Source organism: Haliotis cracherodii, unplaced genomic scaffold (assembly GCF_022045235.1).
Source record: "Haliotis cracherodii isolate W230 unplaced genomic scaffold, xgHalCrac1.p SCAF_43, whole genome shotgun sequence".
Classification (NCBI taxonomy): Eukaryota; Metazoa; Mollusca; class Gastropoda; order Lepetellida; family Haliotidae; genus Haliotis; species Haliotis cracherodii.
Genome location: NW_027266301.1, coordinates 147,382 through 276,749, shown reverse-complemented (window position 1 = coordinate 276,749; position 129,368 = coordinate 147,382). Strand labels below are relative to the sequence as shown.

General features: G+C 38.3%; 5 protein-coding genes and 1 long non-coding RNA gene across 9 annotated transcripts; 2 read left to right on the top strand and 4 right to left on the bottom strand.

Annotated features, from left to right (window-relative positions):
* Positions 1-5,582: 5,582 nt before the first annotated feature.
* Positions 5,583-12,692, top strand: LOC139441710 (neural cell adhesion molecule 1-like). Its single transcript, XM_071222506.1, has 9 exons — positions 5,583-5,835; positions 6,730-7,020; positions 7,248-7,544; positions 7,805-8,104; positions 8,658-8,807; positions 9,837-9,855; positions 9,996-10,048; positions 10,784-10,879; positions 11,075-12,692. Exons 1-9 carry the CDS (start codon positions 5,583-5,585, stop codon positions 11,194-11,196), a joined length of 1,581 nt encoding a protein of 526 aa, XP_071078607.1. The 3' UTR covers positions 11,197-12,692.
* Positions 12,693-19,515: 6,823 nt separating this feature from the next.
* On the top strand, positions 19,516-29,629 carry LOC139441733 (synaptogenesis protein syg-2-like). Of its 4 annotated transcripts, XM_071222522.1 has the most exons (13): positions 21,386-21,415; positions 22,611-22,852; positions 23,545-23,572; positions 24,090-24,368; positions 26,128-26,412; positions 26,691-26,987; positions 27,161-27,457; positions 28,130-28,276; positions 28,577-28,595; positions 28,754-28,806; positions 28,919-29,005; positions 29,127-29,237; positions 29,457-29,629. In XM_071222522.1, the coding sequence occupies exons 4-12, from the start codon at positions 24,350-24,352 to the stop codon at positions 29,234-29,236; spliced, it is 1,314 nt and encodes a 437-aa protein (XP_071078623.1). In that variant the 5' UTR covers positions 21,386-21,415; positions 22,611-22,852; positions 23,545-23,572; positions 24,090-24,349; the 3' UTR covers position 29,237; positions 29,457-29,629. The 4 variants fall into 4 exon arrangements, with proteins under 4 accessions (XP_071078622.1, XP_071078623.1, XP_071078624.1 ...); XM_071222521.1 differs by lacking the exons at positions 22,611-22,852; positions 23,545-23,572; positions 24,090-24,368 and adding exons at positions 19,516-19,777; positions 20,402-20,683 and having other exon boundaries at positions 21,152-21,415; XM_071222523.1 differs by lacking the exons at positions 21,386-21,415; positions 22,611-22,852; positions 23,545-23,572 and adding an exon at positions 23,015-23,120.
* An 11,671-nt stretch (positions 29,630-41,300) lies between these two features.
* LOC139441740 (uncharacterized) lies at positions 41,301-54,220 on the bottom strand. Its single transcript, XR_011651643.1, has 3 exons — positions 54,174-54,220; positions 52,357-52,451; positions 41,301-43,290 (listed from the first exon to the last, which is right to left on the bottom strand). It is a non-coding gene; the product is annotated as an uncharacterized lncRNA (long non-coding RNA).
* A 1,486-nt stretch (positions 54,221-55,706) lies between these two features.
* LOC139441704 (uncharacterized) lies at positions 55,707-68,579 on the bottom strand. The gene is made up of 5 exons (XM_071222503.1): positions 68,483-68,579; positions 67,971-68,060; positions 64,584-64,661; positions 59,289-59,305; positions 55,707-55,745 (listed from the first exon to the last, which is right to left on the bottom strand). Exons 1-5 carry the CDS (start codon positions 68,577-68,579, stop codon positions 55,719-55,721), a joined length of 309 nt encoding a protein of 102 aa, XP_071078604.1. The 3' UTR covers positions 55,707-55,718.
* Positions 68,580-84,246: 15,667 nt separating this feature from the next.
* Positions 84,247-89,304, bottom strand: LOC139441709 (CD166 antigen-like). Its single transcript, XM_071222505.1, has 4 exons — positions 89,265-89,304; positions 87,740-88,057; positions 84,868-85,143; positions 84,247-84,533 (listed from the first exon to the last, which is right to left on the bottom strand). Exons 1-4 carry the CDS (start codon positions 89,302-89,304, stop codon positions 84,247-84,249), a joined length of 921 nt encoding a protein of 306 aa, XP_071078606.1.
* Positions 89,305-90,576: 1,272 nt separating this feature from the next.
* On the bottom strand, positions 90,577-119,709 carry LOC139441729 (uncharacterized). The gene is made up of 5 exons (XM_071222519.1): positions 119,666-119,709; positions 98,977-99,139; positions 96,019-96,327; positions 93,711-93,853; positions 90,577-90,863 (listed from the first exon to the last, which is right to left on the bottom strand). Exons 2-5 carry the CDS (start codon positions 99,071-99,073, stop codon positions 90,612-90,614), a joined length of 801 nt encoding a protein of 266 aa, XP_071078620.1. The 5' UTR covers positions 99,074-99,139; positions 119,666-119,709; the 3' UTR covers positions 90,577-90,611.
* Between the last annotated feature and the right edge of the window lie 9,659 nt (positions 119,710-129,368).

Sequence of the window (129,368 nt, the reverse complement as noted above, 5' to 3'; positions counted from 1 at the left end):
TGGTAGATCGCGTCACGACTGCTAACAGGAAGTAATATGACATGTGGCTACAGCTGACTTTCAAACACTGCAGCATTCAGTCCCCCAGTGACATGTCAGGTACGTGTTTGTGTTGTTGTTCCAACTGACTTCAGTCACGTTAGCCAGCTGGTGATATAGTATTCATGCTGTTTGTAATCACATTCTGATCTCATATCACAACTTTGACAGGATGATATTTATGCCTGCGCTGACGTTATTAGCTGTCAGACAGAATGTTTGCTGTTGTGGTTTTGTGACCTAGTTTGCTTCAGTAAGAATACGTTTGTACCCTAATAGATATCCCTGTGTTTACACCAGCACCCACAACTACGTAGGGCTACAGTCTTCAGACGCATAGATTACTCAGCGTGTCTGTTTCTTGATATACTGTTGGAAACTGTAAGTGGGATATTTACTGTATATCCTGTAACACGTTTGTGAAGGTGACCAATATGTGTATGGACATTGTACAGTATCTGCTGCACATAACCAATTCATATATACATAGGATATTTCAGTGTGATTTGCCCATACCATTTTCGTGATAGCCGCTCCTTCATAATAGTGAGGTTTAAACAGAGAATACTAATTACTATTTTTGTCAGAGAGACAGGTTTTGCTGAGAATGTTGTAAAACACCTCCAACATAATTCATGTCAGAGTCACGTAAACATAAACAAACTATCATAGTCTGGAAACAGTCATTTTGTTTTTAATGTTAAAGATTAAGTTCATAGTAAATCCAAAGACGTCATGTCAAGCGCAATACATTATTCATTATGTAACCGAGACACGTCATGTGACGTCAATTACATTATTGTTGACAAGGTGGACACAGTTTCCAATAAAGAAACCGTTTTTTCATCGAAGGTTATTTTGAAGTTGTATGATAAAACTTGTGTGTGTTTCATACTGCTGTCACACACTCGTGTAAGGACGAAATACAGCCATGTTATATGTGGTTTTGTAGTAACATAGTATTGCGTATGCAAGTACAGGAGTACATTACATTACAAGTTTATCCGAATTATTTGCCTCTCCTACAACAGATACAGGTTTATACAATTTTGGTACGAACAGCAGCATCTACATTATTAGATTGTCTTTATCGCTTTGCTACAATTACCTATCATTTTCAATTTCCTTCTCTTGTTCTATGAATTACTTTTGTTTCTTTTATTTATGAACCATCCACTGAAGTATTACTGAATCATCTCATTAATCCCCTACCAGGCATGTCGGACTCCATGTCAGTGTGTTCCTTGCTGCTGGCGGTGCTACACATGTGTTCAGGTGAGTGACTGCACATGCGATTGGCATATTGACACAGAATACTGGCTCGATCATTTTATTATCCTCTTCGCCATGCTTGTGGTTTTGACAGAGAGGCCCATCAACGGAACGACCTAGGATATGTAGAGGGCGTCATGGCAAATGATAAATACATTTTTTTTGGAATAGGCCCATTTTCAGCATCAGACTTATTATCCTGGCCAACAAACCCGACCTTTTCCTTTTTGAGAAATCCAATGAAATCACATATCATTGAATTATCAGGCCCTTTTGGTACCAATGTGGTTGATCAGGTAATCATGGCCAATATACGGAGCTACCTTACGAAATGTCACGCTTGCATCCTAAGTAATTTGGTGCTAGAGAGTAAAACATGATTTATGGTAACCATTGCCCAAATTAACTGATCAATCCTAGCATGCATGTATTCGAAGGCAGCCTCCTGTCTCCACGTGCATTTTCGCACCTGTAATAAACCTGGCGACGATAGATTGTCTAAAACGCCCTGTTCTATGGTGCGTTATGTAATTTTGATACTAGGTACCAATATTTTATGAATACCATGTGAGGGGCAAACATATAAACAAACAGTAGGACAATTTCCAAGTAACTTTGTTACGTTCTCATGTTGCTTCATCCAAATGAATTATGTTGGCTCTGCTATCAAATGTTAATGCACTTTCAGGATTGTCAGTAAGCCTCAGTGGATCTGCCTCCTATGCAGTGTTGGACCAACCGTTTCAGTTCACATGTGCAGTCACAAATGATACTTCTACTCTGGGCTTTATGACGTTTACAAAATCTGGAAGCACACAAGAATGTGCTGTCATTGTGTCATCATGTACACAGTTCACACCAGTGGAAGGCTTCACCTGTGGCTGTGTAAGTCGACAGAGCAGCGTGTACTACATGAACATCACCAGTGTCAGTCTGATGTATGATGGCAGATGGGAGTGTCGGAGAATACAGCCCAGTGACTCAATGGCATTGGATGTATACTGTAAGTACTATACACAAAGGAGAGTGTTAGTCCGAGGGGTGTGTACTGTATGGACATCATCTAATGAAGCTATGACACTGCATGTGTACTGTGGTTACTATAATAGAACCGAGAGTGTGAAAGTAAGAAGAAATTGTTAGTGTTTGTGGGTGCACCGTGGGTGGATATCAACATACAAGTGTACTGTGCCACATCCTGAATACTGTAAATATACTAATGCAGCAGAAAGTGTGAGTGACTGTTCTAGTATTTGCCAGTTTCTTCCAGATATGTGATAGATACTCCCACTCTTTTGGGGCTTCTGTCTGGCTTATTGTGTGTCATCGTGTAAAAACATATAAACAAGCAGTGTTCATTCCATAATCGGATACTCGTGGTTTGTTGTCAGACAGTTATCAATTTATGAAAACTTTTGAAATTACAGATGGACCATTCAACAATATGACACTCGACAAGTCATCCCCACAGAGAGTGACAGAAGCTGTCACCCCTTCCTTCACAGTGGTCTGCTCCGCCACGTGTAAACCTTGCAGCTACACCTGGAAGAAAGGCACACAGACAGTCTCCAACAGTAGGACACTCAGTCTGACCAGCATCACCAGGAACCAGGCAGGAGACTACATCTGTACTGCTGTCAACACTGCCACGGGGGTGACTTCCAGTGCTCCAACACTTACAGTCACTGTGTATTGTAAGTGAACAACGCAGGTTGGTTGGTTGGTTGTTTAACGCCGCACTCAGCAATATTCCAGCTATATGACGGCGGTCTGTATATAATCGAGGCTGGACCAGACAATCCAGTGATTAATATCATGAGCATCGATCCACGGAATTGGGATCGATGACATGCATCAACCAAGTCAGCGAGCCTGACCACCCGATCCCGTTAGTCGCCTTTTACGACAAGCATAGTCACCTTTTACGGCAAGCATGGGTTGCTGAAGACCTATTCTACCCCGGAATCTTCACGGTGGAACAACAAGGGAAGCAGTTAATATCTTCAGAAAGACTTCATTTAGAAAATGTGACTTTGAAAGCCATGTATAGCAATTGTGTCAATATAAAGTGCCATATTTGAATAATAGCCATGAACACAGAGGCATTATGCATACGCAATCACTCAAATGCACGTTATTACACTCAATATTTCTACCCTCGTACATGAAATTTAAAATGTGTATGTTAGTGAATTTTATCAATCAAGAGGTAGCACCTGCAAGGTGGCGGCCTTACTGTATCTGTAGGTCGACAGCTGTAATCTGTTTATATACTCTACTTCATCTGTACACAGATGTCCCTGATGTGAATCTAGAGGTAGCACCACCTGCAGGGTGTCGGTCATACAGAGTGTATGTAGGTCAACATCTGATGTATGTTTATATACTCTACTTTATCTGTACACAGATGTCCCTGATGTGAATCTAGAGGTAGCACCACCTGCAGGGTGTCGGTCATACAGAGTGTATGTAGGTCAACATCTGATGTATGTTTATATACTCTACTTTATCTGTACACAGATGTCCCTGATGTGAATCTAGAGGTAGCACCACCTGCAGGGGGTCGGTCATACAGAGTGTATGTAGGTCAACATCTGATGTATGTTTATATACTCTACTTTATCTGTACACAGATGTCCCTGATGTGAATCTAGAGGTAGCACCACCTGCAGGGTGTCGACCATACATAGTGTATGTAGGTCAACAGAATGTCCAACTGACAAGCCAAGCGACGGCAGCTAATCCGACAGTGACGTCATACAGCTGGACAAGAGATGGATCCAGGATCCCGTCATCAACAAGCAGCATGTACAGCCTGAGTCCTGTCACCAGGGGCAGTGCAGGGAACTACACGTGTGCAGGGAGGAACTCAGTGGGGACATCAAGTTCTCCAGGGATCAGTGTGGATGTACAGTGTGAGAAATTCCATTCTAATTTTTACATATATTCACCATCCCAAATGTCAAAATATCACTACATCAGTTCTTAGAAATATCTTAATTATGGATGCAACATCTTGATTTTTTTATAAGTGCCTTCATATTTTTCAGTAAATGTCTGAACGTATGCGTCCTTTGACAATTCATCTACTGTCAGCAGTATATCTTTCAATGCCCTGATTAGTCCTTATGAAACGGGTTTTTGCCATAATGGTGATGTAACAATTTGATTGGAGAACTTTAAACTAAAGTTTGGTTTGTGGGAAACACAGAAGGCCAATGTTGACAACATGTATTTGTATCTTGATAATTAAGTAAAATGGATATTTATATCACGTCAAAATATATGATTCTTCCAACCGATTCATTTATATATTTATCAGAATAGTGTCATTTACTAACTCAAGGTTTTTGTGTACATTATTTGTCAATTTCCTCAGACCCACCCAGTGTCTTAGTTCCAAGCTCCCAAACTGTGATTGAGAAACAGACACTGGGCGTGACCTGCTCTGTGGATGCCAACCCTGCAGCAGCTGTGAGATGGACAAAGAAAGATGACAACAGCTTTGCTCCTCAGACTGGGTCTACACTGATCTTCAGTAACATACATAGATCACAGGCAGGGACGTATGTGTGTACAGCTACCAACACCTTCAATCCTTGTGTGGGGACATCTGTAGTGAGATCTAAGTCTCTCCAGGTGACAGTGGATGTTCAGTGTAAGTATCAGTGTTAAAATACTGGACATGTGTGTACAGCTACCAACACCTCCAATCCCTGTGTGGGGAGATCTTACTCTCTGCAGGTGAAAGTGGATGTACACTGTAAGTATCAGTGTTAAGAATACTGAACCTATTGTGTCTACAGCACCTAACAGCCCTTGTGTGGGGACATCTTTACTGATACCTAACTCGGTGTAAGTGACAGTGGATGTGCTGTGTATATAATTATTTGAATAATGCATGTACATCTTTGGTCATCATTGAATGGTATATGTTGTTCAGTCTCTTGTCAATGTCAGTATACGGCATAACACAAAGTTTATTTGTTAATGTGATCAATGTGGGTAACGTTGGTGTTTTACCCAATATTTATAGTATGCAAATCGTATACTTATACTTGTGCAAGGCATCGACATCATAATCTGGCATTAAAGATGTAGCATATGGACGTTCGAAAAAAGCTGATTCGAAAGATGATTTACTTTCTCTGTTTTAGTTTCCAAATCAAGATGTGATGTGAACCTGGAAGCATGATGTATTGTATGCAATGCACTTGCGCGTCAATGTTTTGAGTTATAGATATACGTGCGCTTATCCAGACAGCCCATCCATGTCAGGTGTTCCGCCCACGTTCCCTGTGACAGAGACAACAACTCTACACATCAACTGCAGCAGCTACACCGTCCCCGGCAACCCCAGCACAACCAGCTACAGGTGGACAGGCCCGGGCTACAGTTCTAGTGGCCCTGTCCTCACCATCACCAGCATCACCAGGACAGCATCAGGACTCTACAACTGTACAGCCTCCAACACTCTAACACAAACAGGGTCAGCCATTGGACAATTCCACGTTGATGTTCAGTGTGAGTAGCAGTATTTTTGCAAATAGAAAGATCATTTAAGGTGGTCGGGAGTGAGAGTAAACTAACATTTATGAACATATCAAGGTACTGGATAACATGTATTCTTTCGGGATATGTTTTATTAGATTCTATCGTATCAGATTGCTGTAAACGCTTGTTGCTTATTGCATCTCAACAAGATTGATTTGGCGATTTGAAATCAAAATCGAGTAAATACCAATCTCCGCTGAATAAAATATGCCAATATACATCGGATGTATTTTTATGATTGTACATTCAATTGCAAACGTTATGCATAATATTCCTTTCAAATAATAATGCTTTCAAAAGATTATACGTCAGAACACAGTGTAAGTGCTGGGCAAAGGTGTATTTGTAGTTTCCGTTTAGGTTTGGAATATAGAGGAAGATGAGCTTTGGATTGACACTGATCGACTGCTGATTGTATAATCATGTTCATTAAGTGGTGAGTTCAGAGGAATAAGTTCACTTAAAAACACACAAGATCAATGATGTAACATTTGCATAGTATAATTAAGAATACAAATCATGTGACTGTCCGAGGGACTATGTTTTCCTATACTTGAAACAATCGTCCCCTTTAAGCACGCATTTTCGACAGGTGCTGTGGGGTAGCCCATTGGTTGAGGCACTTGATCGTCAGCCGAAGACCCGGGTTCGATTCCCCCACTTGGGTATAATGTACGAAGCGCATGTTTGGTGTCCCAGCTCGTGATATTGCTAATCCCGTGTTAAACGTACCCTATTACCAGAAATTAATTACAGGTATATTTGAAACAATTTTGACATTATACATTTTTGTGTATGCAATATGGTTCGTTTTATATATCAAGTGTATCAAGGGTTGTATTATATGAATGTGTTTATGTACAGCCACCAGTTTTCTTATGTTCAGCGTTTTATATTTCAACGATTCCAGACCCACCCATTATAAACACATTCACACTGCATCTGTGAATCTTGGATGTCGAGTAGACAGTAACCCAGCATCGACCATCAAACTGATGAACGGGAGCAGTGAATTAAAGACGATCGACAAAGTCCTTCTGGTATATCACAACTGGACGGCAGATTGCAGGGACAGAGGAAACTACACTTGCACAGCTGACAATAAACTTATGACTGGTGAAATGGTAACAAGAAAGGTGGAACTGATTGTCACATGTACGTTTGCTCATACCTGTAATAGTTAAATAAACAACGTAAAAGAAGGATAGTTGCTCTGCACAAGGAATAGAAAAAAAACCTGGTGATATGTTAAAACGACTGATTTAAAAGATTATTACTATCTTTCAGAGGATATTTCTGTTGCTATAATGAGTAATCACATATGTTCATATGTTCGTATTAAATTAACTTCACTTGCCATTGTGAGTTTCTATTTCTATAAGGTTCTCCTCGACTAGATGAGACAGCTGCCCTGCAACTCAAATACGCCTCTAGACTGGGTGGTAACGTGAACGTGTCTGTGTCAGTCCTGGCCTACCCCCTTTCTACATTCACCTGGAGTAGAACCACCAGCACCAGCCAGGACCTTACTGGTTCATCCAGCCCTGTCTCAGACATCTCAGTCACTGCCAGACTACACCTTACTAACCTCCAACAGCAGGACTTCGGGGACTACAGCCTTACAGTGGATAATGGTATGGACGCGTCAGTGGCATACACAATCAACATAGTGTATGAAGGTAAGCTTTTTTATTTTTGATATATATTATGTTTATTTAGATTTGCCTCAAGAACCTCAAACAATAGGACTTCGGGGATTGAAATTTTACAATAGCCATTTGGTGTAATACCATGAGGTGTCAGCAGTTTATTTTGGTTTCCATGTCTTCGGTTTTAGCTACAAAGCTACATGTTTTGTGGGTGATTTTCTTTTTTTCAATTAGTGTCTTTTTGTTCATTTCTCAAAATATATCATGATTCTTGTATTTACATGTATCAGACTCTCCTGAGACACCAACACACTTTAGAACAAGTGGAAACGCCACAGCATCGTCTTTATGGTTAGCATGGCAACCTGAGTTCAATGGAGGACACCCCCAGACATTTGTGGTTGAGTATCGGCAGTATTGTTCCACTACATGGACCGTGTACAATATCTATGATGAAACCGGCAAGATGATGGTGGTAGAAGTGAGTGGCTTGACACCAGGAACTACTTACATTTTCCGACTAAATGCTCGAAATGACTATGAACCTTCACACAGGGCATACGTCTATGTGGAAACGAAGACGGATGGAGGTAACTGTTTTTTCTGGCAGAATGACTTGTTTGAAGTTTTATCTTGAATGCTTGATTATGGATACTTATCCATCAGTTATAAGGTTTGAACAATTAGGAGGCGATTCATTATATTTTTGTTTGAATCAATGCACAGAACTAATCAATTAATAGTTTAAGATTCATATCTAGTTGACACTGTGGACGGTGTATTCATAATAACTTCAACTTTACTGTGTATTATGACCCCTTGCTGTTGAGAAGATCGCCATTTCATACATAACATCTGTATATAATCGACCCGAATAGGTCTTCAGCAACCCATGCTTGCCGTAAAAGGTGACTAAGCTTGAAAGGGGCGACTAACGGGATCGGGTGGTCAGGCCCGCTGAATTGGTTGATACATGTCACTGTATCCCAATTGCGTGGATCGATGCTCATGATGTCAATCACTGGATTGTCTGGTCCAAGTATTGCTGAGTGCGGCGTTAAGCATCAAACAAACAAACTGTATATAAGCTAATAGGATTCGTATGAACATAATTGTTTCATCACTGATTTAATACCATTGCAGCTCCTACCGATACCAAAGATCCCGATGCTGCAAATAGTGGAATACTCGCTGGAACTGCGATAGGAACTCTTCTTCTTACTTTACTCATTGAAGGAATTGTTCTGATGCTGTTATACAGAAAAGGGTTCCGAACTGGAAACAGTCAGAGAGGTTACTCAAGGAAACGTTGATCGCCTACGTAATGCTAACCTGTTGCAGTGTTGCGAGTAGGATTGTTGAGATATTGGTGACATCGAAGAGATAATGGTTACATCGAAAAGACACGACAAATAAGACCTTCGATCAAGTTGATACATAAATGCATCTTTAAATACTTAGTATATTGATATGTTAATGCATGTAATTGTAAAAAGAAAAGTATTAATTATATTTAGATCATGACAACTGTACTTTTTCGGAAATTGTATAAAATGACAACAGAAAATATCTTTCAATCGGTATTCAAACGTTAGCCATCCTGCACCTCTGTACATTCATTAGCTTTAACGTTCACGGACAACATAAAGGGAATGCAATGTAGTGATATAGTCCTGGTTATGACAGCAAATGAGCTTAATTCAGGATATAGCCCCATGTCAGTTGTCATGTGGATATGACACCTGTTCAAATGTCACTCTTTCTGTTTATGTAGCAAGTTTTGATAACTCATGGCACACCGCAGGGACGTTGGGTTATCTCATCAAGTCGTAGACACCTTTATTCATACATATCTTCCCGACGTTTAACCTTGCCTGTCTCACAACCTATTATGCATCGGTGTACCGAACGTGTTGTCCTTTTGTGATGGCTTTGTGATGTTTGTAACATTCTACAGAAGCTTATTCAGCAGTCATGCCGGGCCCCGGAAGACCTTTAATTCTGTAAGCTTTATTTGTTTGTTTAGCTGCTGTTTAACCTGTATTAATCAGTAACTGTATTATGTAAACATTATGTACATGTGTAGTTAAGCAGCCACAGATGTCGTTTGTATGTATATTCTGCTACATCATACAATCGGCATAGATTTTCATTAGTTCTAGATAAATTTGGACTTCTCAGTGGAAATTGACGTTATTTTCTGTGACACGTGCTTGTTCTTTATCTATAAGTTGATGCTGAGCTGTATACTATGTAAATGTCTTTGAAATATTCTACATGTGCATTTAACATTAGATCTGAATATATTTGTTATACTTTCAGAAACTCCTTCACGAGAAAGGTAATGTATACATACAATAAAAAAATGCTTAAGCCATTTGAAATAACGTACAAATGCATGTAACTGTAAAGTGGTATATGAACAACATGATCTTCTATTTCTGCACTTTAAGAAACGAAACATTACATTTTGTGTTCCAGCACCAGGGGTCATGACATCGAAGAAATGGACAACATTGGCTATTCTTCCTTAGGTATGTGGACGACAACTTCACTTGTTAGTATCGTGTTGACCAAACGTAATGAAGCTATGTGTGTTCAACCAAAGATCTTTAAATGTACGTCAAACATCTTACAACAAAGGTTGTGAAGGCTTAAGGATATATACTTACAAAAATGGGCATCGCATATTTTAAGTTCAGAAAAATGCCATTATTACAAGCTTTTTAAGACAACAATTTCCCCAGAATAATATTTGTTTGACATCAACTTTAATAGTTTAGAATACGTTTAGCACAATTTAGATGCAGCTCTCATAGGCTCAGGATCGAAGTAGGCAGGAATAGAAACATAGCCAGAGAATTAAGAACATGTGAGCAATGTGGTTTAAATGTGATTGAAGATGAGTTTCATTTTCTGTTAGTTTATCCAAAATACGACCACTTCAGAAGAAAATATATTTTTCTGCCTTGTTATGTACATCCCATTCTACAAAAATTTATAACGATCATGTCAACAACTGCTAAAGATACTCTAAAATCTCTATCAATGTTCTTTTATCATGCTATGTTAATTAGAATATGACCTGTTAAACGGACCTGTAACCACTCCCGAAAACAGAATTGTACTATGGGCCTGAGGCCTTTCAATATGGAATAGAACTTATCTTATACATCAAGGGTGTATACTTGACACTTCTCGGTCGAAAATACACTTAACTATGCTTGTAAGTTATACAATTATCATGTTGGCTTAATGGTTTGCTTCAGATCACGTCAATGGACCACAACAATATTCAAGCTTGAAGAAGGAAGAGTCAGACAAACCCCAGTACACACAGCTAAAAATATATGAAAATACAAAAGGTATATTCCGATTATTAGATCAAATATCTAACAGTCGCCAATAACAAGTATGCCTGATCTTATCATTTATTATATTCACATGTAACTGTCCAGGTTAACTCTGCAATACAGGTAACATTTGTGGGAAACGATGCTCGTCATAATGAGAAAAGGGAACACTTGCATTTGCTTCAATTTGAGAATTTACTTTTTCAGCTGGTGCCGAAGAACAGACAGGTAGCTACGAAGGCTTGACAGTGGCGCCGCAAGTATCCCACGAGGCCACCGGTGCGTCCCCCTACGAGAACAGTGGAGCTCAACATCGAGGTGATGATTAGAAAGGATGGATACAATTACAGGACCGACCACAGAAATATCAGTCATGAAGTTAACTTTACTCAACCAAGTTTCAGGAACGTTTACATTGAAGCTCGTAGTTTCTCTGTTTTCGTGAGTGAGTGAGTGCCTACTAACGTTTTCCTAGTAGAACCAGTCAAGGATACCAAGAAAAATCTCAAATGTACCAGTTATAAGACAACATGACAAACGCTCCAACAAAGTGTGATGTGATTGTTGTGTTTGCAATATACGGAATGTAATCACGTGCAAAGGCCGTTTTGGGCCGTGAAGGCCATATTGATTTGTTTGTTTGTTGTTTAACGCCGCACTCAGCATTATTCCAGCTATATGACGGCGGTATGTAAATGATCGAGCCTGGACCAGAGAATCCAGGGATTGACATCATGAGCATCGATCCACGTAATTGGGATACGATGACAAGCATCAACCAAGTCACCGAGCCTAACCACCCGATCCCGTTAGTCGCCGTTTATAATCGTCTTTTACGGCAAGCATGGGTTGCTGAAGACCTGTTATACACAGGATCTTCACGGGTCGCCATATTGGTGATTGTGAGGCGTCTACAACGCGCGGAGCGTCTATTGGTTATTGGCATGCTGGAAACTGGCAGAAGTCAGTGTGTAGTGGCCAATACAACCAATGTTACACAGTCTGTGCAGACTATGGAACAGATTCAAGTAACCCCAACATACCTGCTGTAACGTGTTCCCTTCTTATCATACCACTATTACTAGAAACTAATATCTCTTACAATTTCGTAAACTTTAATTTATTTCCGAGTATTCCCTACTTTTTAAAAAAGTACATTTCTAACTTGATGATGCGCATGTATCTGAATCCTATTATGAACATCATATAAAATATTACCTGCTTATCTGCTTACAGCATGGATTTCGCCTGTGCACAATTACAAACTTTGATTTGCAAAACATGCATGTTTGTTTTTAGTTTCTGACTGTAAGTCCCATGAGATATGTTGTACTTTGTATGCATACAGATAGTTATCCTGATAAACAGTTTAAACTGTTTACGTGTCCCCATGGCTGCAATGACTCACTCTCTCTATGACCTGTGTATTGTTCTCTTTTCAAACAACTTGCATGGACAGGAAACTACTCTCGACAAACACCTACTTGAGGACAATATGTATGTTGACATGATATGCATTGCATCTAGTTTTCCTCGTTGAGCTACAATATGTTTGAATACAGTTCCTTCAGCACTTTACACACGTACACGCAACAGAGGACAATGTGTATGTTCAGAGCCTATGCATTGCATCTAGTTTTCTTCCTTGAACTACAGTAATATTGAATAAAGTTCGTTCAGCAATTTTCATCTTATTCAGGTTCACAGTGATACATTCGGTTTGATATGCGATGCTGGTATTAAACACTGTATATAAAAGTTTAACCCTTGGTCAGCTGCAGTCAACGAAATATGTAACATTGGCCTATATCCTTGAGCAGCTACATTCACCATTATCCTACCTTGCAATAAGATACTTGTTTCTGATTGGTGGCTGAGTGTACATGAACAGTAAGGGTTAATATTTCATATACCCCACTGGGGAATGCCGAACTAATTACCAATATTAAAAAAATGATACAATTGTGTTATCTCGAAACTGATTGCCTGTCACATGCAGTTTAGCGAACTTAAACAAGCGTTTCTGAGTATAATGCAAAACACTGAGCAGCCGAGAAGTCAGTGAAATGGGTCACCAGCTATACTGATTAGGACATGAAAATTCGTGGTCAACCGGTTCCGCGCCTGCTAGCCTTAAAGAAACGGTTTCCCAGTCATACTGATGAAGATAATTTAGATAATGGTGCGACATTTATGCCGTTAGGTAAATTCGTTATCAGCCGGTCGCTCAAGGTATATTGTGGGATGTACCAACAACAAATAACAAACAACAAATACTGTATCTGTACGTGAATAAATTACATTACTGATCTCGCTTTACGATTATTTTGAAAGGAAAGCAGCAAGTGGCCTGCATTGACTCAGACGACAGTCGTCATGAATAAATTAAAGGCACGTGAATGTAGATTTAGTCAATGTTAAATGAGACACTTGAAACTTATGGGCCACGGCTGAAGGGGTAAATGTGCCACTGGGTCGCAATGTACAGACAGTGGCATATAACATGTATGCATTGAAGGCGAGCTTATAACCATGGAAATCCGCATGGGACACGAGCAAATGTATGTGAAATCTTTTTTTATCTTCAATATGTAATTTTGTTCAGAAACGAAATGGTGACATGATTGTAACAAAAGACCTATTTATTGACATTATGTATTTGCATTCCTTGAGTAATACATCCAAGAGCTGACATGCATATCTAAGGATGAGCTCATGTTAACACTGGTTGTATTTGTGTAGATACGTAGTATTAAAGTGTATGCATCCATGGACACGTGCATGCTCTTTCTACAATTTTTCAAAGAGCGTCATCAGACGCCTGCTCAAAAAGATTTTTGATCAGGGTGACAACATTTAAGGCCTTAGTAGGCTTACTCAATGAGGAGGACATTTCTAAATTTGACGCATCAGTAACAAAAATTATGTCCGATGCAATTCCCTATCTGGACCATGTTTGGTGTGTTTTTTCAGGTGAACCATTGACTTGTCTTTGCAGGTGTTTGCGACGGGTGCCGCCGGAAGGACAGGATACGCTCACAATGTCGCGAATACCTGATATCAGCACTATTTGATAGTTATTCATAAATGCATGGTTGGAATAGCAAAATGCACTGTAAGCATTTAAGAATTTGTCGAAAATGTAAGCGTGTGTTTGTTTTGCCACAAACCGAAGTAACTCGATATAAGTAACGCGTACGCATGATACGCACATCATATCGTGAAATTAACTCGAGCACACAGAATAGAAATATTATTAATTTTCCTCGTATCTCTAACAAGGTTCCATATACATATATAACATTATGATAGGAAAAACAGATAAGATAACAGTACACATTGTTAACACGATAATCTTAATCAAATACACATAAATACGGCAAAGTGGCACAATACTATACAATAAAGCCGTGTTCAGTCAACTCAGCTCTAAATCATCATCAGTCAATCTGGGTATAACCCAAGGCGTGCGTTCCCACAAGCCGTCACACAAACACTCGCACCAAACACGCCCATTTACATCTTGGCTGTTATTCATATGTTATAACCCTTTCTACTGTCAGGCCAAAGATAACGTTCAACTATTTTTTGTCAATCGAGGAAGTATTCTGCTTGGGACTATAACTCTATTTCAAGCGGAGCAGTCTTTGTGTGTCAGTGCGTGCTTTGTAAGTTTGTATATACCACAGGGAAATACGCCCGGCGTAGCAGGCTCATATTAATCCCTTGGAACTCACGCAAGAGTAATTTTAGCCCAGCCTGAGATCACTCCAGGTTGTTGTTAGAGTAGGCTCAGATCATGCCCCTCTACCAGGCCCAAAACACTCGCTCCAGGGTCAGACCACTCGCCGTTGGTCTCAAATCAATCCCCTGCACGTTTACAGTATTCTTCTCTTCTGTTTTGCATACAGTTCTGAAGCTTCCTGTATGTTCATGTGACCTTCTTCTGAAAAGGTAGTAGGTTATTGTCGACATACGTTATTATTTGTACACAACTAACCGGGAAGTGATCTGTTTTATAATACGACTTTATTTATACTGGGTCAATACCTGTATGTAAATGCGTGTTGAGGTTTTGTACGTCTGCCGCGTATAAAACATACGATGGAACTTCCATACAGTACACTCAAAGTACCACTCATCAGGAAGTGATCTGGTACAGATAACTTTAACCTTTTACTGTCTGCGTGTGCTGGGGTTGTATGTCTATCGTGAACACAGAGTACATGTATATCGTACGTCACAACCGGAAACTTGCACCAGGTATGTACAGACATCAACTGATACCTTAAAATCTAAAATTAGCTGTAGGTGTAACACTGCATTGTGATATAAAGGATGAGCGAGGAAAACACAGTCACTAGCTTATCACTTATTCGTAGTTAAGTATGGGGTTACAACATGTAATACGCCGTTGTATTTCAATAGGTATAGGCTCAAACGCAAATGTATCGTTAAAATATAAATATACTGGAGTCTGAAAATACTATGCTGATGAGCATCAACTGACCCACGCTAATAACATTTTGGGTATAACTACAATGTGATATGAATTCTGAGCGAGGAAAAGAGTGACACTGGCTTATAATTCGTATTTATGGATGGAAATGCAGTATATAATACGTCGTCGTGGGCTTAGTTGAAAACAAAATGACTATGACCCAAAAGCAAAAGTATTATTATAATATAAATGATCTGACATTTCAACAGTTATGCTTATATGGTCTTGTCAACTGTACACATTGATCAATGTCATGCCTGTGTACTTAACACATTGGGGCACACGAAAGTAAATCTCTCCTCGTGTATCTTTTCTTCCCCTTAAAACTGATGTAGATCTCTAGTGGGTAGTAATATAAACCAGAGTTTTCACAATGACTTTCGTAACTTGAGTAACTTGATCGGGTAGTCATGCTCGCTGGCTTGGTTAATGTCCACATCGTATGGTGTGGCTTGATTTGATTATTTACAGACCACCATAATACAGCTGGTATATTGCGTTCGGTGTTAAATGAGAATAAGAACAAGTATTTTATTACTCGCCCGTGAAGAGATCAACCGTCTAATAAACATACAGTTGTATTACGCAATGTGCAATATGAAAGTGCGTGCTTTCAATTTTAACCATTGTTTTCCCAGTGGATCTTGCAACACAATTCCACATTTACGTCATAGGTGTTGTGACGTGATTGTAAACCTTGTGGCGCCGGTCCCCGTTCAACAAGGCGATCGTAGCGCAACGACAGTCCTAAGTCTATGTTAAAGAATGGGAGTTACGATAACTCTAGTGCTACGATAGCTTTGTGGAATTCTAACGACGGGCTGTTGTATGGTATTAATTTCATAAGTATTAACTTTAGATGTATTTTAATCATTATTCTGTAAAACTCCATTAGACTAAGATTTTGACCGCGTAGATGTCCGCCTCTTCACACACGACAGTGAAATTTAAAAAAAACACACATCAACGGCAAATAATGAATAAAATACTATACTCGCTCCCGTGTAATACCAATTTTATGAAACGTGTGAAAAGTTCTTTCTTCACGGAAGCTCGTTTAGTATTCTATATCTACCTAATGGATATGAACATGTTGAAACAAAGGAATTATATCACTGTAAAAATTATTCTAGCATTTCAATGATATACACATTTATCAAGAATGTTAATCGTTTTTAAAAGTAATTGTCTAATTTATAATATTCCAGAGATATGTCGACTAGTAGGATCAATGAATATTACAACGCCGCCACGATAATTTTCGTTTTGGGAATATTCTTCAGTGGTAAGTTAAATTTCTCCTTAGACTAGCTTACAAAATATAGTTTCCAGAGAGATGGATTGAGTATGCATAATGGTTGAAATGACAATTTCAATTATACCAGACTGTGTCAGATATTTTAAGTGAGACCAAAGTTGCCATTGGCAGGGGCGAATATGATCTTGATAAGAAAAGAATCATGTTTCGGCCGAAAATGGGATTCGAACCCTCGATAATGCGGTTTAGAGTTTTTCTTTTCTCACACATTTAGAACGCTATTGGGTTAAATAACATTATAAGGAGATGAATAAAATGCATTTTTCAATGTAGGTTTCAATGTGCTAAATATAACATTGGCAAAGTCACGTCACGTGTTGCAATTTAGCAAGGTTAAATCTACAGGCAGCGGAGCTCTACATTGATTATATAAAAAGGTTGATCTTCATTCCACTGTTACAAAAACCAAAACATGAAGTCTTTGGTGTCAGGGAAGATTGTGAGTGCAATCGTTTCAGTGAGTTTTTAATCTCAGTCAAGGAAACACCGATAGTAGCCTTCAACAAAGTATTGTGCATGTTTAATCATTGTTGTTGCTCTTTACATCAAATTTATTTACTTGCATATTGAAAATGTGTAACAATGATACACTGTATGTAAACATGAAGTAGGCACATATGAAGCAAATAAAGGAAAACATAAACTACAAGGGTTATGATCGGTCATCAGGTAAAAGATTAGCTTTGAAAAATGACTGCCAGATAGAACGGTTTCTGAACCAACGCCTAACGCCCCGACACAGCCGAAACATAGCACGTGGGCCATTTATTTCCTCCGTGCACGTGGGTAGGGAGTCATTCTTGATTTTGACACTTCAATGAAAGGCCGCCAAGTCGCTCTTAGCCTTTTCATTTACTTTGCATTATCCACAGTAAGACATAAGCTCTCTACTCTTGCTCTACTGCAATTGTTTTTGGGATCAGATTGGGAATGCGTTGTCTACTACGTGATGAACCCCTTAAGGTCTTAAGGCCTGGTTCAAACTGGTCGAAATCAGAAACAGGTAGCCAATATGTCTCATAGTCTGGGGTTTGCAGACTTTGGAACCATTTTCTACTGACACAAAATGATAATGATTGGCCCCGCACAGGGCGGCATTGGTCAACAACATAAGTCTCGGATCGATTAATCAGAAACCAGTCTTAAAAATATTGAGCCAATCAAATCGTTGTTCACTGGCACCAGGCCACCAGAATTCAAGTTACTGACCAGGTGATTAGAAATTGTCTGCCGGCTGTATGCTCGGCGACCACGTGTTGTACCATCGTCAATAAACTGAAATTTTAGCCAGACGCCAATGGTGTTTAGAGCATAGAGACTGAAGTAATCGCCAGTGGTATGGTGTTATGTAATGTGTGCAGATGAGTCAACGTAAGGCAACATGGCAGATTTGGAGTTGGGTCTGCAATGACATGCGGCAGGATCACTATGGCTGACGGAACGTCAGAGCATATTGTCCATTAAAGGGTCACTAGACATAACTACCGAGACAATATACTGGCACTAATACGCATTGGCACCGTGCACGTACCATAGCTGACTACCTCTAATGGCAAACATCTCCTGATTCAATGGCCAACCATGAGTTCTGACCTTTCCCCCATTGAGCACGTCTGGGACATGATCCGTGTATGATTGTGTACGTCGACGTCTATATATATTATAGACACACAAACAGGAAAAAGGAAGGACTAGGTGTAATATGACTATCAAAAGAACATGTTACCATATTGACATCACTCGGTACCTCTTTAGTTTTGTAGTCATAGTTATTTTCGAATATTCCCTACATCATTTGGAGAATATGGTAGCCGGAACTCTGCAAGTTGTAACCTGTACTGATACATGTGATTATGCGCATGTGCCTACCGACACTGACTGAGAGAGAAATACTTCTCCATAGTGAAGCAGTCGTCAAATTAGCTTTTTCAATGAAAGGTCATTATTGTAATTGGAAACCTCCGTTTGACCAATTACAATCGAGTATTTAGCAAATTCATGAGTTAGCATTAGTTTCATCAACATGAGACTCGTGGCGAACTTATTTCCAAACTCGTGGTTTAATCAACACATCACGTGACATGTGGCGTTCTAATTTACAAATGAACTCATGTAGTATGTTAATCATAGCTCATCACATGGTTTGTGTTTCAATTTGACTGTTTGAAGAGAGGACGCAAAATTGGCTTGCTATTTTTATCAACATTATTGATTATTTTTTGGGTTATGTTCACGACTCATTTTGTGACGTGTACGTGATTTGCAATCGTTGTCGATTTTCTATAATCTTTCCCATTATTTTCCATAATGGCAACTGCATATCTTTTGTAAATTTCCTCAGAGTCTTTTCTGTAAAGATAAAATGCACAACATTCTATCTTACCTATCATAAATTCAGTTACTTTATCGTTCTTACAGAACTTACAAACAGTTGATTACTATTGTATAAATCACAACTGCTAATGCCAAAATATGTGACATGTGAAATTCAGATTATATGTGGGAGTGATTAGTTTAATCCCTGATCTTACGTGCTTTCAGCTCCAAATCCTTTCAACTTATCTCAAATTGAATAGAGGATTTTAAGTTGCATTTGAAAGACAATGAGGGTTCCTGATGGCATTTACAGTTCCTGTCATGTCTTGACATGGAATAATGTGTCTATCTCACTACTTGTGTGAGTCAAGTAATGACCAGAATTAATCTAAGGCACCATATAACAGATTTGTTTTGTGTATTTCATTTGTAATTTACATGTGTACATTTATGATGCGGTGGTGAGGGAGTCTGAGACAGCCAATTTTTAGGTGGCAGGTACCAGCTGTAACATATGGGTCTGCTGTCTCTGCTCTGTATGTCATCAGTCCATCTGGAACTGCAGTTATGGTTGCCAGCACAATTAACAATCAGCACCAGACAGCACCTAACTACACAGCTCGTGTGACTTACACCGGGAATCTAACTGCTATCCCCAAGATTATGGCCTTTGACCTGCGCAGTGTCAGCAGGTCCGATACTGGGAACTACATCTGTGGAATGAATGGGTTGTCTGACATCATACCTCAGTGTGGACAGAAGCTGGTTGTCCCTGGTAAGTTCCCTTTACAAATGAGTCGGAGTGACGTGGTTTCCCGAATTGCATTTTGATTCGCTTAAACTAGCATATTATAAGTTATTTAAATTATTAGTTAGTGGTCAGTGCCTAATATCGTGTTTTGAAATCAACTTGGTTCTGTTCAAAGTATTAGCTTGACATAAGAATCTTCGTCTAAACCAACAACTCATATCCATGTTTGATAACGCAGGTCAATACCCACTTTCAACTATTCATGAACATGCGTTCTATCATTCTTGCAAGATGTATTTAACAAAGCCCCGTGATCGTGAAGTAGTGCGTCAGTGTTAACGTCATTTCAAGGATACAGTCTCGTGAAGATCGTATAAACGTCAAAATGTGTCGTTCATACACTCAGTTTCGCGGTCATGTGATTGACTTCTCGTCCAATGGAAAAGCCGAATATTGTGTAAACTTTAGATTGAAAAAAATATAAATAAATAAACACGTTTGATTAATTTGAATATATGAAACGTCAACGTCAGAGAAACCAGTTCCATTTGGCACAAAGTCACAATCCTGATGAAAAGTATATGAATGGGTCGCTGAAAATCAGTGATGACACCAGGTACATGAAAAGTGTTGGCTTTCTAATTACAGGTCATCCCACCAAACCAGGCGTCAATGGACTATCAGTCCCTGTATATGGAAGACAGGGGACACTTACCTGCATTTCAACCTCTACTTCTGTCCCAGCTAATCATGGCCTGACCTTGACCTACACTTGGCAGCGTGACAACACTGACATCACAGTTACCTCCCCTGGTTCCCCCTACACCTTCACAGTGAGTTCCCGGGACAGTCACAGCTACAGATGCAGAGCCAGCGAAAGTCAGGGTCTGGAGTCAGAGTGGAGCCAAGTGTACGTCATGAAGCCTCAGTGCAAGTATACATTGAATATTGCAAAATAAAGTAATAATGTTGCCAAATAAACGTGAGGCGGTTGCACTCTTCTTCAATATCACTGTCACAAATGATGGAAAAACAACGCCACCCAAAGCCACATCCTGTGCTGTCATATGTAGTGACAGTTACTATGTTACTACTTGGATTAATAAACATGATATAGTTATAGCTACTTGTATCAGTGATCTGATTACTGTAGCAAGAGAGCATTATCTTCATTATGTTTGTGATAGATGGCCGTGCCCATACAGCCCTCCACTCTGTCCTACACCAGGAGGGAAGGTCAAGAGAGTGGACATGCATTGGTTTAATCTGTTTCACTGTTCTGACAGATGGTCCTTATGCTGAGACCCTCTTCTCTGAGTGTACCAAGTAACTTGTGTTCAGCCATCTGTGTGTACATACACTGGTTTAATCTATTTCACTGTTCTTCCTTTCTGACAGATGGACACTATGCCGTGACCCTACAACCCTCCACTCTGTCCTACACCAGGAGGGAAGGTCAAGAGAGTGTACCAAGTATCCTGTGTTCAGCCACCTGCAGACCTGCGTGTACATACAAGTGGTTCAAGGGTGGGACAGTCCACAGTGATGGAGCTACACTGACTCTCCCGGTGGCTGACAGGTCACAGACAGGTTCCTACAAGTGTCAGGCTTCCAATACACACGGGACTGATAACAGTTCAAGTGTTTCCGTGGATGTAACATGTGAGTTTTGTCAAACATAAACCAACACCTGCTATATTTTTTTGAACCTATTGGTGAGGTGTGGTGAGGAGAAATGGAGTTCAATGACCGCGTTCAAAATATTTGCACTTATATAGCGACGTGCATGCACGTGTATATGTGTGACTGCTTGTTCAAGTCCTGACTAATGCTGATTTTCCAGTGCTAGCCTACTGAGATGCCATGCCGCGGTTTAACATAAATGCCCGACAGAATACGGACTCTGTGCCGACCAGTCCTCGTTGTAGCCTCTTAAACGTGGTTTGGCATGATGCAGTCGGGGATCGAACCCACGACCTTCCCCTCACCTGGCAGATGCTCCATCCACTACACCACGGAGGCGGTCATGAACCTATTGTATGGAGCTGAATGGCCGCACATAATTAGAAATATATAGTATGTCTGCAGAAAGTGTCTTATGAGGACAGTCATATGACAGCTGACTTTTACATGCAATGATTTTTCATCTACGTAAAATAACGTTAATAATAAATAAAGTGTTGACAAAAAACACAAGAAATATAGAGATATAATTGTTCTTTTTAACATGTGCAATAATGTATTCATACCAAAACAAAAGCACAAAAATACATTAAATAACCAAACGCTTTAATCAACAATTCTTGGTAGAATCCGATTCATATGAAATGCATGTTCAGAATATGTGAAAATATCGTTCAAATCACTTTTACTTTTGAAATAACTATCGTTGCTACATTGGATGAACAAAATAAAAAAGTGTATCTAATGCCGAATGGTAAAAAGCAATGACTTGTCAGAGTAATTGACTCACCGAGAGGGTCATATGGTACATAGATGAAGGACTTCGTAACTAAGTGGCATCATCGCAAACTATGTGGTGATTTATGGAAGGTGGGGTCACATTAGGCTTCAGAATACTCCTTAACCATCTCCTGCTGCGTTAAAGTATATTTCCTTCATCATTGTCACATGTTTCTCTCGGGCTAGAACTGTTTTCTGAAAGTTGTGTTTTCATTCTGATCCATGTAATACGTCAATGGCATAGGCCCAGCTGTAGGAATAATGTTAGAGGCTTAAATATATCACAATGCTGTAGTTTGGGAAATATTGGTTATGTTATTGTTATTATTTATACAAATTAACGACGTAACGTTACGTAAATTGATACTTACATCAATATCACTTATACTTGTAGATGTCCCAGAGGTAACACTGGGCCCCACGTGTCAACAACACACGGTCTATGTAGGGCAGCCCAATGCTCAACTGATATGTCAAGTGACGGCAGCAAACCCACCAGTGACATCTTACATCTGGACACACAACGGTTCTCCTATCCCATCAGCAACAAGCAGAGAGTACAGCCTGAGCCCTGTCTCCAGGAGCAGTGGAGGAAGCTATACATGTGCTGGGAGGAACTCAGTGGGGACATCTAGTGTGTCAGCTGTCACAGTAGAGGTGCAGTGTAAGTAACATGACTACACTACTGAAAGACAAGGATGTGTGTGTTGGGGAAGCTATACATGTGCTGGGAGGAACTCAGTGGGGACGTCTAGTGTGTCAGCTGTCACAGTAGAGGTGCAATGTAAGTAACATGACTACACTACTGAAAGACAAGGATGTGTGTGTTGGGGAAGCTATACATGTGCTGGGAGGAACTCAGTGGGGACGTCTAGTGTGTCAGCTGTCACAGTAGAGGTGCAATGTAAGTAACATGACTACACTACTGAAAGACAAGGATGTGTGTGTTGGGGAAGCTATACATGTGCTGGGAGGAACTGAGTGGGGACATCTAGTGTGTCAGCTGTCACAGTGGGGGTGCAATGTAAGTAACATGACTACACTACTGAAAGACAAGGATGTGTGTGTGTGTGGTAGGGAAGCTACACATGTGCTGGGAGAAACTCAGTGGGGACGTCTAGTGTGTCAGCTGTCACAGTGGAGGTGCAGTGTAAGTAACATGACTACACTAATGAAAGACAAGGATGTGTGTGTGTGTGTGTGTGTGTTTTTCTGTGTGTGTGTGAGTGTGTGTGTGTGCGTGCGTGCGTTCGTGCGTGCCTGCTTGTGTGCGTGCGTGTGTGTGAAGCTATACATGTGCTGGGAGGAACTCAGTGGGGACATCTAAGGTGTCAGCTGTCACAGTGGAGGTGCAGTGTAAGTAACATGACTACACTACTGAAATACAAGGATGTGTGTGTGTTGGGGAAGCTATACATGTGCTGGGAGGAACTCAGTGGGGGCATCTAGTGTGTCAGCCCTCACAGTGGAGGTGCAGTGTAAGTATCATGACTACACTAATGAAAGACAAGGATGTCTGTGTGTGTGTGTGTGTGTGTGTGTGTGTGTGAGTGTGTGTGAGTGTGTGTGTGTGTGTGCGCGCGCACGCGTGCGTGCGTGCGTGCGTGCGTGCGTGCGTGCGTGCGTGCGTGCGTGAAGCTATACATGTGCTGGGAGGAACTCAGTGGGAATATCTAGTGCTTCAGCTGTCACAATAGAGTATAAGTTACTACTGAAAAACTGGTTGTGTGTGGCAATATTCACATGGTTGCTTTTGTTGGTTTGCTTTCTGCAAAAACTTTATGTGGCTTGGTAGTGCAGACAAATGTTTTAAACATGTAAATATGAAACTCTAGTTTGAGGCAAATGTGTAAAGATCTGCATTTGCTTTCAGACAAACCTTCAGTGTCAGTTCCCCAGTCTACATCTGTCAGGGAGTCACAGACTCTCAACATCTCCTGCTCTGTGGATGCCAACCCTGCAGCAGCCGTGACATGGACAAAGAAAGATTACAGCAGCTTTACTCCTCAGACTGGATCTACTCTGACCATCAGTAACATACAGAGATCACAGGCAGGGACATATGTGTGTACAGCTACCAACACCCTCAGTCCTTGTGGTGGGACAACATTACTTCGCTCTGAGTCTAGGGAGATGACAGTGGATGTACAGTGTAAGTATCATTCGATTACTGGACATATGTTTACAGCTATGAACATCCTTTCGGGCGGGTGGTGGTGTAGGGGATGTGTTTGGTGGATTTCGGCGGCGGACGGTGGGGAGTGCGGAGGGGGGGGGGGGGGGGGAGGACATATGTTTACAGGGGGAGCAGGTGTAGTGAGATCTGACTCTGTGGAGATGGGTGTACATGTACGTATCATTCTTATACATTTGGACATATGTATTTACAGGTCTCAGGTCTCTGACATCTGGTTGGAGAAATATCACGATGACTTCAGTAGAGGAATTATTTTCAGGAGCTTTTAAAATATACTAACTAATTCTACCATGACATTGAATGATGCTTGATTCTGATTGGTTAAAAAGAGGTTTCCTTTTTGCTACGGACATCCCTTTAGTTATATCAAGCCTTTTCACACAAACAAACCTGCGTATGAATACAGGTTCACGCCGGGTCAACGGCTCGCAAAAGTAAGAGATGGCCTAGCGTCTAATAGAGGAAATACGGTAGTTTGTTATCAGATGTTTTTGGCGACGATATGATGTTCTGGGCCATAACCCTGACTGCTTCGATGATGAGATTACAAGACTTAACGAAGGCATATATTGTGCAAAGAAATGATAATGAATATGAAAGTGTTCGATGGTGAACAGACTCAAAACAGGCAATTTCCTCATTGAAACAACCTACAATGCAAGTAAGATATAATATCATAAAAATGTTTCTTAAAAAACTTTATTCATGACAACATGTTGTTTACAAATGCTTTTTTATCCACATTCATTGATATTTCCATAAACCACCACCGTAAAGATTTGGCAGTCCATCAGAAAACATTCCTATACAAGGCTATGAAAATGATGTCCTGACATCGATGACGCCACATCACATGGACTTGATCATAACAACTTATCAAACTTGATAAAATACTTTCCAGAGCAGTCACAATTTATCAAATCGTACACGAACCACTGTTTCGGGGCAACAACGGTCACATTTCTTGCACACACTTGCTTCGAATGACGTGAAATCTTGAAATAGTGCAAAGAAGGTTGCAAAGAAAAAAAAACAAATATCTTTGGACTAAGTTTATCCGTGACCCCTTTTCAGAATTACCTATTTACCCAAGAAATCGCCGTTTTCAAAGCGCTGTTGGCGTCATAGTAGATGGAGATAAACCTTCTCTGTTTTGAAATGTGATGTGGTCCCACTGTAAAATAGATACCTTTTATCTATACATTTGTAATATCGCGCTAAAACGCTTGGTTCCAACTGAAAATAAAATGTATTTACACTTCATCAAATGTCAAAACACAGTTAGTTGATCTACTAAAGGGTGGATACTGAATGCGGTAGGGGGCTTGGTGTGATGTACAGACAATGGTATAGGGACGTACAAACGATGTGACACAGTGATTGAGATGATCTATATACAGTCAATCACCCAGGTAAATCCCTGATGCAAATCGCCGTATTGTTGCATTATCTGTGCTGCCTGTGATGTCCAGGATGAGTTTCTTTTGACAGTTAATGAGATGGATGTCATACTTTAGTGAAGGGCTACTCTGCAACATGACTAAAATATATTCTCCCTCACCATACTTATATGTGTAAATACATGAAGTAAAATACAAATAATAGATAACTTGAAATGCATATATAGGGCCATCTTTGTTCTTCGTCACATTAGCCTCGCTAAATCCGGTGTACACACAATATGGAATGCAACATGTTGTGCTATGTTTTTCAGATCGGGCGAGCTTAAGTATGTTCACTGCCAACTCGATCAGTGGTTCAGTGACAGTTAACGAGTCTAATCAAGTGAACTTCAGATGTCAGTTGGATAGTGCTGGTAATCCAAGGTCAGTAATTAGGTTACTGAATGGAACTAAGGAGTTGACAAGGGCAGATAACTCCCTGACAGCAGAATATAGACTGGAGTCAGCAGACTGTAGACAAAGAGGGAACTACTCCTGTACTGCCACTAACAACATCGGGGCACCTGTCAGCCAGAGGGTGGAGTTGCTGGTCAACTGTAAGTAAAATATGATCATCTGGGCACAGGTTAATACTAGATACTTTCCGTCTTCCTCTTAGTATCCTTATGATACTAATTGGTAGTTGTATTAGCAGTAGTATTCGTAGCAATAGTAGTAGCAGTGGTGGTGGTAGAAGTATTAGTAATAACAGTACTAACAAGAGTAGGAGTATTACTTGTAGAAGTATAAATACACCTGCTTATATCATGCTAAATACCTAACTGTACTGTTTATTTAGAATATGTTCTGAGTCATTGAGAAAGTTTTGCATAAGGTTCTCCTCGAGTTGCTGAGTCAGTCCCCACTCAACTCAAGTACGCCACTGGACTGGGTGGTAACGTGAACGTGTCTGTGTCAGTCCTGGCCTACCCCCTTCCTACATTCACCTGGAGTAGAACCACCAGCACCAGCCAGGACCTCACTGGTTCCTCTAGCCCTGTCTCCGACATCTCAGTCACTGCCAGACTACACCTTACTAACCTCCAACAACAGGACTTCGGGGACTACAGTCTGACAGTGGACAATGGTGTTCGCGGCTCAGTAGCATACACAGTCAGAATAGTGACTGAAGGTGAGATGCTGATTTTTTATTGATCTGGATTCATCTATTCACATATTGCAATAACTTTTTTTCTAGTTGTTGCTTACTCATTTTATGTTGATTTTAGTTTCACAATAGTTATCATAACATTTCAACATTCTCAAATGACAGTATAACACCCGTTTCTTGTTAATTTGTTTTAGGGCCACCAGATGTACCTACACAGTTCAGAGTCCTGGATAATGCAACAACGTCGTCGGTATGGTTATCGTGGCTGCCTGGGTTCAATGGTGGACACCCTCAGACGTTTCTGATTGAGTGTCGTCAGTTTGCTACAAGAACGTGGACTGTGTATAACTCTCATGAAGACACTGGCGAGATGTTGATTGTGGAAGTGACAGGGCTGAAACAGGGAGATATTTACATATTCCGACTACATGCTAAAAATGACTATGAAGATTCTAACAGATATGTATTTGTAGAAACTATGACGGCTGGAGGTATGTGTCACTGAAGTGTAATCACAAGTTGTTTAATCTAATCAGTTAAATCTAATTGACAACTCATACGTTTTAGCACAAAACGGATTTCTGGTATGAACTTGGCTGGTCAGAAAGTATTGAGCCTAACAAACGAAGCCTACAATTGTGAAAGTGTTTTTTATCTTAATTTTCAACATAATATCCCTGCTTTTCAATACACTTCTCATATCAACTGTGAGGCTTTTCAATTCCAGTCAGGAAAACGTTTTCTGAAGCAACCCAGTAAAACCCATTCACATTAGCTTTGAGGCCATCGTTATCGTCATAGCGCCATCCACGAAGGTGTTCTTTAGGATGGCTTCAGATCACTTCTTCCTGACTGGAATTGAAAAGCTTCACTGTCGGTATGAGAAGTGGAAAAGCTGATACTAGGTTGCAAAACAAATTAAAAACACTTTTACAATCGGTGGTTTTGTTTGTTAGGCTTAGAACCTTTGTACCCTCCCTCATATAATTATAACAGTATGAGCAAAATAAGGAATTAGATCTACACATTGTACATATGTTATGAATCGAACGTCTGTATTCTTTGTGATTACCCGCCACTTAGACAAGTGACCAAAATATTTGTAGGAAAGTAGAAAAGTGGAAACGAATAACTTTTCATCTGAATATTTGTTTATATTGTAGATCCGCAAAAACTTGAAACTCCATGCACGAGTACAGGGGTAATAGCAGGATCTACAGTAGGAGGCATGCTTCTTACTTTGCTTATTGTTGGAATTGTCCTGATAGTACTGTTCAGACAGGGGTACAGGATCGGAAATATTCTAAAAGGTACATTGTAAAATAGTTGAATATTATTTGCAGGCAATTGGGGTAATTTCACAATGACGTTCCATGACAATGATGAAAATGTTTGAAAGAAAGATTGTAAGGATTCCTTATTCTGAATGTATTATAGGATATTGACGGAAAAGGATGTACTTGTGCCAGCAAATGATTTGTGAAATGTTGCATATATTATATATCTACAGTCATATAAAGTTTTTATTCTCTTTGTGGATATCATTACAATTTTCGCAACTTTTCACTACGTGCGATGTGTGTAAATGATGCGATGTTCCTTATTTTCAGGCACTGCAACAAGAAACAGGTACTCAAAGTGTCAACGTTTACAATGACAATGTAATAACATCTGAAATTATGGAATAAGATGAGACATACAAATATAGCTAAAACGCATATTACAAACTGAAGTGTATTGCTCCATGACATTATGGTTGTCAGTAACAGACCTTATTGTCTTCCTAGCACCAGGAATGCTGAAACTGTAGAAATGGACAACAGAGGGTATTCATCATTAGGTATGTACTGGGTACTGGGTGTTTCCTTTTTGCTGATATACAATGTAACCATTATGTCTGTGTCTGTTTAGCACTTAAATCATTGATATGGTTTCACATTTATTTGTTTCAGATCAGATCAGTGGGCCAGCTCAGTATCTACATTTGGAAACAGAAAAACAACAGTACTCACAGTTGAAGATTTATGAGAATACAAAAGGTAGATGCAGCTTTTGTCATTTTGCTCAACACTGTATTATGTCAAATTTACCAGAGTGCCAGTAAGAAAGGAGTTATGATTTGAATTCGTTGTTGGAATACGTAATAAATTATATCTTCAGCGGATGCTGCAGTAGATACAAGTACCTATGAAGGTATGACAGAGACTCCCCCTGTGACCTATGAGTCAATCAGCGCATCTACATACCAAAACACTGTGGAACATTCTTAAGGTAACGAAAATATTGAAAGTTCTTTCTGATTGACACCTTATGTCATTACCATATATCACCTGTGTGCATTTACGGTTTAGCAGCATTAAACAGGAGCTTGTGCGGTATTGTCTATTCTAATGTAATATGTGTATTCATATATTCATCTCATGAATTATTTTCTTGATATAAACTCGGGCATATTGTATGTGTAATTACATGTAGTTCTGTACTCTTCAGGTCCTTACCAGGGAAATAAGTGAAAAAGAAGCCATCATGCCATCCGTTTAACTGTAACTGAGCCATTGATCAGTAACACGTTCAGTGCATTACATTCATTTGCCTTCATTACTTACTCAACGTTATTACTTACTCAACTGTTTTATTTACATGTTTATTGTATTTTTGCTTGATCAGGTTATACATTGGGAAAAAATGTACATACTTAATGTTTTGAATACATTGTAAAGGATAGATGATACATGCATCAGCGTTAGTAACAGAAACCAAACATTGACCATGGTCTAACTCAGTCACATTATGTTGGTTATGCTAATGTCTGTTTATTTTCCGCCTTTGTCACTGAATGTTTCACATCGTAAATAAACAGATTATCACAATAAATAAAAAAAATCGTTTTGATGATCATATACACCTCGTCATAAATATCGCACCACCCACTTTTTTTCACTCAGTAAAACTGGATCTTCAACCTCATAAAAGCACATTAAACTGTTTATATGGCCTCATGTGAGCGTTCAGTCAGAAAATTGACACCACAGGACCGAATTTGAGCACTAATTGAGGGTTTAAATGTAGCAAACTAAAGTTCACTAAAATCACCGTGAAATAAGGTGAAATAAGTATGGCTGCCGGAGTCGTTACAACAGACACACAACACAGTTCACATTTCATTAATGTCGAACACACTAGTGAGGTCCACAATGACTGTCTAACTCAGTATCTGGTGTAACCGTCTCGCACTTGGATAACGTTCTACACGCCATCTCATGCTGGTCACCAGACGTCTGAATCTCTGTTGGGGGATCTGCTGCCACTCATCATGCAATGCATGGGTCAATTCCTGAAGGTTCTGAACTAGAGGATCCCTTGCTCTCAACCTACGTCCTAAAATGTCCCACAAATGCTCAATAGGATTAATGTCTGGACTTCTGGCAGGCCAGGGTAGTGTCTCAATGCCGTTGTGTTGGAGATGCTGAACAACAGCCCGAGCACGATGTGGTCTGGCATTATCGTCCATGAAGACTGGACGTGTGGCGAGAGCATGGTTATCGAAATAAGGCACAACAGCGCCGTACAGGATCAAGTTCTGGTACCTCTGTCCATTCAGTGTTCCGGGAACTGTGATGAGGTCAAGTTTACAATCGTAGGAACAACACCCCTACACCATGACGGATCCACCCCCAAATGGAACATCAGCTTGAATTCCTCTGATCATATGCTGTGCCTCTCTGCCTCCAAACTCGTGCCCTCCCGTCTGTATGATGCAGCAAAAATCTGCTTTCATCGGACCAGTGGATCCTTCTCCAGGTTCCAGCAAGCACTGCTTGACACCATGCTAAACGGGCATGGCGGTGCTGATTTGTGAGGAGTGGACGTCTGATTGGTCGTCTTGCTCTCAATCCTGCAGAATGTAGGAGTCGCCTGATGGTGCTGATAGACACTCTGTTGTACGGATGCCATCCATGTCGCAGTTGTGTACAAGTAGACTTTGGCCTTCGTCTGGCTTGGCGTACGAGAGCACGATCTTCCCTGTCATTGGTTTTTCTGGGACGTCCAGACCTTGGTGCATCCTTCACTTCACCGGAAGCAGTTTGCTTACGTATTAGCCTGCTGATGACAGTGTGATTAATGTTCAGTTGTGCTCCAATGGCACGACATGACATGCCAGTCTGGTGCATACCAATAATTTGCCATCTTTGGTTCAGAGGCACTGGACGCTTGGGCATTTCACTGGTTGGTCAAAATAAAGCTTAATTTATGCCTAAAACCAAATTTTAGCTGTGTCTGCCAACATAACATACGCCAAAAGAGGCTATGTGCATACTGCATTTTTAGCAAACCGACCCCCGGTACAAGCATGCTCAACGCAAGCATGCACGTGCACCTTAGAAAATGTAGTGTTTGTGATATTATGTTCACAGATGGTGTAGTATGTGAAATATGTACTTGTACTTTAAAAAAACGAAAAATTATATTTACTACTTTTACTTTAAAATGTGTGGTGCAATATTTATGACGAGGTGTATACAATGGAAGCATTGGTCTTGAAATAACGTTACCATTGTCGGATTTCAGAGAGTGTAAGCTATTTCTATCTTTCGGTTCGAAGCACATTCGTTGTTAAACCCAATTGAAAATGAGCAGCCAGTTTTAATTATAATAATCTGACGCTGAGGCGACCAGTTTTATCCTTTTTATGATGTCGAATGCAAAGCAGGGTCATAACAAAACCATCGTTTAATGGCGCGTCCTGTGATCGAACGACATACCGTCAGTTCTCTGGGCAGGTGGCCTGTCAACAAGATCAGAGAGGCGGCCGTCCTATCTGACACATATATCACACCAGTGGCGGTGGATACCACAAGTCATGCAATGATGCTCACATTGATATAACGTTAAAATGCCTCTTTACCAGTCAATATGGCTGCAGAGCACATTGCTGATACAATGGAGTGTCGTTGGAAACATTGATTTCTTCTTCAATGTTGTGATATTATATTCTGAAAGTGGGATATAACATTTGAATGGCTTTGTCCCTGTGTGAGACGAATGACACATTCAACAGCAACAGTCACATGCACGGTAGGGCCATCCGTTTTGTCACATACAGACCTAGAAATCTCAGATGGAGATGAGGCAGGAGAGGAATGTGATTTGGAGGGATCTGAGTACAGGATGGTCCATTGCCAGAAAACCACGGCTGCACTTTTGTGCTTGTGATGATCAATCTCATTAAAATCAGATCTTAGTTCTCGCTATTGCTAAACAAAGATCTGAGGACATCCCATTACGGATGTCCAACACACAGACTACTCTACTCTACCTATTTCTATCCTGAAAGTGAGTAATTTACGGAGGTTATCACGCTAGTGTGTTTTGGGGATGGTGATTATCATGTATTAGGAAAAAACATTGTATTTTGCGAGCCTTGGCGAGTTAAATAGTGTTGATTCCTAATACAGGATATTTACAATCCCAAATCATCCCCGCGTGATAACCTCTTTATTATATAATGTCATTGTTAAATTGTGTCATCGTAAAAACCTGCTCCCATCTCTCACAAACATTAACTAAAAGTTGCAAATTTTCCACGCACTATTATTATATTACGTGGAAAGGTCAGCGATTTTTCATTGGGGCAGCGACAACAGTCATTTAGCTCCAACTGAAACCTGTTTCTTAGACAGTGGTGTAATAACATGTAGGCAAACAACAATTGCCTACATATTTTCTCTATTTGACTTTTACGGCGACCCATCGACAATTTATCAAAGGGAAGCTACCCTAATCCTAGTCTATGAGAGGTCGCGTTTGTTGAAAGCGTGCTTGACCTGTAATAACCTAAAGATGTGTAGAGTCACATGTGCAGACAGTGACAAAATGAATCAAGGTAACAATTCAGACATATGTCGACTAAATCTGTTTTCAACTGAGGAAAAGGCCGCAGAGGTTTACAAGCACAGATATGGAAATTGATTCCGCTTGTGTCTCGCTAAATTGTTCGCAATATATTATCTCCAAACTTCCCAAAAAGTTTTAAATGCCTCCGCTGGTTCCAGTTAGACAGTGTTTTCAGTATTTTTTACTATTGTTTGGAAAATGATAGTTTCTCCAGATGGTTAATTCTGACGCCATATAGTACCTACGTAACCTTTCATATTTGTGCGAAGTAACCCAAACAGCGTTTTTAGCCATCGGGTATGACAGGAATGTACATTATTTATTATGCATTCACTTTCTATACAGTTGCTGTCAGCAGTGTGTCTCTCACAACCATCACAGCCGCCAACCAGGAAGTGGGAGCTGCTGAGGGTCAACCCTTGACCTTGACCTGTGTGACCTCTTCCAGTTACCCTGATGCTATTGTCACGTGGTACAAGAACAGTGTTCCGTTGGCAAGAGGGATATCCAGTGGTCACACATCCCAATCAGGTGTTGTCCAGACAACAAGTACCGTGACCATCATCCCTGTCTGGAGTGACCTGGGCCACACAGTCTACTGTAGAGCCACCAACATCCACACACCCTCCCCAGTACAGTCTGACAGTGCCGGGTGAGAGTGTGGTTTGAGTAACTCTAGGGTGGATGGATAATCAAGACACTATCATATGTCAGTATCATATACGTCAAAAACTAAGTCTTGTGTGGTACACATTAGTATTTCCCTCACCTCCACAGTGAGTCAATCAAGTATTTGGGAGCTCATTGGCTTTATGACACAGTGTTATGATAAATAGTAATAAATGTAGACGTTCGTGTAGGTTCTAATCATACTATTACTGGTTAGATATGACATACTGTCAAAGCAGCTATACTTATGCGAAAAAAAGGTCCAGGTAAGTCTGATGTCATAGATAATTGTACTGTATTACAGTCGGACCAGAACAGGTTGATGTAACAAAACCAGACAATGATGTAACTTTAGAGAACAGAAACCTGACCTTGACCTGTACTACCACCGGTTATCCCAGTCCGACCTTCACCTGGGACTACAGTGATGGAACACCTGTAGGTGGCAGCACGGGGTCTGTGACAGGGTCATCTATCCGGTGGTCGCAGACTCTCAACTTCAGGCCAACTAAGGACAAGACTGCTGTGAGGTGTCAGGTCAGAAACACCAGAACATCAGCAACTCAGACTGGTTCTGTGTCACTGGATGTCAAGTGTGCGTGTTAATAAGTGTTCCCAATTTATTAATAGCAGTTCAGATTTACATTTGAAGTACATGTGAAGGTTGTAGATCATTGAAAATATAGGGGGCTAGCAGAGTGATTAATAAAGAGGTTATTATCAATGACTCTTACATGTATGGTGGATACTGTTTGACGAAAGGATTTCTTTTGCTGTGGATAACACCAACTAAACCATTTTGTGAAAGGTTCCAGATATAGTCATGTACTCAACTGTTACATCCATGCTTTATGCATTTTTGTACTAAACAACAAAAGTTCCTGTGACACCAATATTTTAGTGTATTTTTCAAACAAGTAAAGTTTGGTTTTCAATATTGTAGTACATGTATGGAATCAAGTCACAAAAATGCAACTGCTACAGAAAAGCATGCATTCCATGTAAAATTTGACTTTTATGCAAGCCCCATGCATTTCCTCCCCAAGAATGGGTATAAAAATATGTGCATTCACGGGATTTCATATGCATTGTTAAGCATCGTGCTGACAAGAACCACTCAGAAAAACAACAAAATTACGCAATTATTCAACATTACGAAATGCCACTCCTGTCCGAAAATAAGCGTCTGCGAGCCATTGGTATGCTTGAAGCAGGATCGAGTCAACGTGATGTTGCAAGACAATTTAACGTCCACAGAAACACCATTTGGTGTTTATGGCAACGTTGACAACAGACGAATGCAGTCAGAGACCATCCTCGACCATCCTTAATCGACAAGACAACTGGATTCGCACAACACACCTACGAAATCGATTCCAGCCAGCAACAGTGACTGCAAGAGGCATCCCTGGCCTTCGACGAATATCTTCACAAACCGTACGTCGCCGCCTCAGATGTGCAGGGATTGTCGCCAGAAGACCCGCCAGGCGTCCCATTTAGACAGGAAACCACCGTCAAGCACGTCTACGGTGGTTCAGACAGTGTCTACGCTGGACAGCCATGCAGTGGGGACAAGTTCTATTTACTGACGAGTCTCGTTTTTACCTCAGCCACAGCGATGGACGGATTCGAGTGTAGCGACGTCGAAGTGAACGTTACGTCAATCATTGTGTCATAGAAGAAGATCGGTTCGGGGGCGGCAGCGTTATGGTATGGGGTGGGATTACAGCAAGACAGAGGACCCGTTTGTTAGTGGTAGAGGTAAATGTCAATGGACAGCGCTACCACGACGAGATCATCGGCCCTGTTGTTCTACCGTTTTTGCGTCGTCATGGCCCAGGCATTACCTTTCAACATGACAACGTCCGGCCTCATTTTGCTCGACTTCAACAAAACAACGCGAATGTCATCCCTAGCCGGCTCGCTCCCCTGATCTCTCACCAATCGAGCACATGTGGGATGAGATGGATCGGCGCCTTCGACGTCATCCAGAGACACTCCAGGAACTTCGGAACATGCTCCAACAGATATGGACAGATATCCGACAGGACTTTGTGCGACGCCTGGTCCATTCCATGAGACGATTATGTGTTGCTTTCATTGCAGCCAGAGGTGGACACACATGCTATTGATTTGTAAATTGACATTTTGGCATGTTCATGTTGCTTTTTTATGAAATCACGCATTTTCTGAAGTCAGTAAGTCAAATTAAAACATTTGAACACTTACAGGAGTCTTTTATCTTTCGCAAACAGAAATTATTTCAGATTTGGTAAAAAACATAACTTTGCATTAAATCTTATTCAATGTCACAGGAACTTTTGTTGTTCAGTATATGTTACCTTAGGCTTGAAAAAAATAAGTCTTTGGTCTTCCTATCAATACCTATGAAATTTCTTGTCAGTTATGACATTGGGCATGACAATTAGTATTTCTTAACCTAAATCGCGATAGATGGAGAGGAAATGTGTAAACAGCTGATTGCTATTTCCGGCAAATACACATGTAAATCTTAACCACTGCGTATGAAACATTGTCCCGCATACAGTACACAAATAGCATTGAATTTGTAAATTATTATGTCTTGTGATGTTTTATGGCAAAGTTCATGTTTTCATTGACCAAATTTGGAAATAGCAAACCAAGATAACAAACTCAACAGTGAAACGGTGCGTATGACAAGGGAAGTAACTGCGTGCTATATTGGATCGCATTGTTTTTAAGTATTGTAGCATTTCACTGTTGGGATCGTGTGTTCAAGACGGAATATTTAAGGAGTTTTCTTTTTTTTAAAATGGAAATAAAAACGAGCGTGCAGCGGACTTAGTGGTGATGCGGCGGTGCCTGAGAACCAAGAATATATTTTTTTAGCCCTACCGAAAGAGAATCCTAATATTGCACCTGATAAGCAATAGCAGTTATTTCAGACAACAGTTTTTTCCTTTTTATGGTATGGTCAAGAAGCTTGTGAATTTTAAGCCACAGACAGGACCCATCAATAGTTTATGAAACATATTGCACATATCAAAATATATGTCTACATAGTCTGTTTTTGTATTTAGAGAGTTTTGAGTCTATCCATTAAGTGTTACTTGACTTGTCAGAAGTGAAACCTGATAACATTATTATGAAAAAACGTTATTCTGATATAGCTTTGAATATATATGGATATCACAGACTATTTGTGATCTTAAATGGCTTTACAATGAATGTGAACAAAGAATTTAGATACCCATGCCAAAATCTGGCGAAACCAACTATCATCTTTAAGAGATATAAAAGATTATGTGTAATCACCAAAGAAATACATTTACTTTAGGTCTAAGCTGCCACAGAAATAGTAGATTGACTGAACCCCCACTACACCCGGAACAAGGACTATGTTGTGACACTGATATGCAGGACAATTATAAAGGTTCCTATCCCATGTGGGGCGGTCGGGTAGCCTAGTGGTTAAAGCGTTGGCTCGTCACGCCGAAGACCCGGGTTCGATTCCTGACATGGGTACAATGTGTGAAGCCCATTTCTGGTGTCCCCCACCGTGATATTGCTGAAATATTGCTAAAAGCGGCATAAAACCATACTCACTCACTCACTCACTCCTATCCTATCAGCATTATTGTGATATGATAAAATAAGTCACAGATATGTTTGGTGGTTTCAAGACCATAGTTACCTTTTTTGACAGGTGGGGGGGCGGCAAATATTTGTACAAGTATCACTTGTCCCCAACTTGATTCAAATAAAACTGTCTTCGGCACTGGGTTTGTAAGATTTAAAAGTATTACTTAATCAAATATAGATATAAGATTATAGAAGTAAATAAAAAAATGTCAGCTCCATGTTGGCCTAATGTCAGCAGTGCCAACATTCTACCAACATTGGCCCAAAAGTGTGTGTGCCGGGGTGAGAGCAGGACGTGTACAGATACTTTTGTGTGGATTTCAGCAACCGTGGCATGAATCTATACATACATAAAAGTTTCTAGGCAACTATGCTGATCTAACATTCACACTTTTACCCATGGTTTTATATGATTAATAAAGATCAATGTAAACAAAGAGTGTCAATCAATAACTTTAAGGTAAATCCATATAGAAGCATAAATGATGTTCAATAACGCGGTTGTATTTGTACTTACTGCAACAAAATTAAAGATGAACACTGTGTTCTTTTTAAAAGAAAGAAATATACTTTGTTGCAAAACAAATACTAAACAGTTGCCAGCATTGTCTACAAGCAAACCAGCACTTATTCACATTCTACAATCAAACAATGCAGATTAATCGAATCAGTGTTCATGGAACATGTATTTCAGTTGTGAAGTCTCAAATAGGCATTATATGAGTGCTTCAAGGGACACGAGTTCTCATGATTATTCTATGAGCGCTTCAGGTGGTAAACCTTTATGTTTTCCACATTACTTTAATTGACAGATTAGTTCCCCTATAGACATTTAGATATACTTCAATTGTATACCATGATATATTGTAAACACCTGACACCACTGTAACTATATCTATATTGTGTCACAGACTGTAGTCCCACAACTTCAATGGAAGCTGACATACTTACTGTATAGTACCTGTACTTTTGGACATATTGCCTCTACACGGAGTAAAATTAGAATCAAACCTTCCAGAAGAGATCCCTTGTTGTTGTAACCAATCTCAGCAAATTACTTTGATCGCTGTACTGACCAATGTACCCGTCGGTTGTGAAAACATGACTAAACTTTTATCCTAAAGAGGAAACCTGTCACTGTTTTTATTGTGACACAATAATTGAGTTTTGACTATGGGGTGTGGCCGGTTCGACTTTTTCTGTGGCCGTTTTGACTTTTACTTTTGAGACCGTTTTGACATAAGGCCGTTCCAATCTCATTAAAATCAGATCTTTGTTCTCGTTTCCGCTTAGCCTGCTCTCAAGATAAACGTATGTTTGAACTTGCCCCAGTTTCGTGTGAATGGGGCAGATTTCAGTTCTTGTAAGTTCTGTCATGGACACTAAATACGATTTTTATATACTATATTTAGGGTCCATGGTTCTTGGTAGATGGATTCACATGTATTGTCCTTGTTCCCTGTTGGGATTCCAGGGTAGAACTGGTCCAAAGCAACATAATGCTTCTCATATGAGGCGACTTAATGAATAGGCTGGTCAGGCTCAGGGACTTGTTTGATTGCATGTGATCTTCTCACAACTGTGTGGATCATTGCAAACAAACAATATCATGTCTGGTTCAGTCTTGGTTATTTATAGGCTGTCCTCATACATGTCATTGTTCTGTTCTCTGACTTGGCGATTCCTCTTAAGAATATTGGTCCCCGGGCACCAATGCTTGTCGTAAGAGGCCACAAAATGAATCGGGTGCTCAGAGTTGGTGACATGGTTGATTGAGTGCCATCATATGATTGAGTGAATACATGCTTGTGATGTCAATCACTTGATTATCCAGTTCAGAGTCAATTACTTACAGATATCCCGGTGATATAACTGGAATATTGCAGTGTGTGTAGTTAAACAACAAACGGAATATCCCTGACATCAACAGTTTGTAAAGTGCTTGATGTGAGACATCCTTTTCCAGACTTTTCAACTTCAGCTCCCAATCCAGGTTTGAATAGGTCTTCAGCAACCCTTGCTTGCCATAAAAGGTGACTATGCTTGTTGAAAGAGGCGACTAATGAGATCGAGTAGTCAGGCTAACTGACTTGGTTGATGCATGTCGTCGTTTTCCAGTTGCGTAGATCAATGCTCATGATATCAATTACTGGATTGTCTGGTCCAGACTGGATTATTTACAGACCGCCATCCTATAGCTGGAATATTGCGGAGTGCTGCGTTAAAAATAAAACAATCAACCATGTACTACTGTTGACAAGCCCGCATTGTCTTCTGTTAAAACATAAATTTGTTTCTCACGATTATAAAGATTTTAAAACATGGCCAAAGAAATTGATGTGTAGAAGTTCAATTTTACTTTAATTCATTGATATTTGTAAGGTAATGTTTCACCTCCACATTCAAATTACGTTAAGATACAATTTGGATGAAGCCATCAATCTGTCAAATTCATGCTCAGGAATAAACTACTCCTTTCCCTCTCTCATAAATTTCTGTTCAGTCAGCAAATGTCAAATCTCCAAATTAAATTTATAGTCAACTGTTTTTTAAAAAGCTTTATTAACAGTAAAGATGAATATAAAAATAATTTTACAAAATAATCTGTGAAATACAATTAAGAGAATGTGAAGTACAACGCGTTTCTTCATTCAAAATAACAATGATGGCTGGGTTATAACTGAGAAACAAATGTCACAGGACATTTTCTTGATATTATCAACATTTGATCAGACATTCTTCTTTTTGAGAACAAACTATTGGACTTTTTGATGAAAATCAAGTGACCAGATCTGAAACTCGGTTTTACAGAGACTGAATATGCCCATAATTTGATTATCTTCATGACACAACTTTAAGTGAATGGTAGTCCTTCAAACCTGTTCATAGTTTCTGAGTTCATTTGCAAACTTGTCAAAACAAGAAGCATGAACTTGAATAAATAATAATATATCATCTTTTGAACAAAATAAACAAAATGTACTATTAGTTCATTCTTCACAGAATTTTGTAATAAAAAACATTCTGAGTATATGTTAGTGCAAACATTGTTATTAAGTAGCGATACTATGCCACAAAACTGAGCTGAGCTGAGAACTGTTGCAGAAAGCTCAGCCGGTATACAAGTCACATTTGGTAGAATAGGTCTTCAGCAACCCATGCTTGCCGTAAAAGGCGACTAACGGTATCAGGTGGTCAGGCTCTCTGACTTGGTTGAAGCATGTCATCGAGCCAATTGCATGGATTGATGCTCATGATATTAATCACTGGATTGTCTGGTCCAGACTCGATTATTTACAGACCGCTGTCATAAAGCTGGAATATTGTTGAGTGCGGCGTTAAACAACAAACCAACCAAATCACATTTGGTAGTGGCTGTAGCTGCAGATTGAGGCTTTAAATTACTTCTCCACACACTGTACTCTCCTGACCTAGCACCCTCTGATTTTCATTTCTTCCCTAAACACAAATCACACATGTTGAGTTGTTTTTGAGATCAATATCAAGTAAGCATAATTAGTAAAATACAATCACAATTATTTGAACAAACTCTTTCATTTTCTTTCACAAGAATGAACCCATATTCCAAATTTCAGCTTCAAGAGTAAAGCAGTATCAGTGGAGAAGCTATCTGAAACAATGGTTATTGTGCAATTGTCAGTGTTGGGGTTACTAGGGTCACAGGGTCATGTAGGTTTTACTCTATTACAAGGAACAGACCCCTCTTTAGAGCGCTGTAGGTCTTTTGGCCATTCCTTTAAGGTGGAAACAATATGTTTGGACAAGCCAAGGGGTAACTGACACAAGGAAAGTAGCCATAATGCAGCCTTAGCCTGCTTGAACGTCTTTCACTGTTTTCTCCTTGACAAGGTTTAGGGAAAACTTTATCTGGACCATCCTACTGACAAATTCTTCCCATGAAACTGTTACGAAAAATTGGCATGCTAGAAAACCCACCAATCACTCACGCCACCAGGGTCTCTGCTTTGGAATCAAAGGCAACTAATGGCTGTAGCCTAAGAAGAAAATAAATTGCATACAGTGCATTAAAGCAACATTTTGTGACTTCAAGACATAGAGAGGGATTTGGAAAATTCTATGTTCTATTACAATTACAGAAACAAAACCCAAGTTCTGGATTTGGCATTGTGCAGATCAGCCGATTCATAATTTATTTGCAATAAGCATAATTCTGGGAAAAATCTAATCTATTTTGAAAACTTAAGTTAAGCAACAAAACCCCTTCCATAGCCAATAGAAATCTCTGTATAAAGTAGAGTTGATTGTTTGATTCCAACTATATCATGAGCATGTGATTAGTCAATGGTAATGATACCAGGAGTTCGCAAAAAGGGAATTCTTCTGAGAGCTATTTTTTTAATATGAAGCATCACTAGTGAAGCGGGGTATTAGGATTGTTGTGTTAACTAATGATATTAAAACAAGCATATACATATATGTGAGAACAAAATAAGTTTGATAAACACATTGATAAACAGTTGACAGTGGGCAAACTTGTTGAAATACCCTAGAAAGTGTTAAAGATGACTATATAAATGCACTGATTGAGTGGTCCTTTGAAAAAACTACAACTAAAACTTTGTGAATCATGTCAAGACTCATGATGAAAACAAGGCATTCCACATATTTCTAAAACAAGCCAAGGATGTGGGACATAATCTCAATGTCGGTGTTGATTATGTTGATGGTTCTGTGCTAGTGGACGGTACAGAAATGAGTGTCAACCAAGTGAAGTGCCATATCAAGAGGCCCTGACTCAGTTTTTAAAGGAGAGGCTTTCTGAAGGACCACTGCATCGAGTGTATGTGCAGTGTGTTGAGAAGATCAGCAATCCTGCAGAGTCCTTCACTTGGATGAAGTCGTCTGGCCTGAAAAGTGAAACAGAAGGCTTTCTGTGTGCTGCTCAGGACCAGTCACTTCCAACTCGAAACCGTCAATGTGTGATTTTGCATCAAAATGTAAAAATGAAATGTAGATTATGTAATGAATTTAATGAGACTGTCCAACACATTGTCAGTGGATGCTCAGCTTTGGCACAAACACAGTATCTTAAGCAACATGATGGTGTAGCTCGATCATTTTATTACCGTCTTCGCCATGCTTGTGGTTTAGACACAGAGGTCCACCCATAGACCTCTTATTGATAAATCCAATGAAATCATTTATATCTTTGAATTTTCTGTCCCCTTTGACACTAATGTGATTGACAAGATTGAGGAAAAACATGGCAAATATGCAGACCTTGCTTTCGAAATGTCATGCTTGCATCCCAAGTACCAAGTTGTGCGACTCCCCATTGTTCTCGGTGCATTAGGTTTGGTACCTCCCAAACTGTTGACTGACATCAGGAGAGTCCCCGTGTTTGCTACCAGGAATACAGCCCTTCTGACAATCTGGGTAATGCAGAAGACTGCAGTGTTGGGGAGTCTTCACATTCTCCGAAAAGTTCTTGGTGGGTTCGACAAGGCAGCGCTTCCTGGGAGAAGTCCCATTCGCTGTTTGGGCTGTGTGTAGAGGGGGCAAGGGCCCTGAGCTGATGATAAGCCTAACCAGCCTGACTGTGCCAGGATCACCCAAACCCTCTTTACTGCAATTTTTATTTTAATCCATAAATAATACTACGACTACAAATAATAATAACAATAATAATAATAATAATAATAATAATAATAATAATAATAATAATATGAACAAAGACAATAACTGTCGTAGCAACAACAAAAACAGTGCAGTGGTATATTCTGTCTCCAAGGAATATATTAAGTAAGGTCAGTCATGATGTGAGATAAATGGTAAGTCAGAAAAGGTGTATTGCAGCCATATTGTGACTAGAGCTTGTAATTATAAATACATTCAAAATATTATTCATTAATCATGAAAGGAATAAGGCAATCGTGTGAAAGTAAAAAAGTAAGTATAAAAAGTATGTGGGTTATTTCTTCTTTTCATCCTCTGCTTCTTCATCAGGTGGTGGTGGAGGGCCAACCTGCCCAAAGGCAATGCCAGCATACTCAGTGGGCTCTTCAGCCCGGTGCACTTCAGTGCTGGGTCTAGCATTGCCGAAGTCAAGACTCACATACAGAAGACCATCTTCATCTCGACCACTCTGCTGACCCTACACAAAAAAACCAAATAGTTTGATATTTACAATGTAGACACAATTTTATGGATAACAACTTCTTTACAATATTTTACATCAGTGAAAGTAACACTTGATATTTCACTGCAGTTAACAAACAGTTTCACGGAACTATTGTCATACAAGTGTTACCTCCCCTCAAATTATCTCCCTTCATCGTAAATGTCTGTTGACGTCTTTTTTGCGTTAGTTCCCCATTGACAAGGCAAAATAATGACAGATATGGCTTCTTGACGTTTGTTATTTTCTCGAAAATCTTTTGTTTGTTTGTTGTTTAACACCGCACTCAGCAATATCCCAGCTATACGATGGCAGTCTGTAAATAATCGAGTCTGGATCAGACAATCCACTGAGTGACACTAGTTATGATTTTTTTGTTATGTACTATGATATTGTATTGAATTTGTCAATCATCAGTCTTTTAGCTGAAAGTGATCTAATAAAGGTGAGCTTTTGGTGCCTATATCACTCATAACAGTTCATAATAAGAGTTTTCACGTTTAAATATCAAACTACCCTTCCACATCCCCCTCCCGTCCTTAGGAAAAGCCTCACACATCATCAGCCGCCTCCTCAAACAGCAAGCCAATATCGACACCAACTTCACAAGCTCCAACTCCCTCAACACCCTGCTAAGAGCCAACGGCATTGCTTGTGTCTGGGGTAATTATTCAATCTAAATCCAGGTTTGAAGTGAGGTGAAATGTTTGTTATGTGATATGCACGTGGCAGACCAGCAAGAGGTGAATGATCAGTTGATTTACTTTTTCGTAAATCAACGGATCATTCCTCGCCATCAAAGGATCAACAGAAAATACATTGATTGCTTAATCACTGTTATCTTGCACAGTGGATACGTCAAAAGTAAGTGTTTACATGTCTAGGTTTACTAAAACAATGGAAATATACTCATATCATGGCGTGAAGTGCCGATGTAAAAACAACATACTTTGTTCGAAGGATTAACCGATAGTACGTTGATTGATTGCTCATTGTTATCTATTTTTTAAAGAACCGTGGATATAATGAAAATAGTTGTCACGTGGGCTTTCTCAGCTGACCTTTGAGACTTGACACCTATGTGAAATGACTGAAACAAACTAAGTGATCAGTTGAGAAACGAACACGGGTTATAATATCCTGAAACGCTATCTATATACATGTATTTTTAAATATTTGATTTTTACAGAGACACGTGACATCGAATAAGTTTCTTTGTACAGCTGCAGATGTGTGGGATATTGTTCCTTTATGTGGATATTTACGGATACATTCCTGGAACAAGGCAGCTGCCTAGAATTATAATATAACTTTGGTAGGTTGTAATTATGATATTTGCATTTTGTTTTCATTCTTTTTCTGTAGCATTGTACAGAATCATTCTTGGTTGGGAAGCTCTTCGATGCGCGATATACGTTGTTTTCACAAGTCTTTTCATTTGTAAGCGTGTATATGTTACAGTCAATGTGTAAAATGTGATTCACTCAGGAAATTTATAAAATGTCTAAATATTTCAGTCATTTTATGAAAAATCTGTCCATTTATTTAACAGATTGACTCAAAATGATAAAGACATTCAAAAGGGCTTAAAACATTACAATAGATTAACATGCTAAAATTAGAAGCCAAACAATATAGAAATGTACTTTCGAACCTAACATTTACAGTCACTTGGTGATGACATTAAACATAAAAATGTTTGGAATTCATTATCATAATAATACAGATGGACATATTTTTCAGTATATTTGTGAAATAACTGAATATTTAGGCGTTTAATAAATTTTCTAGGTGAAATTTTACACATTTTGAGTGTAAAAATATAAACATGATAAAATAGGCAATGCTCAGGTGAAATATTTACTTTGGGTTGCAAGTCAAAATAGTGTAAACGAAAATTGCACAATTACCAAGCAAGAGACTTATCAAAACATCGTCACCATTACCAATGCTACCCACAAAGATACTTACATTTTCTTATTATCTCGAAAACTGTATTTCATTTTGTTGATCATTGTGATCATATGCCATTATACTATCACTAAAAGTGACAAATGAGCTTACGAATGGCGCAGGACAGATTGCGAACTAGTCTAGATTTCGGCTAAATCATCCGGGTACTCACGGGGAAAAACAATAACAAAGGCAACAACCAGTCCCGAAGAAAAGCTTTAGATCAGTGCCCCTTTAAGCTAATCCAAAAAAGGCAAATTTACTGACTGTCAAAAGTTATTTTCATAAGTCACACTATAAACTTTATGCTTAACTGTTGCTTTATTAACATAAATTATTTTCTCTCGATTTTGATTATTGGGAGGCAGAGCTCCAGATAAGCTTTTGGTGTTGTGGGTATTTTACCCATACATTTTAAAATCATTGGGTATCAGTAATTCTACCTGCGTATTCAAATTTCTGTTACCCACTAGTTTTTACACATGTGGGTATTTAAGTTAAATATTTAAAAACACTATTCATCTAGTCCCTGCAAACTGGTGTCGTGTGGGTTAGAGAGCTTTATAGGACTCAAAAATACCACGATACTTCCACAAGAAAGTGTGATGGCAAATGATCATGATGTAACTGTCATCGTGGAGTTTGGCAAGGTTGACGGAATGCCCCTTTATAATTTCAAAATAAGTTGCTGATTTGCTAATCGAATACGCAGGGTTACTTCACAATATTTTGATGATACGCACAAGTTTTATTTTTGTAGCGTATCTGTAATGTTCGATGCGTATTTGATACGCTTGGATTATATTGTACTGTGTATTTCTGCATTTCTGATGCGTATTTCACGCAGATACGCAGTTTATCTGGAGCTCTGGGAGGTTTCAATTTGAGACACTTGATGTTTGCCTGTCCTGTCCTGTCTGATCCCTGTTAGATGTATTTATCATGTTGATAGTAGACGACTGATTCAACATGTTATTTTTCACCATATAAATATTCAAACTTAATTGTTTGTAAAGTAATATCTAAAGTCATATATGCAAAGGCATGAGACACAAGTCCAATATTCTGAACTTGGTTACCTGTATATTTAAAGGGAAACAGCACTCCAGCTTCAAAAGAATTGAAATATTGATTGCTGAATTTCGACTTGTTTGGCTTTTAGGGGATTGAAGAATGAAAATCTGTATATCATAACAAGGGTATACAATAAAGAGCTGCAGCCAAACTGACATACCTTTTTGTTTTTATAATCATGTGTATTTTATCAGAAATAATATATTCCAATTTCAAGTTATTTTAGTAGCTACCTTTACTATATTTATGTAAAATGATGATAACCATAAGCGAAGCACTTTGGAACAACTGATATGTATTGCCGGATATCTATCACAATTTTATCAGTCACCGTTGTTCTTGTTACAGCAAACGAATTAAAACTCAATGCATACACTGACAAAAGTTATATGTATAATACTAGGCAGTTACCTTTTTGAGGAATGTATCTGTGAATTTCCACATAAAGGGTCATATGTCTCATTGATCAGCAGATATGGCACACATGACAACTATGTGTATGGTGTCTGCGTTCTTTTTATAAAAAAAAATCTGTTGAATAAGCAATCAATCAATATATTATCGGCTAATCCTTTGAACAAAGTATGTTGTTTTTACATTGGCACTTCATGCCCTTTTTAGCCAATCAACTGGCCATTCCTCTCTTGCTTCGCTGCCACATGCATATTCCATAACATGTAGTGCATTCACCACATCAGACCTGAATTTATGACCCAATCGTAGATTGAACAAGAGTCCCATAGGGCCTGTTTCGCTCACCTGGATATTTATGCAATCATGACAAAATATACATTTGCATTGTACATGTGTATAATACTGCAAATATTTCGTAATTTTGACTCTGTCAGCGTTTAAAATGGGTGGATTGCAAATCTGACAGCATGAACATGTATTTCTCTAGATACAAATGTAGCACAAAGATCTGAACCGTTTCCATGTTATTACCCAGGATCTAAGATTCCAGAGGCAAGGCTTGACCTGTGGGCGAATCCTATTGGCATAAATGTATTATTCTCTTCATAACAACAATGTATCTGTTTATTATAGGGTTGGGATAATATAGGTTTGCATGTCATGGTCAAGGTTCTAACTCCTTTGGTAGTCCCGGACAGATGAACAGAAGGGCCTGAGTTCTGTTAGCATATGTGCATTCCTCTCATTATACTCTCAATTGTACATATGGTTATACGGTGGGGATCTTAACTGTGTCCAAGTTATAAACTCTTTTTGGCCTGCCCCTCAGCCCTTGGGGGGAAATCAGCCCCACCATTTGTACAATTGTGAATCCCCACCACCTAGGGATGCTTGCAACCAAATATGGTTGATATCTACCTCTTAGTTCCAGAGAAGAAGTCGTTTAAAGCAATATGGCTAGACTACCCCTATTTGGCCCCACCCTTCAGCCCCTTGGGGGATCAGCTCCTCCATTTGTACAATTTTGTATCCCCACCACCTCGGGATGCTTCCAGTCAAATTTAATTAATTTCCAAACAGTGGTTCAGAAGAAGACGTCGTTTAAATAAATTGTTGACGTACGGACGACAGGCGGACAACGGACGCCACGGTTTGGCATAAGCTCACCTTGGTCCTTCTGACCCGGTGAGCTAATAATTACTCCAGACATGAAAAATGCCAAATGATTGTTATATATCCTTGCCCCCACCAGAGGCAGGGGTGAGCGCTATTGAGTTATTTTGCATAGTCTTTGTCAGGTAATCTAAATGGTTCTACCACTAATTATACTAATAAAATCATGAATGCGGCATCAAGTGAATGACAACAAATACGCAGGTTTTGGGTTATACCATGAAACATGGATGACAAGAAGGGAGTAATTGTTGTGTTTCGCAAACACCTGGTATCATCACTATTTGAAAGTAATTCATAATCACATGCTCACAATATAATCAGAATCATACAATCGAGATTGCTTATGAATATGTGAAGGGTTTTGTTGCTTTTATGTATATGCAATTTGCTTAAAAAATAAGGGTTAGTGCTGTTTTTAGTATACAAACTCAACTTCATTGTTGCAAAAATAATACATTCACGTATTTGCTGTATACTAAACTAAATCATTGTTACAAACTACACATGCAAGGTTAAAGTAAGCATCATCCAATCAAATGTGAGGATTCAGGGGATTCCCGTTGCCATCAATGGGATGTCCTGAAGCCCAGTTTGTTGGGTCGCTAACGCTAATTGGCATCTGGTGTTTATGCGGGCTAATCAAAATGGCGACTGTGAGTTGGAGTGTTGTTTCCCTTTAAACGCACATTGGATTAATTCAAATTAGTAGGGGGCACGGGTGGCCCAGTCGTCTAAGGCACTGCGATTCGCTGTGCAGAGTTGCATACCTTGGGTACGCCAGAAACCTATGATTGTGGGTTCGAATCCCGGTTCGCCCCGATTAGGTTTCTAGGTTTGTCAGCACCATACCCGTGCTCATGGGTTTCATCGAAGTGGTAAACGTCTGAGACCTGCATCACTTCGGGCTTTCCTCCCACATTAAGCTAGCTGACACGCTGTGATGTAACTGGAATACTGTTAAAAGCGGCATTAAACCAAACTTACTAACTCACTCAAATTAGTATGGTTAAATCTTCAGGTAACTAGTTCTACAATGACAACACAGTATGTTTAAATAACCCTCTTTTGCATGCCTTAGAATACATAACTTTAGTCAAAAACATGATCAAAAGTAAGATTAATGAATATCATGCATCAGGGCACATTAATAATATAATGGCAACAGCATTTGTGGTAAATGATCAATTCCTATATGAATTTTTGAAAATCAAAATACAAAGTGAAACAAGTACATTTTCTACGATAAAAAACAGGAGAAAATGCTGGCGATGGCAATTGTCAGGTCCCTATACATGACTCTCAGGTAATGAAAATATAGACCTAAATTTCAAAAAGGCAGAATTGGAAACTTAAGAAATAGTAAGATTAAAGAGTTAACTATTAGTAGTAAAGCCAAATAGTATTTCCTAGAAGGGGAAAGAATACAAAATATTTTCTGAATTTTGAAAAACAATATTACAGTATATTAATAAGTATATGAAAAAAATAAACAATGACAAAAATGGATTGTTAATAAGTATGTCAGATACACTGGATTTAAAATCATTGTATTACAATAAATTATGTATTTGTAATCACAATGAAGATTGGTAAATTTATTCAGAACCTTTACAAACATTAGGGTTAGACTCAAGCAAGATGTACGAGATGACTGTGGAGGCAATAATACTCTAGATGGTACGCAAACACACATAGAATGGTTCTGATGGTTTCTCAGCCAAATTTCTTCTGTAAATATATTAAATATGAATGGGTAAAATGTCAAACTTCCAAAGACAAGGTATGACAACATGTATTCCAAAGGAATGTCACGATCCACGTTGCATAAGCACACTCAAAGTAGATCATAAAATGGCATCTGGAGCAATAACACACAGGATAAAACAAGTCCTTCCAGATATAATTTGTGAAACCCAAACTGGCTTCCTCAAGAATCATTTTATCAGGGAAAATACATAAAAATGATATGACATGATAAATTACTGTGAAGTACATGAAATCCCAGGTCTACTTGTTGCTGTGGACTTTGAGGAAGTCTTTGATAGCGTTGAGTGGGTGAGGTGAGGTGAGGTGAGGTGAGGTGAGGTGAGGTGAAATGGGGTTTAACGTCGCATCCAAGATTATTGCACTTATATAGCGACGTGCATGTACGTGCATGTGTTTGTGTGGCTGCTTGTACAAGTCCGAACTGATGCCGATTTATAGTGCTATCTCACTGAGATACCATGCCGCAGTTTAACATGAATACCCCACTAAGACACAGTAAACTGACTCCGAGCCGACCAATCCTTGTTTTAGCCCCTTAATGCCGAGCGCCAGACAGGGTAACAACAAGTACCATCTTTTAACGTCTTCTGGTATGACGCCGCTGGGGATCGAACCCCGGACCTTCCACTCTCCGGGCGGACGCTCCATCAATAGACCACAGAGGCGTTGAGTGGGAATCTGTAGAGGCTTTTAACTTTGACCCACTATTAAGGCACAGAGTAAGACTCTTTCAGAAAAATAGCTGCATTATGTATTAAGGGGATAAAACAAGGACTGGTCAGCACAGAGTCAGTATAATGTGTGTGAGTGGAGTATCCATGTTAAAACTGTGGCATGGTATAAAACTGGGATTTGTCTGGACTAGTACAAGCAGACACCCAGACCCAGACAGACCCCCACACATACATGTCGCTATATAAGTGAATGCAATGTCAAATGGGAGAACCAAGACCCAAGCTGGGCCTAACTGATTTTATTTCCAACCACGTTGCAATTCAATATATATTTCAGTGAAATGTGTTGCGAGGCAGTAGGGTCAAATTTCAAATTTGCACCTACAGTAGACTAGGGATATGCTCATTATAACCGTAGTTCCTTACACTGTATATGCTTTCTGAAATCAAGATATTTTTTATTCTTACTTTTTTTCAATTTGAACAAAACCCTGTACTTTATTAATGTTGATGATTTTATAACACACGTTGCACTCTACTCGTAACGACAGTTATTGTTTTCCATGAATTATGTGTGCTTATAGTGCATAAAGTTTAGATCAACACCAAATTGTACTATCTGTCCTGATGTCATGAAAACAATATAAACTATCTATCTGACATTCACAAATCGCCACTGACCTACAGAAGTGCTTCTTTTAAATAATAAAAATACAGTTAACGATGGCTATGATGAACATGCTCATAATGAACGATGACAGATATAACGAACTGTTCTTTTGGTCGCGGCCATTTGATGTATATCTTATCATATAAAATTTATGGATATAGCACAAACATGCTTATAACTTTGTGTGTCAACTGTAACGTTTAAGTTTTGAACAAACTGTTATCCCCTGAGCTGTTCACGCGTCCCCAGTCTGCCTATCAAAACATCCGCGACCACGCCAGACAGTTCAAAGCAGTAAACAATTGAAGACAAGTGATTTACGGGATTAAGTACTAACACACTGTCCTCAAATTACACCCTCAAATGGATACATTCTGAAAATACTGGCCCTCCCGACTCCGATGATGAATTTGAGACTGAACCACCAAGCAAATCTGAACTTCTGACACAATTTGAAACGGCGACACAACTAGAAGCCATTCGTCCGTTCTTTTAGTTTCCCTCTGCTGAATCATCAAAACTGTTTGATAACATTACGGACATTGGGACAACACTCAACCAAATCCGTCTTTCAAAGAATGTTCAAAGCACAATAACAGATTTCCTGAATGAAGGCAAGTGACTCTTGTGTCTGTATGTTATTGAACCATGGTTTTACTTATGTTATGTTTGATGAATAAACATAATACATGTACAGTGCACACTTTTGTTATTCATCCAGTAACATGGTGTGGTCATATGACTTGATTCAAGATGTCTTACTGTCAAAATGTGTGTAACGTACGATAGAAAAAAGAACGAAAATTAGCAGTCCCTTTGAATTCGTTATAACTATAGTTTACAGTAATTGTTTTTTGGCAATGTCATTTGGGATGACCTTGACCATGTTATGATGGATCAAGGTCTCAAAATAATTCTCTAGGGTTATAAATTTTATAGGATATATTATTGTTATGATATTCCTGACATGTTCAAACACCTTGCTGTTTTGAAAACAAACCAAACCTGTTGAGACCAATTTCTAGCAAAACCAAATTTACAAGGTGTTGCTTAATAGCTGTCAAGTACTGTGTATCTACTTTACTCTGTCTTGTACATCATTCTGTTTTGACATTTTCCAAGTGTACATTTGAAGGCTTTTATGAAGCATGTTGAAGTGACATAATTCTATGTTTACCAGTCAAGTGTAAGGAATCATCACTTGTATATCTGTGCAAAGTCTTCACAATAGGCATAGATTAATCTGTCTCGATTCACCAGAGGAAATATTATCAATCGAGTAATTGTTGTACTTATTAACATGAAAATTACTACCTTAGTTGCTGCATCTCCATCATCGGCAACATATCCGGCATTGGCATAGGTGCCATCCCCAAACTGGCCAGGAACTGTGTTTTCATACACATCACCTGTAAGCAAAACATGCAGGTATGTCACTGGCTGGGAACTTATTCCTTCAGGAAATGAGGTAAATCTGAACTTCGGGACATGCGTCACAAATAACAGGGTCAACTGAAATACTCTGTGAAAATTATTAATCTTTCCAAGAAGCAATATTTTTTAACTAGAAATAATTACATTAACAAAAATAACCAGAGTATCAGAGGTACTTCAGCTTGTCTTCAGTCAGTGATACAGCACCTCGGTGGAGAGGATGTGCTGTACAAGCTGATTTGTCCTACAGTAAACAAACCAAATACTTGGATATGAAACGAGTTTTCATTTATGATGGATATTTGTACAGTTCTGACTGTGAAATATTTCTGATGTTGATGTTGTTTCAATTGTTCCTAATATGTTTTATTTATCATTTTGACCATATACCAATAAAAACATTAAAATTTAGAAATTGCACTTAATAATGTTCTATCATAGAGGTGTCCATCAATAGAAAGTCAATACAACTTGACACCTATTCATGTATGCTACGTGAATATCTGTTCGAGGTAATAAGCTACTTATTTCAAAAGTGCAGATCTTGACCTTCACAGTAAGCAAATTATATTCCAGAAAGATTCCCTTAACATTAATAAAAAGCAGAATAAAAAAACAGACAATATAGGCTTAAGAGAGATTTGAACTTATGACCCATACCCTGTCATCCATGGATCAAGGATGAAGATTTTTTAGAGTGGGCATGTTGTATTTTATACTTTTTGCACCTAAATTGTAATTGCCACTGCTTCTCTTCTTTATTCAACGTACTGAGGAGGCCACAGGCCTATAGTACAATCATGATTACAGGAGCAATTGGTACAATCATATAATTTCCAAACTTGATTTTCTTTGTATAAAAGCATGATATATGTACATAGAAAGATTTCTTATGGTTTCAATGTTGCTAGTGGTCAGTAATAGTTTAAACGTAAATGTACAATGGTTTACATGAAAATATTTTGGTAAGTATACTTTTCTTAGTTCATCATAATGCAGACATACTAGTAAAAAGTGATACTCGTCCTCAATAAATCCTAGGTCACATAGTGGACAGAGTCTATTTTCTCTCGGAATATTTTGATATCTACTTTTTTCAATTAAAAGATCGTGTGATGAACATCGGAATCTTGCAAGTGCTACACTAAATTTTCTAAGTCTAACATTGGTTATAATTTAAAAATGTAACCAAAATCATAATTATTCAGCAGGTTCCTTAAGTCGGTTACCCAATTTGTTTTGCCATTGCTATCATACAAACACATCATATTGTAACATTTCAGGCAATCTTGATGAGAGAATATTAAGTAGTCTTATCCAATATTTTATTATTTTCAGACGTGCTTCTAAACACAAAGGGACTCGTCCTCATTCACCATAAACCATCCCGTTTCGGGTACCGGGTATTCATTTGAACTTCTAAATATTTCTTACAACATATAAATGAACTTTTTCCAAAGCATCTATTTGTGTATATCCCCAAATTTCTGCCCCATGGGTTTAATTTTCGTGTCAAATATTTAAAAAAATTTTTTATAGTTTACAGTCCCAACTGCTTCTTATAACTCGAGAAATGTTTAACAGACGAAAGTATTAATCACTGCGAGATAGAGAGATACGTCCACAAAAGAAATGCTTAATGGTCCATTATTTCAACTTGTACAATTCAATAATAGGATGTGTTACTGAATATTTACTTCTTGCTTGCCTGGTTTTCTTTGGTTTCAGGGGAATTTTGTCATCTGAAACAAACAGAGTCAAATGTTTCACATAGTGGACAATCTGACATCACACACTGATGTTGATGTAACCGCATCATGAATTAAAGCAACAGGTAATTGCAGCTTAAAAATTTATTCTTGTCTAACTTGTAGTCAAGCAAACAATCACAAGCCAAGCAAATCCAGTTGGACATTTTTATATCATGGTCACATCAGACTGTTAAGATTCTACCTAAAAAAATAGAACAAATTGGACTCAACAGACGCATACATTTGAAAGGTGTTAATGAAGATATTGATAATTCAAGACTACAGGCCAAAAAAGGTCTGCCAAATGTATCCAGGTGAACTGAATTCAAAATCTTCTTCAACATGTTAAATATTCTAAACAACTCACAACCCCTAATGTAATTTTTTTTACATTAAGAATAACTTTTGCATTAACGTTTGTAACAATGCCATGCTACACAATCAAAATGTCACGCTGAAGACCCAAATTTCGATTCCCCACAAGGATACAATGTGTGAAGCCCATTTCTGGTGTCCCCTGCCGTGATATTGTTGGAATATTCCTGTATCGGCATTAAAATATATTCACTCACTCTGTAAAATATTAGGTTTTGTTTGATAAATTCTGATGGTAAAGAGAAGTCATTCATGTAATGTTATCAGTGGTTTGGAAAACGGTATGTAACGCACGTGCAATGCGTGCTCGTGCTTGGCTACCGATTGTCACTTGTCGTCTGATGAATAAACGAAGTTGGAAGTTGGCAGGTTGTCTCTTGGTTATTGACAGAAGACTACAGATACACTTATAAACAAACTGAATCCTTGATATGATTAATATGTCAAATATGCAAGGAACTCTCCATGAATGGCAGAAATAACGCAATAGTGTCACAAGTCTTATAAACTAATGTTACACTATTGTATAGTAAATATGCACTAATTAGTCATCCCAAAAGCCAATTTTTTGCCAGCAATATCCTCTTGAAAGCATTTATGAATTATAAGAGAATATTAAGTATGTAGGAGACAAAATTGGATTGCTTAACTAGAAAGGTTGTGCGACAAGAATGACGTTCTGATGCCATACTGACTATTACTGTTAATGAATTCTGAGTCATACTAATAACATGTTTTATGTATGATCGTGACATATTGTAAGTACTGACAGGGGTATTCATAATCTGTTTCTTGCATGATTTCAGGAGGCACTGAATCCCATCAAAGTATTTGGCTCTCTTGATGTTTCAAATATAAAACAACTATGCTTGTCGTAAGGGGCAGCTGACGGGATGGGGTGGTCAGGCTCACTGACTTGGTTGATACATGTCATCGATCCCAATTGTGTGGATCGATGCTCATGATGTCAATCACTGGATTGTTTGGTCCAGACTCGATTATTTACAGGCCGCCATCATATAGCTGGAATTTTGCCAAGTGCGGTGTTAAACAACAAACAAACAACCAAATCAAATATAAAATAATATGACATAACATTCTTACCTCTTTTCTTCCTCATATTTTTGTTCTTCTTTTCAGCATCTTAAAATTAAATACCCCATATGTTAAAATACATGCAGCATGACTAAGGCATAATATTTATTGCAGATCTACTGTTAATTAACATTTGGAGTAACTAATTAAGGTCATAATGTCGAATACAATTATGTCTCACGTATATCATACTGGGAAGCTGTAGTAACACATTTAAACCAGAGTCGGACAGGTACAGAAACTTTATTCGGTGAAATAACACTTCAGGTGTGATCGAAGATATTTGAATAAATGACATAATACCCAATAATTGGGATACAGTGGACTTTTTATTATCTTTTAAGTTTTCAGATGATTTTGTGATACCTTCTACTGAGTGATAACATATCTTGTTTCTACTCAGTCTTATTCCACAAACACATTAAAGAGTTATGTATGACTACCCAATCACCAACTACTAGAATGCCAATCAAACAGTTACCAAATCTAATTTTAATTATTGTTCTAATCTCAATTAAATTTGTCAGTTCAGTAGGCATACCACAAACCATTAAATATATATAAAGCTAACTAAGCAATCTACTACAATGTTAACAATCCATGGCTGATAGAATAAGAACAAAATCGGTCAAATACCAAGGGCTTGCTGAAAATATAGGCACAAAAAGTAATGAACTTATGAAAAAAGAGAAAAATATATACGGTACACAAATGAATGGGGATTGCAATGAATTATCTCCCCAAATAAAATAAAACGCTATAGGGGAAGCAATTTTGTTTAACAATGAATTGAATATACATGTATATTTGACATCGATTCTAGGGTGTGGGGGGTGGCCCCACAGGGCAGAAATCAGCTTTCCAATCCAAGCAAACTGTTTCCTCTCCTGGAATGTTACAGGATTTTGTAGGATTATATGAAACATGGACACCTGATATTTATTTTTTCTGTAATTTTTGACGTTATGAAACGTCTTGTTTACCTGCAAACAAGTTATCACAGTTTGGTTGTTATTCTGGAGGTATTTTAGTTTAAGTTAAATTATCATTGCTAAAATTGATATCATGTTTGGTGAAAATGACATTTCTGTGTTGTTTGACAAAGAAAGGTTTGGTTATGATAGACAAATATTATGTGTATTTATCAATGTTCACCCAGAGGCCTCGTCAAGTTTTGACAAGAAATATAGTACCATTGGTGTGGTTTTACTACTGCACTTTCTACCCTTGTTTTCTGTGATTTGAATAGTAGAACAGTTAGAGATCGAGATAACATCATAGATGACAATATCTGTCACTTTGAAGGAGACAATCATTTGAGTGACATTCTATCAAATTTGATGAGCCAAGACTCTCCTGTGCCTTTAAAGTTAACTCTATGGCAAATCACTCCTAGAAATGCGTTCTACTCTTGACATTCATAAACTGAATGGCAAATGCGGACAAAAAACAAAATAGTTATCGACTATGCTTTAGCATCCTTAGACATATTCCATAATTTTAGAGAATTTATTATAATTTCATTACATGAAGTTTACACGATGTACGGTTTTACCATTGGATGAGAGGCCGGTCACATGACTGTGTAACTGACGTTCATAAGCGTGCGAACAACAAAGTTTGACATTCTTACAGCTTTCAGGAGACTGTATTCTTGAAATGATGTAAACACTGGTGAACTACTTCCACATTCCTGGGGAAACCCCAGGGAATTCCACATGACGAATACGTACAAAAGCTTTTTTGTTTCTGATCATTTAGTCCCTTTAATCTTGAACTCTGCATTTTAGTATGAGAGTTTAGCTGAATGTACATTCACAACTATATACTCGCCATGACCCAGCCCAGTGAAAAAAGCGAAGAAATACACATCCAAACTATGGACTTGATCAGTGTCTAGACTTAAAGTAACAGTCTACAGCAATCTATGAATTTACATCACTGTCTATTTGACACATCTTATAATTATCGGCCACTTGATCAATGATGACTAATACTTGTAAATACCACAGGTTCATTATAAACTTCGGAAATCTCTTGTTACATTTATCATGTCGGCCATTATGACATCCTGTCAATGTATTTAAACACGCAGTCATTGTAACTGACTTATTGATGTAGTTCATTACAGACCTTTCTCATCAAATGAGGATATTATTGGAATATATTTGTTGTGACCAAACTACAAACGATGTTACTGAAGACCAATTTAATACCTCTCTTTTTGATGAACTATTTTATTCTTCGATACAACTGTTTGTATGGCTGTCAGTGTAAACATGTTGTCACATGTTCTAAACATAACTGTGTTCATATCCTTTGACGTAAAAAACAAGTGATATGCATGTCTGTATGATTAAGTTGAAATTGAATGTTGGCGTCATGCAAATATTCCACTACATGTAAGTACCGTATTCGACGTAATAAGCGCCCCACTCTAATAAGTGCCCACAGCGGTATTTGCTAATATATTGGCTAGTGAACAATCCCAATATGCACTCCTTCCGATTGATCAATGTACACAAGACTTATTTATTCGCGTAAAATACGCACTTGTGTGTTATATGCATTCTTAATTATGGGCAATTAAATTCTGGAAAAATGTATCTGTCGCATGTAAACATTTCAGTGTGTCAGCATAAACCACAAAATTTATCTTTCAACTCTGTTTTTTCCACCAAAATAATATTCTAATAAAAGCCCCCTATTTCTAATTTTGAGAGCGCCCTGGGCGCTTATTACGTCGAATACAGTATATGGAAGTTATGCAGTTTAAACTGTTGAAACTGAATGTCACTTTTTATTTATTGGAGACAAATTTATATTAAAACCAAGTTTCATCTCCATCCAAGCTATCACAAATTAACCTCCTTTTATCATCGTGGAATCCTAACACTGTAACCAATTTTAATTTAGCTAAATATATTTATGATGCACATGTTGAAAGAAACGTATTATTGAATGTTTAACAACCTGTATAATTATATTCTGTTCACAAAGGCATGTGGCATATACCTATAGATGAAAAAACATTAAAAAAAGCTAGCAAGATTTAAATGGAAACTATATTATTGATGATACAACTACTGACGGTATTAGGTATCCTCAAGCAACTGTCTCTCGGGACAATCAATATCATCCAGCTTTTGTCACAATTGGTTTGATAACATTGATGAATTCGAAAATTAATCTGTTGTAATATGTGGAGACTGGAACTTAGTTCTCAATCCATCTAATTAAAAAAATTACAAAAACATTAACAATCCCAAAGCCTAGAAATATAGTTCCCGAACCTGTTCAGAACCATGATTTAGTAGATATATGGAGAAACGGTTAACAAGGATGATAGAAAATGGGCATGGTGGTTAAAAAAATCCCAGACAGCAGGCAAGACGTGTTTCACAAAATATACTGATCATCCTGCTATCACAATGACATTTTCAAATGCCCAAAGTAAAGAATGAGGTTAAATACATCACTACTTTGTTATGAAAACCATGTTAAACTGGTAAAAGAAAGCAATATTAGAATATTCAGCTAATAATGATGAAAAAAGGTGATTATACGAGGAATTATTCATCAGTGACTTACTGTTTCTTGAAACATTTCTGAAAATAAGTGGGATATCAGTACCTTTCTTATAATTTCTTAAAAAAACTGTTTACCAGAAAATACACACAGTATCATACAATAGACATACATGAACAGCAACGAAAGAAGTATTTTTTATTTTTTATTGACCTGTTTACATGGGAGTAGCAATGCTGTGGTGCATATCTAAAATGAAATACAAGATTAATCCATTAAATTCCTTTCAGTACTCCAAGTGTACTCTTCAGTAAGTAATAAGGAGTACATACTCCTGATACTGAAAAATTATCTGGAGCCCTGATGCATTGTGCCCTGATACAACCAATAGTTTCCATTTGGGAAAAGTATGAGAGGTTTTCCCATTCTCCAAGAAAATTGATCTCATGAGGATGATCCGCAATAGACAGCCTGTCATGCCGAAGAACAGGTGATAAGGCAGAACGGTATCCTTCAAATGGTGCTGTGGCAGAACTTGGCATCCTGACGAACATGAATAAAACAAACCACCACCATAGAAATAGCTACATGTCCCATATACATTCCTCATCTTCTGACTTCCCCTGTCGTCTAGTGGTAGGGTGTCCACCCAGAGAGCGGAAGGTCGGGGGTAAAAGATGGTACTTATTGTTACCCTGTCTGGCGCTCGGCATTAAGGGGCTAAAACAAGGACTCAAGATGAGGCTTGTCCCACTCTGTAGCTACTTTCCTCCCCGTTGTGAACAGGTGAAATTCCAAAGTTGGAAATAACAGTTATCCTGGTAATCCACCACGTGAAGCTTATATCCTTCAAGAACCACACATTGTAGATAGTGGTCAACATGAAGTTTCATTTTTTTGTGAATGGCACCCATCATCCCCCCACTGGTCATGGTATTAGGGATGTGTTGAATTTTGGTCAGCGAGAATCAAAGTCCATAGACGTAGCCAGGTAGATAGGGTTTGTTAAAGTATTTTGGGGGTCTTAGACAACGTTGATCTCTTCTTTCGGCAGTAATGCCCCCTTTGTAGCCAGAACTACAATAGTGTCCTCCTCCTCGCCGATTGTGATCTGATTTTCTGGGTGGATGCAGCGGTTTATCTTTCCAGCTTATACTGTTTGCCGATGCAAGACCTTCCCTGATGGTACAAATTTCTTCCAGGGGGAACTATGAAATGCAGTTTTGCACTAAGACCTTGTTGAGAGTGCTATTAAATAACTGGGGCGATAAGATAGGATGGGTGTTCTTGTATGCACGTGCAAAAGAAGATGCTGACTTCAGATACACGTGAGCTGTGTGGACATCCATAATGAGTGGTGCGAAGTTCCTCCCGCATTCTCACAATCCTGTCTAGCAACCCATGTGATAAACTGACCTGGATCATGCCAATGCAGACTGCAGATACCTTGACATATACACAAAGAAAAATGTTAAGCACAGCTCTATTTTTGAACCAGGACAAATGGCAAAAAACATGGCATGGGATGATCGACTGACCACAGTAGCGGGGCGATACCAATGTCATCGGATAGAACAAACATTTGACAACAAATAAAGAAGATATTGGTGAGTTGTCATTGAAATTTACCGACAAAGCATCATGGTAACACAGGTACTGTTTTTGACCTCAGACAATACCTAAAAAAAGTATGGAGCTGCAGGATTAAATAAACGAGTTATGTTTGTTGTTTCATGTGAAAACGTTCCTTAAAGTCTCTACTTGACATGACACGTGAAACAGATCAGTAGCGGGTATAACCGCCACGTGCCGGCTGATGCATCCCACCCTACGTCTCATACCTCTAGTCAGACGTTGGATCTATTGATGGGTCAAAAACAACCACTCCTGATGCAATGCTGCTTCCAATTGGCGTAAATCTTGTACAGGAGGATCTCGTGCCTGTATGCGCCGCCCCAGAATATCCCAAACATGTTGAAGGAGGTTCAAATCTAGGCTCATTGCTGGCCAGGGTAGAGTCGTTATTGCATTGGCCCTCATGTAATCCACGACTGCATGCGAATGATGAGACCTGGCATTGTCATCCATGTACTGAGGTCGAGTAGCAAGATTGTGGTTGTCAAAATGAGGAACGACGACTGGCCTCAAAACATCCCGGATGTACTGGCCCCCTGTTTAGTTTCCCTTTATGGTGACCAAATCCAACCTGCAATCGTGAGAGATACACCAACAAACCATTACCGAGCCCCCGCCATATGCAACAGTCGGCTTAATGTTCCTTGAGTTGTAGGCCGTAATACAGTGCCTCCAAACTCTCGTCCTTCCATCAGTGACATGGAGCAGAAGGCAACTTTCGTCTGACCAATGGATCCATCTCAAAGTTCTCAGATTCCAGTTCTGTCACGCAATACACCATGCTAAACGAGCAGCTTTGTGGTGATCTCTCATCAAGGGACGCTTTAAGACCCGTCTAGCCCTCAGTCCTGCTGCTTTCAGCCGGTTCCTGACGGTTCTGGTGATGTGCACATGCAACCCTAAGTGCACTGGCATCCGGCTTCTCACTGACTAGGTCATCAGATAAATAGGCAGTGGATCCAAATCCTTGTATCTGCCCTAGTAGGTTTCTTTGCAGACCGTGCAGATATCCCGTGGTCATAAGCTCGAATTGTTCCAGATATTGCAGTTGGTGGGTCACCATGCCCATACAGCTGTTCCTAGTGGAGATTAGATTCCAACCATCCTGTCTTCTGTGTGGATCCGAATTAACCACTCTGGTGCCCGTGGCTAATGTATTTCCTGTTGAATGATCAAGATTGTCTCGGTCGTCAGACCTATCACACATGCATCTAGTCATGATACTTCACCTCTCTCTTGGGGAAGCTTTCTTAGCTTTCTCCATTCTGATGGCCACTATTTGTGTGTCGTAAGGTGCTGAAGGAAATTTTCTTTTAGGTGTCTCGTGAGTGTTTTTCTTGCTGACTTGATTGTTAGCAACATCCCTCCTCTTAGACATCTTCCAAGATCTTGACAAACTCCTCCCGAGGAAGTGAGGCACACAGATTACATCATGACTCCTCTGAACATACTGAAGGCCGGAACTTCCAGCAAGAAGCACGAGGTATACTCATAGTCTCAAAGTCTCCACATTTCTCACAAGAGGGTGGAGATGACGCCATCTTCTACCCACAATATTACATTTTGAAATATGACAACAGTAGCACACACAGAAATCAAGTGAGCGAAGGGGCTCAAGGGAGATACTAACAGTGTCTCAACTAGTTATTGGTAGTTTACAGGACTTCTGTTGAAAATCTGAGGACATTTGTAGCGTGATGACAGCCAAAATACAGGATTTCTGGCCCCAAACCTGTTAAATGATGAGACTTTCAGTACAGGTTCTAAAAGACTAATACTAAAAGAACTGTTGAAACTGAAGTTAGTTACATTTGCTTTATTTGTGGACATGTATCTGAGAGTTTACTGCTTGTACATTTGGAACATTTATTAACTTGCACTTGTCCTAAGCTGATTTAAATGAAAATATTATTAGGCATACTCCAAGCAGTTACTTTTACATCATATCATTCTAATGTAGATGTATCCTGCATCAAAAACAATATCTTGTCACTGGATGCATTTTTTAGACTGTTAGCAGTTAAATACAAAGTTGAAAGATTTATAGCTATAATGAATGATCTACAAGCTGAAAAATATGCAATCCCTTAAACTATCATTTATTCTATGTCTCTAAGCTTTTTACACAATAATACAATAACATGACACAATTTATCCAATCCACATTTTGTATGTATTTTATGTTGGCTTCGCCTCACTGGCCATCCATTACTCTTCTGAAGCACCCTGAAAATCACTGATGCCAACTTGAACAGAAGTGTTTTTTTCTTACATCGAGTGACTATAGAGGGGCTATAGAGTAGCAGGACAATATACCAGCCACAGTGAGAGTTGAGACAAGAGCCAGTATACAAGGATTGGGATGGGGAGGACCTTGGGCTGTAGAGTAGCAGGACAATATACCAGCCACAGTGAGAGTTGAGACAAGAGCCAGTATACAAGGATTGGGATGGGGAGGACCTTGGGCTGTAGAGTAGCAGGACAATATACCAGCCACAGTGAGAGTTGAGACAAGTGCCAGTATATGTTTCATTTATCCAAAGTTAATGAAGACAACAACTTTCCAGGCTTATTTTGCCTCAGGTTATGTCAAAAGTTCTCTTGTTTGTTAAGGTTGAAACAAGGTTGAAGAACAAGTCTAGTGAACATAGGAGCTTTACAAAATTTAATACTTTTAGTGCAAGCTTGATCACAAACGCTTGACCAAAATGAAAGTTGAAAAACGTAAAACAGATAATTATCAGATAGCCATATTGTCTTTGCATCAGATTTTTTACTGGCATCACAGGGCTATTCTGTTGCATCACAAGATAGATTACCTGGTAAATAGACCCAGTAACCAAGTCTAAATATCAGCCAATAAAAACATTTGTCATATACATGATATATGCTGCTACATGTATATGCAGATACGTCAGGAAGCGGTCAATCAAGGGAAAATCTAAAATAGTTGCTATTTCTGTTAATCCCACCAAAATAACATTGCATACAGTTGAGTGTGTGAAACGACTTCTGATCTTGGCATAGAGCATAATTAAAATAACAATTCTTGTCCGTAACTAGCTTTTTAAGAGTAACATCCTGATTGCGGACAATTAACCACCTACTGTCCTCAGTCCTATTCCACACAATGAATGCCTGTGAAGGATTACCCTCCTGAGCAGATTGAACTGAAGTTGTATTTACACTTAAGCCTCAATTGAGTAAGGTTCAGGAAGGTAACAGTTTATGTACAATTCACTCAGGAGGGAGTTACTTTATTAGTTTAAACAATGACATGGTGTTTTCACAAAATTTGGACAATTGTTTCTATCACAAGTGACACTGACAACATCTTAATTGTTGTAACTAATAAGGCGTAGGTTGACTTAAATTGTGGACATGCTAATGAACAGATGAGCAGACAGAAAAAGCCCTGTAATGCGATTAAAACAATCTGAGACAGAAACAGGCAGACTGATCGCCGTCCCTATTGTTGAAATTGCACAGCATGTCAAACACTAGGAAAGAATTTTAACCCCCATAGTTGAGTTTGTAGCTGATTTTTTAGAATGGGAGATGATTTTGCCTGACATGCTTTTTTCATCTGTTCCGTTATTCAAATTTTGATCCAGCATTTGTGATTAAGCATACCCTAAAGTACATGTATTAAAATCTGCAAAATTGCGATGTTAAGTTTACTTGCCCTATAAAAGAAGCAGTTCATCATATATAAATCCTTACCTGGCTTTTTGGGTTTTACAACCAGAGAATATTCATCTCCTCCTGCTGTTGCTGCTGCACCTCCTGCATCTTGCATCACTGGAAGGAAGAAGTATCTCTTGCTCAACACAATCAACACAGGAGCAGCTCAGACAAGCAATTCTATATTACTTTATTTTCATTCAATTGATTCAATAAATGCCTCAGGCACTTAGATAGCTGCAAGGTAAAGGGGTGCCTGTTACAACCATACATGACTAGCCTAGTTTAGTTTAGTGTCATAGTAAAAAGATTTACCACAGCACATACCTTCAGAACAAAACAAATCTCATCTCTGGTTTTGTGGGAACCCTATTTTTGTAGTATTCAACATACTGTTATATCTCAACAACCAAATAACCACATTGTGCAAACTTTTTGATTTTATTGAAGCTAAGTTTCAGTTTCTTATCAAAGGTTGCAGTTTCCATCATCTTTCAACCCAGACTATAAAAAGTGCCAGTGATTTTGCTGTTTGTAGGCTGGGGTATCAGTAAACCTAACATGACATCAATTGAATGTTGGCCATGGATTCATTTTCAGGTCATCTCTTATATAGTTTTTCCCTGTATTTGTTTTATCTCATGTAGGTTTTCACTTTTTTGCTGCTAGCTGTGACTGACTGGAAGGTGCAACCATCTGGTGTTCTTAATGTGCTGATGGATATATAAATAACATAAATAGGTGAATCAACTTGGACATATGTACCACTGCGTCATCATAAACACTCAAATTCAGTTGATGAAGATTATGGAGGTATTTGTTGATAATACGTTGTTTAATTATATTGTTAATCTAAAAAATGATTTTGCCATGCAATGACTCATAACAAAGAGGGGGAACTTTCTTCTGTCTTATACATGTACTACTGAAATTGGTGATGTCAACTGTGACACAGGAGCCCTAGTGCTGCCAAATGTTTAGTTTTGGGCTACAATTTCTGGGAGAGATCTGTTCATGATATAACTCCAATCATCTGTGTGAGTTAGGCCTTAAAAGTCCAATGCTGTAGCCATGGCTAGAAGAAATGCTGTCTTTCTGGACTTCTGAAGCAAGGTAGCTCTTGTTAATGGTTCATAAGGTTCCCCTAAGAGAGTAGACAAGACTACTGATAGATTCCATTTCGGGAAGGTGCAAAGTGTCCTAACATCTTCCAACAGAAGTGATCTCATAAGCATTTTAGGATAGGATGTTTCCTATGGCTAACCCATCATGTTGAAGAACTGAAGTTAAGCCAATCTATTGTCCTCTACTGTACTGTGACGGAACTTTTTATCCTGGCGTAGCTCGAGCAGGAAGTACACCACCATAGGAAGTTACATCCTCATCTCCCATTCCTTGTCTTTTCCTCCACTGGCATAACTTGTCCCATCTCTTGTTGTCGATAGCCGTTGAAGATGGTCTCCAAGATCACGCCAATGCTGTAGAAGCAGACTTGGAGTAGCCAGATGCCTGACATTTTGCTCTTGATAACTTCCGGGCTTGAAGATGAAGAATGTGAAGACTGTCACATATTATGTCTAATCTGGGTTGAAGCGGGAGATGTCTTTCGTCCAGCAACTCATGAATCTCTTCAATGAGAAGTCGGAAACCATTGTGTGCCCTCATACTTTGACTATGAGGGTGATCATGCACTCTGTGTTCTCTAACATTTGCAGTGCCCTGTCTAGAAGAGACCAGGGAGGGAAGGCGTCAATTTAAAAGGTTTCTGGATACGTTAGGTTGTCCATATGTGTTCCCCATCCTGAGTTGGAGGCTTCCGTGTAAAGATGTTCAAAAGATCTTACAAAATTCATCCATGCTTTGAGTGATCGTAGTTGAAGCCTTCCTCTGTACATCAAGCCTTGATGTGGCGCCAGGTTCCCAAACAAGATGCAATTATGTCCTGTACCAGTTCGATCTCTGATGGGTGAACAAGGAAACCAAGATGAGAAATGGGGTGGATAAAAAATATAATATTCTGATGTATTTGATTCTTGTCCTTATCAGCCAATAGAAAATCGTCTTGGTAGCTGTGTAGACATACTAGCTGGATGTGCACACATTTGATGATCGTAGCTGTGATCTGAGAAAGGAGCAATGGAGCCAAGGAGCAATCGAGGAACTTGAAAGTTGTATCAGCTGCCATTTGGAGGTATTGCCTTGATCGAGGATGAATAGGATCGTGAAGATTCACATCCAGTCTCAAATCCGAGTGTGGTGCGAAGCTTTCATACTCATTCTATCTGGAACTTTGCTGGTCCAAGTAGAAATGATTTGTTGGGAATCTTCAGATCTATGATCATCTGCATGTCTGTGGTATTCTTCTTCAGAACTAGGAAGACTGGATAATAGAAACCCTTATTGTAATCAGTATTCTTCAGTTCCTGAATGGCTTTCTTGACTAGTAATGTCCGAATGGCACAAAGATGCTGCTGTTAACTTGGTCCCTTCCAAATGGAATTGACAGCCTTTTGGCTGGGCTACAAAGTCTTGTCACTGATGGAAGTGCAACTCATATCCCAGTCTTACTGACCCTGGTTCAGTCTGTCTCCCTCGTAGCCTCTTGGTCAGTGATGCTGGGCCTGCCTTTATTCTTGCTGCTGCTGTTAGATGGAAGCCAGCTCTGCTGACATGGCATTCAGGCGATTATTGTCTCACAGTCTGCTGTTTCTTCAATAGCTGCTCCAAGCCGTCTATGGACATCATCTGAGGAAGCACAAGCTGGGGACCCCTCTGAGACTCTGAGGGAGGTATCTAAGATATTTGTGATGGTAGTGGGCAGATATCGGCCGCAACAGTGAAGAGGGAAGATATGGCTTTGATCGTTGTCACCTTCCTCTTTGCTTTCTGACATGTTTCTGCCATCTTGAGGAAAAGTCCACTGCAGGCAAGAGTTATCAGTCCACTTCACATCCCTGCATCTCATGCTGAGTGATGGTCCCCGTCGACCATAAATGGGCCATTCATTTGCAAATGTAGGAGACATCATCCTGTCCCACAACACATCACCTCCTAACTACACAGATTCCACAGAAATGCAGCAGGACTTACTGCTGATAATACAAGGTAAATAAGACTGAATTACACCTGTGACAACTACCAATAATTGCGAGACAAACAATGTTGTTACTGGCACACACAGGAAGGAAGCGAGGTTTCCCGCCTTGAGCATGCACAAGAGTCCTGGGCAACACGATACTATTACTTGCACAACTGATTTTTGAAACTTGACAGTGAAGAGGATTTTTGCTGAAAATCAGTATACAGCCAAAGTACTTGATTTATGTCAATGATGAAATAGAGGTTTTGTATTCACAGGAATTATGGAACATTTGTTTTGAGCCTTCAAATGGGGTTTTCAATATGACTGTGGCTTGATTCATTTACCTTTTTGTCTTTCAAGATCTTTGTCCTTTTCTTTCTTCGTCTTTTTCTCCTTTGATGGTTTTGCATAGACTGCTTCATCATCCTGTTTCACTGAAACAAAATACTGTGCAGTGTCTAAATTGTTGATGTTATTTCCATTGATTAGTACTAAGGCTTGTCAGGACGCGAGGCAGCCATCAGATTCCTGCATTTACAAACTATACACCTGAGGAAGAACATTTATCATATCCGTTCTATAGCAAGTGTACATTACAGAAGACAAAATGAATACGGTAATTCTGATTGGTGTAGGCTACATAGTATGTTGTGACAATGTTATGTATCATGAACTTTCATGGATGATGAATAGCAAATCAGGGACGATCAATACAGACAGCTTTGAAAATACACATCTTGAACACGTCTACACCCAATGTGAGTTTAAATAGCTTTATACGGTTTTGTCAACGATGTGTTGAAATGTCATATGAAATGAATGTTAGAAGGAGGAGTTCATAATATATAAATCCTACCTGTCTTTTTGGGCTTTACGACCTGGGAATATACATCTCCTGCTGCTACTGCTGCTGCTGCTGCTGCACCTCCTTCATAAACGTCATTCTCTTGCATCACTGGAAGGAAGAAGTCTCACTTGCTCAAACACATTCGACACAGGAGCAGAACAGGAAACAATTCTATTATATTTTGTTTTAAGTCAGTTACTGTCAATAAATGCCTCAGACACAAAAACAACAGTTTATGGTGAATATGACGGACGGCGGACCAAAAATATGACCATAGATTACTGCACAACACCATTAGAAGACATGCTATACCAAAGGTTTTAATTTACAGAATGACAGTCATTTCAAATCGAGGCAACCAAGTGATAGTTGACCTTATTTTTAAGCCTACAATTATAGTATTTATAAAGGCTATTAAAACACACAGAAATCTATTTTTGAAATATAACAAGTATAACGGTCATTGGAAATTATTGGATACTCCTGACCAGTTGCTACATGACACAAAACGAGTTACCATGTTCATTTTCACATCTTCTTTTCTTTTGACTTCCACTTGACCTCCTATTGAAGATGAGATGTTGAATACTTTATACATATACAATACAATATTATCAAGAAATGAGTCTACTCTTAGCCTGGTCATGTGACCACTGACCTACTCAATATTGATTGGTGTACTTGGATATTGAACATGATTTGATGAAAGCCCAGTATAGCTGACACGAGGAGGAACATATGTCATTAAATATGATTAAGGAAATATATACAATCTGTAACAATTTCTGCATCAAGAATAAAACTTTTCAAAACATGGGTGCAGTTTTGTCATTCGAAGACATGTGATAAGGAAACAACACCAAGGTACTTTTTTACAGGTGAATGTTATATGTAGTGAAATCCTTTTCCCTCAAGAGAGGTGGTCATCTAAGGCGCCGTGATTTACTGTGCAGAGTTGCGTCCCTTGGGCAGGCAAGAAACCTATGATTGTGAGTTCAAATTCCGGTTCGCCCCGATTATGTTTCTAGGTGTGTCACCACCATACCCGTGCTCGTGGGTTTCACCGAAGTGGTAAATGTCCGAGACCTGCATCACTTCGTGCTTTCCTCGCACATTAAGCTGACACGCCGGGATATAACTGGAATACTGTTAAAAGCGGCATTAAACCCAACTCACTCACTCAAGGGTGGTGACTGTGGTTGTTAACTGGCTGTGAAATTAAAGGACATGAGGCTAACCTAACTAAGCACCTGATCAGCATTGCATTAGCTCATTGTTTTGCCTGACTGTATGTTAAGGAGCACTTAAACCTTGAAACAGTCTAAAGTAAATTGTTGTTAAATTTATATTAACATTCAACAAAACATCGTATGCTAAGGTTGTGTGTCACAATGATCTCTAAAAAGAAACAGACAAAACAACCATTGGTCTGTCAAGTTGATTTCAAATTTGAGGTTACTGTTTACTTAATACTTACATCAAATGTTTTTCTGTATCTTCATCTGTAAGCAAACATATCATTTGATTAAAATTTATCTTCATCTGCTCCAATGGCAAACACTGTGATGATTGTTTACACCATATTACAAGGTCACACATGTTTGTCCATGTCCAGGGCCAACTTGCACAAAGAGATGATAGCGCTATGACGGATGGCATAGTATGGTAGATATGATAGTCATTGTCCTACAGTCATTTCTTCTGCAAGTGGTACTTGGCATAAGCCTAATAAAAACAGCAAGGACAGCACTTACTAGCCATCAAACTACGTGCCACCTGACAGGAGTATAGGATACGAAAAGGTCACTGGTCTTAAATTCTCTCCTAAACGAGACATATATACTGAAGCATATTAAAAACTTTACAATCCTTAAATTTTAACATTTTGACCAGTTAACATTGTGGGCCCTTATTGTGTATTTAAACAGTAATGGCCACGTATTGTCTTCAGATTACACCTGTTTTTGTGCAGGTGAATCGATCAAAATCATGTGCACAGCATTATAGTGGCAAAAGTGTTTTTTCACGTGCAACTGGTCACGTGGTCATAATACCGCACGTGTTTTCAGCCATACTTGTTAGCAGTCATTAACAAAAAAAGAAAAACACAACAAAACAAAAGTTTTTACGGCCATTTGTCATGCCACGCCTTTCAAATGTGCAATGTGAACGTGCCATCGGCATGTTGCAGACAGAAAGGTCCATAGCTGAAGTCGCAAGGATGATGGCTTGTTGTCGATGGACTGTTTATGATTTACAGACGCGTCTACAGCAAATGGGTACCACCGCTGATCACCCTCGGCCAGATCGACCACGTGTGACGTCACATGCAGAGGATCGTCAGATTGTCTTACGTCACCTTTGTAACCGATTTTTGACGGCTACATCAACCAGAAATGAACTGTTTAGGGGTAGACTGAGTGCGCAAACTGTTCGAAACCGTCTGAGAGCTGCTCACCTTCAAGCACAACGGCCATACTGCGGGCCGATTCTGACTCAATTATACAGACGTGAACGTCAATTGTGGGCACAGCGACACTTACGATGGACTCAGAGCTATTGGAATCAAGTCATCTTCAGTGATGAATCCCGATTTAACCTTCAATTTGCTAATGGTAGGGCGAGGATGTGGAGGCGCCGTCATGAACATTACACCCAGTGTTGTGTACAGGAAGTTGACAGATTTCGAGGCGGGAGTGTCAGTTGGTTTGGAGAAGAAGTTGAAAGTTCACGTGAGACATAAAGCTTACTCAGATCTTAACATTTGCTTGACAATAATCAAATTACCAAGTTGTCTTCTTCTCTTCACAAGCAGCACAGTCACTCCTATCACAGCCAGTATCAGCACAGCACCACCGACTCCAGCTCCTGCAGCAATACCAGTGTATGAACCCTTGTCTGGTGGTCTTGGTGCTGAAATTACAATGTCAAATGTATAGAGTCTAACCTAACTTTTAGTGAAATGAACTTTTTCTGCATAGTCCCAGTTATCCCTCAGAGCCCTTCACTGATTTGCTCGCAATCACCTGTCTCTGACATATTGCAAAAGTGTCATCTCATAATGTTACAGAAATTTTATTCTAAATCCTGTTTTAAACACTTACATTTGTTAAGGGTTGAAAGCAAATACGACTGACAAAATTAATTTTGTTTGAAAAATTGTGTTTACTTTTCTCACAAACAAACTTCTCCTGCTTGTTGTGAAGTGAATAACTGGAAAACAACGCATATTCAATGAGATGGGTCAAGGGAGACGCTGTGACTGTGAAGCCACGAGTTAGTATGACATGTTGTTTGTTAATTGAGCAGAGTCTGCTGTTACTGGACAAGGCAATGGCATTGTTTGAATTGACAGTTTAGATCTGTTGTCTTCAAATGATAACATAACATAACTTGTCAAATGAAACATTGAGACTTACATTTTGTTTCCTGTGACTCGACCTGTGTAAAGGGCCCCTCGTTGTTCTGCTCCCTGGTATTCCTGGCCACCACCTTGAACTCATACCGAGTTCCTGACTGGAGGCCTGTGACGTCAGCGTATACGTATCCTCGGGGGTTGTCCTCACACTCCTGCGTCTTCCACTCCCCCGACGTCTCCACTCTGTAGTGCAGGAGGAATGTCTGTGTGTAATCTCCACCAGGGAAGTTAGACTTCCAGCTCAGCAGGACGCTGGTCAGTGTGGTGTTGACTACCATGAACTCCAGGGGAACCAATGGAGGTCCTAAGGTGATACAATTAGAACTACACGTTACTTTTGGAGTAATAATTTTTGTACCCATAAAGTGACAGAAGGGGTTACCTGAAAATAACAGATGATTTCAGAAAAACAAAGAAGTATTGAGTGATGGTAAAGGATGGATAAGACAAAGAAATGACTAGGTGTAACCTAGCGGCGTACACATCTTCCCATCATGAAGATATGGGGAAAGGTCATTACTCATGGTTGGCCATTGCATTCAGGTGATGTTTAGTTGCTGGAGGTAGTCAGTTATGATCATTTTCAAAGACAGAACGTGGACCAGAATGGCACGCAAATGGCACAAGTACTGTCCAGTGACCCTTCCATTGACAATATGCAGTGGCATTCAGACAGTTAGAATGATCCCGTCCCATACCATCAGTCATGTTGCCTTACACTGATGTTCTCATGACATTTGATAGGATGCCTCCAGACACGTCCACGCCTATTTAGAGAGACCAGAGTGAACCTGGACTGAAAACATTACAATTCCCCCAGTTCCCACGATCTTCACACCATTGGCGTGAGAGAATAACAAGTCTTAAATTATTTGCAGAAATAGATTCCATTTGGCATAAAGGGAAAAATAGCTGTGAAACTTATTGATGGACCACTGAAAATCAGTGATGACACTAGGTGTTCGGGAAAAGGGTGATCAGGTTCTGCCCTACTGGTAGCAATGTTCATAAAAAAGTCAGTATATGTTGCACAGCATTCCCATGTACCAATCTCTTCATCTTTTTACCTATTTCATCGTGAGGAAACATCTTTTCCTCAGGAGTTGATTGGCTTAGGTAGCTGAACACTAGCATGTACCGGTACGTTTGTGCTATAGTAATGATAACATCATATTTTGTTCAATTCATTAGGATTTTTGTATTCAGTTTTAGTTACCGATACTTTTTTACAGATGTCTGTTTTGTTGACACTCTTAAGTATTGACTCCATGTCTAGGTAGAGTGCCAAGCTACTCTTTTTATGATTTCATACAAATCACCATATATACCTCACAAAGGTAGGGGATGATGAAACATAAATGTTGAGATCAGTTGTCCAAAGTCAGATCAGCTTTGACAAAATGACTGCAAGAGAAAGAACTGTTTGGAACTAAAACACTTATGCCGCAACACAAAACGAATATCCATTAGGATTGAAATTACCCACCAGTGCCGTATCCACATCATAATGAGAGGAGATATTACTATCAGATCTCTGCTTGCACGTACTGCATGCAGAGTAACAGTGACTTGATGAGAGTCCGCTATCTCCGCATGTTTGGCTACACTGTGTAACGGTGACTGAAGGGAAACGTCTCTTAGACTTCGCATCAGCAGCACAGGGTTTTCCATGACGTCCCAAAGTATCAGGGCCCTGTTCCACAAAGGGATCTTAGTGCTAAGACTGCCGTAAGTCTATGTTAAATTATGGGAGTTACGGTCGTCTTAGCGCTACGATCGCTTTGTGGAACGGGGTCCAGGTTGATAGGCCTGATTTCCAATCCTGTTACGTTGAGACGTCTGTGGGGCACAAGCTTTGACTTGAGATTCATGGATTATCTAATTCCTTTCTGACAACATTTCTTTAGTCAGGAGGTAGATGAACGTGTCTTGTCTGTGTGAGATAATTGGTGATACATCACCCCTCTGGGAAGAAGTGCCATAAAATCCACATCATAGGATCTCGACACCTATCTTCTTGCAGAGAACATATTTAAGGTCCCATATGTCATGAGCCATGCAAGCAAAACGCTAATCAAAAAGAGTTGCCATAGCCAAAGTTATGGCTGACTCCATTTATTGTGAGAATTCACTCAGATTAAAGTGACAGGAGTGATTGGATGATGATGGACCAAAAGGGGCCACTCTACCCTGCAAGTCTGGATGAAGGAGGTCTGCTCCTTTTTTCCTTTAGACAGGTGGGCCGGGTAGTTTGTCTTCTTCAGAGCAAACGACGCCCCAATGCATCACCCTCTTGGCGTCCGAGTGGCCAGTGGAGGAACTTAATCCAATGATCATGGACACTCTATCCACCTTAGGCGATGTTATAGCAGACAACTTTTTAGCAGACAATCTAGTTTTCTGTAATGAATTTGACTTCAAGTAGTGCCAGGCATTCAGGAATTTAGCAAACTAGCTTCTAGAAAGTAGAGTGCAGTATGAACATCTTGAATTAGGAGTACACATGCTCATTCTGCACCTAAGGCGTCTAGGGTGAGGGTCTCCTACAACATGTAACTGGGGCTGGGACGATACACCAATTGCGTGATCAGATAGGTGTCACGATACCTTGTGCATGACAGATACATATGACAATACTTGCATGTGCTCTTATCTATGGTGCGTAAGCCATCTGTTTCTTAGACAGGATGGTCAAATACGTGTCACACTAACAATTTACAGTTCGCAGGTATGGTGCAATAGATGAAACATCTACATTTTCACTTCATGAGTAATTAGTGTTTGGTGTAACTTTTATTAAAGAATACATTTAAGGTAAGAATTGAACTTTTTACTTAGTGTGCGATTGCGATCGATACTTGTATCAAGAAGCAAAAAATTGCTTCCACTACTAGATGTAAATCTCAAAATCCACATCCCCTGTCGACTATTTACTTATGTAAATCTAACCACAATATTTGATTGCTTGATCGAATATAGGACTCATTGCGGTATGTAGCGGCTACTCGTAAGTATACTCGTTAACTGTTTTATGCTAGTTTCTGGAATGGTTTTGAAGTGGAATTACCCCTACCTCCTTTCGAAATTGATGAGAAAGAACCTATTTGTTTAGACGTAACCCCTTGACCCAACCTAAGTCGTATGCACACTGAAAATGCATAATTCAAAACAGGAAGTGATGTAAACCATCATAATCCATTTTAAATTAAATACTGCAATAATATAGCGTACCATCCTACTAGTGTATTCGTAGGAATTATGTATTACATGTTATTCATCATACCACCATCAAATTACACAATCATATATGCAAAATGTCGTAGTTAACTGGCAAAAATTAAATTTTCAGCATGGTTGACATGTTTTACAAGCACAACAAGTTATGCTTGAGGGAAGTTGATGTCATATCATTGTATCAGGAAAGTATTTGGGTAAAGTGCTAGCAGTGATTGATTTCATTATAATCTTGTTTTATATGACTGTGTGTGTGTGTGTGCACGTGAGCATCATTAAAATTAACTTCCACAGCAAAATTACCTGCTGCACTAAAGACTAATCTAAACTAATCAAACGATGAAAATTATCAATTGAATAATTCCACACTGTGCTAAATGTACATTTTATGCTGAAAACAAGCAAACCCCAACACAGTAGTATTTTACCTGCCGCTGCCAAGTTGACCTCTGATGAGTTACAGCCCACTACATTACACACAGTGACTGTGTAGACGCCGATGTCCTGTTCCTGGAAGTTCTGGATCTCCAGAGACACACTGAAGCCAGCATGCTGCACCTCCTTGTTGTTCTTCCTCAGTGTCACCTGACTTGACCTGATTGAGCCTGACCTGTTGACGGGGGTGTCCAGCTGTCCAAATGTCCAGTTATAGGATGTGTAGTTCAGGTCACTGTTGTAAAAACTCTGGACCAACGTTGTGTTTGTTCCTACTTCAGGACCGAATATGTGTTCAGAATCATCAGTGAACTTTGGACGTGCTGGAACAGGAAACCAATGATGCAATATTATGATGTTATTGGGTGAAATGAATGCAGCTATGGCTATGTTCGGGCATAAACAATATGTTGCCAATAATCGAGATTCGTTCTTATTATCTGTATGCCAAAGACATTAGCACAATTTAGATGCAGTGCTCATAGACCTATGTATTTGCTGTATACTAAAGAATACATAATTGTACATATACATATAGTTTAAAGGGCACATAAAGTGAAAAAATCATTTGCAATTTGTTGCAAATATCAATTTTCCCAGATATTATGTCAATTTCCGAGAGAAAAGGAATTCATAACAATCATAGAAAGTATGTAAATAACCACAGGTGGCTTCCAAAACAAACCTATTTGGGGGCGTGGTCTAAAGCTACCGGCGTAGCCTGGTGTGGCAAATGATTTCATTGGTTGATATGTAGACTTGTTTGCAGCGTCTATATAATCTATCTTGTGATGATTTTAGTCAAATGCAGGCTTCGCAATGCTCCGCTTTTAACATTATTTCAGTTATATCACAGCGTGCCAGCTTAATGTGGGAGGAAAGCCCGAAGTGATGCAGGTCTCAAATGTTTACCACTTCAGTGAAACCCACGAGCACGGGTATGGTGCTGACAAACCTAGAAACATAATCGGGGCGAACCGTGATTCGAACCCACAATCATAGGTTTCTGGCGTGCCCAAGGGACGCAACTCTGCACAGCGAATCGTGGCTCCTTAGATGACTAGTCCACCCATGCCCCGATTTTGTTTGAAGCAAATGCAAGTGATTTGAGAAGCGGAATCCGAGGGGGTACATAGAAGGGACATAAATTCAAATAGCCACTGGTGGCACTGCGAGTGAGCACAGAAATTCCTGCCTAGTTCGGCAAGGATGGAAACTGGACATTTACAGTCAGTTAACTCCCTTGCCTCAGGAAGATGGTTAATCCTAAAAAAATAACAACATTGCATACAACATTGTGAATAATTAAATACCAATTAATATCTGTAACTAACATCCTGTTTGGGTACAATAATCGATCTGCTGCCCTTGGTCCTGTTCCACACAATGAATGCCTGTCAGGGATTAATCCCGAGAAGGCAACTGAAGGCATCTTCTATACGGTTAATAATTCTTGGCATAAGTTGTAGACATAGTTATCAAATGGATGAGCAGACAGAAAAGCCTCGTAATGGGATTTAAAAAATCTGAGGTGTAAGCAGGAAACCATCACCATTACTGAAATTGCGTAATGGGACAAATACCGGGAAGCTGTCTTAAACCCAGTGGCAGATTTGGCGCCATTTTCGGCTATCAATATTAATCGTCCGTTTTACAAATTTTATTTTGTCAAGCATTTGTGATTCAGCAAACCCTAAAGTTCTTAAATCTGCAAAGTTGCTATGTGCAGTTTATATGCCCTTTAATGGTTGTATTTTATTCAATTTGTATCCGACAGTCTATATCAATAAACATGCAATGGAAAAATGAGGTTTTCATTTTACAACCTCAAATGAAATGTAATCTACATGAATTTGGATATACTTATCCTGACACAAGACATTGCTCCATGGTCTAGCTTCTGATATGTGACAAATATGACGATGATGACTTTATAAGCACAGAAGCTGACAACCCTGCTTTGCAGTAAGACTATCAATGGAGAGGTAATTCCAGTGAATGGCAGGATTTGCCATTGGAAATGCTACGCCTGGAACAGGAATCTGATGAATGGCTGGTGTTCCGGATGAATAGGTACATGTAGGCTGGCATCTGGCAGGTCCTGGTGTTGAACAGGTCTCCTTAGAACCGAAGTGACTGACATGGGACTGGATCCCAAAATCTTGCTTTACCTGTCGTGCTCAAAAACTGAGCGGTATTCCGGTACAAGGAGTTTTTTCCCATTGATGGCAGTTTACACATCTGTCCGTGTCCTGTGTACTTTGCCAGAGAATGCAGTATAAGGTCTTTAGGAACTTATTAATACATTTTTAGTCATCATTTGCCACCTAATTTTGGCAAGAACGGGTCTCAAATCACAAGCAGCATGACAACCACACTACAGTTGGAGTGATGTACATTTATTATCTCCCTTGTGAAGCACCACTAAAATAGCCAGGTACTGCCTGACATTTTACATTGTTGATGTGTTGTCCCCTTGTACATTGTCGACTGTTTTGAATGAACATGATCATATGATCAATCTTGAAGAAATCATGATAAGTAGCGACAAAACTGGGTCGCCTCCAAGTCATACCTCCTTACATGCTTCATGGCAAGACCTGCTCTCATGGAACCTTACGCCGCCTGAAGACTTTGTAGTCAATGGAAGCTGACGATTTTAATCTGACACTGACAAGAGACAGTATGTCTGTGAAAAAAGGGGACGGTAGATCGCAATTAGGCACAAGTGGTAACTCGTCACTCATTAGTTGTGAGAGTTGATGCCTCTGGATTGTTGTGCATCCACTGGTGTTGTAAGAGACGCCAAACACATAAAAGTCAATATCCCAGCCTTTAGGTGTCATCACGAGTAGAAGCAGAGCTTGGGAAAGCAACACCAAATGTGCTTATGTCATCACATATTCAGATAGCTGTGGTAAGTGAAGTAGCCATTGGAACTAACTACCTAATCATTGCCAATGGGGTAGCCGCTGGTTGAGCAGTAACTGCAGCAAAAACATGCCCAGGTTGACACAGGCACTGTCTATGTATCCATGACTGGTTTTAATAACAATAGCCGCCCTGGTCAGTAGTATGATGGGGAAAACGGATATGGATTGCAAAATGAAGGAGATTGGTCTCCGCTAACCACCATGGTTTAAATGGACTTCTCTGTTGCCGGTCGGAATCCGTATGCCAACAGAGTTATCTACACTTGTCACACTCTCAGCCAGAGCATGACACATTCGTCACAGCCATATGCCATAGCGCCCACTTAAGGATGGTGTTGTCTCCATGAAAACAGATTGATAATATAAAAGAACCCACTTGATCAAGTAGATCAATCTTCTTTTTCTCCTCCACGTTTGATTTGTCTTCCGAGACAGAGTAAGCAGTAGGTACATCAGATACACTGTCCAGCTCCTCACAGCGATATCCTGTTTGCAGAGCTTTCTATACTATCGCTGCCACCAGTCAAAACTCCCCACAGTGATAGATAACCACAATCATGCTTGGAGCTGATTGACCGTTTATTGTTTACAAATAAGTGACGACTGTCGTGACGCCAAATACTTACACCTGCTAATTTACTTTCTTTGTTTGTCAATTTGAATTCTATTTCATTAAAACTAATTGTAATTGATAAAGTAACCATGTAAGGGAGAAGTTGGTTGATTTTCCGTTATCCTGCAATCACGAACTAATCTGTTATACAAACAACAAAGTAAATTCATCTGGAAAACATGGTCAGTTTTCAAAAAATTTCAAAATGAACTATGATGGCATTCCCAAACACATAAACAAAGGTATGAACGTGATTACATTCGGGGTTAGAGGCCAAATTTCAAGATTCTTGTAATGGCCGCGCCCACACTGGTGGCAGCGATGTTACCGAGAGTGTAACGAAGGTGTCACTCTCTGGGAAGGAGCTGGACTGAGAGTGTGACAAGTGTAGATAACTCTCTTGGCATACGGGTCCCGACCGGCAACAGAGAAGTCCATTTAAACCAAGGTGGTTAGCGGAGACCAATCTCCTTCATTTTGCAAAAAAAGGTGGATGTTGGTGCTGCACTCTGTAAGCCGTGGACATCCAGTGATGCAGCATATTCTGATAACAACCACTACGCGTGGCCTGTAAAGGGATCAACCTTGTGTCAGCTGTAGGATATAAGCACCTGTTAGTGGCAAAGTGCCTGCTCCGCCCCCCACCCCTCCCCAGTCCTGTAAAAGTAGATGCCTATGACCCGAACATGGATGCCACCAGCACTCTAGCCAGCGCTCATGTTCCAGTCAGCACCTTTCTACTTTCAGGCAAAACAGTGGCTGTTTGATATAAGAGGAACTTGTATTCAATGTCACTTTGAACAGTATTTTAGTTTTATCATGATGTGTGAGTTTTATATGAGTGGAAAACCCACAGAGATTCAGGTGCAAGACATCAACAAATGTTGTACAAATACAATTTAATTCTTACACTAAAACAGAAGGTAAATCTACCTCTAACATTCACACTGACTCTCTTCCTCTGTACTAACACATCATTCCTGTCTGTGACTGTGCTGTCCACTCTACACTCATGCACAAAGTACACCTACCTCTCACATGGACACTGACTCTCTTCCTCTGTAAAACACATCATTCCTGTCTGTGACTGTGTTGTCCACTCTACACTCATACACAAAGTATACCTACCGCTAACATTGACACTGACTCTCTTCCTCTGTACTAACACATCATTCCTGTCTGTCATAGTGTTGTCTACACTCAAACACAAAGTACACCTACCTCTAACATTGACACTGACTCTCTTCCTCTGTACTAACACATCATTCCTGTCTGTGACTGTGTTGTCCACTATACACTCATACACAAAGTACACCTACCTCTAACATTGACACTGACTCTCTTCCTCTGTACTAACACATCATTCCTGTCTGTGACTGTGTTGTCCACTCTACACTCATACACAAAGTACACCTACCTCTGACATTGACACTGACTCTCTTCCTCTGTACTAACACATCATTCCTGTCTGTGATTGCCTTGTCCACTCTACACTCATACACAAAGTACACCTACCTCTAACATTGACACTGACTCTCTTCCTCTGTACTAACACATCATTCCTGTCTGTGACTGTGCTGTCCACTCTACACTCATGCACAAAGTACACCTACCTCTCACATGGACACTGACTCTCTTCCTCTGTAAAACACATCATTCCTGTCTGTGACTGTGTTGTCCACTCTACACTCATACACAAAGTATACCTACCGCTAACATTGACACTGACTCTCTTCCTCTGTACTAACACATCATTCCTGTCTGTGACTGTGTTGTCCACTCTACACTCATACACAAAGTACACCTACCTCTAACATTGACACTGACTCTCTTCCTCTGCACTAACACATCATTCCTGTCTGTGACAGTGTTGTCTACACTCATGCACAAAGTACACCTACCTCTCACATTAACACTGACTCTCTTCCTCTGTACTGACACATCATTCCTGTCTGTGACTGTGTTGTCCACTCTACACTCATACACAAAGTACACCTACCTCTAACATTGACACTGACTCTCTTCCTCTGTACTAACACATCATTCCTGTCTGTGACAGTGTTGTCTACACTCATACACAAAGTACACCTACCTCTAACATTGACACTGACTCTCTTCCTCTGTACTAACACATCATTCCTGTCTGTGACTGTGTTGTCCACTCTACACTCATACACAAAGTACACCTTCCTCTAACATTGACACTGACTCTCTTACTCTGTACTAACACATCATTCCTGTCTGTGACTGTGTTGTCCACTCTACACTCATACACAAAGTACACCTACCTCTGACACTGACACTGACTCTCTTCCTCTGTACTAACACATCATTCCTGTCTGTGACTGTGTTGTCCACTCTACCGGTACACTCATACACAAAGTACACCTACCTCTAACATTGACACTGACTCTCTTACTCTGTACTAACACATCATTCCTGTCTGTGACTGTGTTGTCCACTCTACACTCATACACAAAGTACACCTACCTCTGACACTGACACTGACTCTCTTCCTCTGTACTAACACATCATTCCTGTCTGTGACTGTGTTGTCCACTCTACCGGTACACTCATACACAAAGTACACCTACCTCTAACATTGACACTGACTCTCTTCCTCTGTACTAACACATCATTCCTGTCTGTGACTGTGTTGTCCACTCTACACTCATACACTCCTGTGTCCAGGTAGGTGGCAGCACCAACACTCCATGTGTAGTCACCTCCACTCGGTGTTCCAGCTCGGCTGTCAACTGATGTATTTCCCCAGTACTGAATGAAACTACGGAAGGTGTATGAGGCAGGACGACCTCTAGCACCACACTTCAACGTCAATGGCTGTCCCTCTTTGATGTCCACAGGGTTAAAGGTAATGTCAGGAGCATCTGTGAAAAATACAATTATGAACTGTTCCAGAGAGAGAGAGAGAGAGAGAGAGAGAGAGAGAGAGAGAGAGAGGGGGAGAGAGAGAGAGAGAGTCCTTAATGCCAACTTCACCAGTTGCAAAGCCGCACTTTTACAGGTTGTGTAAGGAGATGTGTCATGTGCAGATTGAAAAAAGACACACGAGGGTTCCATACTAGGAATTAGCGCTCACTCGACATTGTTTTGCACGGACAATTGCTGTTGGAGGGTTGGGGGTGGGGGGTTAGGGGTTGTGTGTCATTAGCCCCAAATAATTCTGGAGAAGAATGGTAGGGAGCGCATCTTTATAATGGCTGACTTTCCAAATGGATTAGCTTTGCTATATGCAGATGATGTATATTCCATGGCTGATACGGCTTTACAATTACAAAACAAAAATCTGTTCTGATTCTACAGGAATGCAAGTGAATAAAAATGAAACCCAAAGGATTGCTGTTAGGAGCTGGTTTATTGCCTTGTTAACTGTTGTCGACCCGCTGCAAATATTTGCAAAGTTGCTGATGCGGCGTTAAGCAAAATTCACCCACTCACTTTTAGCCACTGACTACCTCGTTTTCGTTTTCCACGAAATCTCTAGAGGGCTGGCTGTACCTACATTAGTGCTTGACAGGGTGATTCGATGGATGTCTTATACACATAAATTGCAATATATAATTTACTTGCTCATTGCGACCTGGTACCTATCGTAAAACACCACCAGTTTTTCCTGGATTACAAGAACGGAGTACTTGCCTTATTCAAGCTATTCAACGAAATACTGAACAATTGTGTGTGCGCTGACTTATGTAACAATTTCTGTTATTGAATTGGACCGCTGCCACATAGTTTGCCCAATTGTATTGCATTTCTTTAGCCCTATAGATTGGAAAAAAACCCTTGATCTTGTGTGGTTATATATTGCTTTCACCTGTGTGTTTCATAAATAATTTGTTGATTGTTGATTGATTTTGTGTGTGTCGTTTCTGATTTCAAAACTCAGTTTCGTAAGTACCAATTCCGGGTGTAACCTTCTCATTTCAAATTAGGAATCAACACGGAATACCATCGATACACTCAGTCAGCAACGACACAGTGAGTTGACCTTCCCTTTTGACATAACGATGATTTTGTAAAGGTGATATACATTGACACTATCTATACTGACAGTCAGCAATGGCCCTGATAGTGACCTTCTCTGAAGACATCTATACTGAACAACAAAAGTTCCTGTGAAATTGAATAAGATTTAATGCAAAGTTATGTTTTTTACCAAATCTGAAACAATTTTGTTTGCAACAGATAAAAGACCCCTGTAAGTGTTTACAAATCAATAGCGTGTGTGTCCACCTCTGGTTGCGATGCAAACAACACACATTCGTCTCATGTAATGGACCAGGTGTCGCACAAAGTCCTGTGGGATATCTGTCTCGAATCCGTCCATCGCTGTGGCTGACGTGAAAACGAGACTCGTCAGTGAATAGAACTTGTCCCAACTGCATGGCCGCCCAGCGTAGACGCTGTCTGCACCACTGTAGACATGCTTGACGGTTTTTTCCTGTCGAAATGGAACGTCTGGCGGGTCTTCTGGTGACAATCCCTGCACATCTGAGGCGACGACGTACGGTTTGTGAAGACATTCTTCGAAGGCCAGGGATACTTCTTGCAGTCACTGTTGCTGGCTGGAATCGATTTCGTAGGTGTGTTGTTCGAATCCAGTTGTCTTGGTTACGCATGGCCTGTCACTCCGAGGATGGTCTCTGACTACATTCGTCTGTTGCCAACGTTGCCATAAAACATCAAATGGTGTTTCTGTGGACGTTAATTTGTCTTGCAACATCACGTTGACTCGATCCTGCTTAAAGCATACCAATGGCTCGCAGACGCTCATTTTCGGACAGACGTGGCATTTTGTTATGTTGAATAATTGCGTAATTTAATTTTCTGAGAGGTTGTTGTCAGCACGATGCTATACAATGCATATGGAATCCCGTTCATGCACGCTTTTATACCCATTCTTGGGTAGTGAAATGCATGGGGCTTGCATAAAAGTCAACTTTTGCATGAAATGCATGCTTTTCTGAAGCAGTTGCGTTTTTGTGACTTGATTCCGTACATGTACTACAATATTGAAAACCAAACTTTACTTGTTTTAAAAATACACTTAAATATTGGTGTCACAGTAACTTTTGTTGTTGAGTATATGTTGCTTTAACTTTTGTGATATACACCTACACTATCTGTACTCACAGTTAACAATCACCCTGACAGTAGACCTCCCCTGTAGACTACCACCAGGACACACACTGCTGGTGTTGACACTCCCAGTACAGACGTATTCGCCGTCATCAGATCTGTTCAGGTCAGCTTTCATCACACTGCTTCCTGGTATGTGAGAATCATTGAAGGCCCAGAAGATGACAGCATTGTCAGGATTACCATCAGCTGAACACGTGAGAGACAAGCTCTGTCCTTCCTTCCTGGTCTGTGTGTCAGCAGGAGTTATTGTTGGTACTCCCATATCTGACAGATAAATTGTGTTTCTCAATATTCGCCTTTGTAAGGTTTTCTCGTGATATACATTCTACAAGCCAACTGTTTTAACCTTTGGAAGATGCAAAGCATATGTCACTTGTAACATTCTCTGTCTGCCTTGAAAGCAGCACGACGAACTCCAAAAATCAAATTTATCCTTGATATCTACATATGACATCGACATGGGTACAATGTGTGAAACCCATTTCTGGTGTCCCCCGCCGTGATATTGCTGGAATATTGCTAAAAGCGGCGTAAAATCATTATTACTCACTCACTCACATATGACATCAAATAACCACAGGCAAGTTATAATTCTCACAATAGACACTGAGTTGGATGACATCCGACTCTGGACGTGAGGATCCGGGTCTGTCGGTGTATGCGTTGCCAGCAGCACATCTGATGTCAGCTCCGTTGTCAGCCTTCACTGGAGAGAACGTGTAGGAGCTGCCTGTGTGGACTGCTGCGTTGTTCTTTGTCCAGTAGAAGGTGGCCGGAGGGTTGCCATGGTCAGCGGACGAGGAACAGGTCAGTGATGTGGAATTCCCTTCACACAGAGTACCAGGGTTGGTTATGTTGGGTTTGTCAGGAGGATCTGTAATATGCATTAACAGTGTGGTACATAGACGAGAACTACGGATAAGGAACAGGATTATGGGGTCGACATTTGTACATAGCGTGATAGGTCAGAGAAGAGAAACAATTCATGGATACGGAATCTTACTGTGAATAATTTATTACAGACCTGTAATATGCTTGAAATGGTACAAACAATCTCAAGTTATTTACATATGATGACATCGGATTTCCCAACGTATGTTTATTATTGTTTATTTCACGAAATGAGTTTTTTTTTAATTCACCCACCTCTTTATGTCTCCCTCACTGATGTTACTTGATAATAATAACAATTCAAACCATCTGCTGAAATCAAATGACATGACGCGTCTCGTGCCTACACGGAAAATAGTTTTACATAATGGAGATAAATTATTCCCATGAATGCTGATGCCTCTAACTTGAAGATATTTGTGATTCATGTTTTATGAATATGTGAAGCTATCTATTTATCTGTCTATCATTATGTATGTAAACCATGACAACGTTAAACAGTAACTGTTTCAATAATAACCGCCTTGTTTGATAAATCAGTTGTAAGACAAGAACACTAAGGTGGACACCTACGTAAAAAACGAGTTGTTTCAGAACGACTTCAAGGTGTGTTTTGAGGGTCAGAACAAAATTTTGCGAGGTTTTTGCGATTGTCTTCAGGATAGTTCATTAAAAGTTGGCTTAATGAGCAAAATATTAGAGTTTGGAAACTGAAGCAACGAAAACTGTGTTGAGCTTTCCAAGGATTGAAAACTTACTTGTCAACAACATAACGTGTAGATGTCTCAGACGTGGTTGTTTGAGAATGCTAAATTAAAACTACAACCAAAAGTGAGCGAAATGTAATCTTGAAAATAGGTAAAAAACAATAACATGCCTCTCGATTGGTGATTTTCATAACATTCTACTCTAAAATGTACCAATAACATTCTTCATGGCATCTTATCATTGTTATATATTGAACTGTTTGTATACATCTATCTTAAAATCATTGGGTATAATTAAGTGTTGTATTAAATTGCTTAAAAATAAAATAAAAATATAAAATAAATAAAAGACTTTAAAGGGTTACTAAAATAATCTGAAAGGCTTCCTAGTTGTGGCTATGGTTTATTAAAATGCTTGAACAAGAGCGTTATCTCATTCTGGAACCAGGGTGAAACTTGTTTATCACCTGACCCTAATTCTTGGCTTATCGGGGGCACGGGTGGCCCAGTCGCATAAGGCACTGCGATTCGCTGTGCAGAGTTGCGTCCCTTGGGCACGCCATAAACCTTTGACTGTGGGTTCGAATCCCGGTTCGCCCCAATTATGTTTCTAGGTGTGTCAGCACCATACCCGTGCTCTTGGGTTTCGCCGAAGGGGTAAACGTCTGAGACCTGCTTCACTTCGGGCTTTCCTCCCACATTAAGCTGACACCCCGCGATATAACTGGAATACTGTTAACGGCGGCGTTAAACCCAACTCACTCACTAACTCACTCACTTGGCTTATCATTGGCTAATTCTAAAACTAAGATAGTTCCTCTGCACCAATAAAAAAAATTCAGTCACAGCCCAGCACAGCACATGAGGCAACAACACCTATCGTGGCAACAGGATTAAACAGGTCAGTTGAATAACTTTTACACAATATTATGTTTACACTATATTATGTTCATTACTTCTTTTAAATATTCATTAAATCGGTTGTATCTAAAAAGATTGTGTAACGTTGCAAAACTTACAAATGTTGGTGCATAAAGTTAAAGGTAAAATTAATTTGATAAAATAATTATTTACTTTAGTCTAAAGTAAGCTTTTGTCAGCTGGCTGTGCGTATTTATTTGCAAGGGGTTTGTTTGGTTTGTGTGAGTGGAAATCATGAGTTGGTGCATTGTCACAATGTTGTGTGATTGTATTTGTGAATTGCAGGATAAGCATGGTCGAAATTGAATGATCACAACGAGGTGTAATATGGCTAAATTCAACAAAAAGGTAAAGTTCATTATCATGTTTAAATATAATTTATCTGCTTGTAAACATTTTGTGTAATCGTTGAGGGTTACAAGATATTTATCTAATTGTATGCAATGTTACTTGTGATGTGAATCTCTGTGAGGTATATGTGTAAATACGGTTTTAATTGTTATTATTTCGGCAAAACATGTTACTTGGCGTTAATTATCTCCCTTTGTATGATAACTAAGTTGTTGATAGAACATGTCATGTATGGTTGTAACATTCCTTAGTGTAGACCGTGTCTTCTTACACCAAACCTCCAGTGCGGCTCTGTTAGACTTGATCTACTTACACCAAACCCCCAGAAAGGCTCCACTATACTGTGTCTACTTCCACCAAACCTCCAGTGCAGTTCTGTCAGACTTGATCTACTTACACCAAACCCCAGAAAAGTTCCATTAAACTGGGTCAACTTACACAAAAACCCAAGTAGGGTTCTGTTAGACTTGGGTCTTCTTACACTAAATCTCCAGCGTGGTTCCATTAGGCTTTCTACTTTCACCAAACCTCCAGTGTGTCTCTGTTGTGTCTACTTACACCAAACCCCCAGTGTATCTCTATTAGACTGGGTCTACTTACACCAAACCTCCAGTTTGCTTCGGTTAGACTGTGGGGATGTCTGGCCGTTGATGTTTTCAGCCTGACAGTGAATGCTCCTCCCCTCGTCACTTTTACTGACATTGAATGTGACGGAGCTTGTTGTCTTCACCAGGACACCAGATGTCGTCTCTGTGCTGACTGTAGGGGTCGTTCCTGATGGCAAAGTCACCCAGGTCACATTAGATGTAGGGAAACTGGCTGATGTCACGCAGGTCAAGGTCAGAGATTCACCCAATGCTTGTCCTATCGTTTCATTATCAGAGCTGATGTTTTTCAGTGTCACGGATGTTACTGGGACTGTAAGAGCAATTTGAACTGTTATAGTAGGTGAACTGCCAAGGCAATAATAAAGTGTTCTCTGTGTCATGGTGGTGGTATCTATTGCATTGTATCACTTAAGTACATGTATGTTTTTGTCGTGATTTCTGTTATATACTGAACAATAAAAGTTCCTGTGACATTGAATAAGATTTAATACAAAGTTATGTTTTTTACCAAATCTGAAACAATTTCGGTTTGCAACAGATAAAATTCTCCTGTAAGTATTCAAATGGTTTAATTTGCCATACTGACTTCAGAAAATGCAAGAAAAACATGAACAAGCCAAAATGTCAATTTACAAATCAATAGCGTGTGTGTCCACCTCTGGTCTCATGGAATGGACCAGGGGTCACACAAAGTCCTGTGGGATATCTGTCCATATCTGCTGCAGCATGTTTCGAAGTTCCTGGAGTGTCTGTGAAACATGTGGCTGACGTCGAAGGCACCGATCCTTCTCATCCGTAAGGTGCTCGAATGGTGAGAGCTCATGGGAGCGAGCCGATTGAAAAGTAATGCCTGGGCCATGACGACGCAAAAACGGTAGAACAAGAGGGACGATGATCTCGTCGCAGTAGCGCTGTCAATTGAGATTTTCAACGGGTCCTCCATCTTGCTGTAATCCCGCCCCATGCCATAACGCTCCCCCCCCCCCCCCCCCCCACCCCCCCCCGAACCGATCTTCTTCCATGACACAATGATTGACGTTTCGTACGGTCACCTCGACGTCGGTACACTCGAATCCGTCAATCGCTGTGGCTGACGTAATAACGAGACTCGTCAGAGAATAGAACTTGTCCCAACTGCATGGCCGCCCAGCGTAGACGCTGTCTGCGCCACTGTGGACGTGCTTGACGGGGGTTTCCTGTCAAAATGGGACGTCTGACGGGTCTTCTGGCGACCATACCTGTACAACTGAGGCGACGACATACGGTTTTTGAAGATATTCGTCGAAGGCCAGGGATGCTTCTTGCAGTCACTGTTGCTGGCTGGAATCGATTTCGTAGCTACGTTGTTCGAAACCAGTTGTCTTGACGATTATTGGTTACGCGTGGCCTGCCACTCCGAGGATGGTCTCTGACTACATTCGTCTGTTGCCAACGTTGCCATAAACACCAAATGGTGTTTCTGTGGACGTTAAATTGTCTTGCAACATCACGTTGACTCGATTCTGCTTAAAGCATACCAATGGCTCGCAGACGCTCATTTTCGGACAGGCGTGGCATTTCGTAATGTTGAATAATTGCGTAATTTTGTTGTTTTTCTGAGTGGGTGTCAGCACGATGCTAAACAATGCATATGGAATTCCGTTAACGCACATGTTTTTATACCCATTCTTGGGTAGTGAAATGCATGGGGCTTGCATAAAAGTCAACTTTTGCATGGAATGCATGCTTTTTTGTAGCAGTTGCGTTTTTGTGACATGATTCCGTACATGTACTACAATATTGAAAACCAAACTTTACTTGTTTTAAAAATAGACTAAAATATTGGTGTCACAGGAACTTTTGTTGTTGAGTATATATAATTTTGTCTTATAGCTGGTATGACGCACATTCGATTTCAAATTTGATTGGCCGATGTTTCTTCTGGTTGACTGGAGTCCCCGAGTTCACCATAAGCTCATTAGCATGAATCACTTATAATAGTAATAGGTCTTCAGCGACCCATACTTGCTATTAAAGGCAACTATACTTGTCGTAAGAGGCGACAAATGGGATCGGGTGGTCAGGCTCGCTGACTTCGTTGATGCATGTCATCGTATCTCAATTGCGTAGATCAATGCTCATAATGTCAATCACTGGAATATCTGGTCCAGACTCGATTATTTACAGACCGACGTCATATAGCTGGAACATTGCTGTGTGCGGCGTTAAACATCAAACAATAAAAAACAATATAATAGTAATCACTTGGCAAGCTATTTGGGGAAAACACTCAAATTATGTGTTTGTTGTTTGAGCTTCGTCAAAACAAATGCTTGTATTTGCATGCTTCTTGTACCTTGAATGTGTATTTAATGCCCAGTGGTACGTTATACCAGACACGGTATTTTGAAATGCATCCATAATAATTTACTCAAAAAGATATAAACACGACAAAGGTCCCATCTTATATCAATAATCTATGAGGGCGTTGTGGTAGATCAGAAAATGAAAATAATGTGCTCACCAGGAAACTGTACTGTGCTTGAGTTTGCAGACTTTGTGTATGTGGGAGGGTCAAAGGAGTCGTGTTCCACACTGACATTGAGAGACACCTGTCTGTTGTAGAGACTGGCTGTGTTTCCTGGTAGAGACAGTGTTGTCTGGACCTGGCCTGATCGACATGATCCCTGGGAGGAAGATGTACTGCTGGGAGGGACGCCAATAACACCCTGTAAACACAAAACAGTAGTTAGAGGGCCTGGCTGTGTTTCCTGGAAGAGATAGAGTGTTGGTTGTCTGGACCTGGCCTGTTGGACATGATCCCTGGGAGGAAGATGTAGTGCTGGGAGGGACGCCACTCACATCCTGTAAACACAATACGGTAGTTAGAGAGACTGGCTGTGTTTCCTGATAGAGACAGAGTGTTGGTTGTCTGCACCTGGCCTGATGGACATGATCCCTGGGAGGAAGATGTACTGCTGGGAGGGACGCCACTCACATCCTGTAAACACAAAGCAGTAGTTGGAGAGACTGGCTGTGGTTCCTGGTAGTAACAGAGAGTTGGTTGTCTGGACCTGGCCTGATGGACATGATCCCTGGGAGGAAGATGTACTGCTGGGAGGGACGCCACTCACATCCTGTAAACACAAAACAATAGTTGGAGAGACTGGATGTGTTTCCTGGTTGAGACAGAGAGTTGGTTGTCTGGACCTGGCCTGATGGACATGATCCCTGGGAGAAAGATTTACTGCTGGAAGGGACGTCACTCACAACCTGTCAAGGTAAAGTAATAATTATCTATTATGACGCTTTTTCAAAGGAGAACTAGTTCTGTAATACTTCTGTTAAAAGTATGTAGGGACTCGCGGTTTATGGGTAATTGAATGCATTTCTAATTATGTCTACAATCGTCTGTGAAAATTCATTTTGCTAGTTGGTCAGTTTTATTTTTAGCGAAACCCCTGAAATCATACAATGTGTAAGAACATTTGTCACAATAATTAAAGGGAGAATTGTCTACGGCGCTGATGTAAGTGTGTTCCAACAGAGGTTATGAATTAAAGACGTGAGGCAATCGCATTTGAGGCAAAACAGAAGTGAAACATATAAAAGTGGAACGAAAAATGCATTCTAATGCTTATTATCTTTTTCTTCTAAACATGCCTGTGTTGAGATAACCTTGAGATAGATGTCACCTTTTCTAGCAGGAAGACCATGAAGACCCATCTACGAGCCAATGGTAGAGGTACCGGCATCGTAAGCCCCAACCCCAGAGGATGTATATACCAAATCCCCTGCAACTGTGGCCACAATACCTTGTATTCATCCATATAACATTTAAAACATGCGGATGCGCCATACTAGTGTTATTTTATATGATTGCAAACTACCAAATAATTTGACACAGTGTTATTGTTTATTGTAATAAGCTTTTGAATTCTAAGAAAAGACTGTCATACAATATTGAAATTACGTTTTATCAAGTAAATGATGAAAAAAGAATGACTTCAACAATAATGACAAGAATCATAATCATAACAGGGAGCCACGCCCTGTCCTAGAGCATTTGTGCTCCTCGCCTGATGCTGCTAGGAGTCGAAGGGCAGGGTACCAGTCTAGCTATATCCGACCTGTTTCCCCATACAACTTTTCGATGTGGTGAAACGTTTATCCATTTCAGTGAAGCGGGTCTGTCTGTCGAGAGGGTCGGGGACAGGCCTATGTCTTATCGCTTTGCGGGAAACATTGATCCAGTTTCCGTACAGCGAGATATTAGCACTTTTTGACAGTGTGAATAATTGACGTGCCAGGATACAGGTGTAAACATTACCATTAGGGAGGTTACTATCATAGAACACTTTGGTTCATGGTTACAGATGAAAAATGCACTCACAACGTTGTGGGTTTTAATCAAGTGCGTAGAAAGTGTGGTTACTCTTCCAGGAATGGCCGGTTTATTCAGATCTGAAACTGCGACAACTTCTGTTCAGTTAGATTTGAAACCTAGCAATCCGGGTAGTGTATTCCCTAGGGACTCAGGTACCCCAGTTGGTTCAAAACTGGATTCTGGTTTGTCGTCAGGTGTTAGGTGTAGATATTGCCACAAGGCAGCTAATTTGATATCAGATCGTTACTGCTGCGACTCTCCATTTTATAGATTATATATTCCGTGTCGGGTTTAGTAAACGTTGACAAGAAATATATACCCAGTTTCAGGACTTGTCTTGCTTGTGTTAGCAGGGTTAAAGGTTTTGATCGATCTATGTGTTAGCATTTGAGCCACGCAGTAAGAGATCAGGAAGAGATTCCTGGGATATTTCTGTCTTTTGCTTGCAAGTACTTTCACGGGTCATTCTCTTCAGGAAAGTATTTCAAATGAAAGTACTCTTGTTTCAGATAATACTGCTCATTTTCAGCCGGTGGCCCTGTATTCTCTTCAACGCTTCCAATGAGGCTGCCAAGGTACCTGTATCAGGATTGTTTTGATGAGAAATGGAGACCTCCAGAAATCTCTGCCAAAGACTACTGGAAAGAGTTGGAGTGTCTTGTGAGGATTGAGGAGTAGCATCACAAAATACAAGACCACAGTTTAAGGTTAATGCCAATGTACAACAGATAAGAGGGAAGGGGAGGAACCTGGGGTGTCTAGCAGTGTTTAAGCATAGGAGGGCAGAAGCTGGGGTACCTTAAGGAGGCGTAGTAAAAGGTTGAGGAAGGCAATACACTGTCATGTCTTCAGGCACTAGAGGAGGGAGTAGGGGGAGGTGGTGGAATGGTTGTTGAAAATTACACAGATTAAGAGAAAATGGAGAAACGATTTAGTTTACGATTTAGAGAAACTCCTGAGTATTATGAATTGATAGCATGATAGTATGAAAACTCTGAGAAGTTAAGAAAGGAAACTTGGATGTATCTGATACCTTTATCTCGAACAAGTGCCATGACATTTTTTCAATATTCAAAATTAATATATTATTGCTTTACTTAGAAGGATCATAAAAAAAAAAACATTTAAAAAAATGATAAAAATTAGATAAGCTGCAGTGATCATATTTTTTACAAAATGGAAATATAGCACAAGGGTGATGTTTCGTTTACTAGGTGTACATAAGATGCTTTGGCATGGTGTGGGTTGGCCCCCTAACACATGTAGCTTGCATAGAGGACAATCATGTGACCTGCCTCTATAGCAATTGCAGTGACCACCGATGTGCCAGTATCCAGGATGTACCGGGCAGACCAAAAGTAAGGTGAGCTGTTCAAGCCAACAGTAGGTTATTATAAGGTATGGTGAAAATTGGTGGGATAAATCATGAGTAATAAAAAACAGTTAAGTTACAAATTGAACCTGCGACATATTGATATGTTCAGTAGATTTGGCAGTTATAACGAATTAGCCAAGGTGAGCCAGCAGCGAAACGACCATATGTATTACATTTCATTGTGCAACATCTAATACATAAAAATGAACATACAGTCCCTACCTCTATGTATCCCCATGTGATGACGGCGGCAGGGGCAGCACACGGGGTGGTCACTGTGACAGAGATGGTGTTCTGTGGGGTCACGGAGGACGGGAGAGAAGTCAGTTGTGGAGAGAATGTCACAGAGCTCCAGTCCAGGACAGCTGATAAATAGGAATGATAAAATCATAGTTCTGATGTTGATCTATAAACGTCTTTAAAAGTTCACACAGCTTAGTCAATCACCAGATAGACAGTGCAGGCTGTATGACTGTTCTGAACACTCAATTTTTGAACTTGTTATGCAAACAAATTAACATAACTGTCTGAAGTTGTAAACAGTTTTGATATCATCTGACCAGTACATTCAAACTGATATTATATTCAAAACTATGTATAAACTCTTCAAAAAACGAAACTATACATCAGGGTTGCAACTGGTTTTTTTTTCGGTGGACAGTCAGTAACGATTATGGCCTCGTCGAGGTGCCATCACCTCATGGCAGCGACTGCCCATATGCGCGATCAAAGTCAGAATAACAGCCCGGCGGATGCTCTGCCGCTGTAGCACTCTGCTCTAGCACCACAAACAGTTCCTGAAGTATCTGTGGCGGTGGTTGACGTTGACAGACACGACGATCCAGCACGTCCCACAGATGTTCAATAGGGGACAAGTCTGGCGAGCGGGCAGGCCAGGGTAGCGGAGGCACGTTGTTCTGACGCAGAAAATCTGCGCAAAACCGTGCGACGTGGGGTCTGGCGTTGTCCTGCTGAAAGATGCCGCCATTGATGTTGATGAAGGGGACAACGTGGGGCTGCAGGATCTCGTCTCGATAGCGTAAACCATTCAGAGCACCATCCACTCTCACCAGTGCTGTCCGGCCTCTGTGATGAATGCCTCCTAGCACCATGACGCTTCCCCCTCCAAAAAGATCCACTTTCTGAACGCACTTTTCAGCGTAACGTTCGTTACGACGTCGGTACACACGGGTACGTCTGTCAGCACGCCTCATCAGAAAACGGGACTCGTCTGTGAACAGAACACGTCTCCATCTTGCTTGAGCCCATGTGACTCTGACGACATCACTGCAGACGTTCATGGAGGTGATGCGGCGTCAGGATGTTCCAGTCTCCTGCCTAGAATACCGGCTGCTCTCAGACGATTGCGAACAGTCTGATCCGATCTTCGACGCAGTCCCGGTACTTGTGAGGCTCTTGACGTCGCCGTGATGAAACGGTCCCGCAGGTGTCGTACCCGTATGTAGCTATCGTGGCCAGACGTCGTCTCCTTTTAAACCTTTCTGACAGAGGAATTGGCACGAGAGTTCGGAAAATTGCATGCTGCACGTTTATGGCATTGCAACTGCGTTTGGGCGAATTGCTCCGTCGCGACGTCACAACATTAAGTTTGCAATCTGCATGTATACTCAAAAATTTAATACAAAATTATGATTACTAAAGAAATAAAATTAAATTTCTACCATACAAAAACGATCGGGTCCGGTATCATAAAATTTATGCATGTATAGTTTATTTTTTTAAGAGTATATACATTCTTCACTGTGTCATAATGTACATATATTTGTGAGATTTTGAGTTAAACGTTGTTTTCAACAGTATCGCAGTATCATGCTGTGTGGTATCATTTAATGTGTGAGAAAATTCCAACATGATAAAGTGGCGATGTTTAACGGAATGTGTTTACATTTAGACATAACCAATCAAGCGGAATTGTTTTCAGTTTATTTTGCTGTACATGAGAACATGTTGCTGATTTGATTTGATATCCTCGACTTGGATAAGCTATATATATGTGTGGTGAGGTTGGGGGTAACTTGTCTGATGTATGTAAACAGATATGAAGATCAAACATCATATTTAGTCATAATTTAGGAAACATTGGTAGCAATGTAATCTTCTGGTTGCATTATTGACTAAATAAACGACTTAGAAAAGTTCGCCGTGCACAAATATGTTTTCATTATACATTTACACCACAGCCTGACGACAATCGCATGCATCATTATAGCTGTTGTAGTATTAAAACATGCAAACATGTTTGATACCTTCAACCGTAAAACATGCACTGGTATTGATTCATAAACACGTTCTAATGAAAGTTCATGAGCTTCTATTTATGTATATAGTAACCAACGTTTTTTTTTAATATTACTAATTTTATTTTAATCATTTTTATCATGACCCTTTAGCTTTCATGTAATCTTTGACGTTTGACTGCTCTCGGATCTAGCTACAATTTGATTCCAACATCATCCACAATTCGAGAGTTTCCATTTATCAACATATAATAAAAACAAATAACACTCACCGGCAAACTGTGATAATGTTATGATATTTGACAATGCGGTACCAACAATACATTTCCATGCTCCCTTGTCTCTGGTGGAATCTGGTGATGCGATGTCAAGAGACAGGATCCTGGATGCACTGTCCAGACTCACAGAGTATCCTGAGACAGGAGAAAAACATGTGCCTGATGAAAAGCAGCCTCCCTGGATAGATGATCCCTTAAAGAAGCGCGTAGTTCTGTTGATAGCCGCATCTAGTGTACAGGTGATGCTGAAACTGACACCCTCCACAGGAACACGTCTGTTGGTGGCAAGAACTGGAGCTGACTCTGAAACAGTATGACTTGGAGGTTGTATGTTTCATGTGTTGTTAGTGACTGAATGGGTGGGTTAGGCAATAGAGCTGCATTGAATAGCGGTTCAGTTATTTAAAGAAGCTCGACCCGTGACGAAAGTGATGCAGCGCCAGCAAGTACATTTTACATACGCCCCTTTTCCTTTCATTTTTTGTCGACAAACTCCAAAGTTTGTAAGGCACCATTCTACTTACATACTTCCATCAACAAAGAATCGTTGTTGTTCCTATTGGCGTGGTGCCAGCGAATTTACTCTCATCTCCCGGCGGATTTCAAAAAGCCGAGATCTGAAGAAACTTTGTTTACCTTCATTCAATACAAGGAAGCTCAGATTTACTTGCATTATGGACCCATGAAGATCCAGGGTAGAATAGGTCTTGCTGTAAGAGGCGACTATCAGGATCGGGTGGTCAGGCTCGCTGACTTGGTTGATGCATGTCATCGTATTCCAATTGCGAGGGTCGATGCTCATTAAGTCAATCACTGGATTGTCTGGTCCAGACTCGTTTATTTACAGACAATTTACGTAGCTGGAATATTGCGTTAAACACAAAATTAACAAACACACACTCAAAATAAGCTCATGATATAGTTGTAATTGTACCATTGACTCTGCTTTATGCAGATATTTCTATTTGACATGGAAATTGTTTTGTCGCTTTATTCAATTATACTGACAATAATGAATGCAATTAGTTCTTCAATTAAAATACATTAAGCCATCACATTGTGATGAATAATTGATTTTAATTAGACAAAGTTGCAACTATGTCTCAATCATATGGTTATATTTACCTCGTAATGATACATTAAATTCATCAACAAATAAGGACCAATCAACTGAGTAAATCTAAAATTTAAAAAATTGTGATGCTTAACAACGTTACCGATATTATCCCACTTGATCAGACAAGGTTTATTTTGAACGACAATATTGAGGGAGGGCCAATTGAATAAACTCTGGTTGGACCAACACCTTTATCCCTCATCCCACCTGGGTGATTCTTTGTGACCTCGTTGTGAGTCAAAGCGATTAATTCCGAACAGATGTAATCGATTTCCACACGAAATGGAGTCGCACTGGTTTCCATTCTCTTCACCCAAAGTCAGGTGCAACGAACCTTTTCACCATGGAGTTGTAGCATTCTCCTGTTTACGGATCTTAGCTAAATATATCCTAGACATTGTCTCAGGTTTTAAATTGTTGAACCCCAACTGCTTATTTCTTTAATATGTCAGTGAAGACATAGTTGGCTGAATGAAATTCTTTGTCCTGCAAAATGCAATTTTAGTTCGCACGAAGGAAGGCTGTCGAAGGTGTCTATGGCTAGCCGTCCTCAGTCCAACATACAATGAATTGGAATATTACTCGCCCTTGTAAAAGTGCTCCTATAAAGTATTGAATGGGTCTTGAGTCAGATTCTTGACCCAAGGCAGTATTTCCTGTCGTACGCGTCGATCCATCTGATCCCAGACATGTTCTACAAAGCGAGGTCTGGAGAAACAGCCGGTCATGGCAGTACAGCAATGCTATGCTGCTTCAAACAACTCTGACAGCACGTGCAGAATAATGGCGGGCATTACTCTGCTGCAACGTCACATTACGTCCCTGCACTTGCACACAGGGTAGAATGATCTCAAATGATTATGTCTTCCTGGTAGTTAACGCTATTCAAATTGCCACCAACAATAATGAGCTGTGTTCTCCCATGTGAATCCACCCCACACAATAACACTTACACCCCCAAACTGACAACGTTGAGTAACGGAAGCGTCGAAAAAAACTTCTCCCGGACGCCTGTAGACCCATCAGAGCTGTACAGATAAAACCTGGACACATTTGTGAACAGCATACTGCCAGGTTTTGTCTTCTGAATCTCATAGGCTGTCCACACAAAGACGTCGGGGTGGGATGGTTGCTCCCTCAGCTGGTTGCGTATGAATGCGCCTCAAATTGGTCTCAACCAAGGAATATATACCCGAGCTGTGAATGTGACAGTTTGGAACTGTATCCATACATGCACCAACCGAATATGGTGGTCTTGTTGACGGGACGTCACATGTGGACGACCGGCCGGGCAAGTCATGACTGTTGCCCAAAGAAATGATATTTTGTTTCGAAAAACATTAAAACGTCTGGCAACTTCGTTTTGTGCCATCCCTGTTTGCAGTATACCCACTGCGCATAGACGTTGATTTTCAGACAGCTGTGCCATTTGCTTTAGCGAGTTTATTATAAGTACCTGATAGCTTGTGTGCACGTGTGTATTTGGTCACAATAAACCTGCAAACATCCAAATTGTGCGCCGTGCGTGAACATGCAAGTGAAAACTGTTAGGTACGACCTTAAAGTTGAGATGTTTAAATTCGAAAATAATTTATTCTTATTGAACTTTATATCGAGCACAGTTATTTTTTTCCGTTGGTGTATTTGTTTTTCAAAAGTCAAATGTATATGCCTCAAAATATGGGCGGCTAATATTACTGAGTTGTTGTTGACTAGAGTGAAAATCATGGTGCAAAGTACATCATCCTTTGAACAAGGTTATGTAGACGTTATGTGGGACATTACGTATGTAAGCGTCTTTGTGTGACAGTGTGATAAAAACTTCAGGTACTTACCACAATGGCGTATCTGGCCAGTATCCATCAGAAGCAGTAGAGGAATAAACTTGAGAAACACCCAGGTACTCATTTCAGCCTTGCAGTACACCCGCATGCACAGGTCGGGACGTTATCCCAATAGCTCGCGGTACAAGGTAACTGTTCACAGATAGACTTCATGCTATAAATATTGAATGTATAAACGATTGCGTAAATTTCCCTAATACACATTTATAGTACTCATATCCTTGTTCGAAATATCCAAATGGATGCGAATTACACTGGTACATATCCACTATACCATGACAATAAAAGCGCAAGTATGTTTATGGCAGTGAATTTGACACTTTTGACAGGCAGTCCACAATGTATTAGTGGACACCTTTACCCTTATACTGCTGAATTAATTTGCGTGTCATAAATTTTATTACAACAGTTCATTAAAGTTTCGTTCTCTCCTCACTAGTTAAAGCTTTATTATCTAGCTTATATCTTCAATAGAAGGGGGCACGGGTGGCCCAGTCGAGAGTTGTGTCCCTTGGGCATGCTGGAAACCTATGATAGTGGGTTCGGATCCCAGTTCGACTCGATTATGTTTCTAGGTTTGTCAGCACCATACCCGTGCTCGTGGGTTTCGCCGAAGTGGTAAACGTCTGAGACCTGCATCACTTCGGGCTTTCCTCCCACATTAAGATGACATGCCGTGATATACCTAGAATAATGTTAAAAGCGGCGTTAAACCCAACTCACTCTCTCGCTCGCTCACTACATTCAATAGAATAATGGGAGCTATGATATATACGGAGGATGACCAGGAACCAGACTTAAAGGTGCAGTTGAGTTCAGACGTAACTTGTGCTGATACACTGCAGACCTGTGCCCAAGTAAAGTTGTGCAACCTCGCACGAACTTGAACTGATGAAAGTGACTAAAGCATTTCTATAATCATAAGAAATTTCTACTAAAAGCAGCGTCCATAGAACGATTCCGACTTTATTTAATCTGGATCCAGTGATTGACATCATGTGCATCAATCCACGCAATTGGGATCGATGACATGCATCAACCATGTCAGCGAGCCTGACCACCCGATCCCGTTAGTCGCCTCTTACGACAAGCATAGTCACCTTTTATGGCAAGCATGGGTTGCTGTAGACCGATTCTACCCCGGATCTTCACGGGCCTATTATTCAATTATGATACCTGGTTTGTTTCAGTAGCTTGGGTCTTAACCATGGCGGGTTTAAGGTTAGTAGACTATGTAACATTGCAGCGAGGCACTCAGTGGGTTCTTTTTTTAAGGTTTCCTGTACAACAAGAGAACCCCTCGACAGACTTGTCAACACTCGAGACAGGGTTGGAGTAAACAAAGACTATTTAGAAACATTCAGTTCAGTTAATCAATCAGTGCTACTACCAGTGCCAATAAAGAAAGTTTATACATTTATAACATTTATATGTCTTTGTGCGCATATACTTCACACAAATAGACTACAAGTTCACTTTTCTACAGTATCTCATGTGCGGTAAACTACGTTTATAAAGAACACGCTTACAACGAACCGGCGGATATAACGAACTATTTCCTGATCCCGATCATTTGCTGTATATATGTTCTACACATGCTTATAACGAGTGAGTGAGTGAGTGAGTTGGGTTTCATAGGTTTCTGGCGTGCCCAAGGGACGCAACTCTGCACAGCGAATCGCCATCCCTTAGACGACTGGGCCATCCGGTCCCTTGCTTATAACGAACTATGGTTATAATAAATTATAATAGTCCTTTTGAGTTCGTTATAACCGTAGTTTATTGTATATATCTCATAAAGTACAAGATTACTTTTCTTGGATCACTCCATTCCAATATTTAGGTAACATAGGGTAGACCAGTCAGTGCCTTCAGCCATGGCCTATGTTGTTCTGTTACCGTTGTGTTAAGGTGTGTGACAAATAGGACGTGTAACTAATGGGAGGATACCGACGGCGGTCTTCTTTTACACTGAATAATCTCGTAAATAAACTCTTGAATAAGCAAACGGAATTACGTCATGTAGTTATTGGTGACCTCATATACGACTTAGCCGTCTGCAGAAACACGACACCGTTTTGTGACGTTTATTCGAATTGAAACAGAAAAGTTATACCAGTATGATAAATAGAATTCGTCACGTGCGTTTCAAAACGTAAAATGTCAACTTCGTTGCCCGGACGCTCCCTTGTGTTGCCCGGACGCTATACCAGCGTTGTACACCCAGTGAACCATCTGGGGCCACGCATAAACTTTTGAAAATGGTTTTATTATAGTTAATACAAGAACACACTTATAAAGGATACACTATAATATTTTGTGTCACACTCCGGGGCGCTCCCTGGCGTTGCCCGGACGCTCCCGGACGTTATTTAGGAGGACCTTGCAAGTGCATACGATGAGGTTTTGATTTGAGCATTCAGCAGTACGCGCATTAATTGTTGTAAATAAATAAATCTGGTGTATCTGACGATCCTGATGATTTTAGTTACATTTACTATCTTCTTCAATATGATCTTCTATGGAAGCTCCTATCGGCCATGGTAAATACATATATATGTATAGCAGAGATACTTTCGGGAAATCGGTAGCGTTTCCTATCGAGGTTATTTAGGTTCGTGTTTCTCCCTACGGTAATAGTAATAAAATTATGACAGTTACATGTACAAATGGGTAATATAACAAAGAGTTTAGCCATGTAAACTTTTCGGTCACAAACCCACGGAAAATATATTGTTTTAAATCTGAAGAAAATACCGATCGAGGATTAATCCGACACCAGAATCTGTATCGGCATTCCGGCTTTGGGGATTGACGCTTGTAGCGACCAGAACTGGGATACGACCAGAACTGGGATAAACAGTCCACAATTTCGCAAAACCCCATTTACTGCGGTAATGCTTTCGGTTAGCTCTAAAACACATGGCGATATATATGCGGAGTATGATTTAGTTTATATTTTGGGGGGGACCGTACTGAATATGATCTTTTGTATATTTCCATGTCCCATTCCAAATAAATAACGCACATTAAATTCTTCACTATAAATTGGAAACATCTTTAGTTATCATTATTATTATTTTGTTATTTTGTACTTGACAAATATTCACACGCCTTTCTGTGCGGCAATTCACATTTATGCACAAATGTCACAGTGTCTGTGCGATATTTCTTTTAACAAATTATGTTATAATTAGATCAATAATTGAAATCAAGGATGTGTTTCTACATCACATTGTGGTCACAATAGTGTATAGAATGTAATGGAATCGGCCATATTACAAAAGTAAAAGCGGTAACTCGAGGGGTTTATGAAATATTTCGGATTGTGGCCGTTAAATAAAAGAGCCCCGACACATTATGCATTCCATTTAGATTTTGTTTTGTTTGTAACTGTAAACAATTTTCCGTATTCTGTTGTTTGTAGGCCAATTTAACGTGCGGTCTCCTCCAATCCCACGATCTGAATAGAAATGCAAAACATGTATCCTCATTAATTTATTTAATGTAACTGTGCTGAATGGAATCCTTGTAATTCACACATGAGTAGATGTGAGAAATCATATTTATATAATTTCTAAACAATTATTTCACTTGCCTCTGTATTTAGACAAGCTCTTTCCACTTCTTTTAATTAGTTCGATGGGTTAATTGTATATGGTTTGCCAGAAGATTGAGGCGAAAATTACACAAGATGAAAGTGTTTTATAATTCTTCTTTACAAAGTTACGGGGAAGTACACAGGTACATCGGACATAAAATATACATTACTCAGAATAAAACGCGGTGTGTTGTATATCAGACATGTTATATACATCATTATAAATGAAAGACGCGGGGGAGTATGTATATCGGATATAAACTATACATCACTCAGAACGATAGATAACGATAGAGGGTTTGTATCGGATGTATTATATTTTACATACTTCAGAATGCTGTAGATGCAGACCAATGTAAGCTTTGAAACATGCTAAGAAGTATCCAAGCTTGATATTGACGATTGTTTCAGAATGGCATTCTACCCACATATACAAGTTAGTGGTAACCTCAAATACCTCCTTAACTTAACCCTATCACATATACATGATGCAGGTAATGCAAGTTCAGAAGTTTGGTGTGCAAATTTTTTAATAAATGTATAAATATAAATGTAGAACTAACAGATATAAGCGGTAAGACGGATATGACTCCTCATGCACGCATGCATGCACCGGTAAACCAGACCTAACAGAAAGGAGTATAGAGTTACTCCATAGTGTTTTAGGAACCAGGCAGCTTCAATTTGAAATAAAGGAAAGATATATTGAAGCAAGTCGAAATAATATATTTATATATCTATCCTAAAATCATGATGATCCATGGACAGTGCATTGTGTATGTCTATGTTGGGCATTGCTTAAAATATACCCATCGCTTCGCTTGTCATGTTAGGCGACAATCGATGGTTGGTTGGTTGGTTGTTTAACGCCGCACTGAGCAATATTCCAGCTATATGACGGCGGTCTGTAAATAATCGAGTCTGGACCAGACAACACGGACAATCCAGTGATAGACATCATGAGCATCGATCCATGCATTTGGGATACGATGACATGCATCAACCAAGTCAGTGAGCCAGACCACCCGATCCCGTTAGTTGCCGTTTACGAGAAGCATAGTCGCCTTTTAGGGCAAGCATGGATTGCTGAAAAGACCTATTCTACCCCGGGTCTTCACGGGCACCACAATCGATGGACCGGGTGGGCATGCTTGTATAGTGACTTCGTTAATTGTGTGTCATGTACCCCGATATAAATACATGTAAATAAACGATTGGTTTAAGTATGAACAACGTCCCACGCCGACATGTACGATGTCTCGAAATCAACCAAATAACGAACCTGACTACCCGAGGCTCGTTAGTCGCCTCTCATCATACGATTCTAAGCCGGACTCCCCATCCGATCATGGGAATATTACCTGCATGGTCAGCTTTGCTGTTACTGGTTCTTGCAGTAAAATGTTGGTCCACATGGGCAGAGAGCAAAATAGTGATTGATATTATAAGCAAACATCCAGCACGTCGGAGGACCTTGAACCTCCGATCCATGAAGTCACCTAGTAAGACAATTAAAATTAAGCATGTGTTGCTGGGGACCCCTTCTACACGAAATCAACTGCCTGAGTGGTCTAGTGGATAGACGTCTGCAGAAGGAGAGAGTAAGTGGGTGAATATGTATTTACACTGCTTTTAGCAGCATTCCTGGAGTATCAAGGCACGGGACACCAGAAATAGGGTTTACTCATTGAACACATGATGGGAATCGAACCCGAGCCTTCGACGTGACGAGCGAACGCTTTGACCAATAGGCTAACCAATCGCACCCCAGACAGCGGAAGGTAAAATACACGGAATAAGATAGTACCCGTGCTTGACGATTGGCATTACATGGATAAACGTGGATAAACACAGTACATATTCTGTTTTACAAAACTCATGTAAGAATCCATGTATTACCTTCACCCTCACTGGGTAAATACAAGAATTTCTGAATTCTGACACTCCTTGTGTAATACACTTATTGGTATAATATTCCCTAGAAAAGTAACAATCATGACCTCCCTCAATATTTGCTAAGTTTGTGGTCCTAATCACTTTCAAAAGCTAAAAATAATTATAAATATTCAACAGTTAATAAATTTTAAATGTGTTATGACGCTTCTGCACGGCTTAATTACAGTAATACAAGGGTAAATATCTAATCGATAATTAATAAAAATCAGCTACAAGTATTCCATTATTTGTACATGTGAAAGGGCTATCCCATTTCTGGTCAAAGGGACATGAGTGATAATATAGTAAAAGGTCTCTTATAAATAGCAGTATTGACCAATTACATTAAGATTCTGCTCATAAGTGCGAAATATTATTTACTATCATCAACCAACAAGAAATCTTAAGATTCCATTAAATGTAGATTTTAAAGGCATTATCCCACTTCTGGTCAAGGTGATATGAGTCATAAAATAGTAAAAAAATTCTTAAAATTGGAAATTTTGACCCATTACATTAAGATTCTGTCCACAAGTGTGAAATATTATTTACTATCATCAACCGACAAGAAATCTTAAGATTCCATTAAATGTAGATTTTAAAGGCATTATCCCATTTCTGGTCAAGGTGATATGAGTCATAATATAGTCAAAAATCTCTTAAAATTAGAAATATTGTCCTATTACATTAAGATTCAGCCCACAAGTGTGAAATATTATTTACTATCATCAACCGACAAGAAATCTTAAGATTCCATTAAATGTAGATTTGAAAGGCATTATCCCACTTCTGGTCAAGGTGATATGAGTCATGATATAGTAAAAAATCTCTTATAATTAGAAATATTGTCCTATTACATTAAGATTCTGTCCACAAGTGTGAAATATCATTTACTATCATCAACCGACAAGAAATCTTAAGATTCCATTAATTGTAGATTTTAAAGGCATTATCCCACTTCTGGTCAAGGTGATATGAGTCATAAAATAGTAAAAAATCTCTTAAAATTGGAAATTTTGACCCATTACATTAAGATTCTGTCCACAAGTGTGAAATATTAATTACTATCATCAACCGACAAGAAATCTTAAGATTCCATTAAATGTAGATTTTAAAGGCATTATCCCACTTCTGGTCAAGGTGATATGAGTCATAATATAGTCAAAAATCTCTTAAAATTAGAAATATTGTCCTATTACATTAAGATTCAGCCCACAAGTGTGAAATATTATTTACTATCATCAACCGACAAGAAATCTTAAGATTCCATTAAATGTAGATTTTAAAGGCATTATCCCACTTTTGGTCAAGGTGATATGAGTCATGATATAGTAAAAAATCTCTTATAATTAGAAATATTGTCCTATCACATTAAGATTCTGTCCACAAGTGTGAAATATTATTTACTATCATCAACCAACAAGAAATCTTAAGATTCCATTAATTGTAGATTTTAAAGGCATTATCCCACTTCTGGTCAAGGTGATATGAGTCAGAAAATAGTCAAAAATCTCTTAAAATTAGAAATATTGTCCTATTACATTAAGATTCTGTCCACAAGTGTAAAATGTTATTTAATATCATCAACTGAGAAGAAATCTTAAGATTCCATTAAATGTAGATTTTAAAGGCATTATCCCACTTCTGGTCAAGGTGATACAAGTCATGATATAGTAAAAAATCTCTTAAAATTAGAAATATTGACCCATTACATTTAGACCTTTGTTCATAGGTCTGAAATATTATTTACTATCATCAACCGACAAGAAATCTTAAGATTCCATTAATTGTAGATTTTAAAGGCATTATCCCACTTCTGGTCAAGGTGATATGAGTCAAAATATAGTCAAAAATCTCTTAAAATTAGAAATATTGACCCATTACATTAAGATTCTGATCATAAGTGTGAAATATTATTTACTATCATCAACCGACAAGAAATCTTAAGATTCCATTAATTGTAGATTTTAAAGATATTATCCCACTTCTGGTCAAGGTGATATGAGTCATAAAATAGTAAAAAAATTCTTAAAATTGGAAATTTTGACCCATTACATTAAGATTCTGTCCACAAGTGTGAAATATTATTTACTATCATCAACCGACAAGAAATCTTAAGATTCCATTAAATGTAGATTTGAAAGGCATTATCCCACTTCTGGTCAAGGTGATATGAGTCATGATATAGTAAAAAATCTCTTATAATTAGAAATATTGTCCTATTACATTAAGATTCTGTCCACAAGTGTGAAATATCATTTACTATCATCAACCAACAAGAAATCTTAAGATTCCATTAATTGTAGATTTTAAAGGCATTATCCCACTTCTGGTCAAGGTGATATGAGTCATAAAATAGTAAAAAATCTCTTAAAATTGGAAATTTTGACCCATTACATTAAGATTCTGTCCACAAGTGTGAAATATTATTTACTATCATCAACCGACAAGAAATCTTAAGATTCCATTAAATGTAGATTTTAAAGGCATTATCCCACTTCTGGTCAAGGTGATATGAGTCATAATATAGTCAAAAATCTCTTATAATTAGAAATATTGTCCTATTACATTAAGATTCTGTCCACAAGTGTGAAATATTATTTACTATCATCAACCAACAAGAAATCTTAAGATTCCATTAATTGTAGATTTTAAAGGCATTATCCCACTTCTGGTCAAGGTGATATGAGTCAGAAAATAGTAAAAAAATTCTTAAAATTGGAAATTTTGACCCATTACATTAAGATTCTGTCCACAAGTGTGAAATATTATTTACTATCATCAACCGACAAGAAATCTTAAGATTCCATTAAATGTAGATTTGAAAGGCATTATCCCACTTCTGGTCAAGGTGATACAAGTCATGATATAGTAAAAAATCTCTTAAAATTAGAAATATTGACCCATTACATTTAGACCTTTGTTCATAGGTCTGAAATATTATTTACTATCATCAACCGACAAGAAATCTTAAGATTCCATTAATTGTAGATTTGAAAGGCATTATCCCACTTCTGGTCAAGGTGATATGAGTCATGATATAGTAAAAAATCTCTTAAAATTAGAAATATTGTCCTATTACATTAAGATTCTGTCCACAAGTGTAAAATGTTATTTAATATCATCAACTGAGAAGAAATCTTAAGATTCCATTAATTGTAGATTTTAAAGGCATTATCCCATTTCTGGTCAAGGTGATACAAGTCATGATATAGTAAAAAATCTCTTAAAATTAGAAATATTGACCCATTACATTTAGACCTTTGTTCATAGGTCTGAAATATTATTTACTATCATCAACCGACAAGAAATCTTAAGATTCCATTAATTGTAGATTTTAAAGGCATTATCCCACTTCTGGTCAAGGTGATATGAGTCAAAATATAGTCAAAAATCTCTTAAAATTAGAAATATTGACCCATTACATTAAGATTCTGATCATAAGTGTGAAATATTATTTACTATCATCAACCGACAAGAAATCTTAAGATTCCATTAATTGTAGATTTTAAAGATATTATCCCACTTCTGGTCAAGGTGATATGAGTCATAAAATAGTAAAAAAATTCTTAAAATTGGAAATTTTGACCCATTACATTAAGATTCTGTCCACAAGTGTGAAATATTATTTACTATCATCAATCGACAAGAAATCTTAAGATTCCATTAAATGTAGATTTTAAAGGCATTATCCCACTTCTGGTCAAGGTGATATGAGTCATAATATAGTCAAAAATCTCTTAAAATTAGAAATATTGTCCTATTACATTAAGATTCAGCCCACAAGTGTGAAATATTATTTACTATCATCAACCGACAAGAAATCTTAAGATTCCATTAAATGTAGATTTTAAAGGCATTATCCCACTTCTGGTCAAGGTGATATGAGTCATGATATAGTAAAAAATCTCTTAAAATTAGAAATATTGTCCTATTACATTAAGATTCTGTCCACAAGTGTGAAATGTTATTTAATATCATCAACTGAGAAGAAATCTTAAGATTCCATTAATTGTAGATTTTAAAGGCATTATCCCACTTCTGGTCAAGGTGATATGAGTCATAATATAGTCAAAAATCTCTTAAAATTAGAAATATTGTCCTATTACATTAAGATTCTGTCCACAAGTGTGAAATGTTATTTAATATCATCAACTGAGAAGAAATCTTAAGATTCCATTAATTGTAGATTTTAAAGGCATTATCCCACTTCTGGTCAAGGTGATACAAGTCATGATATAGTAAAAAATCTCTTAAAATTAGAAATATTGACCCATTACACTATCATACACTATACACTATTATTTACTATCATCAACCGACAAGAAATCTTAAGATTCCATTAATTGTAGATTTTAAAGGCATTATCCCACTTCTGGTCAAGGTGATATGAGTCATAAAATAGTAAAAAAATTCTTAAAATTGGAAATTTTGACCCATTACATTAAGATTCTGTCCACAAGTGTGAAATATTATTTACTATCATCAACCAACAAGAAATCTTAAGATTCCATTAAATGTAGATTTTAAAGGCATTATCCCACTTCTGGTCAAGGTGATATGAGTCATAATATAGTAAAAAATCTCTTAAAATTAGAAATATTGTCCTATTACATTAAGATTCAGCCCACAAGTGTGAAATATTATTTACTATCATCAACCGACAAGAAATCTTAAGATTCCATTAAATGTAGATTTGAAAGGCATTATCCCACTTCTGGTCAAGGTGATATGAGTCATGATATAGTAAAAAATCTCTTATAATTAGAAATATTGTCCTATTACATTAAGATTCTGTCCACAAGTGTGAAATGTTATTTAATATCATCAACTGAGAAGAAATCTTAAGATTCCATTAATTGTAGATTTTAAAGGCATTATCCCACTTCTGGTCAAGGTGATACAAGTCATGATATAGTAAAAAATCTCTTAAAATTAGAAATATTGACCCATTACATTTAGACCTTTGTTCATAGGTCTGAAATATTATTTACTATCATCAACCGACAAGAAATCTTAAGATTCCATTAATTGTAGATTTTAAAGATATTATCCCACTTCTGGTCAAGGTGATATGAGTCATAAAATAGTAAAAAAATTCTTAAAATTGGAAATTTTGACCCATTACATTAAGATTCTGTCCACAAGTGTGAAATATTATTTACTATCATCAACCGACAAGAAATCTTAAGATTCCATTAAATGTAGATTTTAAAGGCATTATCCCACTTCTGGTCAAGGTGATATGAGTCATAATATAGTCAAAAATCTCTTAAAATTAGAAATATTGTCCTATTACATTAAGATTCAGCCCACAAGTGTGAAATATTATTTACTATCATCAACCAACAAGAAATCTTAAGATTCCATTAAATGTAGATTTTAAAGGCATTATCCCACTTCTGGTCAAGGTGATATGAGTCATGATATAGTCAAAAATCTCTTAAAATTAGAAATATTGTCCTATTACATTAAGATTCTGTCCACAAGTGTGAAATGTTATTTAATATCATCAACTGAGAAGAAATCTTAAGATTCCATTAATTGTAGATTTTAAAGGCATTATCCCACTTCTGGTCAAGGTGATACAAGTCATGATATAGTAAAAAATCTCTTAAAATTAGAAATATTGACCCATTACATTTAGACCTTTGTTCATAGGTCTGAAATATTATTTACTATCATCAACCGACAAGAAATCTTAAGATTCCATTAATTGTAGATTTTAAAGGCATTATCCCACTTCTGGTCAAGGTGATATGAGTCATAATATAGTCAAAAATCTCTTAAAATTAGAAATATTGTCCTATTACATTAAGATTCTGTCCACAAGTGTGAAATGTTATTTAATATCACCAACTGAGAAGAAATCTTAAGATTCCATTAATTGTAGATTTTAAAGGCATTATCCCACTTCTGGTCAAGGTGATACAAGTCATGATATAGTAAAAAATCTCTTAAAATTAGAAATATTGACCCATTACACTATCATACACTATACACTATTATTTACTATCATCAACCGACAAGAAATCTTAAGATTCCATTAATTGTAGATTTTAAAGGCATTATCCCACTTCTGGTCAAGGTGATATGAGTCATAAAATAGTAAAAAAATTCTTAAAATTGGAAATTTTGACCCATTACATTAAGATTCTGTCCACAAGTGTGAAATATTATTTACTATCATCAACCGACAAGAAATCTTAAGATTCCATTAAATGTAGATTTGAAAGGCATTATCCCACTTCTGGTCAAGGTGATATGAGTCATGATATAGTCAAAAATCTCTTAAAATTAGAAATATTGTCCTATTACATTAAGATTCTGTCCACATGTGTGAAATGTTATTTAATATCATCAACCGACAAGAAATCTTAAGATTCCATTAATTGTAGATTTTAAAGGCATTATCCCACTTCTGGTCAAGGTGATACAAGTCATGATATAGTAAAAAATCTCTTAAAATTAGAAATATTGACCCATTACATTTAGACCTTTGTTCATAGGTCTGAAATATTATTTACTATCATCAACCGACAAGAAATCTTAAGATTCCATTAATTGTAGATTTTAAAGGCATTATCCCACTTCTGGTCAAGGTGATATGAGTCAAAATATAGTCAAAAATCTCTTAAAATTAGAAATATTGACCCATTACATTAAGATTCTGCTCATAAGTGCGAAATATTATTTACTATCATCAACCGACAAGAAATCTTAAGATTCCATTAATTGTAGATTTTAAAGGCATTATCCCACTTCTGGTCAAGGTGATATGAGTCATAAAATAGTCAAAAATCTCTTAAAATTAGAAATACTGACCCATTACATTAAGACCTTTGTTCATAGGTTTGAAATGTTATTTACTATCATCAACCGACAAGAAATTAGAAATCTTGACTCAAAGTATTCAGGCTTTGCTCACGGGCTAGAAATGTTATTTACTATCATCGGCCAAGAAGAAATCTTAAGATTCCATTATTTGTTGAGTTTATAGACTTTATCCCATTTCTGGCTGAGGGGAGATGAGTAATGATATTGTAAAAAATCTCTTAAACTTAGAAATATTAACCCATTACATTTAGACCTTTGTTCATAGGTTTGAAATGTTATTTACTATCATCAACCGACAAGAAATCTTAAGATTCCATTAATTGTAGATTTTAAAGGCATTATCCCACTTCTGGTCAAGGTTATATGAGTCATAAAATAGTCAAAAATCTCTTAAAATTAGAAACACTGACCCATTACATTAAGATTCTGTCCACAAGTGTGAAATATTATTTACTATCATCAACCGAGGAGAATTCTTAAGATTCCATGAATTGTAGATTTTAAAGGCATTATCCCACTTCTGGTCAAGGTGATATGAGTCATAATATAGTCAAACATCTCTTAAAATTAGAAATACTGACCCATTACATTTAGACCATTGTTCATAGGTTTGAAATGTTATTTACTATCATCAACCGACAAGAAATCTTAAGATTCCATTAATTGTAGATTTTAAAGGCATTATCCCACTTCTGGTCAAGGTGATATGAGTCATAAAATAGTCAAAAATCTCTTAAAATTAGAAACACTGACCCATTACATTAAGATTCTGTCCACAAGTGTGAAATATTATTTACTATCATCAACCGAGGAGAATTCTTAAGATTCCATTAATTGTAGATTTTAAAGGCATTATCCCACTTCTGGTCAAGGTGATACAAGTCATGATATAGTAAAAAATCTCTTAAAATTAGAAATATTGACCCATTACATTTAGACCTTTGTTCATAGGTCTGAAATATTATTTACTATCATCAACCGACAAGAAATCTTAAGATTCCATTAATTGTAGATTTTAAAGGCATTATCCCACTTCTGGTCAAGGTGATATGAGTCATAATATAGTCAAAAATCTCTTAAAATTAGAAATATTGTCCTATTACATTAAGATTCTGTCCACAAGTGTGAAATGTTATTTAATATCACCAACTGAGAAGAAATCTTAAGATTCCATTAATTGTAGATTTTAAAGGCATTATCCCACTTCTGGTCAAGGTGATACAAGTCATGATATAGTAAAAAATCTCTTAAAATTAGAAATATTGACCCATTACACTATCATACACTATACACTATTATTTACTATCATCAACCGACAAGAAATCTTAAGATTCCATTAATTGTAGATTTTAAAGGCATTATCCCACTTCTGGTCAAGGTGATATGAGTCATAAAATAGTAAAAAAATTCTTAAAATTGGAAATTTTGACCCATTACATTAAGATTCTGTCCACAAGTGTGAAATATTATTTACTATCATCAACCGACAAGAAATCTTAAGATTCCATTAAATGTAGATTTGAAAGGCATTATCCCACTTCTGGTCAAGGTGATATGAGTCATGATATAGTCAAAAATCTCTTAAAATTAGAAATATTGTCCTATTACATTAAGATTCTGTCCACATGTGTGAAATGTTATTTAATATCATCAACCGACAAGAAATCTTAAGATTCCATTAATTGTAGATTTTAAAGGCATTATCCCACTTCTGGTCAAGGTGATACAAGTCATGATATAGTAAAAAATCTCTTAAAATTAGAAATATTGACCCATTACATTTAGACCTTTGTTCATAGGTCTGAAATATTATTTACTATCATCAACCGACAAGAAATCTTAAGATTCCATTAATTGTAGATTTTAAAGGCATTATCCCACTTCTGGTCAAGGTGATATGAGTCAAAATATAGTCAAAAATCTCTTAAAATTAGAAATATTGACCCATTACATTAAGATTCTGCTCATAAGTGCGAAATATTATTTACTATCATCAACCGACAAGAAATCTTAAGATTCCATTAATTGTAGATTTTAAAGGCATTATCCCACTTCTGGTCAAGGTGATATGAGTCATAAAATAGTCAAAAATCTCTTAAAATTAGAAATACTGACCCATTACATTAAGACCTTTGTTCATAGGTTTGAAATGTTATTTACTATCATCAACCGACAAGAAATCTTAAGATTCCATTAATTGTAGATTTTAAAGGCATTATCCCACTTCTGGTCAAGGTGATATGAGTCATAAAATAGTCAAAAATCTCTTAAAATTAGAAACACTGACCCATTACATTAAGATTCTGTCCACAAGTGTGAAATACTATTTACTATCATCAACCGAGGAGAATTCTTAAGATTCCTTGAATTGTAGATTTTAAAGGCATTATCCCATTTCTGGTCAAGGTGATATGAGTCATAATAAGTCTCTTAAAATTAGAAATACTGACCCATTACATTAAGACCTTTGTTCATAGGTTTGAAATGTTATTTACTATCATCAACCGACAAGAAATCTTAAGATTCCATTAATTGTAGATTTTAAAGGCATTATCCCACTTCTGGTCAAGGTGATACAAGTCATGATATAGTAAAAAATCTCTTAAAATTAGAAATATTGACCCATTACATTAAGATTCTGTCCACAAGTGTGAAATATTATTTACTATCATCAACCAACAAGAAATCTTAAGATTCCATTAAATGTAGATTTTAAAGGCATTATCCCACGTCTGTCAAGTTTGTTTTTTTTGACATTTTTTATTCCTTTCGACGAGTTGTACATCAGGTTCAGAGGTTACACAGTAGGTTTAGTCAATTGTAGTGATAATACGTTACATAGATGTACATTTGTTGTGATATAAATATAGCATGCATAATTGAAACACGCACACGCACACGCACACGCACACACACACCCACACACACACACACGATATGCCTCAAGTAGAGCATGAAAAGTTGTGTCGATAGTCAGATATAACTAATACAATTATGGTAGTATTGCTATTTGAGGCGTAACTGATCTATAGCCTTATTGTACAGGGCATGATTATTATATTAATTTGTGTAGGATTTTTCCCCATTTTCGTTCAAATTGTAATAGACCATTGTTTTTGGTGGCAATGAATTTTTCAATCATCGCTGTCTCTTTTAGTATTTTTCTAAAATTATCAAAAATTGGTTTCTCACCCTTTATACTTGATATATATATATATCTTTTACTGGATATTATAATATGATTAAGTAAAAGTTTATTTTTGTCGAATCCAAAAATAACTGAGTATTTGGTAAGTGAGATCCTAGTATTTGTGTCAAGGTTTAAAAAGGTTTCCAGTTTGCTCCAAAAGTGTTTAACATATTCACATTCCCAATATACATGCATAAGGTTTTCGCCATTTAAGTCACAAAAGGAGCAAATATCATTATCAACTAGTTTCATTCTTAATAATTCCTTTTTGGTGTAAATTATTCTGTGGATAAACTTAAACTGAAAGTCAATCAATTTAGTATCTTTAGTACATTTTCTGAAATTTGAATAAACTTCTTTCCATTGAATATCATTATCAAAAAGAGATTGCCATTTTCCATTTACTAAGGGTGGTTTTGTTATTGTAATTAGTCTATCATAAAAGTACCTAGATCCTTGAACGGGTATAAATATATCCCTCAATTGTGGACTAAAATTTAAGTCATATATTGGTATTTTAATATAATGGTTGACAGTGTCTCTCCATTCTTTAGGTATACTAAGTTTAACCTTATTATAATCTAATATTGTACCCTGTATATCATAACGTACTTTTAATATTTCAAATGGCAAAAATCCATTCTCATTACATAAGTCCTTAATTGTCACTATACCCTTTTTAAACCAATTTTTAATTATATAGTTTTCATTTTTAAATTGGTGATTTAGCCATAGGGGCTGAGATAGAATTTCGGAGATCCTTTCTGAATTTGTTGTAAATTTTCTGCCGTAATTTCCCCAAACATTTAAAACATCTCTCCAAAAAGGGTTTTTCACACATAAATATTTATCAGCACTGACTCCTAAATTTATCATATCAGTGAAAGAAAAAACTGAGGGATTATCACATGTACTCTTTTTTAAATACTTTCTTAAAGTAGATAATTTTAGTGATTCTATAAATATTTTAATGTCCACCATTCTAAGCCCACCATCAGCATAATTTTTTTTCAGATTTTGCCTTTTAATTTTATCTGGTTTATTATTCCATAAAAAACTAAACAAAATTTTATTTAAATTTGTAATAAAATCTTCTGGGGGGTTTGGCAGTGCCATAAAGATATGGACAAGAGTTGAGAGAGCCAATGACTTGATAACAGTAATTTTACCTATAAGAGTCAAGTTTCTTCTTCTCCAATTTGCCAATAACCTATTTATTGTTTCAAGTCTTTTTCGGGTATTGATAACCCATAGATCTTGCAAATGGGGGTTGAGAATAATTCCCAACACTTCAAAATTGCCTACATGCCAGTCTAACTTTAAGTCTTCACAAATATTTGTTGAGCTCCCTGCTTTCGACCCGATCCATATGGCTTTTGTTTTATCAATATTTATTTTAAGTCCAGACATTTTAAAGAAACAATCAAGTATATTTATTGCTGCATACAGGCTGTCAGCCTCTCCGTTTAAGAATAATTGTGTGTCGTCTGCATACTGACCTAATTTGTACTCTTTCTCATTCAATACAATTCCTATAATGTTTTTATTGTCTCTTATCATACAGCCCAAGATTTCCACAGCAAAAAGAAAAAGATATGGTGATATTGGGTCTCCTTGTCTGCAACCTCTTTCATTAATAAAGAAAGAAGACATATGACCGTTTTGTATTACACAAGAGGATGCATTATTAGTTAGTAGGTGTATCCATTTTATCATATAAGGCCCAAAACCATACTTTTCTAATGCCCTGGAAATAAACTGTCTTGATATTGTGTCAAACGCTTTCTCAAAATCAATCAGCAGCAACATTCCTGGTCTATTTAGTCTTTTACATTCAAACATAATGTCATACAAAAGTCTTGTGTTTTCGCTAATACATCTTCCAGGAATAAAGCCAGTTTGATTATCATGAATTAGGTGATCTAAAGTTGTTTTCATTCTATTTGCAATACATGTACTAATTATTTTATAAAGTGCATTCAGCAATGATATTGGACGCCAGTTTTTTAGAAATCTTCTGTCTTTGTTTCCCTTGGGTATACACGTAATGACTCCCCTTTTCATTGTATATGTCATTTCCTTATTTTCAAAAGTTTCGTTTATGTATCTAAAAACCCATATTTTTAAGTCTTTCCAAAAAAACTTAAAGAATTCTATTGGAAAGCCATCTACTCCTGGGCTTTTGTTATTTTTCATTTGTTTTACTGCCTTTGATATTTCATCTAAAGTGATTTTTTCTTCTAAATTAACCCTTAAGTCTTCATTTAGACTAGGTGTTTTTACATTTTTGAGTGTCTCAGCATTTTCACTATCATTTTCTATTGGTAATGAGTAAAGCTTCTCATAAAATTTTCTTTGTTCATTTATTATTAAGTCCCCGTCAGTAATTTCTTCCCCTTTATTATCAATCAAAGTGTTTATGAGTTTACTTGTATAATTTCTAGATTCCAAAGTACAAAAGTAGCTTGTTGGTTTTTCACCTTCATCATACCATTTTATCCTATTTCTAATATTTATTCCTCTTGTTACTTCTTCATTAATTTTTTCTAATTCTATTTTATATTTGGATAGTTCAGCCAATTTGTTTTCACTAATCTGTTGAAAGTTATTCCTAATGTCTTCCTCTACTTCTTCTATTTTATCTTCCAGTTCCTTAGTCTGGTTTTGCCTGGTTTTTTTAACATATGTTGCAAATGATATGGTTTTACCTCTAATTTTCATTAATAAAGTTTCCAGAAATAAACAGTCACCAATGGTTAATTCTAAGTTTTTATCCTCATCACCAATCTTACCTCCTGGCTCTTTACAAGAATATTCTGTTATAGTTTCTTCCATAATTTCCTTCACCATTTTAACATAATCTACATTACACAATAATGAGGTATTAAGCTTCCAATAACCTCGTCCTTTTTCCTGACTTAAACTGTTTGAGAATTCGAGAGTTATTACTGAATGGTCAGATTTATAGCCTGGTAATATTGAACTCTTTAAAGTCATATCATAAATATCTTGAGAGATCATGAAAAAATCAAGCCTTGCCTGTTGTCTCGGATTTCTTTTCCACCAAGTGTATTTTCTTAAGTCCTGATTCATATCCCTCCAGACATCTATAAGGTTATATTGTTCTACTTTTTCCAATACTGTCTCTCTAGCTTTTGGGTTATTAATGTTTTTGTAATTTTCTAAATCAAAAGCTGGATTCAGAACAAGGTTCCAGTCACCGCAAATTACTAGCGATTCATTTTCAAAATTATCAATATCCGTAAATAGTTGTAGATAAAAGCCTGGATCATCTTTATTTGGGCCATATAAGTTAACCATGGTCAACTTAATGCCTTCAATAGTGATATCTGTAAGTATATAGTTACCATTACTATCTGTTTTAGTTCTATGAATTTTTATTTCTAAGTTATTATTGAAAAGTATAGCTACCCCTCTGGCGTTGGACCTAAATGGTGCAATAATACATTGTAGCCCCCATTCATTTCTCATTAAATTTTCATCTTTTTCAGAAATATGAATGTCCTGTAGACAAATGATTGAGAAATTTTTCTTTCGCCAGATATTCATGACTTCCTTTCGCTTATTTTTTTCAGCTAAGCCTCTACAATTTACAGATACAATTTTAATTTTATTTATTTTAGCCATTATCAAAGGGAAAGATTTGACAACTTTTAAACCGTGTAAACATGATGAACAGTTTACACCTACTGAGCATATACAGGAGATTTTTAGTTGGAGTACAACCCGAAGAAAGGTTTATTTGATTTTTATAAATCATAACACAAAAATAAAAAAGATAAACCAAAAGAAAAACTTGTGTATAAAAAAAACAAAAAGGTAGCCTTGGCAAATACATGCGAGGTTCAGCGAACTCTGAACCGCCCCTCCGTATTTATAATTAAAGAGAAAATATTTTACATTTATGACCACAGGTAAAACAAAATGTTCTCACATGAACGTACAACTTGTCACATACCTTCAATAAAGTTCTTTGTTGTCATCATATATCAACATTCAACAATATCTGTGTTCTACACTTCGGAGTATCAACACTGAAAAACACCGGAGAAAGTAACTAGTAGAAACCGGACCCTTTCGACAACAACAGTTTTATAACAAGACCGGATCAGAGCATCAGAGAGAACCGAAAATATTGTGTTAACAAATAGTAATATATGGTTACTGGGAAACCAGAAAATACAGAATGGTCATTGTTTTCAATAGGTTTTCCCTGACTTTGTTGTATTACATGTCACCTACCTTTATTAAAGTTTTTGTTGTAATCTTATATCAAAGATTTAACAATATTATTCACAAAAAGAAATCGGAGTGTCGAATATGAAAAACACCGAAGGCTGTATTGTATTACATGTAAATACAACTTGTCACTAGAAGTTTTTTGTTGTCGTCATATGTCGACATTCAACTGTATGTATATCGTTTACACTGCGGAGTATCGGCTCTAAGAAGCACCAGAGGAACTAAGTACTGTAACTGAATCCGGACTTTTCCTACAACATCAGTTCTATAACAGAACCAGATCTGGGTATCGGGAATAACCGAGAATATTGTCTCGACTTAACATAAATAATAATATGCAACAACAGCTCTATCACAAAACTAGATCAGGATTTGTTGTATTACATGTCACAGAGCTTCAATAAAGTTTTTGTTGTCATATTATATAAAAAATTAGCAATAATATTCAAAAAATAATCAGAGTAGATTGTCAATTCTGAAAACATCTGAAGCGGTATTGTATTACTGATTACATGTACATGATGTAAGTACCACTTGTCATATACATTCAATAAAGATCTTTGTTATCATCATATGTCGACAATCAACAGTGTTTATTGTTATACCCTTCGGAGTATCCACACTGAAAAAACACTGTAAGTACAAAGTAATAGAATACGGGCTATTCCGACAACAGATATATCTGTCTATAACAGAACTGAATCAAGGCATCGGGAAGAGACGAGAATCTCAACTTTACACAGATAATGTATGATAACCGATACCGGGAAGGCAAAAAATACAGATGGTTCGTTATTTTCTAATATTTAAAACAGAAGGTTTTCACTTATTTTGTTGTATAACATGTCACAAACCTGCAATATAGTTGTTCGTTGACATCATCAAACCTTCTGAAAACACCGGAAGTGCTAAGTATTAAAGTCCGGACTGCTAACAGAAACGCATCTAGAAACCGGAGACTGCCGACAGTTGTGTCAATTTTACACAAATAACAAGTTTGTCAGAGTATAAAGTAGTGCGTTCTTTTTATAGTCCTTTCAATACATAACTGCTGAGAGCCAGGTATGGTCTTCTCTTCTCGTATAGACACTGATAAACAATAGTCAGGAAATAATCCGGAACATACCAGTCCCATTCAATGATTGTTTATAAACAAAACTTTCCAAAACCGGATCCGTCAGCCGGAAGCGGCCTAGACATTAGTCGGAGTTGATACTTAGTACCGATACACTTATATATGTATAAGTACATAAAAGTCAACAATAAATTTGTTCTGCTGGGTAGACTAGTCTGTACTCAGCAATCGTAGTAAACCCGATATCCCTGTAGGCACGATGCCGCCACATACAAAATCTGATTGTGATTTTCTCCGTTAGAGTGACAAGTTATCAATGGAATCATCAACTCCCACTTCCTTCCATGAACTGTCGGAGTTCTTCCTACAAAGTAAGGTGATCTGTAAGCCCTGCTCCTTGATCTTAGTTTGAAATTTATATTTCTGTCTGATCTGGTAAGCTTTATTGGCCAATCTTCCTCTGAACCTTTTCAGCACAACTGGGAGGTCCTTTCTAATAGTTATTCTTCTCTTACGGAGTAAGTCGTTTCTCTTATAACTAGCATCAACGACAGCCTGACGATCTGACATTCTCACAAATTTGGCCACGATAGGTTTAGGTTGACTCTGTGTGTAGGGGTTTGTACTGGTACGGGGTAGGCGATGTATAGCCACTACATCCATTTGGCTGTCTAAACAGAGATCTTTAAGCACATTTCTGACAGCTGGTTCGGCCTCCTCTGTGTCTGGGATACCATAAAACAGCAAGTTACCTTTACGTTGATGCAGCTCCTGCATTAAGAGTTTCTTCTCCATCTCGGCATGTTTATCTTGAAACTCCACTCGAAGTTTGTTGATTTCGATCTTATTGCGCTCGATACAGGAGGAGTTGAAATCCACGGCCTGTATGGTATCCTCTACTTTCTTGTTCAAATTTGAAATGTCCACTTTAATAGAATCTATTTTTGTCGTGATAAGAAGGGAATGTTCTTCCATCTTCAGGGTATGCTTATCAAAAGAGCTGGTGATGAAAGCTTTCATATCAGCCACTGTATCGCCTGTCATGGCGGCCATGTCACCCCTCTCGCCCGAACATGTGACATCCTTGTCAGCCGAAGTTTTACCTGTACCGGCATCATCTTGGGTCACAAATTGCACCTGGGTGGGTTCTGATGGTTCACCATATTGGCCTTCATCACCAAGGTTCTTTATCATGCTTCTCGTAGTGGTCATTTTGTGTAATTTTATATGGATAGGACGGAGCACTGAAATTTAGCGACCGCCTCGCATGAGCGCCACCTGGAATCTGGAAATACTGACCCATTACATTAAGACCTTTGTTCATAGGTTTGAAATGTTATTTACTATCATCAACCGACAAGAAATCTTAAGATTCCATTAATTGTAGATTTTAAAGGCATTATCCCACTTCTGGTCAAGGTGATACAAGTCATGATATAGTAAAAAATCTCTTAAAATTAGAAATATTGACCCATTACATTAAGATTCTGTCCACAAGTGTGAAATATTATTTACTATCATCAACCAACAAGAAATCTTAAGATTCCATTAAATGTAGATTTTAAAGGCATTATCCCACGTCTGTCAAGTTGATACAAGTTATAATATAGTAAAAAATCTCTTAAAATTAGAAATATTGACTTATTACATTAAGATTCTGTCCACAAGTGTGAAATGTTATTTACTATCATCAACCGACAAGAAATCTTAAGATTCCATTAATTGTAGATTTTAAAGGCATTATCCCACTTCTGGTCAAGGTGATATGAGTCATAAAAAAGTCAAAAATCTCTTAAAATTAGAAATATTGACCCATTGCATTCACATTTTGCTCACAAGTGTGAAATGTTATTTACTTTCTGCAGCCAACCAGAAATCTTAAGATTCCATTAATTGTAGATTTTAATGGCATTATTCCATTTATGGTCGAGGCAATATGAGTCTTAATATAGTCAAAAATCTTGTAAAATTAACAGTATTAACCCATTGCATTCACATTCTACTCACAAGTGCGAAATGTTATTTATTATCTTCAGCCGAGAACAAATCTTAAGATTCCATTAACTGTAGATGTTAAAGGTGTTATTCCATTTATGGTTGAGCGAGGAAGTGACTATGGTTTTATGCTGCTTACCAATATTCCAGCAATATCACTGGGGGACACCAGAAATGGGCTTCACTCATTGTACCCATATTGGGAATCAACCCAGGTCTTCGGCGTCACGAGCCAATGTTTTAACCACTAGGCTACCCGACCACCCCCACTTATGGTTGAGGTGATATGAGTGATAAATAGAGGTTATCACGCGAGTGTGTTTGGGGATGGTAAATATCCTGTATTAGGAATAAACATTGTATTTAGCGAGCCTTGGCTTGTTAAATACATAGTAATTGATATTTCTCCAGATTCTGATCGCTGAATGACAAGGGCGATGCCATGTTTGTTTATAAACAGTGAAAGTAGTCCCAACTTGACCTTTGATATTTGCATCTCTATCCGCATATGACCCCAACGGATATCGTTTTTATCCATTGGCTTTATTCTGCTGAGAAACCTACCCATTATATGATAATACAGTATAAAATCTCATAAAATTAGAAATATTGACCCATTACATTCAGATTCTGTCCACAAGTTTGAAATGTTATTTAATATCATCAACTGAGAAGAAATCTTAAGATTCCATTAATTGTAGATTTTAAAGGCATTATCCCACTTCTGGTCAAGGTGATACAAGTCATGATATAGTAAAAAATCTCTTAAAATTAGAAATATTGACCCATTACATTTAGACCTTTGTTCATAGGTCTGAAATATTATTTACTATCATCAACCGACAAGAAATCTTAAGATTCCATTAATTGTAGATTTTAAAGATATTATCCCACTTCTGGTCAAGGTGATATGAGTCATAAAATAGTAAAAAAATTCTTAAAATTGGAAATTTTGACCCATTACATTAAGATTCTGTCCACAAGTGTGAAATATTATTTACTATCATCAACCGACAAGAAATCTTAAGATTCCATTAAATGTAGATTTGAAAGGCATTATCCCACTTCTGGTCAAGGTGATATGAGTCATAATATAGTCAAAAATCTCTTAAAATTAGAAATATTGTCCTATTACATTAAGATTCAGCCCACAAGTGTGAAATATTATTTACTATCATCAACCAACAAGAAATCTTAAGATTCCATTAAATGTAGATTTTAAAGGCATTATCCCACTTCTGGTCAAGGTGATATGAGTCATGATATAGTAAAAAATCTCTTAAAATTAGAAATATTGTCCTATTACATTAAGATTCTGTCCACAAGTGTGAAATGTTATTTAATATCATCAACTGAGAAGAAATCTTAAGATTCCATTAATTGTAGATTTTAAAGGCATTATCCCACTTCTGGTCAAGGTGATACAAGTCATGATATAGTAAAAAATCTCTTAAAATTAGAAATATTGACCCATTACATTTAGACCTTTGTTCATAGGTCTGAAATATTATTTACTATCATCAACCGACAAGAAATCTTAAGATTCCATTAATTGTAGATTTTAAAGGCATTATCCCACTTCTGGTCAAGGTGATATGAGTCATAATATAGTCAAAAATCTCTTAAAATTAGAAATATTGTCCTATTACATTAAGATTCTGTCCACAAGTGTGAAATGTTATTTAATATCACCAACTGAGAAGAAATCTTAAGATTCCATTAATTGTAGATTTTAAAGGCATTATCCCACTTCTGGTCAAGGTGATACAAGTCATGATATAGTAAAAAATCTCTTAAAATTAGAAATATTGACCCATTACACTATCATACACTATACACTATTATTTACTATCATCAACCGACAAGAAATCTTAAGATTCCATTAATTGTAGATTTTAAAGGCATTATCCCACTTCTGGTCAAGGTGATATGAGTCATAAAATAGTAAAAAAATTCTTAAAATTGGAAATTTTGACCCATTACATTAAGATTCTGTCCACAAGTGTGAAATATTATTTACTATCATCAACCGACAAGAAATCTTAAGATTCCATTAAATGTAGATTTGAAAGGCATTATCCCACTTCTGGTCAAGGTGATATGAGTCATGATATAGTCAAAAATCTCTTAAAATTAGAAATATTGTCCTATTACATTAAGATTCTGTCCACATGTGTGAAATGTTATTTAATATCATCAACCGACAAGAAATCTTAAGATTCCATTAATTGTAGATTTTAAAGGCATTATCCCACTTCTGGTCAAGGTGATACAAGTCATGATATAGTAAAAAATCTCTTAAAATTAGAAATATTGACCCATTACATTTAGACCTTTGTTCATAGGTCTGAAATATTATTTACTATCATCAACCGACAAGAAATCTTAAGATTCCATTAATTGTAGATTTTAAAGGCATTATCCCACTTCTGGTCAAGGTGATATGAGTCAAAATATAGTCAAAAATCTCTTAAAATTAGAAATATTGACCCATTACATTAAGATTCTGCTCATAAGTGCGAAATATTATTTACTATCATCAACCGACAAGAAATCTTAAGATTCCATTAATTGTAGATTTTAAAGGCATTATCCCACTTCTGGTCAAGGTGATATGAGTCATAAAATAGTCAAAAATCTCTTAAAATTAGAAATACTGACCCATTACATTAAGACCTTTGTTCATAGGTTTGAAATGTTATTTACTATCATCAACCGACAAGAAATTAGAAATCTTGACTCAAAGTATTCAGGCTTTGCTCACGGGCTAGAAATGTTATTTACTATCATCGGCCAAGAAGAAATCTTAAGATTCCATTATTTGTTGAGTTTATAGACTTTATCCCATTTCTGGCTGAGGGGAGATGAGTAATGATATTGTAAAAAATCTCTTAAACTTAGAAATATTAACCCATTACATTTAGACCTTTGTTCATAGGTTTGAAATGTTATTTACTATCATCAACCGACAAGAAATCTTAAGATTCCATTAATTGTAGATTTTAAAGGCATTATCCCACTTCTGGTCAAGGTTATATGAGTCATAAAATAGTCAAAAATCTCTTAAAATTAGAAACACTGACCCATTACATTAAGATTCTGTCCACAAGTGTGAAATATTATTTACTATCATCAACCGAGGAGAATTCTTAAGATTCCATGAATTGTAGATTTTAAAGGCATTATCCCACTTCTGGTCAAGGTGATATGAGTCATAATATAGTCAAACATCTCTTAAAATTAGAAATACTGACCCATTACATTTAGACCATTGTTCATAGGTTTGAAATGTTATTTACTATCATCAACCGACAAGAAATCTTAAGATTCCATTAATTGTAGATTTTAAAGGCATTATCCCACTTCTGGTCAAGGTGATATGAGTCATAAAATAGTCAAAAATCTCTTAAAATTAGAAACACTGACCCATTACATTAAGATTCTGTCCACAAGTGTGAAATATTATTTACTATCATCAACCGAGGAGAATTCTTAAGATTCCATTAATTGTAGATTTTAAAGGCATTATCCCACTTCTGGTCAAGGTGATACAAGTCATGATATAGTAAAAAATCTCTTAAAATTAGAAATATTGACCCATTACATTTAGACCTTTGTTCATAGGTCTGAAATATTATTTACTATCATCAACCGACAAGAAATCTTAAGATTCCATTAATTGTAGATTTTAAAGGCATTATCCCACTTCTGGTCAAGGTGATATGAGTCATAATATAGTCAAAAATCTCTTAAAATTAGAAATATTGTCCTATTACATTAAGATTCTGTCCACAAGTGTGAAATGTTATTTAATATCACCAACTGAGAAGAAATCTTAAGATTCCATTAATTGTAGATTTTAAAGGCATTATCCCACTTCTGGTCAAGGTGATACAAGTCATGATATAGTAAAAAATCTCTTAAAATTAGAAATATTGACCCATTACACTATCATACACTATACACTATTATTTACTATCATCAACCGACAAGAAATCTTAAGATTCCATTAATTGTAGATTTTAAAGGCATTATCCCACTTCTGGTCAAGGTGATATGAGTCATAAAATAGTAAAAAATCTCTTAAAATTAGAAACACTGACCCATTACATTAAGATTCTGTCCACAAGTGTGAAATACTATTTACTATCATCAACCGAGGAGAATTCTTAAGATTCCTTGAATTGTAGATTTTAAAGGCATTATCCCATTTCTGGTCAAGGTGATATGAGTCATAATATAGTCAAACATCTCTTAAAATTAGAAATACTGACCCATTACATTAAGACCTTTGTTCATAGGTTTGAAATGTTATTTAATATCATCAACTGAGAAGAAATCTTAAGATTCCATTAATTGTAGATTTTAAAGGCATTATCCCACTTCTGGTCAAGGTGATACAAGTCATGATATAGTAAAAAATCTCTTAAAATTAGAAATATTGACCCATTACATTAAGATTCTGTCCACAAGTGTGAAATATTATTTACTATCATCAACCAACAAGAAATCTTAAGATTCCATTAAATGTAGATTTTAAAGGCATTATCCCACTTCTGGTCAAGGTGATATGAGTCATAAAAAAGTCAAAAATCTCTTAAAATTAGAAATATTGACCCATTGCATTCACATTTTGCTCACAAGTGTGAAATGTTATTTACTTTCTGCAGCCAACCAGAAATCTTAAGATTCCATTAATTGTAGATTTTAATGGCATTATTCCATTTATGGTCGAGGCAATATGAGTCTTAATATAGTCAAAAATCTTGTAAAATTAACAGTATTAACCCATTGCATTCACATTCTACTCACAAGTGCGAAATGTTATTTATTATCTTCAGCCGAGAACAAATCTTAAGATTCCATTAACTGTAGATGTTAAAGGTGTTATTCCATTTATGGTTGAGCGAGGAAGTGACTATGGTTTTATGCTGCTTACCAATATTCCAGCAATATCACTGGGGGACACCAGAAATGGGCTTCACTCATTGTACCCATATTGGGAATCAACCCAGGTCTTCGGCGTCACGAGCCAATGTTTTAACCACTAGGCTACCCGACCACCCCCACTTATGGTTGAGGTGATATGAGTGATAAATAGAGGTTATCACGCGAGTGTGTTTGGGGATGGTAAATATCCTGTATTAGGAATAAACATTGTATTTAGCGAGCCTTGGCTTGTTAAATACATAGTAATTGATATTTCTCCAGATTCTGATCGCTGAATGACAAGGGCGATGCCATGTTTGTTTATAAACAGTGAAAGTAGTCCCAACTTGACCTTTGATATTTGCATCTCTATCCGCATATGACCCCAACGGATATCGTTTTTATCCATTGGCTTTATTCTGCTGAGAAACCTACCCATTATATGATAATACAGTATAAAATCTCATAAAATTAGAAATATTGACCCATTACATTCAGATTCTGTCCACAAGTTTGAAATGTTATTTACTATCATCAGCTGAAAGAAAATCTAAAGATTCCATTAACTGTAGATTTTACAGGTGTTCTCCCTTTTTCTGGTCGAGGCCATATAAGTAATAATATATACTGAACAACAAAAGTTCCTGTGACATTAAATAAGATTTAATGCAAAGTTATGTTTTTTACCAAATCTGAAACAATTGCTGTTTGCAACAGATAAAAGACTCCTGTAAATGTTCAAATGGTTTAATTTGTCATACTAAATGTTTCTGAATCAGCTCCAAGTCATATGGTCTATGGCGAATGTGGTAGATACCCGTTATATATTTGTTCATATTCACGTTTACTCAGATACTGGCTCAAAATAACAGAGATGTCGCGGGAACGAATCCCAAGAAAATGCTACGAAATGCTTGTCTATCGTGATAGTGTTGCTTACGTAACCTGGGCATCAAACATTAAGCATTTACTCTTCTCTCACGGATTTGGATATGTTTGGCTAAATCAAAGCGTTGGAGACAAAATGTATTTTCTTAGCTCTTTTAAGCAGGTAGCAATTGATATGTTTACTCAAAACTGGAGGTCGTCACTAGATAACAGTACACGCTACGACGTCTATAAAACCTTTAAATATTGTCTAACACAAGAGGTTTACCTGCATACTATAACAGAGAGAAAAATTAGAGACACATTTATTAAACTCAGGCTAGGGTTAAATGATTTGATGTGCAACAGGGGTCGCTTCTCCTCTATTTCTAAGGATATGCGTTTTTGTCCATTCTTCGAAAACCATATTGAAAACGAATTACACTTTTTGTTTATATGTCCAAATTACGACAACCTAAGATTGAAATATATGCCTGATATCACTAAGAACCACTATTACATGAACAAAATATTATCTTTTAATGGTATCCCTAGTCAAAAATTAACTAAGATATTACAATACATCTATCAAAGTCTACGAGTGCGTAGTAAATTACTTAGTAAATCCGATATGTCTAGAAATAATTAGTTGTTTTGAAACTTTCGCATCTAGATCAGGAGTATCTACATTTCATTTTTGTCGGTTTGTTTCTACTAGAAATGCATATACATTTAAATTGTCAAATTGTCATGACATGATGAGTATATTACTGATAGATCCTTTTGTATTGAACGTCATGCTATGGCTGAAAGCCTTTGCGACGTAAAACTTCATATTTCCATTCCATTCCTTTTGTATTCCTTTTGTATTTCATACTACTACTGCTGTCACTGTGGTTATTACCACTGTTATTACAATACTTCTATTACATGTCAAGCATCATATTGGTTATCCAATAATTATATAATGCGCTGTACAGCTGTAAATGATATTGTTTATCTGAATGTGTATATGGGCCAATGGCCTTTCATACAATAAAGATTGATTGATTGACTTCAGAAAATGTGTGATTTCATAAAAAACATGAACATGCCAAAATGTCAATTTACAAATCAATAGTGTGTGTGTCCACCTCTGGCTGCAATGCAAGCAACACGTCTTCGTCTCATGGAATATACCAGGCGTCGCACAAAGTCATGTGGGATATCTGTCCATATCTGCTGGAGCATGTTTGAAGTTCCTGCTGTGTCTGTGGAACACGTGGTTGACGTTGAAGGCGCCTATCCATCTCATCCCACATGTGCTCGATTGGTGAGAGATCAGGGGAGTGAGCCGGCCAGGGGATGACAATTACGTTGGTTTGTTGAAGAGAATCCTGAACAAGTCGAACAATATGAGACCGGGCATTGTCATGTTGAAAGGTAATGCCTGGGCCATGACGACGACAAAACGGTAGAACAACAGGGCCAGTGATCTCGTCGCGGTAGCGCTGTCCAATGAGATTTCCCTTTACCACTATCAAACAGGTCCTCTGTCTTGCTGTAATCCCACCCCATACCATAATGCTGCCGCCCCCGAACCAATCTTCTTCCATAACAAAACGATTGAAGTAACATTCACCTTGACGTAGGTACACGAATCCGTCCATCGCTTTGGCTGAGGTGAAAACGAGACTCGTCAGTGAATAGAA

What these genes read in the sequence shown, in the direction of transcription:
- LOC139441710 (XM_071222506.1), top strand. Translation starts at nt 5,583, where the DNA reads ATGTCAGGTGTTCCGCCCACGTTCCCTGTGACAGAGACAACAACTCTA. An exon ending in GGTGGAACTGATTGTCACAT is followed by an intron (nt 7,021 to 7,247) that starts GTACGTTTGCTC and finishes TATTTCTATAAG; the next exon opens with GTTCTCCTCGACTAGATGAG. An exon ending in AATCAACATAGTGTATGAAG is followed by an intron (nt 7,545 to 7,804) that starts GTAAGCTTTTTT and finishes TACATGTATCAG; the next exon opens with ACTCTCCTGAGACACCAACA.
- LOC139441709 (XM_071222505.1), bottom strand. Translation starts at nt 89,304, where the DNA reads ATGCCACGCCTGTCCGAAAATGAGCGTCTGCGAGCCATTG. An exon ending in AAGCAAACTGGAGGTTTGGT is followed by an intron (nt 85,144 to 87,739) that starts GTAAGTAGACCC and finishes TGCATATTACAG; the next exon opens with ATCCTCCTGACAAACCCAAC. An exon ending in CATCCAACTCAGTGTCTATT is followed by an intron (nt 84,534 to 84,867) that starts GTGAGAATTATA and finishes TTTATCTGTCAG; the next exon opens with ATATGGGAGTACCAACAATA.
- LOC139441733 (XM_071222521.1), top strand. Translation starts at nt 19,570, where the DNA reads ATGGTTGCCAGCACAATTAACAATCAGCACCAGACAGCACCTAACTAC. An exon ending in AGTCAGAATAGTGACTGAAG is followed by an intron (nt 26,988 to 27,160) that starts GTGAGATGCTGA and finishes AATTTGTTTTAG; the next exon opens with GGCCACCAGATGTACCTACA. An exon ending in CAGAGGGTATTCATCATTAG is followed by an intron (nt 28,807 to 28,918) that starts GTATGTACTGGG and finishes TATTTGTTTCAG; the next exon opens with ATCAGATCAGTGGGCCAGCT.
- LOC139441729 (XM_071222519.1), bottom strand. Translation starts at nt 99,073, where the DNA reads ATGCGGGTGTACTGCAAGGCTGAAATGAGTACCTGGGTGTTTCTCAAG. An exon ending in TGGCCAGATACGCCATTGTG is followed by an intron (nt 96,328 to 98,976) that starts GTAAGTACCTGA and finishes ATACTGTTTCAG; the next exon opens with AGTCAGCTCCAGTTCTTGCC. An exon ending in TCACATGGGGATACATAGAG is followed by an intron (nt 90,864 to 93,710) that starts GTAGGGACTGTA and finishes TTGTGTTTACAG; the next exon opens with GATGTGAGTGGCGTCCCTCC.
- LOC139441704 (XM_071222503.1), bottom strand. Translation starts at nt 68,579, where the DNA reads ATGCAAGAGAATGACGTTTATGAAGGAGGTGCAGCAGCAGCAGCAGCA. An exon ending in CGTAAAGCCCAAAAAGACAG is followed by an intron (nt 68,061 to 68,482) that starts GTAGGATTTATA and finishes ATTTTGTTTCAG; the next exon opens with TGAAACAGGATGATGAAGCA. An exon ending in AGATCTTGAAAGACAAAAAG is followed by an intron (nt 64,662 to 67,970) that starts GTAAATGAATCA and finishes TCTTCCTTCCAG; the next exon opens with TGATGCAAGATGCAGGAGGT.